Raw genomic sequence first — 144,179 nt, 5'->3', positions numbered from 1 at the left:
GAGCCCCAGGGAAGAGTCAGTCGCAGCTCGAGTCTGAAGGCAGTTTGCCAGCAGAATGCTCTACTTCCGGAAAGCTCAGCCTTTTTGTATTTAGGCCTTCAGGTGTTTAGATTATATCCACCCACATTATGGATGACAATTAGCTTTACTGAAAGTCTTCTGATTTAAATGTTAATCTCATCTAAAAAAAAACCACGTTCACAAAAACATCAAGAATAAAGTTTGACCAAATATCTGGGTATAGTGGTCTAACCAAGCTGACACATACATTGAACCATCACACCATCCTAGAAAGGCATGGTTAGGGGGAAGATGGCTTTCTACACCTGAGGCTCTCTGAAGGGACCAACAGCTGAAACTTGGCTGACGGCATTGCCAACAGCTGGGGCAATGAACCCTTCCCCAAAGTGGACTCTGAGCAGCTAGCTACCTTTCTGTGTTCATCACACCTATGAGTTTAATTAAATGTATCCAACAATTCAAGTTACAGTTAAAAACTTTATTCATACTATGTTTCAAATCAAAAGCTAATAATATATTAAGATATAGACATAAAGGGTATATATGCCTTTTCTGTTCCAAAGAAATTATTAAGAGTGTTTTAAATACCTAAAAATACTGTTCACCTATGCAGTAGAGCAAATGCAGAGTTTATGCTATCTGGACCACATTGGATAATTACCATCATTCATACAGTGAGCCTCTCAGTTATATCTCTAATCCCTTTCAGAGCCAGAGGTAGTGACTTCTTAAGATGACTTTTTTTTTTAATTTTTAAAATGTTTTTTATTTATTTCTGATTGAGAGAGAGACAGCATGAGCAGGGTAGGGTCAGAGAGAGGGAGGTACAGAATCTGAAACAGGCTCCAGGCTCAGTCAGCACAGAGCCCAACGCGGGGCTTGAACCCACAAACAGTGAGATCATGACCTGAGCCGAAGTCAGATGCTTAGCCCACTGAGCCACCCAGGTGCCCCTTAAGATAACTTCTTAAGAATAAGTATTATACAAGGATACCTTGTCAGGACTCCGAACAGAAAGGCAAGTCCGTGGAGAGCTCCGGTTGCCGTCTCCCTCATTTTCTGTTTCTCTCCAGGTTCTAGTAGTCATTATACCTAAAAGAGCAACCACCCATCCAGGAGTTGGGTGGCTAAGGACTGATTAAGCTGAATCACCTGGGATGGGCCTCGCCATCATCTCCATGTAAAGGAACGCATTCCTTTGGAGGATTCACCTGTCCTGCAGTCTCAGCTAGTGAAATCTACATGGAAATGTGTCCCTTCACCCCTTGGCCACATTGATTGGCTGAGGAATGTTCATGTGATGCAGAAAGACCTAATGAAACATTTATTGAAGTTTTTGAGAAAGAGGGAGGGAGAATCAGTATGGTGATAGTGAGATAGTTGCAGCCATTCTGAGTATGAGGTGGGGTGACAGAGAAGAGCATTGCTGGCGGCAGTTGAACCTCTGAATGAAAGACCCTTAAAGTTAATCCTACCTTTGAGTTTTTCAGTTATGTGACTCCGTGAATTTTCTTTTTTGTGTTTCTATGAGCTATATCATGCACACACACAAAAAGAACCTAAAATATATGTGAGGTTCAAAAACAATTATAGAGGAAACACCAATGTGGGGCACTTGGGTGGCTCAGTCAATTGAGCGTCAGACTCTCGATTTTGGCTCAGGCCACGATCCCAGGATCGTGAGATCGAGCCCCACATCAGAATCCATGGAGTCTGCTTAAGATTTTCTCTCTCTCTCTCTCTCTCTCCCTCTGCCCTCTCCCCAACTCACGCTTTCTCTAACAAATACATTCATACAAAACACCAATGTAACCACCAATCAAGGCAAGAGACAGAATATTGTCAACACATTAGAAGGCACCTGTATCCTTCTCCCACTCCTCAGAGGTAACTCCTTGCCTAACTTTTGTGACAATTATTCCTCCTCTGCACTGTATAGTTTCTGTTTGCCCTTCAGATACACTCTCCATCTTTCACCTTGCTCTGTACCTCAAAAGAAGTAAATGTATGTATTACATTAGCAGATTCTCTTGTCCCCTGGTTTTCAGTTGAATGTGACCTAAAGGAGGGACTGGAGGAAAAATTGAATATTGGAGAGGAGAAACCATGGAATAGCTTTGTCACCCAGACTCTAGGGCAGTGGTGAGCAGCAGCGATGTCTCCTCCCTCTTCGAAGCTCCTGCCAGGCATAGCCCTTCTCTTTATGTTTCCTTGTGCCATTATGGTTCTATCCTCTATCCAAAGGCCTCTGCTTCTGGACTCTGCTAATATTCCCCGCTCTCTATGTCCCCCCAGCCCAAGGAGTTCCTGCTGGGAACTCTAGTTTCTGAGAATATTTACCATCCCTCTTTGGTTTGTCAACTCTTACAAGTTATACCTACTCCCGAGTGACTTATTGATGCCCTCTACAAACAACACTACTTCCAGGGTCTCAGCACTGGTCTTTGTCGCTGGCAGTTTGGGCGTTTGATGGCAGCAAAAAGCTAGATAATTCTGTTTGCTTATATTTTGTTCATGATATTTTATTTCTCTTCATGAATACAATTTTTTATACCTTAGTACATTGTAGTAATGTTACTATGACATTAAACATTTAATTGGGATAGGGTCATCTTTTCTGATTCTCTGAAAGAGTTTTAGGTTGGAAGTATTTCTTCTGGAATGGCAGACAGATTCACTGGAAAGTCTATATAATTTGGGATTTTCTTTGGCTTTGTGGCTTTAGATCCTTTAATCATTAGAGGACTAGTCATACTTTCTACTACTTTTGTATGTTTTGATAAGTTAATTTTTCTACTTGAAATGTTTCCATTTTTCTGAATTATCGAAGCTATCAACACAACATTGTTCACACTTTTTTTCTCATTAACCTTTTAAGAACTGGAGGATCAATAATATGTCTCTGTTATTTCTGATAATAGTTATTTATGCTTTCTCTCTTTGGAAAAAAAACTCTAACAAGATCAGTCATGAAAGAAAAGAAATAGATTATGAATTTTTTAATCTTATTTATTCTTTTGGTTTCTAGTTCTATAATTTCTACACTTAATTAGTAGTATTAGTTCCTTCTTTCCAAGTTTTAGATTGGTTTTATTTTATTTTTTTAACTTCTTAAATTTCAAGTGCACAGATTTATATTATAAACCTTAGGTCATGATACACTCTTACCATTTCTATATACTCTGTCCCACCTTCCCTGTATATTTTTTTTTATCTTCTTACAACTTCTTTTGAGTTGCTTATATTTTATTTCTCCTTTTTCTATTCTCTCAGTGGTAATATAAAAATTCCAACACGCATCCTACTATAATGTTTAATCTGTACTTTGTCCCTACTTCCTTGAAGACTTTAGCTCCATTTAACTCCATTTCCACTTCTCTCTTATTGTTGTCATGTACTTTGATTATATATATTTAACCCCATTGTTATTGTTTTATACAGCTAATATCACAAATGCACCAATATATGTACCACTATTTTGTTTTTAATTACTTCTTGCATATCGAACTCTCAATATGGGATCATTTTTCTTCCATTTGAACTTTCTTTAGTTAAGGCCTGCTAGTAATGAAGTATGGATCTTTAACTTAAAAGTATTTATTTCAGGGGCACCGGAGTGACTGAATTAGTTGAGGGTCTGACTCTTGATTTCAGCTCAGGTCATAATCCCAGGATTATGGAATTGAACCCCACATTGGGTTCCACACTGAGCATGGAACCTGCTTAAGATTTTCTCTCTCTCTCTCTCTCTCCCCTCCAAACTCTCTGTTTCTAAAAAATAAATAAATAAATATATATATATATATTTATCTTCATTCTTGAAAGATTTTTTAAGGTGTAGGATTTTATTTTGGCAGATATATTTTCAACTTATTAAGGATCATATTCCACTGAACACTGGCTTCCAGTATTATTAAAGAGCTAGCTATCAGTCTACTAACTGCCACTCATTGTATGTAATTTTTTCTAATGACCACTTTCAAGACTATCTGTCTGCTTTCAGTTCTTTGTAGGTTCACTGTGTGTCTAGATATGAGTTTCTTTCTATTTTTCCTGCTCTGGCTTCTTTGGGTTATTTGAGTCTTTGGATTGGAGTCTGTCATTAGCTCCAGAAAGCTATCAATGCTGTTTCTAAATATCTCTTCTTCTTCACTCTCTCCTCTCCTAACCAGATATTAGATCTTTTTACTCTTATCTGCATTTTCCTCTGTTTTGTCTCTCTGTGTTGCACTCTGGATCATTTCTTTTGACCTCCAATTCATTAATGCTCTATTTACCTGCATTTCATCTGCCATCAAGCTCCTCTACTGAGGTTTTTTTTGTTAATCAACTCTATTGAAGTGTAATTTACCACCCATTGAGTTTTTTAATTTAGGTTATTATATTTTTGATTTCCTGAAATTCTATCTGGTTTATTTACAACACTTCATCATCACTTTTTATAGGTTTCTACACCATCCCTCGATTTTTCAAATTTGTTTTTATTTTAGTGCTTTACAATGAGTGCCTGATCATTTTATCTTTAGTCTTTCTGGGTCTGTTTCTGTTATTTCTCTTGTAGCCATTGCCATCAATGCCCTGCCCTTGTCCATGGGGCCTTTTGGTATGCTCTGCTGATTCCCAACAGCCACTGTCCACTGTCTGTTCTTTGCATCACGGCTCTGTTCCCCAGAAACATGGCAACTGTGCTTGCCGTGTATGTGGCTGGCTAGTAGTGCAAGGGAATTCACAATATCACCCCCAACCCCACTGCAGCAACAATCAACCAATGTTCGATTGACCAGAACTGGCAAAAATGGTGAGTTTCTTCACCTCTGAAATTGGGATTGTTCAGAGATGTGTGTTTTGTACTATTTCCCAGTTTCTTTATGAGTTTAAATTCTCATCTCCACATTGGGCTTTATTGGCTGCCATCCCCTGTGTCACATCTCCACTTACCAGCTAGTGTGATTTACACTTCCCAAATAATATATCTGCCTTTGAATCTTTGTGTTGGAGTCTGCAACAATGAGAAATTGTAGGATTAGAATATGGTTCCCCCTTTCTCCTTTCCTTCTGTGCTTAGTTGCCCATTCATCCCCTTCCTTGTTGTTGTTTTTTTTTTTTGTTTGTTTGTTTGTTTTTTTGCTTGTCATCTAACTTAGACATTGTTTTGTAGAAATTGAGGACCTAGGATAAAGGTACATTTATCCAAAGATTTGGATTTGCCCTGCCAATTCTGGGATTCTTATTGGACCCATCAAAGCGATGCAAATTTAAGCTAAAAATTCACTTGAGAGCCAATCTATTATTCAGACTTTCCAACACAAAAGTACACTTTCCTACAAGGCTCTGAGAGTAGAGATCTAGAGCAGATTTAATTCTGGATCAACCTTACTCTCAAGAATGGCCTTTGGGGGTACCTGGGTGGCTCAGTTATTAAGCATCTGACGTCAGCTCAGGTCATGATCTCACAGTTTTTGATCTAGAGCCCCACATCAGTTGATCATGAGCCCTGCTTTGAGTGAGCCGCATTTTTCTCTCTCCCTCTTTCTCTGACCCCATAACTTGTGCTCTCTTTCGCTCAAAAAAGAAAAAAAAAAAAAAGGAATGTCTTTTTGAGTTCCAATTTTATTGAAAGAGGTCTCCCCAGGTGCCCCATCTTGAAAAAATGCTGTGTCTTGTCTTCTGGCTCCTGTATCTAACAAAACTGCACCTCCCCCAGGTTCAGTAAATGTTCTTTGTTTTGTCTTTTTAATGTTTTATTTATTTTTGAGAGAAGGAGAGAGAGATAGCCTGAGCAGGGGAGGGTCAGAGAAAGAGGGAGACACAGAATCCAAAGCAGGCTCCAGGCTCTGAGCTGTCAGCACAGAGCCCCTCGCGGGGCTCCAACCCACCAACTGTGAGATCATGACCTGAGCCGAAGTCAGACACTCAACAGACTGAGCCACCCAGGCACCCCAGTAAATGTTCTTTGAACAAAATAAGATTTAAGTCTCAATTTACCCCTCTGGGCTTCCACCTTCTTTGATAATGACCTTTAATTTCTAACAATCTAGCATGTCTCCAATACTTTTTTATTTAATGTAGGATTTGTATTTGTCCTAATAACAAGGATCAGGCGAAAAACCTAACTATTCATATTATTAAAAATGGGATTCTATTTCCTTCATTAAAAGCCAACCTGACACCAGGTTTTCTGTCACTTGCACATGAAAAAGTCCTAAATAATTAAGGATATATGTCAAAAAAAAAGGAAGTGTATCTTTCCTTGCATCAAAATCATGTATTAAACAACTGGTTAAGTGTAAAGGAGATCAAATCAGTGCATTTTTGCTCCTTGAAATAAACCTTCTGAAAACTTGAGGTACATTATTTCACTAGTATAGTCTATGCACATACTTATGCCCTCCTGTGGGCATTACTGGGTCACATTAATTCATGGGTCCTATCTATCCATTTAGGCTATGAGAGCCCTCGGGATGATGGACCAGACTGATTCATTTATTATTTGGTCAACAAATATCCATTAACTGTGCCTTATACAGACACTAAAAATACAAAAGCAGCCAAGACCCCTGACTTCACGTGTTTCACCTACAGGTATGTAAGACAGACATCAATAAAATAATCACAGAAGGAAATATATGCACAGACATGCTGCTATAAGAGCATATAATAAAGGAACGTGTCCTAGCAAGCAAGTCAGGAAAGGCTTTTGATGAAACAATAATTGAAGTTGTTAGCTTCTGTGGAAACTGTGTTATTATTTGACATTTTTAAGGGATTAAAAATTATACGGGAGAAGCTTTTTTTTTTTAAATTTGCTCATTTACAAATACCTGTGAACATGAGGGTCTCCAGGTTGGTTAATTGGAAAACCAGTTGGGTAAATTGCTGTTCCCCCTGTCCATGCTGGGGAACGCTATATGGGATAGTTTGTAACCACAGGGTCACGCCCTACATCTGAGCATTCATCTCACACAAAATGGCTGGTGCATTTCTCAAGTATTAATCCTTTCGAGTTCTAACACCTTCCCCCCAGAACTATCGCAATTATTAAGCAAAATAAGGCCATCATAATCAAATACTAAAACTATAAGCTAAAGATGCCATCTCATTTACCCATGTTATGCCAGTGCCTGTTATTTGAGACAAAGTACAATTGGCTATGGAGCATTTGCCAGCTGAGCTTAAGAAATTGGTTCAGTTGAATAACCCAAGGATTCTCTGCTTCCTCAACAGGAAACACTATATGGTAAGCATTCGTTTCTGGACATGTTTTTTCAGGGAGGTATTTAAGATTTATGGGGCCATTTTTTGGTGATTATTTCTGATGTTTCCCCACTACATACACTGTTTTCAAGACTCAGTGCAGCAGCTCCAACTCACTAAGTCCTGCCTGGACCTCTCATACTGTACTCTAGCCAGGGCACGAGCTGAACCCGAACTGTGCGGTGTTGCCATCTGCAAAGCAAGGTCTGGGAAGTGGGAAACTTTTAGTATTTGAACCAGAATAGGGCAACTCAATTTTTTATAAAAGTCACCTTGAATTTTCAATCCCCCTGTACATCTCTTTCTCCTCACTTCACCCAACTCTTTCTAATTCTGTAGAAATTCACTTGTAAGGGATGTATTTTAAAATATGGGGTGCCTGGGTGGCTCGGTCGGTTAAATATCTGACTTCAGCTCAGATCATGACCTCATGGTTCACAAGTCTGAGCTCTGTGTCAGGCTCTGCACTGACTGCTCAGAGCCTGGAAACTGCTTCAGACTCCGTGTCTCCCTCTCTTTCTACCCCTGCCCTGTTTGCACTCTGTATCTCTGTCTGTCTCTGTCTCTCTCAAAAATAAAATAAACATTAAAGAATTTTTAAAATAAAATAACAAAACCTTAGAAATATCACAAGTTTGTCTTTTCCTCATATTAAGTCAACAGGCTTCAAAATGTAACTTGCCTAAATCACAATTTAATTCCCAACTGTGAATATGCTATTTAGAAAATGCTCATATTATGTTAGACACATCGCAATGCAGTGCAATCCCAAAATAAACAACTCTGCAATATTGTCTGCTAAAACTAACATCAGCAAGTCAAGGAAACAATCCGTGTTCGCACATCATATTATATTTAATCACATTCATTGCAAATGAGTATTGATGATTTTGATAATTAAGCTGATGGTGATGTCTTTTTTTTTCTTCAGTTTCTTCATTAATACCATACTTGCGTAGGATTAGACAATACGTTGTCAAGGTGCTGGAACATTTTATTGAAAAGAAGGTAAATATCTTTGCCAAGTACAAAAACCATTTGTTTTATAAAAGTACTCCTCACATAATTCTGAGAAACTTTTCAAAGCTTTGTTCAGTAGCCTCTTAAGGATAAACTTCATTGAAGTTGTAGTTAATGGTAAAGACAATCCGTCTGTATTGACACAGAGTTCATGTTAGCTCTACTTCACATCGCTTAAAAGAAAAGGCCTATAAATCAATCATGGAAGAACAAAGATATTTTACAAAGAGAAATATAATGAACAGGCTGTTCATTCTTTACCTGTCTTTATATTAGAAGAACAGGATGAATGACCAAAATAAAGCTCCAGTAATGACGTGTAATTGCTAATGTTAACCCAGAATGACATTTTTATGGGACAAAATATGTGATGTTCTATAGGTTCTTTCATGTCTGCAGTTTATCTATACCAAGATACAGAGATCAATAAATCAGACTTGAAAGGAAAAACATTCAATCCTCTCCCCTTCACCTTTGATCTTCCCTCTTCAGGCCTCATTTCTCCGTTTCCCCTCCAGTTTTTCTCAAAAAGACCAGAAGGGGGAGAAAGGAGATGGACGGTCTCAGCAGAGTGTACGACTAGGCCACAACAACGTGTAAAGTTCTTAAATGTGCTATTAGAATATAAATTATGTTCAACTCAACAAAGATGAGTTCCATATTATTTTAAGCCTTTTTGTTACTGCATCCAGCTGTATTTATTTCTGTAATCCATGTGTGCTGTACTTGCATCTTCTATGTAACATGTCTTAAATATCAAATATCATGCATTTTCCCAGGCAATGTGGATACAAAACAGACAAAAACTCCTGCCTTCATGAAGCTTATATCATAAGGGCAGGAGTTACTGGGAGCTAAGCAATAAATTAAAATCCCACATTACTTAGTGATAAAGGCCAAAGAGGAAAAATAAGAACCAAGTCAGAAACGAAATCCTCAGTAGAGTGCTAACATTTCAGAGAGGATAGTCAGAGGAAACCTCAGTAAGGTGGCTTTTGATTCAAGATCTGAATGAATTGAGGGACTTAACCATCTTGGGGAAGAGAGTTCCAGGCAGAGGCAACAGTAAGTGTAAAAACCCTAAAATAAGAGGGTTCATGGTATGCACAAAGGACAATAGCAAAGGGTCAGAGTAGCTGGTTGGAAGGAACAATTACAGCAAGAATTGGAGTCTTTGCTATGACTTCCAAACTCCTAGTATGTGATCAGCCTCCTTGAATGAAGTGGAAAATCACTGGAGGATTTTGAACAAGGAGTGCCATGATCTGACTTACATTTTAGTAGGATCAGTCCAGGAAGCCAGGGTATCAGAAAGATCATCAATGTACATTAAATCACAAGGCATTACAACAGCAGTAGCACTGAAGAGTTAACTAGGAGTTAAGATCATCAAAGAGGGAGAAGGAGTAGGCTGGGTAGGAGGCAGCAAAAGACAGGAAAAAAGAAGGATAGAGAGAGAGATTATCTGTTTACATGAGGTTCAAGGCTGAGTGTTTTCATGGAGGAAAAAAAAAGCAGTAGATGTGGAAGGGGATATGGAAAGAAAGCAGGACACCCTCCTGACCTCCAAACTCCTTATGAGGATAGATGTAAAAAGACAGTAAACACCCCACATGGGAGGGCTGGAGAGGAATTGTCAAGAGAAAAGCAGGTTTCAGAGGAAGAAATGGGAAGAATATTCACAGAAGAGGCTCCAGATAAAGGGCTTCTTGATCACCATTGACCTCATGTTCCTGGGAACATCTTGTTGAAGAGGTGGCAAGGCAAGGGAGAGGGGTGAGGGAAGGCAATGGGGAAGTCGTGATGGGGGTGATAGGAGATAATTTCAGTCCTGAACCTGTGGAACAGGGAGAAGGGAGAAGGGACAAGCTGAGAGTTTTGCTGCTGGTCCCAAGGCACATAGTGATGGAGAAGCTGTGAATGTTGAGAGGAAAGAGGGGTGAGGGACTCTTTTCAGGAGCAGAAACATTTCTGAGCTCCTAATTCACTCCTGCGGAAAGAAGCACACCCTAAAGAAGGGTGATCTTTCTGAATGTGAGCTCACTTTGGATTCCCATAAAACAGTGGTCTATGGGGTGCTGACTCCCTTCTGCCCCTGCTGGTGGTAGACTGCTGAGAGTGTGTGTTCTGACTTGGAACACAGGCAAGCATATGTCCCCTGGTAAGTGGGGGACTTCAGGATGATGAACATTCTCCCAGAGCAGATGATACCTCAATACTTGACTTTTGTTGATGAGTATCAGGGAAAGGGGTTCTTCTGAAAGTTCAGGGACACTTTTGACACCTAAGGAATGACAAATTGAGGTTACCTTTAGGAAAACTTTCTCATTAATGTCTATTTTTTGACCACTTACGTGCCACGCTTTGTGATAGCCCTTAAAATACATTCATTTTTAAATGTTTATTTGTTTATTTTGAGAAAGAAAGAGAGAGAGGATCCCAAGCAGGCTCCATGCTGGCAGCACAGAGCCCAATATGGGGCTTGATCCCACAAGCCACGAGATCATGACCTAAACCAAATCAAGAGTTGGAAACTTATTCAGCTGAGCTAGTAAGGTGCCCCGAAATACATTCTTATTTAATCTTCTAATGTGCTCACACCTCAGTGATATAGTCTCATTTTACAGACAAGAAAATTGAGGCTCAGAACTCTGTGCTCCAGAACACTCAGCTAGTAACTGGTTACGTTGGGATGTGAACACTGGCCTGGATGATGCCAATTATTGAACTCATTATTACTATGCTCTACCACCTGCTAGCTGAGAGATCACAAGACTGTTGCCTGATTGAGAGCTGTCAGTAGCCGGGCCAACCTCTAACAAAAGGAAACTATCCTTACCTGTGGTGTAAGCCTATAAGCTAAGGCAAACCTGTGAGCACCTCTGTGGGTGTACTTAAGGAAGCATTGCCTCCAGTCCAGGGTCGTTCTTTTCAAGAGACTGCAAGAATTAAAATTCCTCATTTGAGGGCATAAGGATACGAATCTCTAACTCCTCAAGGTCTGGGACAGAATCTACCAGTTCTATATCCACCCTAGAAAGAAAGAATTCCCAGCACTGGAGAGTCTATCCTTACCAACGGAATAAAGGGAGCTGACAACCCACTTAGCCACCCTCACTTTCAATGGTTAAGGGCAGCACACTGCAAAATGGGATACCCAATTCTTCCTTCATCTTAGGTCTGACTTTGGTAGCTCCTGCAATGTGCTCATCAGAGAGGAAGGGAAGGAATAGACTGTCACCAAAAAGGACAAGGTGCCCTTCAGTTCTGCGTCCCCTCTAACCTCTCCTGGCAATAGTGGAAGGGAAGGATCTATCTGATCGATTCTGGTCTATCAGCTATAGGTGTTGAAGACATCTTACTACCCTAGGATTAAGTGGAATTGGATCCTGAGTCAATGAGAACTGAGGTTGACAATATTTTAATAGGTATGGCCACCAAACCTATAGTGGACTCTGCAAGAATACAAAGCCAAAACCTCATCGACCCCAATCTCATTAAACAGCTACAAGTGCTTTTCCTATCCTGATAACTATTAACTTGTTTAAATATCATTCAGTTTCTTGTTACCATTCCTACCTTACACAAAGTTGCCAGTCTGCACAACCTACTGGAGAAATTGAAAGTTTTCTAAATACAGAATGAGTCATCACATGCCTTCTTTTCAACCCGGTCTCAGTGACCCTGAAGTACTCTAAACAGAACCCAGTCACAAGTTTTGATTATGGGAAGAGATGAGTTACTGAAAAGTATGTAGGAAACGAACTTTTCCACTAATACCTCATAACTCGAGCTCCATTTCTAAAGGAATAATTCTGGCCCCAAGGTGTCACTGAAAATCACCCAAAGAATAGAAAATTCCTATTTAAAGAACTAACTCAGATCAAATATTTATTTATTTTTTTAATGTTTTATTTATTTCTGAGAGAGAGACACACACAGGGGAGGTCACAGAGAGAGGGAGATACAGAATCTGAAACAGGTTCCAGGCTCTGAGCTGGCTGTCAGCACAGAGCCTGATGCGGGGCTCAAACCCACGAACTGTGAGATCATGACCTGAGCCTGTCGGACGCTTAACCAACTGAGCCACCCAGGGGCCCTTCAGATCAAACATTTATAACCAGAGTTGAAAACTGTACTAAAATGGTGGTACTCTACATTACCACAAGCTGAAGGAACTGCTATTGGGTTGTGGGCAGAAAGCCTCGCTTCTCCAGAGGAACATTCAAGAATTTGTGTTACCAAAAAATAGCTCAGGTAACTAACTGAACTGAACAAATGTTCTTCCCATTCAGTTCCCCAAGGTGCCTGAAAAGTCATTATTAACTCTCCTTGAAATGTTCACGTTACATACATGATTACATCCACTTGATAGGATTGCAAATCTATCTTAAATTACCCAAAAAGCTTATGCTTTTACACTTGAAGCTAATTAGACTACCCCCCCCAATTTACTGATTTCTAAATTCCTTTTATCCAGGTGATGAAAACTTAATGGGATGCAAAATACTTCACAGGTGCCCCCAAATCGTCCCTTCTCTCTAATCTCAGAGGCATGGAACCAAGCCAAAGTTTCTGCAGTTCCTGCAAGCATGAGGATCTGAGGAAGCTTCGGCAGAATACAGGCGTGGATTGGAAACCAGAACTAACCCGCCAGCCCAGCCCAGTCTCAGAGTTCCCCATGAAGAGGGAATGTGTATTTCATAGATTGGTGGAAGAAAAAGAAAAACATCGACCATGGAGTGCTTGACACTATGTAGGTGCCCAGATGTTGATAAAATACATTAAATCCATCCATTTCTCCTAAAGATCATAAACATAAATGCCTGAGGGGCCAGGCAGAAGTGGGTCTGAGAGGGTCTGATGGCAAGGCGGGAGTGGGGGGGGGGGCATTCAGTGGGGCTGCTGCTGGGTGCCCCCGGGGGAGACGGCTCCAATGCTGATGAAACCTGTGGTTTTACCCTTATGATGACAAGTCTGAACTTTTCTGTGAAAATATCTCAACATTTAACTATTGCCTTAAATCTTTTTAGGAACACTGTTTAAACATAAATTTTAACAAAAACTTTAAGTGAAATTTTAAATAAATCAAACACACCTGCTAGACCAATGTCAGCGGTGGGCCACCAGCTGGCAAAGCCAGTCCTTTTCCTGCTATTAATCAGAAGAAAAGCCAAAAATAAAAACAAAGAACAGAATAAAAAGGCAAGATGATTCCACAGCAAAACACAGAAGGGAATACATGTATTGATATGACCCACAGACAGGAAGGTTTGGGGCGACAAGGGTACAGAGAAATAATTTTATTAAAGCAGTTTTCACCTCCCAGACTTTTGAAAGTACAGACACTGAATCCTCTAGACTGAAGGAATGGTTTTCAAACCTGGCTACAGTCTACATTCACTTTGGAGGCTTTTAAAAAAACAACTATGCTATTTCTGAAACAACTATTTCAGAAATTCTCAATTAATTGCTGTTTGGTGGGATCCGTGTGCTCTATTTTTTTTTAAAGAATCTTCCCACCCCTCTACCCTCACCTCCACCCTCACCTCCTACCTCACCGTGGATTTATAGCTGAGATTAGAACCAGATGTAAAGCAGCAGCTCTCAAACTAGAAGAGGTTTTGTTGTGGCTGTTTTAATTGCATCTTAAATCTACAGAATTTGAAAACTGGAGGTAGGGCTCTGAAATTCTCTTTGTGAATTTGCTCCTATGATTCTGATGTACAGACTACACTCTTAAAACCATTACTAACGTTTGGGCTGAGACACAATGCTTTCATCCTATTTAGTGCGTTCAATATGTGCACACATATTTTTTTTGACCTAAGTATCATTTCATAGAGTGGAGTAACAGGGAAGGACCAGAAACATGCTCCCCGGGGAGCATGGTGGGGCGGACAGGAAGACCAAATCTGATATAAGTGAACTTGGGTGAGGACAGCCAAGGGGTAACAAGGGCAAGTAGAGCAGAGCCCGGCAACTGTCGGTCCTCGAGGTCTTTGCCAACACAAGGAACACCAGGAAACACAAGCATCACTGGGCCACACTTGCCATCAGGAAGGCCTTGTCTGTTTCTGAGAAAGCTGCCCAAGCACAATAGTCACATGGCGGGGGGGGGGGGGGGGGGGGGGGGGGGGGGGGAGGCGCGCAGAGAGCAAAGTGCAGGGAACAGAGAGGGCTGAGGAAGGCAGCGGGAGAAGGCAGGCAGGTGAGGTCCAGGAGCTCTGCCACCCCCTGGCATTCACAAGGCCGCCGGGGTTCTGGCAGGATTCTCAGGCAGAAATCGTGAGAAACACGCAGTGCCCAGCAGAGCAGCTGTGTGCCTAATTGTTCGCTCTAACTTCAGCATTCTCTGCTTCTTTTTCTCCTAGTTTCCTAGCACTGGGAGTGGAAGACAAGGTTTCTGGGCGGCTGGGTAAGTCTAAGTAAATGGACAGCTTGTTTATAATTCACAGGCATGCCACATTTTTGTTAAGCACCAAATCATTCTTAAAAGCTTTGCTTTCCCGGGCCTTTCAATCAGCATAATTAGTTGAACACCTGTTATGTATATTGAGCTGTGGCCTAGGTGTTACAGCGTGAGACAGAGGAAATAGAGATACAAATTTGTCCTGTACCCCGCCAAATCCCTCCCTGTCATCCATAAATATAACTGAAACTGATGAGATGATACAGCCAAGGAAATGCAGAAGGAAATGTCAACTCTCCACTATATTGTACTCTTCTTTATCATGCTGTTGTTCTTGGGCCACTGCCAAGGTCATCCAGGTAGTACCAGAGATTAGCACCACGGGTCTGAGGAGACTGGGCTGGCTCACATTCTGCCGAGACTCAGAAAACACGTGTGTTTTCCGGAGCTGTGAATGCCCTAAAACAAAAGCCACTTTTCCTACACAAGAACAAGGATAGACTCTGTCTCCTAACTGACTTGTACTTTTCCTCTCTGCCACCAAAGCAGCATCTTTGCCTTAAGATCTCCGAGTTGTTGATGTGAAGCAGCTTTGTAGTTTTCCTTACAACCCACCTTTTCCCCACAGAACGAGTGGTCAAAAGACAAATCTAAGTGATTTCCAGGGAAAGATCCCAGTGGGACTCAATACTGGTTACTGGGTCAACTGTCTAATTCTCTGTTCCTTTAAAATGAAGACCCTTCCCAGGAGGCTTCCCTGTCCCTCGTGTAATAAATGCAGGTACGCACGCTTCCCCCGTTATGCTTGAATATCCAGACACAATTTATGCACAAGCTATACCTACCATCTTCCCCTGACAACAAAAAGAAAGGTTTAAAGAGGTGGCTGTGTCTTCCACTTTTGCTGTCAAGCTCACTAACAAGCTCACTAACATTTTCAGTTACAAAATTTGCTAACCGAAAACAACCTAGAGAAAGTTGGAGGCAGAGAATATATAAGAATGACTAGATGACTTAATTTCATATTTATATGAGAGCCAAGTGTCTATGTGCTTTCTGGTTCTTTAAGATACACAGCTTCCTGGATTCCCTTGAATTTTCTCCTTTCAAATACAGCAGGAGAGTCACTGGTTTTGTCTCTGGTTCTTGAAAGGCTTCTTTCTTGCCTTTAACGTATTTACTCCGGTTTCCTAACCGGTGTTTGAACTGATTTTCCACATTAGCAGTGAGATGCCTTGTCCCTTTGAAGAGATACATTCTCTGATGGCTGATGCTAGGACTTCCAGCACTATGCTAAGTAACAGTGGGGACAGTGCACATCCCTGTCCTCTTCCTGATCTCAGGGGGAAAGCTCTCAGTTTTTCCCCATTGAAGATGATATTAGCTGTGGGCTTTTCAGAAATGGCTTTTATGAGATTTAAGTATGTTCCTTCCTCTCAGTCCCTCTCCAGGACTTCTCAAACCCTTGCTTGCATCAAAGTCACCTGCGGACTTCAGAAAATACAGATTGCCAGGCTCCATCCCCACAGTTTCTGGTTAACTAGGTCTGGAGTGCGGCCCAAGAATTTGCATTTCTAAGACATTCCCTGGGGATGCTGAGGCTGCAGGGCCAGACATCACACTTGGAGAACCCGGAGTCTAGACCAATACCCAGTTCCTGTGGATTTAGGAGCTGAGTGGAAGAGCACAGTGAGCTTGCAAGATAGCAAAGATCCTCCATAACACCGATGCCAGCGTTGTATTTACCTGCCCCCCTCAGAGAGTGTCTCATCTGGAGCCTGCTCCTCCTGAGGGACTGTTTGCACTTCTTCTGCTAGATTGTGTATATCCTCACTTTGGTAACGAGAATTGGAATAGGGTGTTTCCGTAGACTTTTCAGGTACTCACGGAGTTAGCGTGCCTCTTCATCTGTTAAACCGGTGGCTTGAAAAATCTTTACAACAAAGCTCTGTTGCCGTTTCCAACTAGCTTTACAAAACAGAAAATGGGAGACTGAGGAGCAGCCAGACCAGTAGCCTGAGCTTCCCCGTGCACCTACAAGGTCAAAATGCCTAATTGCACCACCATAATTACAGTCACCCTCAAGTTCTCCTCACACATAAGGGGTTGCACAGAGAGAGTTATTAAATGATTACTTGTAAAAACACACTATGAATCAAACTTGGCCTCCATCAGCCCATCCCAGCAATTATGACTTTTAAAATAAATATAATAACCCTATTTAGTCTCCGGGCAATTGTAAGTATCCGTTAAAATAAACATTAGGAAAATACTAAAGTGTTTGTTTTCCAAGCAGCAGGAATTTATGATTTTCTCTAGTCCAATTAAAGCAAAGTTTTCATGATGTTAAATGTAATCATTCAGTGGGCTGGGACCATGATGCAATGGAGAACAAATGAAAATTTCCCTAGTGTTGAACACCCATGTTCCAACTCACCTGGAGAACAGACTTCGTGCTTGAGCTGCAGGAATCCAGTCTTCCCTCCCTCGGCCATCAGAGTTGAGAAATGCTGGCACGGAGTGAGATCAAGTATTTACAAAGGCTCACATATGCTGGGAAAAAACCAGGCTGGAATATGAAAGAATAAACACCCTGCTCGCCCTTAACCTGCAGCAGGGAGCCTCACTGGGACAGATTTTACCGATGTTGCAGAAGCCAGTTTGAGATTTTTCAAAAGATCTTTTCTTTCAACATCTTCTCCAAAACTGTAGCTGCATCAGCTAATAATTTGTTCGCTAGTCGATAAAAATTCATCTAGCACATACTATGTGCCAGATACTTCATAATACACATACTAATACTTGTTAATCACCTGGAGGACTTGTTAAAATAGGATTGCTGAGCTCAACCTGCAAGTTCCTGACTCAGTAGGTCTGGGATGGGTCTCGGGAATTTGCATTTTTAGCAAGTTCCCAGATGACCCTGATGCTGCTGGCCTAGGGGCCACATTTTGACTCGAGTATGATTACTGTCTCTAAGCTTTCTGTTTTGTCAGGTTGCTCCTTTCCGGGTCCGAGAGCAGGCTTTTTGTGGAGCGTGTTTTTTGTTTTTGTCTGTGACTGTTGGTGTTTGTGGATTGCCAGTGTCTTCAGCTATAAGTCTGTATGTGAAACTAAAAGAAAACCCAGGGAAGTTTGCTTTATAGAAAATGTCCAGGGTGTTGTATTTACTGGGAGAAATGGAGAAAAGTTAAAAAAAAAAATAGAGAAAAGTGGGATAAGTGTTTTTCCACCCTCCAGGAATCAGAAGTCTCTGGACCCTATCTTGAGAACCACCGTATCTGAAAACCTGCTACATCCCTTCCGGCTCTCTACTATGCTTTTAAGAAGTGTCTCCATGAATTCATAAGATACATGGCAGGGTATATGCTGAGCAACATAGAGAAGGGAGAGGGGAGGCTTTCTGGGCTTCTCTGTATCTTTTCTTTTGTTAACTAATTACAAACCAATTAGCACTACCAGGTGTGAGGTGTGAGGTGTGAGGCTCCTCCACTACCTCCCAGCTGCCAAGGTTCACCTGCACAACTTGTGCCAACCACATCCCAAATAAGTATTCTGGGGCTACTGGCAGCTAACCCAGGGTCCATTCTCCGGGGCCTCTCTCTGTGCTAGGCTGTCAAACCTCTCTATGTATGGTTCTGGTGACAGTTAAATGGCCATCTGCCTTCCAGATCACATTTTTTATAAGAACTGAATTTTTCCATAGCTCAGGACAGATTGGTGGTGATTTCAGATATCTTGAATTATCCTAGCATCAACCTCTTCCCTGGCTTCCCACAGTCAGTTCCCTGCAGCTCTGCTTCTGTGTACTCTTTTTTTTTTTTTTTAAATGTTTATTATTTTCAGAGAAAGAGTGTGTGTGAGCATGTTCATAAATGGGGGAGAGGCACAGAGAGAGGGAGAGAGAGAGGGAATCCCAAAGAAGATCCACACTGTCAGTGCAGAGCCTGACTCAGGACTCGATTCCATGAACCATGAGATCATGACCTGAGCTGAAATCAAGAGTTGGACACTTAACCAACTGAACCGCCCAGGCACTCCTTCTTCCATTTACTCTTACCCCCTTCTCACCTCCTTTTGATATTAAAGGCTGAGGGGTCCTGCTAGAATGAGATTCTCCTGGTTTGCTTAGGTTTTAATCACTTCTTACAATTTCCAAAACAAAAAGTAAAATACGTACTGTGTCTGATGTGGCTCTGCATGGCTTGGGACACACCTCTCTCCATTGCTCCCTGCACTCAGTGACAATGACCTGTCTGTATTTCCTCAACCATCTTCTTTGGTTCCACTTTCCTGCCATGGGGCCTTAGATCTTGCTGCTCACTCACCCTGAAATGCTCTCCCTTTTCAGCCAGTTAACTCATCTTCCTTCAGATACCAACTCAGTGCTTTCCCTGACCACTTAGGCCTTCTCATATCCAGCTGTTACTCATTCACAGCACTGTTCCCTCTCCTTCATAGTATCTATTATCAAATAATCACAAAATTTCTTTTACCTTTATTTTTCTTGCACCATTATATCACCAGCGCCTACCACAGTGCCTGTAACATAAGACATGTTGAATCAATCTCTCTTGAATGAAGTTTGTATTTGAAGAGGAAAGATTTACCCTCAAATATTATAGTGTAGTCATATGTGCTGCAAAAAAAGCCACAATTTGTTCCACTCTAATCCGTAGTACCTAGCACAGTGACTTTTCAAATATACTAAAAGAGAGATGGTTTTTATATTTCACTTCATATGTTAAAGAACTAGCATAGTGCTCAATACTCAACATAATAGATTTTGCCATCCATAGGGAATCTGTTGAGAGACTTTGGCTAATCCCTCAACACACAAACAACCCCCTAACATATTATTTACTCCACAAAAGTGTGGTTCAACAATGACAGACAAGCCTTTAACTCCTAATGCTTCAATAAGATGACTGTGCAGTCTCTTGACCTTTAAGTCACATTGGTGAAGAGGCTCATTCATGAGTTTCCTAAGCAGGACCTCAACCACTCAGAAAATGGTTGGCTCAGCTTCCGTAAAGTTTTGTCTTCTACTTGATGAGCCATTTTAGACCTCAGCAAAACATGCCTTGAAATTTTAGAAGTCACTCTTCTTTTTGGAATAAGAGTGCATATGCTAAACTTGCTCTGGTCAGTCAGAATAATAAGTAGAGATCATTAGGATAAATTAAATGTAGAGTGTTGAATTCAACTAAGAAACATCACTTTCTTTGACCTTGTCTAGAGTCACAGATAGCATAAGATGAAGAGGTAGTCACCCAGGGCCTCACAGGTGAAGAATCTTAATAAAGTGTAAATCTTCTACTAAATTTCAATGCTGATTTATATGTGAATAAGATAACAATTCGTTTACTTAAGTTTAATTTAAACAAACTATATAACATCAGTTGGCATGTATTACAGCTACTTTTAAAAGGCAACATATTTTGAGTCATTACATTCATAAAAGCAAGCTAAAGACTACCAAATATTCATAGAACAACAAAAACTTTTATGTAATACAAAACACTTGAAACACGACTGTACTTTGAGAGCAGTTATTCAAAGCTACAGTTCAGTTAGCAAACCTAGCTTGGACTACAGAAAATTCAACCCAAAATCAGTCTGTAATGCCTAATCACAAGTGGTCACATACCCAGAGGAATCTGTATGTGCCCACAATCAGAATTTAATAACTAAACTGTAGTAGTAGCTGTAGTGTTTTATTAGTAAAAAAAAATCAATTAAAAAGTGTGAACTATCAAAACATAGGTACCAATAAGGGAAACAACGTGGTAAGGCCCGAAAATTTGAATTGAGTTATTCAAAAAATGATAAAAGGTTTTTAAGAAAAATTACTTGGAACCAAGGTAAGGTTAGAAGGTGAAGGAGAGACAGGGGTGCCTGGGTGGCTCAGTTGGTTAGGCGTCCGACTTCGGCTCAGGTCATGATCTCACTGCTCATGAGTTCGAGCCCTGTGTTGGACTCTGTGCTGACAGCTCAGAGCCTGGAGCTTGCTTCAGATGCTGTGTCTCCCTCTCTTTGCCCCTCCTCCCTCTCAAAAATAAGTAAACATTAAAAAGAAAGAAGAAGAAGGTGAGGAAGGGACAATAAAGTATCCTCCAGACTGAGAGGACACTTTGAGACCAAAAGACAAAGCAAACCACTCCATACCATTTACAGTTCTTTTCAGGGCAACTTACTGACAAGGGAGAATGGGGCAGACAACAATCCAGGTGCTATTCCCTCCCAAACCTTAATCCACAGCTTTCACAGGATAAGGGGCATTGTGGTGAAGTAAAAGAGTCATTATCCAAAGTGTGCCATCTGTGCACCAGAGGGAAGACCAGAAAAGCCTTTGTTTATTCCAGGTTGGGCATATGTTAACCTCCCAGGAATCTGCAACACGGAGCCCCAAGGAAGGTCATTGCACAAATATGAACAAGATGGAGGGCCAAAGATGGAGTCAGTGCTGTCAGCACTCCTACCACAAGTAGTGTAAACACTGGGGCGCATGGGTGACTCAGTCAGTCGAGCATCCACCACTTGATTTTGGCTCAGGACATGATCCCAGGGTTGTGAATTTGAGAACCCTCTTGGACTCTGCACTGTGCATAGAGTCTGCTTAAGATTCTCTCTCTCCTTCTCCTTCTGCCTGTCACCCATGAGCAATCTCTCCCTCTCTCTCTCTCTCTCTCTCTAAATTAACTAATTACTAAAATAAAATAAAACAAGTACTTTAAGTGCCTATTCTGCTGTACTGGTGGGGACTATCTAACAAGCTAGACTTAAAAGAAATGTGAGTCAGGGGCTACACTTCACAGAAAAGAATAAGTGATTAACTTGCAACATCTGCTATGGGCTTGAGAGCAAAGGATGGTGGGAGAAATGCCATTTTTGCTGACCCTAACCTAAGGTCTCTCTAGTTTTAGAGCTACTCCTAACTTCTCCTTGTCTCCACCAGTATAAGCAGTTGGCCTTACTGGGGATGATATTTTTCACAAAGAACTAAGGTGTTTGTTTGTTTGTTTGTTTGTTTCACTTTAGCAGAGTTTCTACCTAAGGGCTAAGACGGCCAAATCCCCCTGGGATGCAGTGAGGTTAAACAGCTGGCTAAGGAGCTTGCTGATCCCCAGGAGCCTCACAGCATCACAGCATGGTCAGTTCAGTTCTTGCCTCAGCATTTTCCAAATTACTACATGGCACCTAAGAGTCACTCACTGATAGTTAAAAGCATGGTAGTTAAATGTGTAAATGAGGTTCCATACTTGATTTGTGCATGTGATTACTTGCTAGCTTTTAGACACAGTCCTTGATACAAGTTGCCAATTTTAGCTGGAAAAGTAGATACAGTTGATGAGTATATATGCAAATAATACTAACCTTGCAAATGTGAAGAAAGGGCCCCTTTAGAACTGAGCCTTGAAGGATTAATAGAATTTTGAAAGCAGGCTGTAAGTAAACAAGAAAGCATTTCAGGCTGATCTGCCCTGGAGAAAATGTTTTTCACTCTAGTTCCTGCTGCCTCCTCCAAAGATCCCATGGTTACTTTACAATACTACTAAAATCTTGGTTTATATTAACTCTGCCTCTTGGCTGTGTGTACTGGTGGGTGTTATCCACAGGATCTACCTATAAAAAGAAATTCCACAGAGCTGGAAAAGCACTGCTGTGGTCCTCAAGTCTCTTTCTAATTTTTCTGGAATGCCACAAGCAGAAGCCATGAACAGGATGCGTAATACATTTTATCTCCCAGGGTCCTCCGGATGATGAAAAGGAATAGCAAAAATTCAAGAGTTTGATGACAGGACAGACACCCCTTTGCTGCCTCAGAACCCAAGGCATTTTTTGGTTGGGTCAGAACATAAATGGTTTCCTGGGTTCTGTGCCACAGAGAAAGTTTCGAATGATCTGAACTCAACAGCTAGTTAGAAGGGCTCCCTGCCTACTCAGAGACACCTGCCCAGAGTGGCTCCTCCATGGACAGCAAAAGGCCTCAAACCCACATGTGTGCATCGACTATACGCTTAAGCAAACCCCGTGCTTGTGACCAAGAATACAATGTGGTAAATCGCTTTACTATGCTCCTCTCACCATAATCTGTAATTTATTTTCATAATTGAAAAACATTTCTATAAAAATTTTCTATAGAGAATATAAAATTCAGTGCAGCTTTATGTGCTTTGCATTTACTTCTATTAAAAACATGGCTAAGTGTACACTTCGGCATGAAATATTAATGTCTGAGTCAGATCCCGTAGAAGCAGGGTCTGAGAGAGGGATTCTTGTTCAAACGATGTATGGGAGGAGTAATATCAGGGAATAGGGGCTTGATGGAAGCAGGGTAGGGCAGGGCGACAAAGGGAAGCAAGAACGTACCCTTAGCTGGAGACTAGAGCTTCCGTCGCATCCCGGGGGAAGCTCTGGGGTGCGAATTGCACCACAGAATTAGTCACACCTTGAGGGAAGAGGGCCAGCCTTCGTTCACACTTGCTGCCGTCATTAGCCAAAGTCACTTCTCAGAAGGGAACATCTGTGACGGTTAACAACCCTCTCAGTAACTGGGAGATCTGGGCGGGGTAGTACCAACACCCACTAAAGCCATTTTTATTGGCAACTGGTCATCTGTGATGTTTCATTAGCCAACTGACTTTTCCTTCCTACTTCACCTTCTTCTCCTCTAGTCCAGGAGGTCAGCAATCTTATATGTAAAAATAAATATTTTAGGCTTTGCAGGTTACATATCATCTCCATCACAACTACTCAACTTTACTGTTTTAGCACAATGGCAACCATAGACAATACGTAAATGAAAGAACTTGTGCTCCAATAAGGTTTATTTATAGAAACAGGCAGGTCAGATGTGACACATAGGCCACCCTCTGCTGCTCTAGCCCCTTTCTCTCTCTCTCTCTCTCTCTACTTCCTGACTTAATTTTCTTTACTACTCATCTTTGATCTCCCTCACATGCAATCACGTCATTGCACCTATTAATTCCCCGTTTCTTTCATTTCTCCTCTCCTTCTCTTCCAACATGCCTCCCAGTCACCTTCATTTCTTTTATATTCCTCTATTTATCTTCTTAGTTGACCTTTGAAATACAGCATTGTTTAAGTAGCTCACACAGTTGCATAATATAATTCCCATTGTTCTTTGTCTCACTGGTCTTTTGTTTTACTATTACATCTCTCTTCTAGTTCTTCACTTATTTCTGATGCATGCATATATCCACTTACCCTAAAATTCAGTTCTCTCAGGCTGGTCTTCTAGAACATAGCAACAACAGTGTATGCACCGACCAGGAACAAAGGCTGAATTAATTCCAGATGCCTACAAGAATCCGGGTGTTCTCGCAGCAACTTCTTACTTGACACATCCCCAAAAGCAAGGGAATCAAGAGCAAAAATAAACTGTTGGGACCTCATCAAGATTAAAAGCTTCTGCACAGCCAAGGAAACAACCCAGAAAATTAATAGGCAACCAACGGAATGGGAAAAGATAGTTGCAAATGACATATCAGATAAAGGGTTAATATCCAGAATCTATAAGGAACTCACCAAACTACACGCCCGAAAAACAAACAACCCAGTGAAGAAATGGGCAGAAGACATGAACAGACACTTCTCCAAAGAGGACATCCAGATGGCCAACAGACACATGAAACGATGCTCAGCATCCCTCCTCATCAGGGAAATACAAATCAAAACCACACTGAGATACCACCTCACGCCAGTCAGAGTGGCTAAAATGAGCAAATCAGAGAACTCTAGATGCTGGCGAGGATGTGGAGAAACGGGCACCCTCCTACACTGTTGGTGGGAATGTAAACTGGTACAGCCCCTCTGGAAAACAGTGTGGAGGTTCCTCAGGAAACTAACAATAGAACTCCCCTATGACCCAGCAATAGCACTGCTAGGAATTTACCCAAGGGATACAGAAATGCTGAGGCATAGGAGCACATGTACCCCAATGTTCATAGCAGCACTCTCCACAATAGCTAAAACATGGAAAGAGCCTAAGTGTCCATCAACAGATGAATGGATCAAGAAGATGTGGTTTATCTATACCATGGAATACTACATGGCAATGAGAAACAATGAAATCTGGCCATGTGTAGCAACGTGGATGGACCTTGAGGGTGTTATGCTGAGCGAAATAAGTCAGGCAGAGAAGGACAAATATCATATGTTTGCACGTATAGGAGGACTAGGAGGAACTTGACGGAGGAACAAGGGGGAGAAGAAGGGGGGAAATGGTGGGGGAAAGGGAGAGAGGCAAACCATGAGAGACTCTTGAATGCTGACAAAAACTGAGGACTGATGGATGTGGGGGGGAGGGGGGGTGGGCATGGAGGAGGGCACTTGTGGGGATGAGCACTGAGTGTTATGTGGAAACTAATTTGACAATAAACTATTTGTAAAAAAAAAAAAAAAAAAAAAGAATCCGGGTGTTCTGTTTGTCTTTCTTCCTTTTAGGTATTTCTTTGATACTATAAACACTGGTTCAACTTTTATATGCTGTATTTGGAACAAGAAAAAATATTGATTTTCAACCCGTCTGGTAGCCCAATCTGACCTCAAAGCCTTCTCAAGGAGCATCTAAGGACATCGAGTAATCAATACTCAGAGAAGCAATCAGATACAGGAGGTGGAGATTTCTGTGGAGCAGAGATAAACTTGCTTTCCATGAAAAGAGCTCTTTTTAAGATTGTCTCATTCTCTTAGAACTCACTTCTTCATGTGGTGTTTCTGAAAATAACGGTCTAAAATGTCTTCCCACTTGACAGGAAGGATTCTTCCAGGGTAGGAAATCTCAGAGGTAAGAAGGTGTGGAGATGCAGCAGAAACCTGTACCTCAATAGCCTTCATAGTTCACTCTAAGTTATGACAAATTCACCAAAGTAAGATATTGCTTAGGAGTGTGAGCCAAAGCTCTAGCTACTAATAAGGTAGTCGTTTTCACTGGAAAGAACCCAAGGCACATATCCCTGGTGACTAACTGGAGTGGCAGCACTTATATTAGGCAGGTGAGCAAAGATCTGAGGCTTCAGGATCCTAGATAAATCGTCTCCCAGAATGACACCTGTGAGCTTATGCAGACCAGTGCAGGACGTGGGAGACAGGCTTACTCAGAAACATCAAGCTACAAAAGGAACTTAACTTCTCATGGGAAAGGTCCCAGGTGGGGAGAGAAGAGGGAAAAAAAAAAACCAAAAACCTCTCTGGTATTGAGAGATGTTCCCCGTCTCTGGCTCTAGAAGTCTTCTCAGTGGGGATTCATTGCAAGGGCTAAGACAGGTTCACTCCTAAAGCACAAATTAAAACACCAATTATGTATCTAATCCCACTTGAAGCAATAGGATCTGGTTTTAGATAGTGATAGGAATTCATTTCTACACTGGAGCAGTCAGGAAAGTGCACTTGGGGCCTGACAGTATGAAAAAATTAGAAGGCAGGACGCTCATTATTATATTTTTGTTTTCCTTCTTTCTCCTATACTCAGTGAGGATTGGAGAGCAGCATTGCTGGGAATGCAAAGCTGTGAAGTTTACTTATAGAGTCTCCTATTATCTGTGAAGAGCTACCTGATTGTCAGAAAGTAGGAGTATCTTAATTTGGATTCTCCCAGAAACAGAGTCTGAGACAAGGAACTGAGTACAAGTTGTTTATTTTGGAGGTGATCCAAGAAACAGTTGTCAGGAAGTGGGAAGCGAAACTGGAAAGGGAGGGTAGCAATCCAGTTACCACTGTGGATAACCTCAGTGGAAGCCTCATCCTGCTGGGAAGCCCCAGGACTTATGTAGAACAGGCAACTCAGAGATATCCCACTCAAGTCACTGATGAAAGGCTGATTATGGAGCATTAATTCTGTGGCACGTCTAGCCGACCATAGGCACAAGGAGTAGGTTCCAGCTACCTTAGCAGCTCCAGCAAATAGGTGTATATCCTTGCACTTGGACATAAGACGGGCAATATGCCACAAACACGAGGCCCAAAGGGATATGCTGGGGCACCAGTAGCATCTTTTACAATGTATAATCCTGAACTCATTTGACTGTGGGCTCTGGAGAGAAGTAGCCAGAATCCAAAAGGATAGAAGACCTCTTGGTTCCTCTCTCTCTCTCTCTTTGAAATTCAAAGTATATGATTTGAACAGCACATGGAAGAAAAGAGTCTTACAAATTACCTGGAGGAAAAGATCTTACCATCTCAAAGTTAGAAATTTTACTAAATAGAAAAAGAATGTTTCAGAGTTCTGCATATTTTTCTATCCCCTTTCTTCACCCCAATAAACATGACAATTACAGTGTAAGAGTCCTTTGTCAGAAGAACTATTCCATTTGAGTTTTAAATGCAAAGTAGGCTACTAAGGTCAGGAACAAGACAGGGCTATCCACTGTCACCATTGTTATTTAAAATAGTACTGGAAGTCTTAACCTCAGAAACCAGACAACAAAAAGAAATAAAATGCATCAAAATCAGCAAGGGAGAAGTCAAACTTTCACTGTTTGCAGAGGGCATGATACTCTGTAGAAAACCCAAAAGATTCCACCAAAAAAATTGCTGGATCTGATACACAAATTCAGTAAAGTCAAAAGAAACAAAGTCAATGTACAGAAATCTGTTGCCTTTCCATATGCCAAAAATGAAGCAGCAGAAAAAAATCAATCAAGGAATCAATCCTATTTCCAACTACACCAAAACCCATGAGATACTTAGGAAAAAACTAAGCAAAGAGATAAAAGATTTATTCTCTGAAAACTATAAAATACTGATGAAAGAAACTGAAGATGTCACAAACAGATGGAAAAACATTCCAAGCTCATGGATTGGAAGAACAAATATTGTTAAAATGTCTATATTACACTCGGTAATCTATACACTTAATGCAATCTCTAGAAAAAATCACCAGTATTTTTCAAAGAGCCAGAACAAACAATCCTAAAATTTGTATGGATATGCAAAAGACCCCAAGTAACAAAGAAACTTTGAAAAAGAAAAGCAAAGCTTGAAGCATCACAATTCCAGACTTCAATCTATATTACAAAGCTGTAATCATCCAGAGAGTATGGTACCGGCACAAAAACAGACACATAGATCAATGGAACAGAATTGAAACCCAGAAATAAACCTACAACTCTATTGTCAACTAATCTTTGACAAAGTAGGAAAGAATATCCAATGGAAAAAAGACAGTCTATTCAATAAATGGTGTTTGGAAAACTAGACTGTAACATGCAAAGAATTAAATTAGAACACTTTCTCACACCATATACAAAAATAAACTCAAAATGGATGAAAGATCTAAATGGAAGACAGAAAACAATCAAAATCCTAAAAGGGAACACAGGCTGTTTGACTTCAGCCATAGCAACTTACTAGACTCATTGCCAAAGGCAAGGGAAACAAAAACAAACATGAACTACTGGGACTTCAATAAGATAAAAAGCTTCTGCACAGCAAAGGAAACATCAATGAAATTAAAAGGCAGCCTACAGAATGGGAGAAGATATTTGCAAATGACATATGTGATAAAGAGTCAGTTCTGACATCTATAAAGAACTTATCAAACTCAATACCCAAAAACCAAATAATCCAATTAAAAAACGGACAGGAGACATGAAAAGACATTTTTTCCAAAGAAGACATCCAGATGGCTAACAGACATCACTCATCATCAGGGAAATGCAACTCAAAGCCACATTTGAGATATCACCTCACACCCGTCAGAATGGCTAAAATTAACAACCCAGGAAACAATAGATGTGGAGAAAGGGGAACCCTGTCACCCAGTTGGTAGGAATGCAAATTGGTGCAGCACTCTAGAAACATTATGGAAGTTCCTCAGAAAGTTAAAAATAGAACTACCCTATGATCTAGGAATTGTACTACTAGGTATTTACCCAAAGGATATAAAAATATTGATTTGAAGGGACATATGCACCCCAAAGTTTAGAGCAGCATTATCAACAATAGCCAAATTATGGAAAGAACCCAAATGTCCATTGACTGATGAATGGATAAAGAAGTTGTGGTGTATATATATATATGGTAAAGCATGTGCTATGACCAAAAAAAAAAAAAAAAATTAAACTAGAAATAATATCAGAAATATATCTTTAAATATCTCTAATATTTTCAAATTAACTGACACATTTAATATCACTTCCTATTTTTTTACCCCCTGTGTACTTTCTTCTCCTGCTATTATTTTTATTTTTTATTTCTTTAAGGTTATTTATTTTGAGAGGGGGAGGGGCAGGGAGAGGGAGAGAGAGTCCCAGGCAGGCTCTGTGCTCTTAGCTCCCACTAACTGACACACTTTTAATAACTGCATGAATTGAAGAGAAGTCACAAGGAATATTTTGAACTGAATGAAAATGGAAACAGAGCATCTCAAAATTTGTGGGATGGCGCTTGGAAGAAAATTTATAGCAATAAGTATGTACGTTAGAAAAGAAGTCCCAAAATTAGTTACATATGTCTCCACCTGAATAAACTAGAAAGAGAAGAGTAAATTTAACCCAAATAAAAAGAAGAAAGTAAATAATAAGGATAAAAGCAGAAATCAATAAAACAGAAAACAGATAAACAATGGAGATATTCAATGAATTTAAAAAATTTAAATTGATGAACTGCTAGCCAGTCATACTATTTAAGAAAACAGGAGAGATGACATAAATTACCAGCATCAGCAATTAAAGAGGGGTCCTCACTAGAGATTCTATAGGTATTTAAAAGATAATAAGGGGTTATTATAAACATTTATGCCAATACATTTACAAATGAAATGGACATTAGTGACCTAAGAGTCAGAATATACCAAGCAAGTCTCACACAACAAAAAAGAAATAACCTGAGTAGTCTTATATCTGTTAAAGACACTGAATTCTTAGATAAAACTCGACATCTAAAAAATGAATAATCCAACTTAAAAATGGGCAGGAGACATGAACAGACCTTTCTGCAAACAAGACATCCAGAGGGCCAACTGATACATGAAAAGACATTCACTGGCACTTGCCATCAGGGAAATGCAAATCAAAACTACAATGAGATATCTCCTCACACTTGTCAGAATGGCCAAAATCAACAACACAAGAAACAACAGATGTAGGCAGTGATGGGGAGAAAAAGGATCACTCCTGTACTATTGTTAGGAACGCAAACTGGTGCAGCCACTGTGGAAAACAATATGGGGTTTCCCCAAAAAGTTAAAAATAGATCTACCCTACAATCCAGCAATTACATTACTACATACTTACCCAAAGAATATGAAAAAACACTAATTCAAATGGATACATGCACCTTTATGTTTATAATAGCATTATTTACAGTAGCCAAATATGGAGGCAGCCCACATGTCCATCAACTGACAAACGGATAAAGATGCATCACACACACACACACACACACACACACACACACAGGAATATTAGTCATGAAAAAGAGTGAAATCTTACCATTTGCATTGACATGGATAGAGCTAGAGAGTATAATGTTAACCAAAATAAATCGGTCAGATGGCAACAAAACTACATTTTCACTCATATGTGGAGTTTAGGAAACAACAGAATCAAAGGGGAAAAAAGAGAGAGAAAGACAAACTAAGAAACAGACTCTTTTTTTTTTTTTAATATTTTTATTTATTTCTAAGAGAGAGAGAGAGAGAGACAGCGTGAGCAGGGGAGGGTCAGAGAGAGAGGGAGACACAGACTCTGAAACAGGCTCCAGGCTCTGAGCTGGCAGTCAGCACAGAGCCCGACGGGGGGCTCGGACCCACGAACCACGAGATCATGACCTAAGTGAAAGTCGGACGCTTAACCGACTAAGCCACCCAGGCGCCCCAGAAACAGACTCTTAATTATTGGGAACAAACTAATGGTTACTAGAGGAAGAGGGTCGAGGGTATGGGTGAAACAGCTGAAGGCGATAAGGAGTGCACTTGTGATGAGCACTGGGTGTCATATGGAATTGCTGAATCACTATATTGTACACCTGAAACTAATATAATGTGGTATGTTAACTAACTATAACTAAAATAAAACCTTGAAGAAATATACCCATGCATTTTTTGCCAATTGATTCTTGATAAAGTTGCCAAAGCAATTCAATGTGGGAAGGATAGTATTTTTAATAAATAGTGTTGAAACAATTGGATATTCATATGCCAAAAGAAAACCTTGGCTGTTGCCTTATGACATACACAAAAATTAATCATCTTAAAATAATATCACCTTAAAATAATATTATCTTACAATACACACAGAACTATCAACAACTTAATATGAACAAATGGATCATAGATCTAAATGTCATACCTAAAACTATAAAACTTCTAGAAGAAACCATAGGAAAAAAACAAAATTAAGATTCTTTTAGATAAGACATAAGAAGCACAATCTATATAAAAGGAAACATTGAAAAATTTAACTTCATAAAAGTTTAAAACTTTTACTCTTCAAAAGATACTATTAACAAAATGAAAAAGAAGGCTACAGATGGGAGAAAATATATACCAAACATGTATCTAATAAAGGTCTTGTATCTAGAACAGAAGTGGGCAAATTATAGCCACCCGTTCTTGTAAGTCAAGTTTTATTGCCTGTTTGTCTTCCTCCAAGGTAAAATGTCAGAAATGAGTAATTGAATCCAGACCTTATAGCCCACAAGCATAAAATATTTGCTAGCTGGCCCTTTAAGAAAAAGTCTGCTAACACCTGATGGAGAATATTTAAAGAATTCTTAGAGCAAAATAGTAAAAAGGCAATCCAAGTTTTATTTTTTAATGTTTATTTATTTTTGAGAGAGAGAGAGAGAGAGCCAGAGAGTATGCACATGAATGGGGGAGGGGCAGAGGAAGAGGGGGACAATCCCAAGCAAGCTCCTCATTGTGAGCACAGAGCCCAATGCAGGAATGACAATCCAATTTTTAAATGGGCAAAAGATTTGAATGGACACTCCACCAAAGAATATATATGAGTAGAAAACTGAATTTCAGTTACACTAGATGAATAGATTCCCGAGATCTGCAATACAACATAGTGCCTATAGTTAACAAAACAGTGTTGTACACTTCAAAGTTTTAAGAGGGTAGATTTCATGTTGCCACACAAAACAAAAACAAACACAAAAGACACATAAGGACACTCAGGGAGATGTTGGATATGTTATTACCTTCACTGTGGTAATGGTATCATAGGTGTTTGCATGTTTCCAAACTCATCAAAGCATACACATTAAATATGTGCAGTTTTTCATATATCAATTATACCACGATAAAGCTGTTAAGAATGCCAAATAAAAGTATGCCAGATTTCATTAGCCATTAGGAAAATGCAAATTAGAATCATAAATCATAATGAAATACCCCTACACATAACCAGAATGGCTATAACAAAGAGGACTGACAAAACCAAGTGTCAGTGAGGATACGGTAGAAATGGAACTTTCATTCTATGCCAGGGGGAATAGAAAATCATATAGCCCGTTTGGAAAAGTGGCAGTTTCTTAGGAAGTGGAAGACATCATTTCACCCAGCAATCCCACTCCTAGATATTTATATGAGAGAAATAAAGAATATGTTCACACAAACGTGTCCATAATAGCCAGACTGGAAACAACCCAATGTCTATTGACAGGAGAACAGATAAATGAATTATGGGATTATCTATACTAAGGAATACAGCAATAAAAAGGGAAGAATTACTGACACAGAGAACAACCTGGATGAATCTCAAAAGTGCTATGCTAAATGATAGAAGCCGAAGTTTATTGTTGCTACTTCCTATTTTCATTTCAGATGGAGTTTTCTTCTTTAGTTTTCGTTCTATGTTTTAAAGTTTATTATTGAAGTATAGCTGACATACAATGCTATATTAGTTTCAGGTGCACAGCATAGTGATTCGACCATTTTATACATTACACAATACTCACCGTGATAAGTGTAGTTATCATCTGTCAGCATACAGTATTAAAATACTATTTTTTAATATTTATTTAAATCCAAATTAGTTAATGTGTAGTGTAGTATTGGTCTCAGGAGTAGGATTTAGTGATTTATCACTTATATACAACACCCAGTGCTCATCCCAACAAGTGTCCTCCTTCTGCTTAACACCACTTAGCCCATCCCCCACCCAGCTCCCCTCCAGCAATCCTGTATTTTCTCTGTATTTAAGAGTCTCTTATAGTTGGCCTCCCTCTCTTTCTATCTGGGTTTTCCTTCTCTTCCCCTATGTTCATCTGTTATGTTTCTTAAATTCCACAAAGGAGTGAAATCATATAATATTTGTCTTTCTCTGATTGACTTCTTTCACTTAGCATAATACACTCTAGTTCCATCCATGTTGTTGCAAATGGCAAGATTCCATTCTTTTTAATCACAGGAATATTCCATTGTATTTATGTATCACATCTTTTTTGCCCATCTGTCAGTTGATGAACATTTGGGCTCTTGCCATAATTTGGGTGTTGTCCATAGTGCTGCTGTACACACTGGGGTGCATGTGTCCCTTTGAATCAGTATTTTTGTATCCCTTGGATAAACACCTTGTAGTGCAATTGCTGGGTTATAGAGTAGTTCTATTTTTACCTTTATAGGAGACTCTATACCGTTTTCTAGAGTTGCATTAAATATATACCCTATGCTCTACTTTTCATCTGTGACTCACTTGTTTTATAACTAGAAGTTTGTACCTCTTATTCCCCTTCATCTTTTTTGCCCATCTCCCCTTTTCCCTCCCCTCTGTTTTCTGTATTTATAAGTCTGTTCTGTTTCTTCTTGTTGTTCATTGTTTGTTCATTTGTTTTGTTTTTTAGATGCCACATATAAGTGAAATCATGTAGTATTTTTCTTTTTTAATTTTTTCTTTTCTTTTTTTTTTTACTTCCTTTTATTTTCTTTCTCTTTTTTCAAGTATGCTTCAAACTCAGAGTGGAGTCAAACACAGGGCTTGATCTCATGACCCTGAGATGAACACCTGAGCTGAGGTCAAGAGTTAGATGCTTAACTGACTGACCCACCAAGGTGCCCCAGTATTTATCCTTCCCTGTCTGACCTATTTTACTTCCCATGATACACTCTAGGTCCATCCATGTCGTTGCAAATGGCATATTTCATTCTATTTTATGGTGGTGTAGTATTTTATGTTGGGGTGTGTGTGTGTGTGTGTGTGTATGTGTGTGTGTATACTATATCTTCTTTATCAATCTGTTAATGAATACTTAGGCTGCTTCCACATCTTGGCTATTGTAAGTAATGTTTCAATAAACATAGGGGCACATGTATCTTTTCAAATTACTATTTTCATTTTCTTTGGTGACACTTTATTTTGGATTTTTCTTATTTCTTGAAGTAGTCCTATGTCATTACAAAATTCCTTCTTACAACTGTGTTTGCTGTGATTTGGAGTATTGTAATTTCATTTTCATTTGTTTCTATGTATTTTTAAAAATTTCCTCTTTGATTTTTTTGTTGACTCATTGATTGTTTAGTATGATATTGCTTACTTAGCCTTCAGGTGTTTCTGTTTTTCCCAGTTATTGTTTTTGTTTTTGTTTTTTAATCCATTTCTAGCTTCATTCCTAGCTTTTATTATTTTTATATCTATGGCTTTTTGGGAAGGAGAAGAGTAAATGTACCTTTATCTTGCATCTTTGGAAATTATAAACTCATGGTTAGGGGCACCTGGATGGCTCAGTCAGTTGAGCATCTGACTCATGATTTTGGCTCAGGTCAAGATCTCAGGGTCATGAGATCGACCCCTTACATTGGGATCCATGCTGGATGTGGAGCCTGCTTAAGATTCTCTCTTTCTCTCCATCTACCACTTGTGTTCTTGCTCTCTCTCTTAAAAAAAAAAAAGCCCATGGTTATGCACCTTCCCAAATTGGTACAGTTTATATTCCATACCCAGCATTGTGACTAGGATTAGGGAAGAGGCCGTTAGTAATTAAATATGTCATGATTGCTCACTAATGGATTTTAGATATTTAAAATTTAAAAAGTTAATCTAAAAATAAAAATAGAGTTTAAAATAGAAGTTTAAAACAGAAATAAGGGTAAAAGGGACAGAGAAAAAAGAGAAGGAAAATTCTGCCAGGTTTCTGTGAAAATACTGAAGTTAACTCTAAGCTTCCTGGAACCCAGGGTTGGGGAGTGAAATCATAATGGCTAATTCAGTTCTAATAGCTTGATAAAGGAAAACATATTATCCAGCGGTGAGCAACTATTTCTTCTGGCTCTAGAAGAATTCATAAGGGAAGGGGGCAAGATGGTAGAGGAATAGGGAGCTCCATACATTTCGCTTGCCCCCATTTCTCAAACGGAAAAGGCCTGAAGCCATAGGAACCCTTACAGAATCGCAGGAGTTTGGAAGGAAAAGGAAAAGGAGACAGAGTCCACTGAGAAAACAACTTTATAGGTGTATGGGCATGAACTGGGGAAGATAAAAACCGGCCAGGACCTGGAGACAGGGAGGGAAGGGGAGCCCCCTTTGCGGGGAGCTGTGGTGAGTCGAGGGGAAAAGAAAGAGTGTAGAAACTGCCCTAAGAACTGTCTGTCCCTGGAGAAGAGAAAAACCTAGGCTCCGGACAAAGAGTGAGCTGGTTCCCAGCTGCGGAGCCAACTTTGAGCTGGAAGCCTCGGTCCCAGATGGTGCCAGGAGAAACTGCTCCTCTGCTTTCCAATTCGATCTGGAGGGGAAGCTGCACAGCCAGAAACCGCTCCACTGTTACTCCGTTAGAAACTGTACAGAAGGACTCAGCCTGCGGGCGTATATTTCAGGACAGTATCATAATGCTCAAGGACTAAGATCTGGAAACGAGGCATGGCTTGGGACATAGAACACGGCCCACCTTGGCTACACTTACAGCACAGGGAGATTGGACCCAAAAGGATGATTTGCAATGCTTGGTTCCAGAAGGGACAGGGGCGCAGCCATTTTTCTCCCCACAACCACCAAGGTGGGACCTCAGGGAGCAGCTTGCAGGAAGCAATGGAGGTTAAGACCTGCCTACACCAAGCCACGCCTATCCCCTCTAGAGAGTGGCTTTTTCTTTACTGGAGCCCAGGGCAAAACCAGCATGGATGCACTGTCATGATTATTTCTAGATCAATTCTTTCTATTCAGATATATTTTCCCTTGTACCATTCGTATCCCTCCCCTCTGCTGGACTGGGCACTCTGGTCATTGGTGTGCTTAAACAGTCACATTTAATCCATTCTCTAGATGTATTTTCTACACCTCCATCGCTACCTTTCTGTCTCTCTCGGGAGTAATCAGACTATATAGTTTCTCTGAGTAACATTATCTTTGTTTCTTTCTCCTCGCCTCTTATCATATTCTCCTCTTTCTCTCTCTGAATTAAGTCTCTTAGTCTCTCTGCCTGGTTATTGACCAATTTTGCGTCCTCCCCACCCTGTCATTTCTCTCTTTGTATATGCTTTTCCATCAGTGCTGCATACACCTGGCTCTTTATTTGCAGCTAGGAATTCTGGTTTTATGCTTTTAGACTGTCCTTTGTCTTTTGGGTTTTTTTCTTTTTTCTTTTCTTTTCTTCCTTTTATTTTTTATTTTTATTTTTATTATTTGTTTTTTCTCCTTCCTCTTTTTTTTAATCCTTCTTTTTACTTTTTCTTTCTCCCTATCAGTTTGCGTGTTTGTTGGATTTGTCTGTGTGTTTGTGTGCTTTTGTTCCTTGTGTGTTTGTCTGTCTGTTTTCTTTTCCAGGGATACCTCAAGAAACAAGCCAAAGTACACATGGTGGAGAGTCCCACTATGAGTAGGGAAATAAAATAACCAAAGTCTCAACAAGAGAGACCAAGAGACACCATTCAAAGAACACTTCCTGAAGGACAGGCCCTGGACCGTCACAGAGCCATCTTTAATACAGCAGTACGCGCAGGTGCAGAGTGCCTAACAAGCTTTTAAAACTAACAAGAGACGGGGCGCCTGGGTGGCTTAGTCGGTTAAGCGTCCGACTTTCGCTTAGGTCATGGTCTCACGGTTCGTGGGTTCGAGCCCCGCATCGGGCTCTGTGCGGACTGCCAGCTCACAGCCTGGAGCCTGTTTCAGAGTCTGTGACTCCCTCTCTCTCTGACCCTCCCCTGCTCACGCTGTCTCTCTCTCTCTCTCTCTCCTAGAAATAAATAAAACATGAAAAAAATTAAAAAAAAAAAAAAACCTAACAAGAGACAGAAAGCTAGCCAAGATGACAAAACAGAAGAACTCACCTCTAAAGAAATTCCGGGAAGAAATGACAGCCAAAGAACTGCTCAAAACAGACATAAGCAACATAACTAAACAATTTAGAACAATAGTCATAAAATTAATCACTGGGCTTGAAAAAGGCATGGAAGACATCAGAGAAACTAATGCTATGAAGACTATGGCGCTTAAAAATAGTTGTGATGAATTTTAAAATACTATAAATGAGGTCCATAATAAAATGGAGGCGTCCAATGCACAGACTGAAGAGACAGAGAGGAGAATAGGTGAATTAGAAGACACAATTATAGAAAAAGAGGAAGCCGAGAAGAAGAGAAATATACTGATCCAGGAACAGGAAAGGAGAGCTCGAGAATTGAGTGATACAATCAAATGGAACAATATACGTATCATAGTAACTCCAGAAGAAAGAAGGAAAGGGGCTGAAGGAGTCCTTGAAAAAATTATAACAGGGGCACCTGGGTGGCTCAGTCGGTTGGGAGATCAACTTTGGCTCAGGTCATAATCTCACGGTTCTTGAGTTTGAGACCCGCGTCGGCCTCTGTCCTGACAACTAGCTCAGAGCTCAGAGCCTGGAGTCTGTTTCGGATTTTGGGTCTCCCTCTCTCTGACCCTCCCCTGCTCACGCTGTCTCTCTCTCTCTCTCAAAGAAATTTTTAAAAAATTATAGCAGAGAACTTCCCCAATCTGGGGAAGGAAACAGACATTGAAATCCAAGAGGTACAGAGAATTCCCCTCAGACATAACTTGAATCGATCTCCTGCATGACATATCATAGTGAAACTGGCAAAATATAAGGACAAAGAGAGAACTCTGAAAGCAGCTAGGGAGAAAAGGGCCCTAACATACAAAGGGAAACCTATCAGAGTGGTGACAGACCTATCTACTGAAACTTGGCAGGCCAGACAGGAATAGCAGGAAATCTTCACTGTGATGAACAGAAAAAATATGCAGCCAAGAATCCTCTATCCAGCAAGCCTGTCATTCAGAATAGAAGGATAGATAAAAGTCTTCCCAAATAAACAAAAATTGAAAGAATTCATCACCACTAAACCAGCCCTATAAGAAATCCTGAGGGAGACTCTATGAGGGAAATAGTGCAAGGGATGCAAGATACCAGAGACACCACCACAAGCATGAATCCCACAAAGAACACAATGACTTAAACCCATATTTTTCAATAATAACATTGAATGTAAATGGAGTAAATGCTCCAGTCAAAAGACATAGGGTAGCAGAATGGATTAAAAAAAAAAAAAAAAAAAAAAACCATCTATTTGCTGTCTACAAGAAACTCATTTTAGACCTGAGTACGCCTTCAGATTGAAAGTAAAGGGATGAAGAAATATCTATCATGCTACTGGAAGTCAAAAGAAAGCTGGAATAGCTATACCTATATCAGGCAAACTGGACTTTAAAGACAGTAACAAGGGATGGAAAAGGGCATTATGTAGTAATTACAGGGTTTATCCATCAGGAAGAGCTAACAATTATAAATGTCTAAGCACCGAGTATGGGAGCACCCAAATACATAAAACAATTAATACAAACACGAAACAATCTTATGGACAAGAATGTACTAATAGAGGGAACTTTAATACTCCACTTACAGCAATGGATAGATCAACTAGACAGAAAATCACTAAAGAAACAATGGACCTGAATGACACATTGGACCAGATGGATTTGACAGATATATTTAGAACTCTACATCCTGTGGCCACAGAATTCACTTTCTTCTCAAATGCACATGGCACATTCTCCGAGATAGATCACATACTGGGACATAAAGCAGCCTTCAATAAATATAAAAGAATTGAGATCATACCATGCACACTTTCAGATCACAATGCTATGAAACTTGAAATCAACCACAGGAAAAAGTCTGGAAAACCTCCAAAAACATGGAGGTGAAAGAACACCCTACTAAAGAACAAATGGGCCAATCAGCCAATTAGAGAAAAAATTAAAATATATATGGAAACAAATGAAAATGAAAATACAACAATCCAAACTCTATGGGATGCGGCAAAGGCAGTCCTAAGAGGGAAGTACATTGCACTCCAGTACAATGTACATTTGCCTATTTCAACAAATTAGGAAAAGTGCAAATACAAAATCTAACAGCACACCTAGAGGAACTAGAAGGAGACCAACAAGAGCACCCCAAACCCAATAGAAAGAGAAATAATAAAAAGAAATAATAAAAAAATCAGGGCAGAAATAAACAATATAGAATCGCAAAAAAACAGTTGAACAGATCAATGAAACCAAGAGTTGGGTTTTTTTAAATGTTTTATTTATTTCTGAGAGAGAGAGGCAGTGTGAGCAGGGGAGGGTCAGAGAGAGAGGGAGACACAGAATCCAAAGCCCGCTCTAGGCTCTGAGCTAGCTGTCAGCACAGAGCCCAACGCGGGGCTCAAACCCACAACCGTGAGATCATGGCCTAAGCCGAAGTTGGACGCTTAACCACTGAGCTACCCAAGTGCTGCAGGAGTTGATTTTTTGAAAAAATAAACAAAACTGACAAACCTCTAGCCAGGCTTCTCAAAAAGAAAAGAGAAAGCACCCAAATAGATGAAATCATGAATGAAAATGGACTTATTACAACCAATCCCTCAGAAATACAATCAATCCGGGAATACTATGACAAATTATATGCCTACAAACTGGACAACTTAGAAGAAATGGACCAATTCCTAAACACACACTCACTACCAAAATTCACGGGAAGAGATAGAAAATCTGAACAGACCCATAACTAGTGAAGAAATTGAATCCGTTATCAAAAATCTCCCAACAAATAAGAGCCCTGGGCCAGATAGCTTCCCTGGGGAATTCTACAACACATTTAAGTCAGAGTTAATACCCATTCTTCTCAAACTATTCCAAAAAATAGAAATCAAAGGAAAACTTCCAGACTCATTTTACGAAGCCAGCATCAGTTTGATTCCCAAGCCAGACAGAGACCCAGCAAAAAAAGAGAACTACAGGCCGATATCCTCGATGAATACGGATGCAAAAGTCCTCAACAAGGTACTTGCAAATCTAATTCAAGAGCACATAAAAATAATTATCCACCATGACCAAGTGGGATCCATTCCTGGGTTACAGGCCTGGTTCAATATTCGCAAGCCAATCAATGTGATACATCACATTAACAAAAGAAAAGGTAAAAGCCATATGATCCTGTTGATAAATGCAGAAAAAGCATTTGACAAAATACAGCATCCCTTCTTAATAAAGACCCTCAAGAAAGTTGGGATAGAAGGAACTTACTTAAATATCATAAAAGCCATCTGTGAGAAGTCCTTAGCTATCATTATCCTCAATGGGGAAAAACTGAGAGCTTTCTCCCTGAGATCAGGAACACGACAGGGATGTCCACTCTTACCACTATTGTTTAACATAGTGCTGGAAGTCCTAGCATCAGTAATCAGACAACAAAAGAAAATAAAAGGCATCAGAATTGGCAGAGAAGAAATCAAACTTTCACTTTTCACAGACGACATGATACTCTACATAGAAAACCTGACAGACTCCACCAGAAGCCTATTAGAACTGATCCATGAATTCAGCAAAGTTGCTGGTTACAAAATCAATGCACATAAATTGGTTGCATTTTTAGACACCAATAATGAAGCAACAGAAAGTGAAATCAAGAAACGGATCCCATTCACAATTGCACAAGAATTCATAAGAAAGATTTGTTCAATAGATATCTATTGCTCATTACATCACTACATGTCCCTTATATGTTTTCAACAATATAAGGGCAGATTATATTCCCCTTTGGAATAGAGAAGCTGGGGGTGCCTAACATTCAGGTGATTACCAACAGTGAGAGCAGAAATTGCCTCCACCCTATTTGTGAACTTTCTAGTGCTGGCTCTGGGTCTTCCCTTTGTACTTACACCTAGACCTGCATTCTTGCCGATCTTGATTTCTAAAACCTACTTAGTCCTCTTAACTTAATGTTTCTCCTCATTTTCAAAGTTTCTACTTGCTCCAGAGAACCTCTTAGACTTACTTCTGCCTTATGGCTTCTGGGGCCTTAGCTTGAACTTCTTGCTTCAAATTCTGAATCGGATGCCACAGTATGGTAACGAGTTTCCTTACACAGAAGCACAAAGTGTCAAATCAGCCCCCTCAGTAAATGGTCGCTATAATTATGGTGGCTTAATGGCCTCTGAAGAAGAGCGCTGAGATGTGTCACTCAGATCCCCTATCAGAAATAAAGGATTTAAGGACACCTGGTTGGCTCAGTCAGTTGAGCGTCAAGCTCTTCAGCTCAGGTCACTATCCCATGGTCATAGGATCAAGCCCCATGTTGGGCTTCATGCTAAGCATGAAGCCTGCTTAAAATTCTCTCCCTCCTTCTGTCCCTTTCCCCTACTCTCTCTCTCTAAAAAAATAAATAAATAAATAAATAAAATAAAATAGAAAGAAGGAAAAGAAAAGAAAGAAAAGATTTATCCCATCAGCTAAGAAGACTGCTAATGAAAGAGATCTCAGCTGTCAGCTTCCTATTGCCTTGACTGAAAGTGATGACCCTTCCCAAGGCTGCCTGAATTCAATGAGCGATCTTCACAAGGATATGAAAGCTTCCTGGATTTTTTTGTTCTTACAGGTCCAGAACTCCCTATAAGGTTGGCAGAGGCCTTTATTGAAACTATATTACAGCTAAACTTCTCCACCAAATCTGGCATTCTTCCCTTTCCTTCTTTGCTCACTAACAACTTTCCTGCCTACTTATCCTCATTAAGGAGTCTTCTTCCTCTAGAACCCAACAGGCAAAACCTGTTAAAGCTAACTGGGGCTGATTCACTGCAGCATCATAATCAGAACATCATGTAATCAGCCCAAAGGCCATAGTATTAACTAATAAGGACATATAGGACCAGCAATGAAACACCGGGCACTAGAAAATGTTTAGAATTCCAGAATGAAAGGGGATGGATTAAAAGAGTGGGAAAGAAATAAGAGGAAAAGCAAACCTATTTGGTGTAGTTATATTTATCCTCTAGATACAAGTTTTGGGGATTAGACACTGAAGGAATATCTGAAAACCACCCTCCACATCTCACCAACACTGTACCACCTAAAAAAGGAAAAGCTGAAGCCTCTATAAGATTCTTAATCCTGCAATCTCTAAAATGCTTCTATGTAACTTCCAGTTTGATCCTCACAACAATATCTGCCTGAAGTGGTGCCACCTTCGTTTCATGGAAGGAGAGGAATGCTCAGAAAGCTCAGAAAGCTTCGATGATTTTTCCAAGGCCATCTCGCTGCAGGCCCAAGGCCACCCCATGACAGTGTCCTCTGAAATGGAAGGACTCAAGACAGCCAGTTGGCACTTACCCATTTTAACTTAGCTTTTTAAAATTAGAGTTGCCCATTTCCTGGGGTTATGTACACAGCTTGAGCAAAACACACTGGGGTCCCTGGCCTACATGAGGTCACTGCAAAAATAATGGAAAGCCGGTTAGATTCAGAGAGAAAAGCTCTGATCCTCTCAGCTGCTGCCTTCCACTCTCCACAGGTGTAAATACTACTCCACAAACCCCTTTGGTGCATGGAGTTAGAGGCCTACTTATTTTCATAGTTTAAAAAAAGGGTTTTCTGAAATCTTGCTGGGGGGGGTCTCAGAGCTTCCTGCTATGCCACTGTGTACCTGCAGTTTGGGTATATAAATGTGTGGCGCCTGTTCCCTGAAGTTTCCACGGGGCCTACATTAGCTTTATTTTCCTTGTGTGGGTCTAAGCATCACTGAGCATATTAGAATCAATTCCTGTAAGGCCGTATTAATAGACAGTTGTGGCTTAGCTGGCAAGGGACACTTTGCTGTGAGTCTTGTTACTGAATATTTTAAAGCAAAAAGAGATCAAGGAACTGGAGAAAAATCTCCCTCTGTCTTTGCCCTGACTCCTGATTCTTGCACAGTTGGATCTGTGAACAACATGCCCTTGTTGCCTGCATGTGTTGCTCTGAGAGGCAGTAGACTCCCAGGATCAGAACACAATGTATGTTTCCTTCTGCCTCTTTCCTGGGCCCCATGGTTGGATTGTTTTCATATGTAAATAAAATAAGCAGATCTCTAAGAATAGAAATAAGAGAAAAACAGACTTTATTACCCCAACTCCCTCTTGGAAGACTCAGCACAGGACCTCTTCCCATGTACCACATGGACTGAGTGGCCATGCCTCTCTCTTTAAGCCTTATTCAGCCAAGAATTTGATAAAGCTACTTGGATGCCTGGGAAGTTCTCTTAGAACAAAGCAATAATTAATTATCTTCGTTTCTTTTCCCTCCTTTATTGTCCTTAATGAAAGACACAGGGGTCCTCCTGGCTGGACTTTATTTTGTGGAAGAATGCTGTAGGTTACAGGTTACAGGACTACTTTGTGGAAGGCAACGGTGAAGGGGTTTAAACATAATTCATCAATACTGACATTTATGTCACCATGGGGCATTCTTCCTGTTTAAGTAGTACTACCACAAAACGGAGTTGGGGGCAATGGTTGGGGGTAGTCAAGAGCCATATGAATAGAAAGTGACTTCATTTTATTGTCTTTTTAAAAGAACAGATTATTTTTTTAACTTGGGTGTCTTATAATTAAGAACAGAACAAAATACCCTTCTATCCAAATGAATAATTTTAGTGAATATTTTAAAGAGAAAAATAGACTAGAGATGGTAAGAGAGGGTTGTGTGTGGCGAATCATGTAGCAATTTAGCCAGTGAAGACCAGCAAGACTGCATCGCAGTGTACTGGATAAGGGTATGACCTAGGAGACAGACCTCTTGTTACTGGCTCCATAGACTAGAGAAAAATTCAGGAACATCAGATGAGGGTCATATTCTAACCATTCTCAACCCTGCTCTTTATATGTCATTTAAATCTCATTTATGGCCAAAGACCGAGTTCTCAATGTTAGCAGGGTTGCTCTAGCCAATACTGATAAAATTTACTGAGAGCTGTTTTCCCCCTGGGGAAGGTCAACTTTTTGCCCAAGTTTGCCCTGTTAAGAAAGAGATCTGAGGGGCGCCCGGGTAGATCAGTCGGTTGAGCATCCGACTTTGGGTCAGGTCACGATCTTAAGTTCATGGGTTCGAACCTCATGTAGGGCTCTGTGCTGACAGCTAGCTCAGAGCCTGGAACCTGTTCAGATTCTGTGTCTCCCTCTCTCTGACCCTCCCCTGCTCATGCTCTCTTTCTCATAAATAAATTAAAAACATTTTTAAAAAAGGAAGAAAGAGATCTAAGAAACTATGAAGCAGGAACCATTGTCACGTGAAATCAGAACAGCTGAACCAACCTTTATAATCAAAGGAGTGACTGATGTTTCTTCTAGATCCTTCCTTCCCTCCGAGTCCACAAAAGTTAGCTTCCATAGATCAAAAGATGCAATCTTTTTGTAACATGCAATGTCCATCAGTATACTGTGCAGTTCTGGAACACAAAGTGTAGGGGTGTTTGTGTGTGTGTGTGTGTGTGTGTGTGTTGATTTGCTGAGTCTAATGGGAATGGTTTGAAAAAAAAAATCCAGAGTTAAGAAACCTAGGACAAAAATCAGTAAAATAAATCTTCAAAAAATATCCTCAGAAGGTAGGAAGGAAAAGTGTGGTAGACACAGATACATGCCATCCTTTAGAGAAAGACATCTACTCAGCTATTGGGCTATGCGGACTATGGTCAGCAAGACAGATTCTCAAGTAAAATCATAGCTTAGGTCTCATCTCTTAGGGAGGAGGTCAGAGGGTCCTCATCATCGGGTGCTTTGGGATCTGCCTCAGCTACAGGTAGCTCTTCAGCCAGATTGCTGCCCTTCCTGGGACAACCTTTTTTTAAGTTATTGAGTGAGGCAGAGGGACCAAGTCCTCTCTGTTGGTCCACCAGACAACGCATGTTCCTGAACTTCCCCCCAGCTTCCTGGAGACAAGCTGGCTCTATGTTGCGGTACAACTGCTTCCTGCTGCCCCACCCTTCCTTTCACAGGTGTTGACTCTTAACAAACCTCTTGCATCCCAAACTCCACCTAGATACCTGCTTCTGGAGAACCCAACCTTGGACAGTTAGGTAGTGCCTATTTTTGGGAAAGCCGGCGGTAAGATTGGACCATGGAGATGGTTTGCTAGTCCTGGCTGGCCCTGAGCTCCCCACCACTGGCAGAAAGTGAAGCAAAATCAGCTCCTGGTACCAAGTGGCAGTTCAACTGTGAAAACATTTGTCAGTGGTAAGTTGGGATGATGTCCTGCTGAAAGTGTGGTGGACGAACTTGAACATCTTGTCAGGTGTTCAAGATCTGTAGAGGAGTAATAGTTCTAGGGACAGTAGGATCACAGGGCTATGGCTTATTGCCTACCATACTCCAGAAAGATAATAGCTGAGTGCAAGTAAAAGCATAGCTTGGCTCTCATCTCTTGCAGGCGGAGGGCAGAGGATGGAGAGGTCAGAGTGGTCCATTTTTAAAGAAAGTTAAACACTCCAACAAGGCAGTTCTTATGCTGGGGTCAGGGCCCAGATTAGGAAAACATGAGACCTAACACACCAGATGGAGACTTCTGTGTAGATGCCTTTGAAGATTTTGTCTCCCCAGACGCTTCAGAACATTCTTGAGTAAGAACCACTATTTCCTCGGCCCTGTCCATGCTGGAAGAGAGGGCAGAGGCTCTCCTCTGAAAGGCAGCATGAGTCCAGCTCGATTGACTCCACTTTCCCTCCTGGCTACTGAGCCTGTGTGTACATAATCCAGCCAGGGACAGCAGCCCAACCCTGCTACCTCACCCTTCCTCTCCAAGGTATTGATTCCAAACTCCTCATCAATACCTGCTTCCAGAGAATGCTTCCCATAAAAGGAAGGGTAGCTTAAGGTAGTGCCCAAATCATTTTTAAACATCAGCATGAAAAACTGGGAGTGCAGCACAAGAGAGTACATTTTGCCAGGACGAAACCCCAGGAGGACTGGTTCTAGGCAAAGCTGTGAAGTAGGCAGAATTTCTCTTTAAAGCACTTCTCATCACTCTGTCTGCCTCTGTCCACACCTGTCTGCCAAGTGTTTTTAGACACATAAAATCTTCTTGCTCATCTGGATGCCCCCACAATACTATGGTTCCCTACACACAAGTCTCTCTTGCTTTGGTCTCCTTTTATATCAAAATGTATCTATAACGCATAATACACATAAGTATTAACCATGAACGATATCTTACTGTGTTTCTCCCACAAAATGTTTAGTAGCTACGGTCAATCAGCATTCTTACATACCTGTTAGGTGCCATGAAGGTTTGGAAGGGATTTGTTTCCTACCCAACAGCTCTACCTACCTTCAGCCTATCCTTTATAAATGTACTCAACACACTGTCCTTTGAGCAGCCTTTCTAAAGTGTAAACTGGTTCTGTTGTTTGCCTTCTTGGAATGCCTATGTAACTCCCATGATGCTCAGACTGAAATAACAATGATAATAACAGCTATCATTTACCAAGTACTTTGTATGTGCCAGGTACTGTATTCAATATTCTCTATGGGTTAGTTAGCTCAGTAGCTCCTTACTGTACCCCAATGAGGTATGTAAGTTGTTTCCATTTTTGTAGTCCTGATTCAGGTGCAAGTTCAGGATGCCAGATCCTTCCCTGCTAGCCACTACACTACGCTGCTGAATCTTTTTTTGTGACTCGTAGAGGTCCTATATAATGTGGGCCCAGCTTGTCTCTCCAGACTCACCTAGTCTCTCACCTCTCCCTAGCCTGAACTCACCAGGCTCTGCCATGCTTGCAGACCTTTGCCGGGTGTTTCCTAGAACTGCCCTCAATGTACACCATGCCCCTGCTGCTCTTAGCCTTTTTTTTACCCTTCCAGTATCCATTTAGATATACTTCCAGTATCCACTTAGATATACCTCCCAGCCTGGGTGGCTCAGTTGGTTAAGCGGCTGACTTTGGCTCAACATGATCTCACGGTTCGTGGGTTCCAGCCCCGCATCAAGTTCTGTGCTGACAGTTCAGAGCCTGGAGCCTGTTTCAGATTCTGTTTCTCCCTCTCTGTCCCTCCCTTGCTCGCACCCTGTCTCTCTCTGTCTCAAAAAAAAAAAAAAAATTAAAAACCTTTTTTAAAAAAGATATACTTCCCATATCAGCTCTGCCCACCATTCTCCAAACAAGTTGAGAAGGATAGCCCCCCATGTATTTACCCTTACTGTGACACCTGTTAGCTTGTCTTCCCACTGACCTGCAATTTTCTTGCAGGAGGGAACGTCTTGCTCACTGCTATATCCTCGGCACTGATAGCACCTGAGCGAGACTAGATGCTCAAAAACAGTACTTGTGGTATAAATGAATGAATGGACCCCAAGGGAAAACATAAGATGGGAATTTCTTGGTGGCAGTGAAGGTGTGGAGTTGTGTGGTTAGTTTTATGTCTCAACTTGACTGGGCTAAGTGGTGCCCACCTAGCTGGTAAAACTATTTCTTGGTGTGTTTGTGGGATATTTCTGGAAGAGATTAGCATTTGAAACAGCAGACTGAGTAAAGAAGAGAACCTTCACCAAAGCCAGTGTGCGCCATCCAATCTGTTAAGGGCCTGAATAGAACAAAAATGTGGAGGAAGGGCAAACTTGCTATCCGCTTTGAGTTGGGACATCCATATTCTCCTGCACTTGGACGCCAGTGTTTCTACTTCTTGGGCTTCTGCACTTGGATGGAGACCTACATGCTCACCCCCTTCCCCTCCCACCAGTCTTCCGGCTTGCAGAATGAAAATCATGGGACTTCTTGGCCTCCAAAATCATGTCAGTCTTTTCCTAGAGTATCTCTCTCTCTCTCTCTCCCCTACCTCTCTCTCTCTCCATATATAGATAGGTATATACACATCTATCTATCTATCTATCTATCTATCTATCTATCCATCCACACACACATACATACATATCATATATATATCATATATACTTTCATTAGTAATTCTTTCATATATAAATTCATACATATATATACATTAGTGAAAAAACTATGAGTTTGTGTACTAAGCTCCAAGCACCCTGCCCCACAAATTCATCTATAGACTCTTCGGTGACTGGGGCTAAATTTTGGATCCAAGTCAGATCCAGAATCTGCTATACCATTTTGTGTCTGACCATGTGTGCCACCCAGGAGGATTTGGGCTGGCTTGTTCCAAGCCAGAAGCCTGACAATTGCTTGTTGAAAGAAAATTGTTACCAACTCTCTAGATATTTGCAGTCTGACAAATAAACTGTCTTTCTCAAAGAGTTTAGACATACATAACTAAACACTGAATACCCAGGTGGCCCATCACAAAAGAAAAGGTGGTAAATAAGAAAAGCCCAGTGTAATCAATGTTGCTGTCTTCTAAGCTACACGGAGAAAAATCCCAATCAATATATGGGACAGTCAGTTCTTTTAAAACTAGGGAATGCTGAGAATGAAAGACTATTCCATACATAGAAAATGATTCGAGGAAACCTTTATTCTAATGTAAAATGTTCAGATATTTTGCAATTCATGAGATTTGCTCAATAGCGAGAAAGGGGAAACTATTGTATATAAAATTTAGCATCCCTGGATAAAATTGACTAAATGCTGGAAAATTTTCTGCAATGTTTTTTGCTGACAAAATAGTAAAAGAAAATAATAGCTAAAAGGCAAAAAGACATAAGCAGGCCTTGGCTTGGGGGACTTATTTTTGCAAATGCATTTTTTTAATTGCAAAGAAATTGCCTCAATTAATTGTTTTTTAGAAATAGGGCATAATGATAATCTAAGAACAATGCTTTCTGGAAAGTGCAGATATTTATTTAAAACAACCTGGTTAAAAGACCTCTAAGTACAGCTATAAATACAGCTTGCTAACTAAATATGTACCACTAAGAAATCAGAGATTATTTTTTTCACGATCTCTTATATTTTCTTTTAGAAAAGGAGAATGTCTCTTTCCTTTCCAAGCTCCAGTGATTCAGAATATTGGTCAGATATTTACTGAGTGCCTGTGATTTGACCCATGACTGGTTAGACCTTACTTATGACCATGACTCTGCTGCTTTCTCATGGTACAGAGTGGTTTCTGCTGATTTGGAAGAAGCTAAAAGCACACTTTCACCATAGATCTCAGGGTGTCCTGGCTATGTCTGTCTATTTTGGCCCTGATTTTCTCATGATGCCTGAAGGGTTCTACTCACTTAGGCCTTACACCTTCCTGCCCACATTATCCTCCTTCCCTGATCTCAACACTCCCCATCTCTGTACCCCTCACTGTTCTTTCCTTCTTTCAAACACTGTGCATTTACTCTGCACCAGGCACTGTTTAGGTATCAGAGAGAGACAAAAATGTATAAGCAAATAGTAACCACAATGATTTCAGAGGTGATAAGTGCTGGAAAGGGAATAGGGGGCTTTACTTTTGATCAAGAAGGTGGTCTAACTTTGCCAAGATCTAGGGACAGAGAACTTGAGGCACAGCTCTCTGTGGGCAGAGATGGGTAACTATGAAGGTGGTAAGGCGGAAACAAAAAGAAGGCCAGTCTAACTGGATCATTGGGCTTTCCGGAAGGAGCTGGAGATGAAGTCACAGAGGCAAAGAGGAGGCAAACCATTTACCATTACTTAGTGGATAGCTCCCATCTGCCTCTCTGGGTCCACTTTTCACCCTGGAAGAAGAGTGTCCTCTCTTTGTGTCCTGGAGGTGACTTTCCCTCACCTTCTGCCTTCTGTTTGTGTCCAGCCAATGAGAAGTCCCAGCAGATGGGAGAAGACGGGCCTGAGTGTTTAACTGTCAGTCCCAGCTCCACACAGTCTTTCTGTCTTCAGGTAATTAACAGGTAACAGGTGGCCTTCCTTTCAGGCCGGGGTGCTAGCTGTGCTCACTCTTCCTTGCTCTGGGGACTCTACACTACCTGTCACTTCATGAGAGTCTGTCCACACTTCTAAGGAGAGTTCAACAAAGTATTTACAACTTTTTCCTAATTTGAACGTGTCACCTGTTTTCTGTGGAACCCTAACTCAAATAGTCGTGCCAGCCATGGCAAAGAGTATGGCTTTGTCTTAAGTACAATGAAAAGTTACTGATGATTTAAATTGTTTAAATTTGAAGTCAGGTTTATTGAAATATGATTTATATACAGTAAAAATCACCCCTCTTAGGTATACAATTTTACAAATTATGAAAAAATCTATGGTCATATGATCCCTCCCAACAATCAAGATACAGAACATTTCCAGAACGCGTAGGTGGCTTAGTTGGTTGAGCATCCAACTCTTGATTTTGGCTCAGGTCATTATCTCACTTTTCCTAAGATTGAGCACCACATCTCACAGAGCCTACTTAGGATTCTCTTTCTCTCTTCTCTCTGCCCCTCCCCAACTCGCACTCTCTCCAAAAATAAATAAACTTTAAAAAAAAGATACAGAACATTTCCAATCATTTGAGGACTTTAAACAGGGTGGGGGGAGGGAGTTACGGTTATATGATTTATGTTTTCATTTTTTAAATATTACTCAAACTTGAAGAGTCATAGGAAGTCAAGAGTAGATGTCGAGAGGCTAGTTAGGAGGCTACTGTAGTGGTTTAGGCACTGTGATGGTCAGGGTACGAGAGTCAATGATCTGAGTCAATTAAAAGAGTATAGTTGAGCAGGACAAATCAACAAGGAAGGAGAACATTATGATTCAGTGTGATACCTAGTGTGATATGCTGAAGTATGGGGTGCCATGGGAATACCTGGGAAGAACATAGGGGATTAAAAATGCACAAATTCTGTCCTCCTGTGACCCCCTCTGGTCTGACCAATCCCTTTGGCCTGGAATTACCCAGAAGAGGTCTGATTCCATCAGTGCCAGCACTTGTTGGCAGAGGGGGGAAGGGTTTTTTAATTCTCCTAATCCCAAGAGTTCAAGATATGAATGCCACTCATTTGAAATTTAAAGCAAAAACAAAAAGATTAATATATCAGCATCAGATAACATATATCAGTGCCTCCTGACATTTTCCACATCACAGTCCACATAGCACACCAGGGTAAAAACCGAGGCATCTCTACCCCCAAGCATGAACCAACCAGGCCATATTGGCACAGTTTTGACCAGGCCACCTTGAGGGCGGAGGAGGGTCAAGAGTTTGGCTTCCCCTTTAAGCTACTAGTTGAGAAGTGCTAACATAGCCTTCCTCTCAACTGGAAGGGTGTCATGGAGAGTGAAAAGAGCCATTGAATTTAGAGTCATGAAATCTGCTTTAAGTCACAACACTGCCAGGGACAAAATCTCTGCCAAGGATGACCTCTCTGGGCTTCAGTAATCTCACATAGAAAATATCTACCTATTTTATAGATGATTGAACACTTTGCCAAACATCAATGATTACACTGTAAACACTTCCGTTATAAGGGAGCATACAAAATCTTCAGGATTGGTAACAATGCCCTGCTTGATGTGTGTACCTGGGAAAATACTAGTGTTGACTAACCACCTAGGAAGAATGGCTCGGGGGAGGGCAGTGGAGAAGAGGGAAGACCTTGATAATTCCTTGTCGTTAACCACCTGCTGTCACCATCCACTCGAATCACCTCCATTCACCTATATCAACAACACCAGCTCTAATAACCTTCTCCACCAAGTCCCTGGAAAGCAGAGGTTAGAAAAGTGAGAAAATGTGGTTGGAAGTAACCATGTGGGTTGTTTTAAGTCATTAAATAATAGAGTTGGAGAGGATAGAATGTCATTTTTTTTATTACAGTTTGATCCTTGGTTATATTTTTCTAAGTTTCAACATTATCTGTACCTTGTATCTGTAGAATTATCTAAAATGGCTTGTTAAAAGTAAACAGTGGCAGTGCACCTGGGTGGCTCAGTCGGTTAAGTGTCCAACTTTGGCTCAGGTCATGATCTTGCAGCTTGTGAGTTTGAGCCCTGTGCCAAGCTCTGTGTTGACAGCTCAGAGCCTGGAGCCCACTTCAGATTCTGTCTCCCTCCCTCTCCGCCCCTCCCCTGCTCCCATTCTGTCTGTCTGTCTGTCTGTCTCTCTCTCTCTCGTTCTCACTCTCTCTCAAAAGTAAACATTTAAAAAAATTTTTTAAAAGCATGAAATCTGAGGTCTCATATAAAGTTAATGAAATGACCTATGTAAGTTTGCTGTGGAGGTTGAGAATCAATTACTAGTTAAAGTTGTCTGAATTTTTCAGGTTTCATTGTACATACTATATACCAGGCATTGTGCTAAGCAGTTTATATGAATTATCCTGCTCAATGATGACAAACCACTCTAGGAGGTAGGTAGGTACTGTTGATCCTACCAAATAACCAATGAGAAGATTCAGGATGCTTTTAGCCAGTCCGAGGTCAAGAAGGGGATCAATGGCATATCAGAAGACTCACACTTTGGGGAGGCAACTTTGCCAAGCCTTGAGCCTCCTTTTTAGAGCTATGTAGCCAATGCAATTGGCAATTTATTGCTTCAAAGTCTTTATGATGTTTCTGATATTATCCTCAGAACTGTCTGAAATGGACCAGAACATATATCAATTTACTTTACTCCAAGGTCAGCCTATCCACTAGGCTGATGGTTTCCAAACTCTACCGTGCATTGTCATCACCTGGAGAGACGATTAGATCACAGAGGTCTATGCCCATCCTTGGCCTTAAATCAGAACCTCTGGGGGTGCGACCTGGAGAGCTGCATTTGGACAATATCTCCACAGAATTCTGGCACATATCTGTTTGGAAATTACTGCAATAGGCAATAAGGAAAATACCTCTTACTATATTTTTTCATCTCAGGTTATACTCACATATGCTGTTAAACTTTCTTAGAGTCCAGAATCTAGTGTATATGGTGAAACAAATAGAACTATGTCAGCAGTATATAAATACTGCACACTTGTTGCTGTCTTTCTTTAATTTTTGAACATCAGCTTTATAAAAACTTCAATTACTGATACAATTTGGTGAGTTTAGGCAAATGTATATAATTGTGTAACCACCACCACAACGGTGATATGTAATATTTCCATTATCTCCCAAAGCTCTTTTGTGTCTCTTTGCAATTAATCCCTTCCTTGACTCCGGCAACCACTGATTGGCTTTCTGTCAGTATAGGTTTGCCTTTTCTAAAAATTTCATATAAATAGATTATGCTGTATATAGCCTTTTATACCTCTTTGGGTCTTGGTCAGAATACAGATTTTTTTCAGAAAATCAGTGAGAGACCAAGGGGCCTAGCTTTACCTGGGAGAATGAGTGTGAGGACATGCCTAGCTCATGCAAGGACCTTCGTGGAGGCTGTTAACACAATGGAGAACAGAACAGTGTTGAAGAAGTATTGTTTCCATCTTTACATTCTATAGATAATGACTCTTCGGCTGAAAACAGCCAGCAGGGAGAAGGTTGATGAAAGATAAGAAACAGCAGTTTGATTTGCACCTGCTTCCTACACCTAACTAAACAAGCTAAATAAATACAAAATCACCAAACAAAAGACCTATAAGCCATGGAGCTGTGCTGCTAATTCACATGATCTCTTGGCTGGGGATCTGCACGCCCAGGGAAGGGGAGAAGGGACAGATTATCACAAAATCCGAGAGAAGACAGTAGCATAAATGTTAGGAAATATCAAAAGAATAAATCAAAAGGGCAAAAGAAAAATAGAGAACACACATATTAGGGAAAGTACAGTGATGAAGTCAGAAAGAGGATATCATAAAAGCACTACAGAAATGTAAAATATTAAAAGCAGCAAAAAAGGGGGCGCCTGGGTGGCTTAGTCGGTTAAGCGTCCGACTTTCGCTTAGGTCATGATCTCACAGTTCGTGGGTTCGAGCCCCGCGTCGGGCTCTGTGCTGACTGCCAGCTCGGAGCCTGGAGCCTGTTTCGGAGTCTGTGTCTCCCTCTCTCTCTGACCCTCCCCTGCTCACGCTGTCTCTCTCTCTCCTAGAAATGAATAAAACATTAAAAAATTAAAAAAAGAAAAAAAAAGAAAATAAAGACATCTGGAAAACAATGACATGGACTTTTTGAAACAAATAGGCAATAAAATGGGAAAAAAGGAACAAAAGAAGAAGCTAAAGAGAAGATCAGAAGCATGGAAGATGAAAACAGATAACTAATACACACATAATTTATAGTTCTCAATAAGGGAATGGAACACACAGACTCCCATTTTTTCAAAGATATAATAAAAGCTAGCAGAGAACAGAGCAAGCCCTAAATCTACAGTAGCAAAGATCACACTGTGTCCCAAGAGAATGTGCAGAAAAACACTATCCTCACTGGAAAAGTCACTTACAAGAGGATACAGGGAATCAGGCTGACACATGTATTCTCAACAGGGATGACATTACCCCCAAGGGGAGAAAAATTGGCTCAGGGGGTAAGAGAGGAAAATATTGGGTATTATAATAGTTTGTGGCCCTCCAGAGGCCATAAGCATAAACAAATATAGAGCATATCTGTGGTGTCAAAGGCTCTCTGGGAGAGAAAGCAAAAATGAAAACAGAACATATATATTATATATATGTATATGTATACATATATAATATACATGTTATGTATGTATTTATAAATATAATAATAATGAAAATAGAAACACTGCATTAGTATAACATATCTGTAAACTATTCAGCGCCAGAACAATGTTCAGAGAGTCCAGGAGAGAAATAAGCATGTCCCCAATAATCAAGCTAAGCATTATCAATTATGAATACAGTCATTAGCCATGCCTTTGCATCTATGCAGAGTCAGAATAAAACAATCATAGGCCCTAATGGGAAAGACTGATATAGAATGGACTCCAGTGAGCCAAAAGGGAAACCGAAATAAAGAACCAGAAGTGGGAGAGCTGTGGTATTTAAGGACTGGTGGTGAACACTGAAGGCATTAGAAGTTTATTATATTCACTATAAGTGTTGTAAACTTTAACATTGTGAAAATAAAGGAACTAAAAAGCCAGGTAGTGATGTAGGGGTGGTGTAAGGATTTTCCCATATTTCATAGCCAGGAGTCAATAGACCTGCCTTTAAAAAATATTAACAATCATAAAGGTAACCACCAGAGAAACTAAAAACCTGATTGTAAATCTCTCAAAATATCAATAGGAGGATAGCAACAAAACCAAAATAAAGAAGACATAACCATAAAGCAAAAGATGAAAAGCAACAGTCATTAGAAAGAGAAAATACAAGATGACAGAATTGAAACATGTGTTACATATGTAATAAATATGTTGTATTTATATATGAAATATAAATTCTTCAAAGATTCTCAAATTGTTTTTACTAAACAAAAACTAACTATATGTCTTAGTCATTCAGGAATGTTGAACGCAAAATGATTGATATTACAAGTAATTCTGGCTTTCCTTTGTTTTTTGCATTAATTTGTTATGTCTGCCAGACAGACTTCAAGGCAAAAAGCATTAAACGAAACAAAAGAGTAGTTTATCATTACAAAAACATTCAATCTTAAATGAAGATATAACTACCGTTATATTTTACATTCCAATTATTGTAACATAAGAACACATAAAGCGTAAAACACAGCAAATGTAGGGAGATTGCTTCAAATGGAGAAGGATTTTAATTTATTTCTTTCAGCTGCAAACAAGTCAAATTCTCAAAATGTGAGATGATATAAAGAATCTGGAATTTAATCCATCAGATCAACATTTTTATAACTCCAACCCTGGAAATTAGAATAGACTTGTTTTCAAGTATGTCTAAAAACATTTACAAAACTTGACCATATATTAGGAACAAAAAAGCATTAAAAAGCAAATACTTATAATAGTCATGGCCATGTTCTTAGGTTATAATGCAATTAATGTAGAAATTAGTAACTAATAAACCACCTGAGATGTTATAACTCATTCTTTCACAATTCTAGTCATGATTTATTTATTGACTCCAAAGTTGCAGAATATCTAGAAAATAATAATATTGAAAACACTACATTAATAAAAACCCCATGTCAATAGCTAAAACTATGCACACTTTATGGAAAATATGAAGTTCTAAACACTTACTTTACTAAATAAGAATTCAACTCAGGGGCACCTGGATGGCTTTGTCAGTTCAGTGGCCGACTTCTGCTCAGGTCATTATCTTGCAGCCTGTGAGTTCAAGCCCCCCTTTGGGCTCCGTGCTAACAGCTCAGAGCCTAGATCCTGCTTCAGATTCTGTGTCTCCCTCTCTCTCTCTCTGCCCTCCCCTGTTCACACTCTGTCCCTCTCCATCTCTAAAAAAAAAAAAAAAAAAAAAGAAAATGAATTGACATTAAAAAAATGTTTTAATAAAAAACAAAGAATTCAACTCAGTAATTTAAAAAGAATAAAACCCAAGGCAAGCAGAAAGAACAAATTATTTAAGATAAAAAGCAGAAATAGATATATATTTTAAGACAAAAGAGAGAATGTAAACCTAACAATAAAACCAAAAGGCAGTTCTTAGGTGAGAAAAAATAGAGATAAATCAGCAGTCAGTCTAAACACAAAATAAAGAGGAGAAAGTGCAAACACAGATAATTAATAATGAAAATGAGCAGGAAAGAAACCTCATAATGCATAAGATTTTAAAAAGAATTATGAGTACTGTATAAAAATTCTATAAAAATAATATTGAATTCCTAGATGAAATGTAGAGTTTCTAAGAAGCTACAAAGTATCAAAATTGAGAGCCTCCTTAAACTTCTTTCATGACTACAGATATGTTTAACTTCTTTCTCTTCTGGGGTCAAAGAACAACTACTCCCCACAGCCCCACTCCCCAACAAAAGTAGGTCGTCAACAAGATGCAAAAAAAGACATTTTTGTTAATCTTTAAGGAACTAATGTAATGTGATACTATTTACACTCTTTCAAAGCATAGAAAACAAAAAAGAAATAAAGATCAAGCTTGCTAATTAATGTCCATGCAAAAAATCTCTAATGTAATATTAGCAAATAGAATCCAACAGAACATTTTTTTTTAAAATGTACCATTGAGCAAATAAAGTTTACTGAGAAATGAAAAGGTGGCTCAAGAATAATTAGAGGTCACTGCCTTCCATTTGCTATTGATCGATTCTTCCCAGGACCAGTCTCCTAACTGGCCCCCTGGCCTCTGGGTTCATTCCTCCTCACTCCCTCCCTATCATTCCGCCACAGTAGATCTTCTATATTATTGACAGAGAGAGCCTCCTAATACAGGAATCGTTGTTGTTTCCCAACTTACACCCATCAGAGATTCCCAACCCTTGGGAATAAAGCTTAATCCCCTGACTGTGGCATTGAGGGAGGTTCTGCCTACCTGTCTCGCTTTGTTTCCAGCCTACACACACACACACACACACACACACACACACACACACACACACACAAACACAAGGTTGATTCTCTAGCCACTGCAAAGTACTTGGAGATCCTCAGCTCTTTTTACTGTCTCTTGCCTCTGTGCCCCACATTCTGTTTCCTCCATCTAGAACACTTGTCTTCCTCTGCTTAGCTTCCTTCTTGGCTTATTCTGCCATCATCTCCTCCAGGAAGCCTCCCCCATGAGGCCAAGTTGGTTTACTTCTCCACTCACTACAGCACCTTGTTCAGATCTCAGCGGGACTCACTACAGTGCATCAGAATTTTTGGTCTGGGTGGCTCTCCCACTTTACACCTTAACCTCCTTCAAGACAAAGTTTGTTTTTGTCTCTTGCACTGAGCATACGCCTGGCATATGGCAGACATTAAATAAATGCTGAAGGGATGAGTACTTCCCAGTCTGGTAGAAACTCATCTCCAGATTGACAAAGTCATTGCAAGTTATTAATGAAATCACCCAGAATAGGATTACTTTCAGGGTCCTGCTGAAGACTACTATATGCCAGCTTCTGACCATAAGGTATTTTTTCCAGGAGTGTTGCCACTTGAGGAATAGATGATTATCTTTTTCATGTGTCCTCCTATAGTTGGGAGGCTTAGAATCAGAAATCCACAGTTTGAAGGTGACAGAATGCCAAGGACTAAATGACCCATCTAAACATTCAGTTTGGAGCAAGCCCAGGTTTATTTTGCCATCACTACACAGGCAGCACACTTATACACAAATGCCCCGAGTCGGCCATTGTACAAGGGGAGCTTCGCACACCCACGCATCGCATTGTTTTATACTGCAGTTTGTATCATCAGTCCCGGAAAGAAACCATAACCCTGTCACATACTAGAAGCAGCCACAGTGCTTCTCAGCCAGGTTTCATCTGCATTTCTGGGTCCTAGGTTCTTACACATTTCTACTTCAACCACAGCTCTGGTTGTAGATCTTTCATATAATTTATTTCCCCGGTAATTTCACCCAAAGACTGCTTTCAAACTTTTTGACAGGAAAGCACTCTGATTTAGTGGAACTCTTATTTCACAGATGAAGAATGTGAGGCCAGGTAGATTAGTTGAGTTTGCCCACATGCCAGTTATTAAAATCCAGACCCATAAGAAATACCTAAATCCTAGGCACAATGTTCTTTGGGGAGAATACTTGTACTTATTTCTTCTTCTAATGGTCTATTACAGCACAAAAGTCTTTGTGCTCATTGTCTAAATCTCTGGATACAGAATCAGCTACTATTTTATTCAATTATCTGCCATGGGGGGGGTCATATTTTCTAAAGTATTACTTAAAGACAAGATTTTTCAAACCTAAAACTAGCCTGACAACACACATGCACTCCCATTAGGTTGCCAGACACCTAGCTCATGCCACCTGGAAACTAGCTAGCAGATTTCTACTCTAATCAAATCCATTGTCAAGAAGTCACAAAACAAATTAAAATGCAGCAGAGAACAAGAGGAGTTAACTTCAGGGTCCACCACTCTGTTCATTCCAGCACCATCTGTGCATCTGTTACCTGATTAGACTCTGCGTTGGGCAGTATTTAAATAACTGGGCAGCCCTACCATAAAGACCATATGCTTACAGCTGAATAAGAGTTGCCAATACAAGAACCGTCACCTTCTCTGCAGAAGAATCGACTCAGAGAGAAATCTTCTTTAAAAAGTTGTGCTTTTCTTTCAGACTGAAGTAAGACTGTAGACTTTGATTGATCGTTTTCTTGGTAGCTCAGGAGATGTTTGTAGAGAGGCAAACTGAAGTGTTGGAAAGGGAGTTCTTTCTAAAGACCTTATCAACTAGAACTACACTGGGGCTATAGCACAATTATACGTGACCACAAACCAAACCACCTTTGCACGTGCCTTGGTAGAGATATCAGTTATGCCTTCAGGCCTCGCAGAGCCACTCCACCCTGCCAAGTTTCACACAGCTATGAATAAGGTGGAAGACGGCACTAGTGGAAGCATACTGAATACACTATTTCAGTTTTTACTACACACCCACTAGAGCATGCACTTTGTGTGCCAAAAAAACAGAGTAACATTTTTTCTACACTAGTCTTTTCAAAGGTCATTACGATGTCATCTCTGGCTAGATCATATCTTACCAAAGAGGCAGTTATTTTCCCCTCCTTTTATATGGTCTTTTTAGTCATTTGTTTTGTTTGTCTGTTTCCTTCCCACCAGACAAGGGGCAATTTTGTATATCCGCTACGTAGTGCAGTGCCTGGCACATAACTAGATACTAAAAATTGTAAAGGAGAGGGTGAGGGGAGACAGGAAGGGGAGGAATAGCAGCAGTCGAGTCATCAGAATGAGAGCAATGTGGGAAACACAGAAAAAGGTACAGCCCAGAGGAGTTGTTAAGATTTTTGCTATTGGCAGATGGGCTATGGAACTTCAATCTTAAGAAGAGAAAATTGAAGACTGACATCAGGACACACAGTACACCTTCAAATTCTGTTCTTTTAGTATGTAGCTATTATACACCATTTTCATTTCAGGATATAAGCTCAAAAAGATTTGTTAAAAGTGACAAAAGGCTTTATGAAGCCCACATTAATAAATCTCTTGGGTACTGTTATATACCTGGATAGACATTGCATTTCTATTAGACTCCAGATTCTCCATCTGAAAGCGAGAAAAACTCCAAGCATTCTTCCTACACCTCCATTTTTTTTCTGATAATTTTTTCTGATCACTTTTTCTTATTTTTTTTTCTGATCATGTTACCCATTTCATGACCCTGAGCCCAGAGCCTGATGTGAGCAGGTATAATCGGGTCTACCCATCTAATGCCACTTCAAGAGGCAGCAGCCAGACAGTAGGCTCCTGTGGAGAAAGAATCAAGTCCCAGACAGAATGTAGAGATGGAATAGAAACCAAAGACTAGTCTGTCCTTGATCCCCCCAAACTGACAATTCCAAACTGAAATATCAATGAAGATATATTGGAAGTTCACTTGAGATTAACTATCTATGAAATTTTGAAAGTCTAGGTTACAAAGAAGAGATATATTAAGTATTTTGAAAATAATACTGTTTCATCAGAAAGCACTAAGTAACAAATACAACTTAATGAATAAAATTGTTAAGCACACACTCAGATCTTACCATGATGAAAGAACTATAGATCATGTTCAGATCCCTAACACTAACAAAGAAAAAAATTGAGGTTCAGAGATATTTCCGTTGGTCTAAGATCTTTGAGTTAGCATCAGAATGAGATATCTAATTCCTACTAGAAGGCACTCTTCTTTCTGTCCATCTGAAATAATCCCCAGTTATGCATCATTTACACACAGCTTACTTAAACAATGAAGAACTGTACGATTTAACAGGGCCAGAAACTGTAGGTATCAAGTACCCATGGACAGCAACTCAGTGATGTCATCAAAGGCCCTAGTTCTTTCTACCTGTTCCACTTTGCCCCCTACTCATAACTTCCTAAGTCCGATTCCCTTCATTGTTTCAAGACAGCATTAATTGCTACTGTAGGTTGTGTGTTTGCTTGTTAATAATAGTTACGGGAGGTAAGGAAGGAATATTAGGTCTCTTCCAATTTGGCAAACTTAGATCTTATGCTCAATACTCGTCCTTGAAAACTGGAGATGGGATGGATATTTAAACAGATCCAGAGTGGTGTTATCCACCAATAATTTAGAGTTAGGTAATGAATTTAGCTTGACTACTACATGTCTTTGCCAGTAGTAGTTCAAATCAGTGTGCACGTAGCCAGAAACCCAAGCTGTCCTAAGTATACGTCAAATGCTCCCCTCCCACTTCTAACCCACTCCATTCCTCAATATTTCCTCCATCAAACTTTTGAAGTGATATAGCAGCTGGGGTGAGAGGGAAATTGGCACAGGCTGTTGTATCCATTTGCATGCAATTTTTGCTCCTGATTGGCAGGACTCCCTCAATTTTTTGGGTGGGTAAAACATAGCTGAATCCAGCTTTTTGGGTCTATGTAAATCACTGTTGCACATTAGAATAGATACATCAGTATCTGGAAACTTATTAAATTAGACTTTCTTGGGGTAGAACCCAGGTATAGGTATTTTTTTAAACATTACTGGGTGATTCTAATATACAGCCAGAGTTGAGAATCACTAGTGTACTAACCATGATGATTGCCTGAATTTCTCAGTTAATATCCTTGAGTTGTCTAGTTATGGCCTAAGACTTTGAATTCAGTTTCTTTGCAATTTTCCCAGGTGACTGAAAGCATAATCCATTTAAATAAAACATCATCTGTGGTATGATAACAACTACAATTTGAGGAAAGGATGCTGTGTCAGCTTCCTTTTAGAGAATGCTGCTCAATCAATGGATGAATGTCTGAACCAAAATATTATATAGGCATGAGGGATTTTGTATTGCTTTCTATCTATTTCTGGGTGTAGTGTATAACATACATTGGCAACATTTCATTTTTATATTGTAATGGGATCTCCATAGGCTTATATTGAAATTGGTTTTCTGCTGTAATCTCACATTTTAACAGCCTCTATAGACCTGCTCAGAAACTGACTAAAAATTGTTGTGAAGAATATTTGGCATCATAATTTATTTTTTAAAATTATACAAATGCCTCAATTCCTCCCCCTGCCAAACCAACCGCAGGAGATACTGAAGTACCATTATAACCACAGTGGGAAATAAATACTTGACATATTTGACAGTCATTTTACAAAAGCAAGAAACTGTTTTTCCTCATGAGTGGAGAGTCTTCAGTCATCCTCAGATTTTTAATAGGGTTTTGATGTCCATTTCAAATGATAGGGGAAAGTGATTTCATCGCTTGTTTTCTTTGAGTAAATGTTAGATTGAAATTAATATTATAGGCGCCAGAGCTATTCAAAGTCCCTGGAGCTCCCAGTTGGTGACCCTCCTTTGTCGAACTTGTCACATTCAGGCTGCTGTCCAGATCAGCCAGTGTTGGAGAAGGTCACTGAGAGGACATGACCACTGGCTGACCCGTGAGGTGAACCCAAGCTTCAGAGGCTCCTCTCCCTTCCCGGTTCTCGGAATGTGTATTCTGCTGCCTTCCCCGTGCTAGAAGCTGCCCAAGCGACATAACCTTGAGATAGTTATGTGGTGTTGAGATCGTCTCGACAGTCTACGTGGCTGAACCCAGTTAGGACCTCTATATGAACTTTTGAGATTTGTACAGAGATATATGAATCTTGCAGCTGCCCAGGACAAGCCTTGTAACTAAGTTCTTATTAAATCTGCCACTGACTAATCTGGAGTGGCTTGCCTCTTTCTTCAGTCTCTTTACCCTCTGTGTATGAGGGCCAGTTAGCCAGCCAACAATTGGTAAGCCAGCCCAGAAACTGAAGTAATGGGTGGGAAAGAGGCATCCCACGTTGGCTTTTGACCTCTACACAGAGGTGGGAGTGGCCATATTTTAGATGCTCGTGGACTGCACGTGAGTATAAGGATGCCCTGAAAACACCAGCTGCTTAAATGTACTTGTTTAAGAAACTAGACATAGGGCGCTGTGGCAAAGTGAAATTAATGGCTGCCACTGTGGGTTGGCCTCAACTATGGGCAGTTTGGCTAGGTGCTGATACCCAACCAGAAGCTAAAGCTTGAGTTAGAAAGTTGGGAGAAAAGCTGAAGTTAGAGAAGGATGTGCAATTGTCCAGTAACTTGCTTCAGGGCTGGCAGACAAGGTAGAAGAGCTCCATAGCAACCTGGAGACCTTCGTGTGCCATTTTGTAAAGTTAGGAGGGCATGTGACAAAGCCTGATTCGGTTGCTAAGAAGCAGAATCCCCAGAAAAATAAGGAAAGCAAAGGCAAAAATGTTGTGGTTGACAGTGAAACATGAGTGCTCTGTGCTATCTGACCCCTAACACAAAGGAAAATTTTAAATAACAATTATCCTAGACGTCTGATAATAAAGAAATATACCATAAAACTCCTAGGAGAAAACTTGCATTCTTTCTCAGTCCCTGGAAGTTGTAAATCGTATCATGTCTTTGAAATATAAACACCCCAGGAGATAATTAAAACACTGTCCACAAAGACTGAAAAGGAAAAAAAAGGAGGGGGGGCTGAGAGGCTTTTTAAAATAAAGACTGCTATAGAAACTTCATTGCCCAAAATCTAGTCCACAGCCTCCCTTGAAGATTACTCATCAAGGGCAAAGGTTTTAGAATAAAAGCTATGGGCTCTCTGTGTCTGTCTATAATTTGTGTATGTCTATGGATGTATGTTATGTATATGTGACTTTTCTACCTCTAGGGATTATTTACAAACTTTATTTGCAAAAAGGCTCTATTTAATTGACCTAAAGAAAAATAAGCTTTAATATCAAGGTGTGCTTATGTAAAACTGAAACTTAACTTTCTTTCATCTGCTAAAAGCTCTTGGTCTATTCTTGATGGGACTGTAAAAGGCTTTTCTTGTTATGAAATCTGCCTAGAAAACAAAGATTCTATATTTTGTCAAAATAATTTCCTGTGCTTCATGTTGTATTTATCAGGTCCTTGATTACTAGAGAAAACTAAGTCTTCTCTATTCAAAGATGTAATATTTTTACAACAATGTAACTTTTTGCATTTGCCTTTAAAGTCTTTGTCACTTTCATTAAGTGGATAACTAAGTATTGTTTCACAGTGACCTATGACCCTATTTAATCAATTGTTTTAAACACTTTGATATTTTTAGAAACTTCCCTAAATCAAACCCTAAATGAAGTCTTATTGACCCTGAACTAACTTTGGGATTTTCCAGAGTGTCCCTGGAACATCTCAAAAGATGTGCTCTCTCTCTCCTTATGAAAGCAAGATGTTGAACTAGTTATCATTACTTGCATATTAAATTTCATGGGAAGCACTGCCAAATAAGAAATAATGCTAAACTTTCTTTGCGATACATCTGCATGAAACTCCTAAAAATCTAATATGTCCTGGTATATATTGTTATGAGTTACAATTTTAAATGTGTGTCACTGACATAACCAAACCCCCTTGTCAATTGCAGTATAATAGACCTTTATCAGATCCTTAACAATGGGTGTTTTTAAGACTTTCGTCATTTACAGACAGTTACTGTTTTACTATGATATTTGCAAAAGTGTTCCCGCAAAAGTCCTTCATCTTCAAGGAGATTCGTGGAAATGACTCTGACAAGTACAGGTTTCTGATAACTAAGATCAATTGGCTTTCACATGGGAAGGGCAACATGGACCTTTCAAATGCTTCCTGAGGCTACCTGTGTGGCCCCACTATATGTCATGGGGAAGTAACCTGAGACCTGTCCCTGTTCTTCTTCCCGCATCAGTAAAATGAGCCATTGCGCTGATAATATAACGTTAACATGTGAAGATTGCCTCCACTGTCAAACACTCCACAGGCTTTGCTGCAACATTGTGAGGGAGACGTTGGGTGGTAAACCCGCAGAAACTTCCCACAGACAACCCACAGAATAAAAGGCCAAGGCACCCCCATAAAGTTTTGGGGAATCATTTGGTCAGGCAAAATCAACACTGTCCCAGAAACTGTTATTGACAAGATGCAAGCCTATCTAATCACTAAGAATGTGAGAGAGATGCAGGCCTTTGTAGGGATTTGGGGATTGGAGGACTCACCTAGCAAAGTGCCTCCATCCCTTATACCACCTGGTAAAGAAAGCCCGTGTGTAGGAATGGGGATTAGAGCCACGAGATGCCTTTGGAAAGACAAAAATACTAGGGATGCAAATTAAAGCTCTGGGCATCTCCCAAGGGGGACTATAATTTGAGTTAGAGGTGTTTGTGACTTGGGAAGAGATAGGTCACATGCTATGGCATAAACAACAGAAGAAGAAAGTACCCCTAGGATTTTGATCTGAGCTCTAACAGGGCGCAGAAATCCAAAATATTCCCCAGAGCAACAGCTCTTAGCTATGTACGCAGTGCTCCTCCAGGTAGATCTTGACACACAGAAGCCAGTGAAGCAGTCATTGGGCTAAACTCAGAGCAGTTTGGCTGGTGATCACTCATGATCCCTGGCCATTTACCTTTTGCACTGACAGATGGGCTATTCTAAGGGGATTAACCCTATGGCTTTTATACTGGGAAGCCAAGTGGTGGATACTCAGGAGTGGGCCTTTGTGGGGCCAGAATGTGTGGAGGGACATTAGGGTTCACCTGCAGGAGGATGAAACAGTCTCCACTGTCTTCCATGTCCTTGACAACCCCTGGCAATCAGGAAGCTGATGTCCTGGCCCAGGAATAAGCCCTAACAACTGACCCTCCTGTAGATATAGCAGATGGGTGCACAGCAAAAATGGCCACCATTGCACCTGGGTTGTTCAGAACATGCTGGCACCGCATTAACCAAGTCACTATAATTCAAAAGCAATCCAGCATCCTTGGCAATATGCCATCACACCTGGGTACAAAGGTGGCCCAATTCGTAAGGGATTGGCAAATTTATTATATTCTCCCCCTCCCTCTGAGCTAGGGTTTTACATATGCCTTGGTTTACGTAAACACCACTTCTGGCTTTACCTAAACTTTTCTCTGTCACCGTAGAAACCAAGCTGCCACCATTAGGGGTTTAGAGAGCTGAGTACCGTGTATAGATATCCTTCTCAACTAGACAGTGATTAGGAATCACAGTTCAAAGGTCATGATGTGCAACACTGGACAAAAGAACATGTCATTGAACAGAAGGCCCATTTCTCCTATAACCTGCCCACAGCGGGACTGGTAGAAAGAAAAACTAAAATCTTAAAGCAGCAGAACGTACTACTGATAAGTACAAACACCTTGGCTGGATGGACTATAAAGTATAGTCCCAGGCTTTAATACCTTTGAATGATCAGCAAGTAAGGCCTGTTGCCCCAAATGCCAGACTGAGAACCCCTGCTGAGACACCCAGTGCATAAAGGTACAGAAGTCAAGGGGAAAAGCAATTGCCCTGACTCTCACCATGGATCAATGTGCTATAAGGTGAGAACACCAAGCCCCAGCGCACCTGGAGAAGGTGTCATCTGTTGGAATTTACAAGGAGATATCCCACCAGAATGGGCGAGTTACTTCACGTCCCTGGGTAAGGAGGAGCAACTCCCTCTCCACCGGGATTCATCGTACTGCGATAGGCTGGACCTGTTAAAATGCACTATAACTGGAACAGAACATGCACTATTGAAAGAGGGGAGATGGCGGGGGTCCTTGTCTGGCTTATCTCATCCTACGTCCATCTTCTCATGCCTGACAGGGCTGCCTCCCCCAGCCAACATGTATGGTAGATACAACCAGGTCAAACTCCTAAATCTGCCAACATCCCTCTCCTCAGCGCCAGGTGAGCACATTGTGTTTTCCACTGGTGTGATCATTTGGCCACCATCTTTGTTCCCTCCTTTGGCCTGTAGGATGTTAGAGCACACATAGAAGCCCTTACTAAATCACCCAGCAGGCCCTAAATAATAGCCTGTCTGTACTGAACACTGAAATGTCTCCAGTGAGAAAAGCTGTCCTCCAAACAGGATGGCCTCAGACATTATTACTGCCTCCCAAAAAGGCAACTTTGCCATTATCCCAGCAGAATGTTCTGTGTTCATACCTGATGAGTCTGCCTGTGTGTCATCTTTATTAAATTACACGAGGACATAAGTGGATGCTCTGAGTGCCTAGAAGATTTAATAAATCAGTGATTCAGATCATGGGGCTCTTGGTGGAAAAAGTTGTCACTGATTTGGGGAATTATTGTCTTAATTTATTCTCTCTTGCAAGCTCCTATATTGTCTCTGTGGCATCTGCCTTCGATGCAGCCAGAGAGCTGCCCATGAGCCGCATCCATGCTAGCAAAACCCCTTGCTGACCACTCAGGACACATTGTGGAAAAGGGGAGGGCACCTGAGATTATAAGAGCTGGTCATGAGGGGTGTAACGTCACAGAAGGTCATTCAGAGGACAGGCCCACCAGTCAACCTGCAAGCTGGACCCAGCTAGTCGGAGGCTGGTCTTTCCCTGTCCTTGGAATGTACATTCCTCTTGCCTTCTCCACACTACAAGCTGCCTCAAGTACTCAGCCCTGAAAGAGTAACACGGTGTTGAGACCATCTGGACAATATATATGACCAAACCCCATTAGGGCCTCTATATAAATTTTTAATATTTGGCAGGTAGGTACAGAGATCTACTTGTCTTGCGGCCATCTAAGACAAGACTCGAGGTAAGTTCTCTTGCTTATTAAACCTGCTACCTATCAATCTAGAGTGGTGTGCCTCTTTCTTCAGTCTCCCCTTGCCTTCTATGTATGAAGGGTAGTTTAAAAACCAATGTCTGGGCCACCCTTTTTATCTATTCTACCTCCCAGTTACCTCCAAAGTTACTGAGGAGCTAAACCCACCACCTGTGTGGTGAAATTAGCATCGTCAGTTGCCCCAGAGTCTATAAGATTCAGAAAGAGGTAGCCACCTGCTCCCTGGGGGCAATCCCTCTGGGCTGGAGTCTCACTCTTTATTCCCACAGTATCTCTGGGACTCTGCAAAGGTTCAAAGCAAGATGAACCACTTACTAACTCTAGGTGATGTAAACTTCACCTCTACCAATTTCCATGTCTTAATCACTAAAATGTAAACATTACCTCTTAGTATCTTTCAGAGGATTAAATGAGATAATGCATAGGTTGAGTTTACTTAGCACAGTGCATGACACATGGCAAGGGCTCAGGATTTAGCGACTATTAATACAACACTGCTGCTGTGGATTGTTGCCACCATCACAGTGATTATCTCCTGGGCATATCTTGGATGATTCTATGTGTTTCTTATGTCTAGTTTCTCTTTCCCATTGCTGCTGCAGCCCTTTACCATATCCCGCCTGTACTAACATTGTAAGCATGCACAGTCATCCTCTTTTCCTGCTGTGGCTGCCTGCCTCCCCTCTCCAGCAAGAGAAAGAAAACAAACACACAAAAACAACAACCAAATTCTCCTTGTGAGAACTTAACAAAGAACCTCCAGTTGAAATGGAAGAACACAGACGCTGTTTCCCAAACTTACTCCCCTTTTCTTAGCTCTTACCACCCCGTAGGGCTGGAAGTCTGCAGAACACACTTCGGGAAATGGTTAGGGGGAAATGACAGGACCAAATCACAGAGCCTAATATGCTCTTTTTCAGTGTCCCCATGCCCTAAGTAACAAAACACCAGCAGCTTTAGAGAGGGAGCACAGACAAGCCTAGTTCGAGGTCTCCTTCGTGAGCCAGTTTCCAGGAGTCTTACTTCTGTAAGTGATCACTAAGGAGAAGGCTTTGGGAAAGATGATGACATATTCAGTATGAGGTCGTCAAGACATGCACAGCAATGACATCCTGCTTCTGATGTTTCTGTTCAAGCCCTTTCCATAACACAGGGAGGGTGGGCAATTCCCTCAGAGTCACTCTGTAAAATGCCCTTTCTCACTGCTCGTTCAGCAGGAAACTTGCTTGTGGCTTGGGTTTGAAGTGGTTCACTGAGTTACCTCTCCTGGGTGGGCCAAACACTGTCCTGTTCCAAAGAAGCAAATGTAACGGCCCAGCACAGAAGGCTGGATCAGCGCAGAAGTACAGGGATCAGTCAGAAAACATATAAAAGCATGCTCCTCTGCCACTTCTTTCCCCATGGAAATACACAGCTCTGTAAATAGGAGTAAGGGATCTGTGCTCACAAACATAATCATGATACTCCTAATTAACAGTCTGATTCTTGCCCCTGTAGCAACAAAAGCTCCATTAGGTATTAAGCACCTGCTCTCCCTATCTCAGTTCACAATCGAAGGGTACAGTGGTAAGTGTCACTGCAGCCATCACTTCGTGGTGCAGTATGTGGAGGGGAACTGTGTAACTGATTATCCAGACCAGACCATGTCTAAAAGCGAAACAGGGAACCCTTAGCAATTATGCGAGGACAGTAAGCACAAAACAGAGTGATCATGGGCAAAGTAGGAATTTTATCGCCATACTTACCAGTACTGTGGGTCTTAGAAAATGCTATGGTGGAGGCACTTGGGTGGCTCAGTCAGTTGAGTGCCCAACTCTTGATTTCAGCTCATGATCATGATCTCGTGGTTGGTGGGATCGAGTCTTGTGTTGCCTGCGCACTGGGCCTGAGGCTGCTTAAGATTCTCTCTCTCCATCTTCCTCTGTCCCTCCCCCAATCGCACTAGCACATACTCTGTCTTTCTCCCTCCTCTCTCTCTCTCCCTCTCTCTCTCTCAAAAATAAACTTCTAGAAGTTGAGACATCATAAAAAAATTAAAAAGCAAGATCTAGCAGTGTGATAGATATTTCTCCACCACCTTACTTTCAATCTGAAGGTGTCCTCCAGTCTAAAATGAGTTTCTTGTAGAGAACAAATAGATGGATTTTGTTTTTTCATCCATTCTGCTACCCTATATCTTTTGATTGGGGCATTTAGTCCATTTACATTCAGTGTTATTATTGAAAAATATGGGTTTAGAGTCATCATGTCCTTTGTGGGATTCATGCTTGTGGTGGCGACTCTGGTATCTTGCACCCCTTGTACCATTTCCCTCATAGAGTCCCCCTCAGGATTTCTTGTAGGGCTGGTTTAGTGGTGACGAATTCATTCAATTTTTATTTGGAAAGACTTTTATCTCTCCTTCTATTCTGAATGACAGGCTTGCTGGATAGAGGATTCTTGGCTGCATAGTTTTTCTGTTCACCACATTGAAGATTTCCTGCCATTCTTTTCTGGTCTGCCAAGTTTCAGTAGATAGGCCTGTCACCACTCTGATAGGTTTCCCTTTGTATGTTAGGGCCGTTTTCTCCCGAGCTGCTTTCAAAATTCTCTCTTTGTCCTTATGTTTTGCCAGTTTCACTATGATATGTCATGCAGAAGATCAATTCAAGTTATGTCTGAGGGGAGTTCTCTGTGCCTCTTGCATTTCAACATCTGTTTCTTTCCCCAGATTGGGGAAGTTCTCTGGTATAATTTGTTCAAGGACTCCTTTAGCACCTTTCCCTCTCTCTTCCTCTTCTGGAATTCCTATCATGTGAATATTATTCCCTTTGATTGTATCACTGAGCACTCGAACTCTCCTTTCATGTTCCTGTATCAGTTTTACTCTTTTGTTCAGCTTCCTCTTTTTCTATAATTGTGTCTTCTAAGTCACTTATTCTCCTTTCAGCCTCTTCACTCCAGGCATTGGACGCCTCCATGCCACTGGAAGTCAAAAGAAAGCTGGAATAGCTATAGTTATATCAGACAAACTGGACTTTAAAGTAAAGACAGTAACAAGGAATGAAGAAGGGCATTATGTAATAATTACAGGGTCTGTCAGGAAGACATAACAATTATAAATGTCTATGAACCAAATATGGAAGCACCAGAATATATAAAACAATTAATCACAAACAGAAATGATCTTATGGATAAGAATGTGCTAATAGCAGGGAACTTTAATACTCTACTTACAGCAGTGGATAGATCAACTAGACAGAAAATCACCAAAGAAAAAATGGACTTGAATGACACATTGGACCAGATGGATTTGACAGATATATTTAGAACTCTGTAGCCTGAGGCCATGGAATTCACTTTCTCCTCAAGTGTGCATGGCACATTCTCCAAGACAGATCACATACTGGGACATAAAGCAGCCCTCAATAAATGTAAAAGAATTGAGATCATACCATGCACACTTTCAGATCACAATGCTATTAAACTTGAAATCAATCACAGGAAAAAGTCTGGAAAACCTCTAAACACATGGAGGTTATGGAACACCGTATTAAAGAACGAATGGGCCAATATGGCAATTAGAGAAGAAATTTAAAAATATATGGAATCAAATGAAAATGAAAATACAACAATCTAAACTCTATAGGATGCAGCAAAGGCAGTCCTAAGAGGAAAGTACATTTCCCTCGAGGCCTGTTTCAAGATATTAGAAAAAGCTCAAGTACAAAATCTAACAGCGCACCTAAAGGAACTAGAGGGAGAGCAACAGGAGCACCCCAAACCCAGGAGGAAAAGAGAAATCATAAAAATCAGGGCAGAAATAAACAATATAGAAACCAAGGAAACAATTGAACAGATCAATGAAACCAAGAGTTGGTTTTTTGAAAAAATAAAAAAAATTGACAAACCTCTAGCCAGACTTCTCAAAAAGAAAAGAAAGAGCACTCAAAACACAAAATCATGAATGAAAATGGATTTACTACAACCAACACCTCAGAAATACAAGCAATTATCACGGAATACTATAAAAAATTATATGCCAACTAATTGAACAACTTAGAAGAAATGGACAAATTCCTAAACACACACTCACTACCAAAATTCACATGGGAAGAGACAGAAAACCTGAACAGACCCATAACTTGTGAAAATTGAATCAGTTATCAAAAATCTCCCAACAAATAAGAGCCCTGGGCCAGATGGCTTCCCTGGGGAATTCTACCACACATTTAAAACAAAATGAATACCCATTCTTTTCAAGCTATGCCAAAAAATAGAAATCTGAGGAAAACTTCTGGACTCATTTTATGAAGCCAGCATCACTTTGATTCCCAAGCCAGACAGAGACCCAGCAAAAAAAGAGAACTACAGGCCAACATCCTTGATAAATACGGATGCAAAAATCCTCAACAAGATACTTGGAAATTGAATCCAACAGCACATAAAAAGAATTATCCACCGAGATCAAGTGGGATTCATTCCTGGGTTACAGGCCTGGTTCAATATTCGCAAGTCAATCAATGTGATTCATCACATCAACAAAAGAAAAGATAAAAACCATATGATCCTGTCAATAGATGCAGAAAAAGCATTTGACAAAATACAGCATCCCTTCTTAATAAAGACCCTTGAGAAAGTCGGGATAGAAGGAACTTACTTAAACATCATAAAAGCCATCTATGAGAAGCCTTCAGCTAACATCATCCTCAACGGGGAAAAACTGAGAGCTTTCCCCCTGAGATCAGGAACACGACAGGGACATCCACTCTCACCACTGTTGTTTAACATAGTGCTGGAAGTCCTAGCATCAGCCATCAGACAACGAAAGGAAATAAAGGTATCAGAATTAGCAAAGAAGAAGTCAAACTTTCACTTTTTGCAGATGACATGATACTCTATGTAAAACCCGACATACTCCACCAGAAGCCTACTACAACTTATCCATGAATTCAGCAAAGTTGCAGGATACAAAATCAACGTAGAGAAATCGGTTGCATTTTTATACACCAACAATGAAGCAACAGAAAGAGAAATCAAGAAACCGATCCCATTCACAATTGCACAAAAAACCATAAAATACCTAGGAATAAACCTAACCAAAGATATAAGAAATCTGTATGATGACAACTATAGAAAACTTAAGAAGGAAATTGAAGAAGACACAAAGAAATAGAAAAACATTCCATGCTCATGGATTGGAAGAATATAGTTAAAATGTCACTACTACCTAAAGCACTCTACACATTCAATGCAATTCCAATCAAAATTGCACCAGCATACTTCTCAAAACTAGAACAAATTATCCTAAAATTTGTATGCAACCACAAAATACCCCGAATAGCCAAAGTAATACTGAAAAATAAAACCAAAATGGGATGCATCACCATCCCAGACTTTAGCCTCTACTACAAAGCTTTAATCATCAAGACAGTATGGTATTGGCTCAAAAACAGACATGTAGACCAATGGAATAGAATAGAATTGGACCCACAAATGTATGGCCAACTAATCTATGATAAAGCAGGAAAGACTATCCAATGGAAAAAAGACAGCTTCCTTAACAGATGGTGCTGGGAGACCTGGACAGCAACATGCAGAAGAATGAAACTAGATCATTTTCTCACACCATACACAAAAATAAACTCAAAATGGATAAAGAACCTGAATATGAGACAGGAAACCATCAAAACCCAAGAGGAGAAAGCAGGAAACAATGTCCTTGACCTCAACCGCAGCAATTTCTTTCCTGACACATTCCCAAAGGCAAGGGAATCAAGAGCAACAATGAACTATTTGGACCTCATCAAGATTAAAAGCTTCTGCACGGCAAAGGAAACAACCCATAAAACTAATAGGCAACCAATGGAATGGGAAAAGATAGTTGCAAGTGACATATCAGATAAAGGGCTAGTATCCAAAATCTATAAGGAACTCTCTGAACTCCAAACCCAAAAAACAAACAATCCAGTGACGAAATGGGCAGAAGATATGAACAGACACTTCTCCAAAGAGGACATCCAGATGGCCAACAGACACATGAAACGATGCTCGGCATCCCTCCTCATCAGGGAAATACAAATCAAAACCACACTGAGATACCACCTCACGCCAGTCAGAGTGGCTAAAATGAGCAAATCAGAGGACTCCAGATGCTAGCAAGGATGTGGAGAAACGGGCACCCTCCTACACTGTTGGTGGGAAGGTAAACTGGTACAACCCCTCTGGAAAACAGTGTGGAGGTTCCTCAAAACATTAACAATAGAAGTCTCCTATGACCCAGCAATAGCACTGCTAGGAATTTATCCAAGGGATACGGAGTGCTGATGCACAGGGGCACATGTTCATAGCAGCACTATCAACAATAGTCAAAGCATGGAAAGAGCCGAAGTGTCCATCAACTGATGAATGGATCAAGAGGATGTAGTTTATCTATACAATAGAGTCCTACACGGCAATGAGAAAGAATAAAATCTGGCCATGTGTAGCAACATGGATGGACCTTGAGGGTGTTATGCTGAGCGAAATAAGTCAGGCAGAGAAGGACAGATACCATATGTTTGCATGTATAGGAGGATTAGGAGAAATTTAATGGAGGACCATAGGGGAGAAGAAGGGGAAAAATAGTTGGGGAGTGGGAGAAAGGCAAACCATGAGAGACTTTGAATCCTGAGAACAAACTGAGGGCTGATAAGGGGAGGGGAAGGGGGGAGATGGGCATGGAGGAGGGCACTTGTTCGGATGAGTACTGGGTGTTATATGGAAACCAACTTGACAATGAACTATTAAAAAATATCACATTAAAAAAATAAAAAGAAAATAAAAAGATGGATGAAAGAGGATAGCAGTTATATGTTATCTATTATAACAACAATATTGCCTCAAAATCAAAGCCTCAGAGAAATACAGTAATATTCATTTATTACTCATAGTCTGGGGTTATCTGGGAATCATCAAGGTGGCTCTACTAATCTTGACTGGGTTCACACTCATGTCTAGGACTAAGCTACGTTCAGCTGATCTGCAGTGGCTTCTCCTTTCCCCATGTCCATCTGCCAGCAAGCCAGCCCCAGCATATACCCAGCATAATGGCAGACATACAAGAGGAAAAGTGGAACTATACAAAGATGTTTGGGGCCTAGGCTCAAAAGTGGCACATTTCTCCCTCATTTTGTTGACTAAATCAAGTTCTATAGGGTCAGAAATAGACTCTGATTTTATGGGAGGAACTTCAAAGTCACAGGACAAAGGGCATAATGGATAATTCGGAAAGGTGAAATTTGGGGACCATTGATGCAATCATTCTCCCATAACAGCATTAATCAATCAAGAACCTAGTCTCATCCAAACTGATAAGTGGCAAAGGCTCATGTAATCACAAAAAGAAGATATACAGATAGGAAATAAAAAATATGAAAACTCAATCAACTAGAATAAACAAAATATAATTTTAAGAGAATATGTAAATATACAGTGTTTTAAATTTATTCTAATTTGATAAGTTTCAAAAATACAATTTTTAAAACAACATACTATTTTTTCTTAAACTATTTTCTAATTTGATGCTAGCCAAGGAATGGAAACTTGGATACGCACATGGAGCTGGTTCAAACACATATTAGTACAACTTTTTTAGAGGAATGCTGGGCAATATATATTAAAAGTCTTTTCTCCATTATCTCTAACTTAGAGAAAATAAATTCACATGAAGAGCTTTGTAAAATACAGAACACACAGAAGTAGATCATTACCAAGACGTAATAGCAATACCAGTGTATACAATAGGCATTTATTAAAGTCTGAGAGGAGGAAATGAGGAATGGAGAGAGGAAGACAGACGACTAAAGAATCTGAATGAATGGTGCTCCAGAGAGTCTTTCCTTAAGTAAAGAAGAATATTTTTCTTCTTTGGTACAACACACTTTGGTTTTGTACCCAGATCCATCTTTTTTTTTTAATGTTTTATTTATTTTTCAGAGAAAGCACAAGCTGGGGAGGGGCAGAGAGAGAGGGCCTGAGGATCCAGAGTGGGCTCCCCACAGACAGCAGTGAGCCGGACATGGGACTCAAAATCACAAACTGCAAGATCATGACCTGAGCAGAAGTTGGATGTTCAATTGACTGAGCCACCCAGGAGCCCCAGATCCATCTCTTTGTTTTAATCCTTTCTAAAAGAACCCCAGTGTTGTCCACGTATCCATACCATTTCCTGAAGTCTTGATAAATATAATCCAATCTGCACACAGCATTTTCTTGACAGTGATAACTGGTCCTGATATGGGCACATGGCCTATGATGGGCCAATCATACCAAAGGGAAGAATGTGCATTCTGTGCTTGGGGAAAAGACTTGCCTCACTCTCTTGCTGGTTGTAAATAAGGGAGCATGTATCTTGGTTGTTACTGGTCATCATTTTGCAACCACAAGAGAGCCAGAAGGTAGCAGAGCAGAGGAAAGGAAAGAACTACAGTCCTTGATCACCATGCCTGAAGTTTGCTTTGCCTCTTGGATCCCAGTTACTTGAGATATTTCTCCTTATTGTTTAGGTGTAAAGAAGTCTAGGCTTTCTGTTACTTGTAGCCAGAGACATCCTCATACACATCCCAATACAGAGTGCCCCCGCCCACACACACACACACCTTTTCCTAAAAATATTTCCTCCCAAAGCATGTGCAGACTTTGGAACTAAAACTTCTTTACAGGGACACCTGGGTGGCTCAGTTGGTTGAGCATTCAACTTTGGCTGAGGTCGTGATCTCACAATTTGTGAGTTCGAGCCCCACATCAGGCTCACTGCTATCAGCTTGTCAGCACAGAGTCTGCTTCAGATCCTTTGTCCCCCTTCCTCACTTGCGCTCTGCCCAAAATAAGTAAATATTAAAAAACAAAAACAAAAAACTTCCTTACAGAACTCTCAGGACATGATATAGAAAAATATCAATCATTATCACTAGCCACTTTTGCTTCCCAAGGAAAGCACAAAAATGTCAAACACACCTGCCCCCACTTTCTTTCAGCCAGATGCGGGAATAGCATTCCACACAACCCGAGAGTGTGGGATAAATGGAGTGATGGTGGCAGTGGCCTGCCCTCTGTGAATCTATCTGTGGCTACAGATACAAGTCAGAATCTCAGACCAAGTCAGTTACGTGCAACAAAAAGAGCATGATTTTATGTAACATCTCCAAACATATTCCTGATTTAAAACAAGTTTCTTTTGCTCTTGGTGTTTCTAATTTGTGAGAATACTACTTTGCATCTCTACTAAAAATGGTTACAGTCTAAATATTTTCTTATCTGAGCACCAAAATACTGAAGATGTGTTACGGTAAACGTCTTTTATAAAGATACGAGTTGCAATTTTGTTCTTCATATCACAATTTCTTAAGCTCTATTACAGTGATTATAACCTTTCATTTGAACCATTCTTGAGATTTTTTAAAGCCATATCTGTATGATTAGATATAAAAATAATATTTTCAACACACTTTTAATAGGACATAAGGGTCCAATAAAACAAATGTTCTGTGGATATGAGGAAGTTCAAATTACTGGTGCCTTTTTCAAAAATTTTTATTAAGATTATATTGAATTTTAGCATTGAGTTGGAAGATATTTCTATAGTACAAATGCAAAACCTCATCAATTCTGACTGCATGAGAATGCAAATTCTGTCCTTCCAAGTACCTTAATGAATAATTAATATCATGTTCAATGATCTGGCTGCAAGCGCCAATCAGCTGGCCAAAATAAATTGGATTTGTATTGAAGAAATAGTTCCCCATGCTCATCACAAAGATTACGGTTTCTTTTAGGGAAAGCCTATAATAGTATAAAATGAAGCCCTATTGGAATACCTTGCTGCTATCTGCTTGAATAATCATTCCTTTTTTTAAACTACACTGTCAAAGCACTAGCTGTTCTTAAAAATTAAAGGCCTGAGAGTGACATCAACAAGACGGTGACATAGATTATTCCTGACTCTCCTCCCACTCAGTACCCGCTCCCCCCACTGGCCCTTCATAGGAAGAACTAACAACTATCTGAGAACAAAGTACCACTGAGAGAATTCTAAAACACGGATGTTGGACTAAAGCACTCCCCTGCACCACAGAGGCCAAGACTGCATCAGAAGGGTAACAGAAACACATACTGACCACATGCCCCTCCCCCAAGCCAATGTAGCACCTTGTGGAGAGTCTCTCCAGATCCACTGGTTCCTCCATCGGAAAAAAGAACCCAGAGGGACAACAAGCTCTCTCCGGCCCCAGCATTGTGGGTCACTCTGTGGGAGACTCTATTCTGACCTTGCACCTCAGGGACTGCAGGGTAATCTGACCACGGTGGAAAAGGAGGGAGGGGCTTGCAACAACTAGCACATGGATCTTTTTTTTTTTTTTTTTTTTTACAAATAGTTTATTGTCAAATTGGTTTCCACATAACACCCAGTGCTCATCCCCACAAGTGCCCTCCTCCATGCCCATCCCTCCCCCACTCCATATCCATCAGTCCTCAGTTTTTGTCAGCATTCAAGAATCTCTCATGGTTTGCCTCTCTCCCCTTCCCCCACCATTTCCCCCCTTCTTCTCCCCCTTGTTCCTCAGTTAAGTTCCTCCTAATCCTCCTATACATGCAAACATATGATATTTGTCCTTCTCTGCCTGACTTATTTCGCTCAGCATAACACCCTCAAGGTCCATCCATGTTGCTACTCTTGGCCAGATTTCTTTTTTTCTCATTGCCATGTAGTATTCCATTGTATAGATAAACCACATCTTCTTGATCCATTCTTCCTTTGATGGACACTTAGGCTCTTTCCATGTTTTTGCTATTGCTGAGAGTGCTGCTATGAACATTGGGGTACATGTGCTCCTATGCATCAGCATTTCTGTATCCCTTGGGTAAATTCCTAGCAGAACTAGCACATGGATCTTGAGAGACCTTATACCTGCAGTGTTCAAGTAGTAATTCCAACCAGCAGATTTTCTCATCTGCAGAACCACGTCAGAGGAGCACTCTAACCAGGGAACTCAGTAGGGTACAAATCTGTCTGATTTGAATCTGATTTGCTGGCCCTAGGGCCTAGCTTGACCATGCCCAGGCAAGGAGCTGAATCACAGCCCCACCTGCTGTGGAGAGGGTCTTCTGGCCACATCTGACTGGAATGGCTGTGACAACTTCTGGAAGCTGTGTGGCTCGGTGGTGCTTGAGCCAACAAGTGTGCAGGCAGAGCCAATACCTTTCATAACAAAGCCAGCAGCCCTGTTCAATCACAGAACTTGGAGTGTAAGTCAGCTTCAGTTAAGAGACCAAAGAGCTTTCGTGGCATTAGAGCTACTTCTCCCACTGCACCCAGGTAGGGAACCTACTTCCTAGCCCCACTCATCATTCAATATAACCTTCAGCCTTTCTGACCCAGGAACCCAACCAGAGCACACAGGAAGTTGTTAAAGTGTCCATTCAACATCCTCACATACAGTAGCACTTGAACAGAGAGCACAGCTCATGGCTTCCCTTCTCTGCAGAGCAAAACCAGTGGCCTCACTTGACCCCAGAATTCAGTGCACACTCTGGCCTGATTGAGATCCCCAAACAATGAGCCATACAGGTCCTGGGTCTGTCCTGCTGCCCTGCCAGAGCAAGGATGCTAATTCATATTCCCATCGACTACTATAGTATAGTCCCGACTATCTAAGAAGCTTGATTAGATAATCCAGACAAATGCAAGCCCATCTTACAGGCTTGCTTGGGTAGGAAAACAAGTCAGTAGCCCTATCCAATTATTCTCAGTTCCCATTCCTGTTCTCAGAGCTCAAACAGTTACCTCACCCCAAAATAGACCATAATAGTAGGTTTTACCTGCCCAAAACATTACCAGCAAGCACACTGAGAAACCCAAACTCAGCTGACTGATGAAGAATGTCCCTGACAAAGCAAGCCTGTAAAGTCAGAAAAAGGAGCCCAATTACTCAAATGCACAGAAACCATCATAAAGAATTAAGGATGACAAAATTCAGGTAAATATGGTACCACCAAAGGAAACCAATAAAGCTCCTATGAACTATCAGACAAAGAATTTAGAAAAATTGTCTTAGGGAAGTTTGTGAACTACCAAAAAAAAATAATAATAATAAACAAACAAACAAAAAAAAGACAACTAAATGAAATTAGGGAAACAATGTGTGAACAAAATGAGAAGCTTGGGTGGCTCAGTCAGTTAAGCGTCCAACTTCAGCCTAGGTCATGATCTCACAGCTCATGAGTTCAAGCTCTGCATCAGGCTCTGTGCTGATAGCTCAGAGGCTACAGCCTGCTTCAGATTCTGTGTCTTACTCTCTCTCTGCCTCTTCCCTATGCACACTCTGTCTCTCTCTGTGTCTTGAAAATGAATAATGTTTTTAAAAGAAGTTTGGCAAGGAAATAGCAACCTTTAAAATAAATTCACCCAAAATCCTAGCGTTGAAAATACAATAAACTGAAATTTAAAAAATTTAATAGACAGTTTCAAAAGTAGGCTTGACCAGAAGAATCAGCAACCTACAGGATAGGACACTGAAAATTACCCAGTCAGAGGAGCAGAAAGAAAAAGAATGAAAATTAGTAAACAAAGCCTATAGGAATTATAGGACAAAATGAAAAGACACATTCTTGGCATTATGGGAATACCAGAAGGAGAAAAGATAAAGGGACAGAAAGAATATTTAAAGGAATATTTGCTGAAAGCTTCCAAAACCTTGGGAGAGAAATGGAGATCCATCCATGAGGCCCAAAGCCCCTCAAAGAGGTTGAACCTGTAAAAGGCTACAACAAGACACATTCTAATTAAATTGTCAAAAATCAAAGACAAAGAAAGAATTTTAAGAGCAGCAGAGGAAAAGGGAGAGAGAAGTCACAGACAATGGAACCCTCATATGCCTATCAGTGAATTTATCAACAGAAACTTTCCAGGCAAGGAGAGAATGGAATGATATATTCAAAATATTGAAAGTAAATAACTATTAACCAAGAATTAGACACCCAGTAATGCTGCCCTTTAGGTACAAAGGAGGGATAAAGACTTTCCTAAACAATCAAAAGCTGAGGGAGTTCATTAACACCGGACTTGTCTTACAAGAAATGGTAAAGGAATTTTTTAAACAGAAGTAAAAGAATACTAACACCATAAAAACATAAAAAGGTTGTGTAAATCTCACTAGAATGGTAAATATACACTCATAGTTAGATTCTGCAATATGGTAATAATGGTGTATGATTCACTTACAATTATAGTTTAAGAGTTAAAAAATAAATGTTGTAAAAATAACCATAATCACAAAAAATCTTGTTGTTAGTTACACAATATTAAAAAAAAACATAAATAACATCAATAACCTAAATGGGGGGCAGGAGTGGGAGTCTATTACTAGACCAATTACTAGTAAAGAGATTGAATCAGACATCAAAAATCTCCCAATATAAAGTCCAGGACCAGATGGTTTCACTGGTGAATATTACCAAAAAGTTGAAGAATTAACAACAAACTTTCTCAAACTCTTTCAAAAACTAAAGAGGAGGGAACACTCCCAAACTCATTTTACAAGGCCAGCATTATTTTGATACTAAAACTAGAAAGGGACATTACTAAAAAAGAAAGCTACTGGCCAATATAAATATGAAAATTCTGAATAAAAGCTAGCAAACAAAAGTCAGCAGCATATTAAAAGGATTATTCACCATGATCAAGTGGGATTTATCCCTGGGATGCAAGGATGGTTTAGCATACACAAATCAATCAATGTGATTCATCACATTAATAGAGTGAAAGAAAAAACATGTTATATTCTCAACAGATGCAGAAAAAGCATTTGACAAAATTCAATCTCCATTCATGACAAAAAAAAATCTCTTGACAAAGAGAAGGAACATATCTCAATATAATAAAGGCCATATATGACAGGCCCACAGGTAACACCATATTCAGTAAAAATTGAAAGCTTCTCCTCTAAGATCAGGAACAAGACAAGGATGCCACTCACCACCACTATTCAACATGGTACTAAAACTCCTAACTTTAAGGAAAAGAAATAAAACATTCAGAATTGGAAAGAAAGAAGTAAAGTTGTCCCTATTTGCACCTCATATGATTTTATATATAAAAAATGTTAAAGACCATCAAAAACCTGTTCTCACCATTCCTATTCAACATGGTACTAAAACTCCCAACTTTAAGAAAAAGAAATAAAAAGTTATCAGAATTGGAAAGGAAAAGTAAACTTGTCTTTATTTGTAGATCATATGATTTTATATATGAAAAAACTTTCAAGACTCCGTCAAAAAACTGTTAGGTCAATCAATGAATTTAGTATAATTGCAGGACACAAAGTTAACATACAAAAATCAGTAGTGCTTCCATACACTGACGATGAATTTTCTGAATAAGAAATAAAGAAATGGATCCTATTTACAATAGCATCAAAAACAATAATATAGTTAGGAAAAAATTCAACTAAGTAAAAGGTCTTTACTCCAAAAATCTTAAGACATTGATGAAGAAAGAAATCAAAGACACAAGTAAATGGAAAGGTATCCTGTGATCAAGGATCGAAAGAATTAATATTGTTCAAATGTCAATACTACCCAAAGCCATCTGTAGATTCAATGCAATTCCTATCAAGTTTCCAATGGCATTTTTTACAGAAATATAAAAGCATTCCTAAAATATATATGGGACCACAATAGACCCTGACCAATGGAACAGAATCAAGAGCCCAGAAATAAACCCAACCATATAAGGTCAACAAATATTTGACAAAGGAACTAAGATTACTCAGTGGAGAAAAAACAGTCTTTTCAATAAATGGTGCTAGGATCATTGAATATTCACCTGTAAAAGAATAAAACTGGACCCATATCTCATACCACTCACAAAAATTAATTAAAAATGGATTAAAGACTTAAATGTGAGACCTGAAACCATGAAATACCTAGAAGAAAACATAGGAACAAAGCTCGTTGATGTAATAATAATTAACATGGTAAGAATCTTTTGCATATAACACCTAAAGCACAGGAAACAAAATACAGAGTAAACGGTGGGACTACATGAAACTAAAAAGCTTCTGCATAGCACAAGAAACCAACAACCAAGTAAAAAGAAAACTTATTGACTGGAAAAAAATATTTGCAAGCCATACATCTGATAAGGGGCTAATATCCCAAATATAAAGAACTCTTACAATTCAATTGCAAAAACCAAACCAAACAAAAACAAACAGCCCAATTTAAAAATGGGCAAAGGGGCTGAACAGACGTGTTCACATAAAATATATAAAAGATCAACAGATACATGAAAAGATGTTCAACATCACTAGTCATTAAGTAAATGCAAATTAAAGCAACAATGAGATATATCACCTATGCCTATTAAAATGACCATCATCAAAAAGGAGAAATAACAAATGCTGGCATAGATATGAAGAAAAGGGAGCCCTTGTGTGTTGTTGGTAGGATTGTAAACTGGCAGAGTCACTATGGAAAACTATGGAGGATCCTCAAAAAATTAAAAATAGGACTGCCATGTACCAGGAAGTTCTACTTGTTGGATGATATCCAAAGTAAATGGAAACGCTAACTCAAAAACATATCTGTCCCCATCTCCATAACAGCATTATCTAAAATGCCAAGACTTGGAAATAACTTAAGTATCTATCAATGGATAAATAGATAAAGAAGTTGTGAGATATAAAAAGATACAGATATATCTGTATGCATATGCACATACGCCTACATACAGTAGAATATTATTCAGTCATAAAGAAACAAAGATGGGGCACCTGGGTGGCTCAGTTGGTTGAGTGTTCAACTCTCGTTTTGGCTCATGTCATGATCTTACAATTTGTGTGATCGAGCCCCACATTGAGCTCTGTGCTGACAGCATGGAGCCTGTGTGGGATTCTCTCTCTCTCTCTCTCTCTCTCTCTCTCTCTCTCTCAAAATGAATAAACAAACTGAAAGAAGGAAAAAGAGAGAGGGAGAGAGAGAGAGAGGGAGGAAGGAAGGAAGGAAGGAAGGAAGGAAAGACAAGAAAGGCAACAATTATTCTTGAACTAATATGTCTGGGACTTTCCTGAGAGTTCCTAAGCTCTAAGTACGCAAGATAGTTTTGCCAGGCTGTCAGTTGCTGAACACCATTTGTTAAATTACTACTCCTCAGTAAGCAGGTAAGTGCACATATTTTAGTTTATGAACACCAAAATTGTATAAGCCTTAATTCAGACACCTTCTGTCCCTCACAAAACTAAAATCCAATGGAACTGTGCCCTCTGAGTAGATGCCATGTAAAGAAAGGGCTTGAATTTTGGATAAGCTTTTGACACCTCAAGAAGACCTTTGTGGTCCAGCAGTGGGCCACAGAATGTAATTTGATCACTGTTGTAAAGACAATCTATTCCTTAGTGATCTTAAATTTAAAACTCAGAACTCTCCCAAGATGAAAGGACATGCTGTCTACCATTTACTTCTTTCTATTCACAAGTCTTAGCTGTCACTGCCTTGGGCTGAGCAAAATTACTCTAAACCTCTTCCACATGGCAGCCTTTTAATTAAAGACAGTGGTTTTGTCCCTGAGTCTTCCCTTCCTTGGGCATGGCTTAGGATCTCATCACATCTTGGTCACTCTCTGCTGAATGTAAATCTCGTACTGACTCTGAATAGCTGGAAAACAGAAGAGAGGGGAGAAAATACTTGGCAGAGAAAACGGCATAACCAAAGATCCAAAAAGAAGAGAAGCACCTAGTAAATTCAGGGCTGAGAGAAGCAGTGAGCAGACAGGCCTGCCAGGGGTGCAAGGTCACTGAGAGCAGCAGAGGAGATGGTACCGGCAAGTGAGCCTGGAGCCAGACAGTGTACTGCCCGGCTGAAGAGTTTGGACTTTACTCTGTGTTTGGGAAGAAGCCAAGAAAGCTTTCGAGCACAGGAATAAAATGTTCAAAGTAGTATTTTAAGAACATTAAATCTGACAGCAACATAAGGCTAGCCAAGAGGCAAGACATTTAGTTGGAAGACAACACAGTATTAGTGATTACAGACTTGGGCTCTGGAGCCCAACTGCCTGATATGGAGTTGCTGCTCTGGCGCTTTCTGTGTGAATAGCAGCAACTTACTAACCAGCCCAAGCCCGTTTCCACATCTGTAAAGTAGGCATAGAAATATTACCTACTGCAGAGATTGGTTGTGAGGGCTAAATTAGTTAATATGTAAAAAGCACTTAATATGTGATACGTAGAAAGTACTTGAAAATGAAAGCCTGTATTATTAAGTTTATTGTCATTATTAGGCAACACTAAGTATAACATAAGATCTTGAACTGGAATTATGGTAAAGGAATTAGAAAGGAGGTGGGATATTTGAGATTTGTTACAAATGATATTTCTCTCCCTCCTGTTTAACCCTCCTTTGTCTTGCCTCCCACTGCTGGTCAATGACATGGGTTTGGGCCAAGTGTATGTGAAGGCAGTAAGTCATGGAGGAAAAAAAACTTGTTTGGTAGATAGGGAATGAATTCAATTTCTGTTAATAAGTCTACACAGTCTCTAAAACATTAATTTTAGACACTTCAGAGAAAGAGCTATATCTATACAGACTGTATCCCTAAACTCTTGTCTCATATACTAACTCCAGGATTATCTCAAGTCCCCTACTCACTTCTTCCAGCTGTTCTCAGATTCTAAAGTCTTTCCTGAGCCAGGGAGGAAAATATTGAACTTATAAACACAAATCTGATTTTTTTTTCCGGCACTCTTATTTAAAACGTAAGAGTACCAGGTTCTAAACTTAATGGGTTCTGAGTTCGAACACCTCATCATCATTCATTAACTGAATAATTTAATTTCCAACTCAACCTGTGGGAATTAGGGTTGAAATGATTTAAACTAATTTATTAACATATTACCTATAGATCCTCATAAAATGAAATTACCTATAAAAACTTTCACAACTGACCTGTGTCTCCTTGTTACCCACACCCTCCTTTTTCTTATGGTTAATTGTTAGGTTCTGCAGCCTAAACATTAAAATTCCTGATAAATTAGCTACTTCCAACTTCTGCAATGCCAAACTTTTTCTACCCTCATACCTAAGAACCAAAATGGTATTAGGGGAAAGGAAGTAGAGTTGGTTCTTATTAATTGGTGATATTATAGCTGGAGAAATTCCAGGAGAAAAGTAACCACTGGATTTACCACTTAGTAACATCAGTTAGGAAAAAATGGCCTCGCAGCAGTTCCAGGGGGGAAAGGAAGAGGTTGTGTGTTGACTCAGGAAAAGTGTCTAATAAGAAAACCATTTCGCTTAAAATGTGGGAGGATTAAAAAAAACTTATATTACACACATATGTTCTGGGGCGCCTGGGTGGCTCAGTCAGTTAAGCATCGGACTTCGGCTCAGGTCATGATCTCAGTTCCTGGGTTCGAGCCCTGCATCGGGCTCTGTGCTGACAGCTCAGAGCCTGGAGCCTGCTTCAGATTCTGTATCTCCCTCTCTCTCTGACCCTCCCCTGCTCACGCTCACTCTCTCTCTCTCTCTCTCTNTCAGAGCCTGGAGCCTGCTTCAGATTCTGTATCTCCCTCTCTCTCTGACCCTCCCCTGCTCACGCTCACTCTCTCTCTCTCTCTCTCTCTCAGAAATAAATAAAAAACATTAAAAAAATTAGACACATATGTTCTGTTTTAGCTTTATGTGTTATCTGTATACTGCAGATGTTTTATACTAGTGACTGACATCTGTTTAAAAAAACACACAAGCATTCTGAACTACTATTCTGACTTGAAAGTACTGAGGAAGGATTGTTCCCACCAAATTAGCCCTTTTGTTCTTCCATTTCTCTGCATTTCTATTTAGATTTCAGATTTATAAGTTAATTCAGTCTCCACACATCATTCACTCTACTCTGCACCCTGTTCAGGCACTTGTTATGTTTACATACATGCCAACCCATATGTTTATTATACACCACAGATTTTATCGTGAGTCAGCACAAGATGGGCACAAAGTAATATCTAATGGATGCTTTCTGTCAGTTAAAAAAGCCCATGCGAGACCTGCAACTACCCCCACCTTTTCTCTCAAGGCATTGTAGGTCAAGCCTTTATCAGTAACAATATGGCTTCTACAAATAAAGATCTAGATGCTTAGAACAGATCAGTGATGTCAAAACTTGCCTGAAGACAGGGGCTAGAGAAGTTAGAAGTGACTTCAATTGCTAAGACTCAGATTCTCTACCTATGGTTTTTCAGACCATTTCTGAAGTTTCTAACACTCAATGGTATTACAGAAAGACCATATTGTCAAGGTGACTGCTCTGCACTTGGCCAAGTTTACCCTGCTGTGACATGGGGGCTGGAACTAAACTGAGGCTCATCACCATAAAATAAGAATAATAAGAGAATCTAATTCATAAGGATGCTCTCAGTGCCAGGGAGATAATTGATCTCAAGTGCTTAGGACAGTGCTTGGCTTATAGGGAGTGCCAATAAACGTTAGCCGTTATTTGATTAACAAGAGATGGTTGAGATTCTCCCCAGCTTGATCTCAGTGACCATTCAGTGCAACAAAGTGGCTGCCACACCAAATTATTCCAGTAGAGCAATAGCAGCTCCTCCTTTTTGGTGGCGGGGATACAGAACGCACCTTAAAACTGCAGGCCCCCACCCGGATGAAGTTAACTGAGTCTTGTCACTCAAAAAAAGTAAGTATTTATGATGTCTTGTATATGTGATTTAACATTCTGAAAGCAAAGGCAGAAAACAGACAGTGAGAATAAGAGTTAAATTAAAGATCTCTTGCCACAGCCCTCCAAATCCGCAAGAACGAGGGCTCCTCTAAGGCGCCAGCACACTCCGGGACAAGGGCTGGCGGTGATGGGAAATTTAAATCAATGGGCGACATCACTGTCAAGCTCTACGTGGTATTTTTAAATAAATTCCATTAGAGAAGTCTCCACGTTTTGGAAAAGAGCAAATGTCAGTGCTTTCTACCAAATTAGAAAGGAGGAAAGAAGAATGACCCTGAAAATGATAGATAAGTCAGCTTAATGTCACAAACCCTGGGTGACGCTGGAACAGATCATCAAATGATCGATTTATAATCACTCAGAAAATTAAGAGCTAACAAGTGCAATCAAATAGCTTTGGGAGCTACAAATTATACCACATTAATTTAACACAAGGGCAGTTTATCTAAACAAGGGCAACAGGGATGGGAGAACCAGAGATAAGTCTCTCCTGAGCTCAGTGAAACTTCAGAGTCTCAGCCTTTGGAGATATTCCGAGGGAAAACAGGCAAATGGGGGCTGGATCATAGAACTCTCGGGGAGTATGCTTGTCCTTAACCCAGTGTGACTGAGTTGAGCTATTGTTTGCAGGAAAAGAAAAAAAGGCCTAAAGCCTATTTCCATCCTTTACTGACACAGTTGAACACCACCATAAGTATAACGGAGCAGCTACTATGTGGTAGGAATTATGCATAAATCCTCTATAATCTTCTTCCTTCACCACTTCCTCAATGACACTGTAAAGTAGTTATTTTCTTTACTTGGAAATGGAAACTACAGATCTGAGAGGGACAAATATGAGTTGTCCATGGCCATATAGCTGGTAAGTGGTAGAGCAAAGGCTCACACTCAAGTCTGTGTCTCCAGAATCTGGAACAATATGGCCAAAACCACAATTTATAACAAGTAATCATAGCTCCTTCCCTGGAAAGGTGAATCGAAATAATCCACTTATTTTTCTCATACCTCAGGCTACAGAAACTTGGTTAAGATGATAGTCAAGAACAATCTTAACTAAGGGAAGCATTTAAAGAAGGAATGTGCAGACCATACAGAAGGGAGGAAATTATCAGGCACTCAGCCCTAAGTTCCCAATGATAGTGGAAGGAGGGAAGGGTGGGGTGCAGGAAAATTTACATCCTACTTTGTGGGTAAATGTTTGTCAATTACAGTATCACTTTCCGGTCCTCCACTGACTATCCACTTGGTTGCTGCATCTCTCACAACTGCAGGACACAAACACACACACTTTGAAATCTGAGACAATTATCCCCATTTTTCATACCCTATGCATGGTCCTATCAGTTAATTTAAAGGAAGATAAGCATAAAATGTAAAACAGCATAGGCTCTTGAAATACCAACATTAAAAAATGTTTTATAGATCTAATCCCACTTTTTCATTTTATAGGTGGAGAGTCTAAGATTTTCAAAGAGGTTAAGTTACTACTTACCCAATATCAGACAGTTAGTTGATTTTATTCAGGACAAGAATATAGTACTCCTAATACGATATCTCAGTGCTTTTCTACCACAGCTAAGAAACAAGAAAGTGACTGTAGAATGAATGAACACAATTCAAAATTTCTCTTTTTATTTCACACACACACACACACACACACACACACACACAAACACACACCACAAATAAAAATGAATAGTTACTAGTAATGAATAGCTACCAAAAAACGAACAGCCACTAGTAAGACTATAGATGTTAACCAACTACAGCAAAAGACTTTGAATATCTGTTAGCAATCCTGTACTTTGAAATTTTTTTTTATTTTTTAAATTTTGTAATGTTTTATTTATTTCTGAGAGAGACAGAGAGAGAGAGAGAGAGAGAGAGAGAGCAGGTGGAGGGTCAGAGAGGGAGAGAGGTACAGAATCCGAAACAAGCTCCAGGCTCTGAACTGACTCAGCATAGAGCAGCACAGAGCAGCACTGAGCCACGAACCGCGAGATTATGACCTGAGCCGAAGTCGGACGCTTAACTGACTGGGCCACCCAGGCGCCCCTGAAAAAAAATTTCTTATTTTTTTAAATTTATTTCTGAGAGAGAGAGAGAGGCAGCACGAGCAGGGGAAGGTCAGAGAGAGAAGGAGACACAGAATCTGAAACAGGCTCCAGGCTCTGAGCTCGCCGTCAGCACAGAGCCCGACGCGGGTCTCGAACCCATGAACCGTGAGATCATGACCTGAGCCGAAGTCGGACGCTTAACCGCCTGAGCCACCCGGGTGCCCCAGCAAACCTGTACTTCGAAAGAAAAATAAGGTAATAGGTTCCAGAGATTCCACGTGTAACAAAACTAGCACGATGGCCAAGGGCCCAGATACAAATTTCCCATGATACAATAAAATCCTTAGAAGATTGTGCAGTGTCTTCCCCAAGCTTTAATAAAGAGGTGAATGAGCTGGAGACAGTTCAGAATAAGGAACAGATGATTAACCTTTTTTGTGTAGGATTTACTTTCCTTCCTATTAAGTAAATCAAGGGGAAAAAAGGGATGGCTTGTGTACCTGATGGAATTTGGGGCCAAAAGTGATCTGACTGAGAGAGATAAGATTTGAGATGTCAGAAAGAAACTCAGGTTGTTCATAACATAAACAGTGTCCTGAGTATTCAGATACTGATGCTCTGGAAAGGCCTATGCAAGTTTCCTAGAAGCATCTTCAACCTGCAAGCACTAGTACCTGCTTTAAAGAGACACAAGCAGGCTGCGTGGGGTGAGGACAGGAGCAGAGGGGTCCTGGGCACCTGAGGAAGTGGGTGCCACAAGAGTCCCACTAACGAGTCCGAGGAGCCCTCTGAGAGGAGAACAGTGACCAATGGGAGGCCCTGGAATAGCTGACGCTGGTGACGGCTACTGAGAGCTGTGAGGAGCTGGGCCAGATGGTTTGGGTCTTGAGAGAGAAGATGGAAAAGGAAGAAAGAGCAGAGGAAAAGTGTGCAGCCTGCAGACTGAGAACTTTGGAGCAGGAATTAGGTGCAGGACGCTTTCTAGCCCCTCTGAGCCCCCATTCCTCCTCCTCAGCAGAAATGCCATGGGGCTTAGGGCCTCTCTAGGGAACATCCAAAGCACACGCACAGCACAAGGAGGAGAGGAACTAACATTTCAGTGATCATGTGACAGACCCGAAGCTTAGGGCCCCAATACTTGTTCTCTCACTCAGTTCTCCCTGAAACCTCAGCAACAATCTTTCTCTTTCCCTTTTTTATAGGTGAACCTCAAAGAATCTGTCTCTTGAGCAAAGTCAAAAGGCTAAGAAATGAAAGAGCTTAAATTTGAACCCGTATCTGTCTTGCTCCAGATTTTTTATTCACTGAGACAATAAACCAGCTATATTTTTAAAGCCTTGAATCACGAGGCTAATGATTATTATCAAAAAATATTTTTCCTGTGTGGGTTTCGTTCTTTTTTTCCCCAAGGTGAGGCCCAAGGAAAATCTGGCAACAAAGAGAAGACTAGCTTGGAAGATGAGATGCAAGGCTTTTTGCTGCTGATGGAACTTCTTGAAAGTACTCAAAATTTTAAAGTTAGCTCTCTTGGGTGTTCTTTTTAATATGCACGTCACAGTTGATAAGGTGTCAGCAGGAAGGAATCATACAATACTTACAGCAGGCATTTGAAGAACATAATTGCCCCAGCTGACATGTGTGACTGCTCTTTCATTATCATGTCAAGAGGACAGTTCAGCTTATAAATTGTTTGCGGTGAAAATAAAATAGGAAGCACTTGCTTAAAGTTTATTATAGCCTTTTAGAGTAACGTAATTATGATTATAAAGTGTTCTTCCTTGGTGTGAACATTTTATTTGTTCTTCAGAGGATTTCTTTAAGACCAGAAAAGAGAATGTTATTTCAGTAGATGTTAAGCATAAAAGTTCCATTCATGGAAACTTTACTTGAATGTTCAATCATACTCTCTGGAGAACATCAGCCAGCCAGGACCTGCTGTGCTGTCTCATGCAGATTAAGAACATTTTAGCACGTTGCCTTGCTGCGATTTTCCTGGGATATCAAGGCCCCAAACTAATCATCAGGACCAGCATCAATCTGCTGTAGAACTTCAAGTGAGAAAGGAAGGGGGTTTATCAAGGTCAGGACCAAGACTGCTCTCCCTCCCCAGCAAGGCAGTACAAGCCAGGGAGGGCCTTTCATACCTGCTAAAATGAAAGACTCCTTGGATGGACAACCCCCAAATCCATCACTGGCTCCTTTCTGTGAATTGATTTCAGATCAGATTCAGTATTTGTACAATTTTAAGGACTAGAAGATGCCCAGAGGCCACCTTATCCAGTGCTTCCAGATGAAGTCACTAAGATGGTCAAGGCTGCAGGCCTCGTCTGAGATGACAGAAGACAGAACCAGAAGGCAGACCCCGGACACCTACTCCAACTTCAGTCATCTCTCACCTAAAGATCATGAATCACTGGACACCTAGAAAAGACAAAGGGGAAAAGGGAAATCAGACAAAATGTGTCTCTGGTGCCCCCTCATCTCACCGTTCTGTTCCCTGTGATGAGCAAAATGAGAAGACAGAAGCTCAGATGGGAGATTTCTATGGAATAAGCTTTCCATACATGTGGTATTCATCACACTGCCTGTATTCTGTTGCTCAGAACTCATTCACATGGCCCTAAGCAACTGCTAGAGAAAAACCTGTGCCCAGAAGGTAAAGGAATTTGGTTTGGATAAATATACAACAGTCTCCTCGAAATGTTCTAGTTCTTTGGCTTTCATGACATTTTAATTCTCTTGTACTTAGATTCAGAAACCATTGACTGAAGAGGAAGCCAGATCCTCTTGAGAAACTGTATGTCCCCATGTACCCCACCATAAGTTTATACAATGAATACTTTCCCAATTCATCCCCCAAAATATCTAAAGCCATTTACCAGGGTAACTGTACACCAGGAAAATGAATGTCCAGAATATACAATTTCTTTGAAGATTGTGAGATACAGGATCTGAGCTGCCACTAATATTAAGAAACTCAAAATGTCACAATAATTCTTTGGGTAAAGTGAACACCTATGGAGGCCAGGTGATAAATTGAGTATTATACCAAAGAAGTTTTAAGGAGGGTTTAAAAGGACTTCATATCTGTCCTATGGTTAGTCCTCAGTACCCAAGCGTATAACTGGATAGATATACTTAGCTCCTAGAAGAATCCTTACGTTCGTTGTGCAACTTATGGAATAAGACACATTATGGTAGGAAAGGCTAAGTGGAAGCCTCTAAAACTGCCCCAGCCTTGGCTGAAATAGTAACTCACAAAAAACACTGTATCCCAAAGGGAATTTCAGACATCAGTACCACCTTCCAAGGCTTAAGAAAACAAGAGTGGTACACTCCATCAGATTCCCCATCGGTGTTTTGGCACCTGAGAAAACCAGGCAACACTGGACTACCATAAGCTTAAATTGGAAGACCCACAACTGCAGAGGCTATTTCCAGATATGGCATCTCTACTGGGGCAAAACAAAAATGATCTCAGACACCTGTTCTGCTGCTACTAATCTGGCAATATAATCTTCTCTATCTCCATCAGTAGAGAGGATAAAAAAGACCAAAAGAGAGGCAAGGACAGAATTATACTTTAACTGTCCTATCCAAACTAACTCTCCTATTCTCTGTCAGAATATATTCCACAAGCCCTTGATCATCTTGCCATTATACATAAAATATTAGCATTCCTCTAAATTGATGACATCATACTAATTGCACTAACATGGCAAATACTGTGGTTGCCCTAGAAAGATGCATTATGCTGGGAGGTGTAAGAAAAAGCCTGTGAAGATACAGGATACTGTCACATCCAGGCAGTTTTAAGGAATGCTGTGGTGTAGGGCATATTGCATCCCCTGTAAGGTAAAAGACACACTTCTTTAACACATATCTCCTATACTAAGTATCTGATTATCTCATTGAATTTTGGAGGTAATATATGACATACTTAAAAAATCATAGTAGTATACAACACACTTGATCCATAGTATCAGTTGAGTTAAGAGACAGACAATTTTGAGTGAGTCACAGGCTGTGCTGCAAGTTTCCTTAGCACTTAAGTTGTATGACCCACAAGATCCAAAGTTGCTAAAAAGTAACCATAGCAGGGTATCACGGATGTGTAAAATCTTTGGCAAGTCCAAACAGGAAAGGTACAATACATGTCCCAATAATCTGGACCATGACCAAGGCTTCTGCAGCAGAGAACAACTCACTAGTAGAAAAAGTTTCTGGTGCACAGCTGGGCGTAAGTATAGATAAAGCAGGTCCAGAAGGCATGATTAGACTATTTTAACAGAGCCTAGACTCCATGTCCTTGACCTCTATTGCATTGATGTCTATCCCTCAGCTCATGACAAACTTCTTCTCCATGACAAACTAAGGTAGATGAAAAAAATCAAACTTGGTTTGCAGATGGATTGGGGCATGAAAGAGTGTTAGTAATATGTTGGTGCTAACAAAAAGTGGCTTACTTCCATAATACACCCTCTCCTCAAGAGTGGCCCTAAAGGAGAGAGGGAAAAGCAAGTCATACCTAGTGGGCAGATCTATAATCAGTACTCTATGGTCCAATTTGTATGGAGAAATGACTAGAAGGAAGAATAGCCATGAAACCCTGGGTGGTACTTCTTTATGCCCCCATACCCAAAGATATCAGTAGAAAAGGGCAGCTGTAGCAACCACAGCCAAATGAGGGCAAAGGAAGTAAGAGCATAGTCCTCTAGGGGATGAAGGGCTGCATCATCCCACAGGCCAGCCAACCCAGACTGGCTGAAAGGCTGAATGAGGCTGAGGGCAACTGGCGGTTGAAAAGGTACATTTAAATATCAACTAAGGTGGGGCGCCTGGGTGGCTTAGTCGGTTAAGCGTCCGACTTTTGCTTGGGTCATGATCTCGCGGTTCGTGGGTTCGAGCCCCGCATCGGGCTCTGTGCTGACTGCCAGCTCAGAGCCTGGAGCCTGTTTCAGTCTGTGACTCCCTCTCTCTCTGACCCTCCCCTGCTCATGCTGTCTCTATCTCTCTCCTAGAAATAAATAAAACATTTTAAAAAAATTTAAAAAAAAAATCAACTAAGGCTTCAAGAAAGCTGCTATAATGGAAATTGTATCTCCCTCACTAACTTCTTGTCTTAGTTCACTCAGAGATTACAGCTAGCCACCACCATGAGAGGACTTTGTGACTGGCAAGACTTTCTTTTTAGTGTTTTTTAAAAATTTATTTCTGAGAGAGAGAAAGAGACAGCATGAGCAGGGGAGGGGCAGAGAGAGAGGGAGATACAGAATCTGGAACAGGCTGCAGGCTCTGAGCTGGCTGTTAGCATAGAGCCCAATGTGGGGCTTGAACCCATGGACCATGAGATCATGACCTGAGTCAAAGTCAGACGCTTAACCGACTGAACCACCCAGGCACCCCAACTGGCAAGACTTTTAATTCCTCTCTCAGGAAAGAATGGGTGGAATAGTGATCATACACACACACACACACACACACACATAGAGAGAGAGAGAGAGAGAGAGAGAGAGAAAAGAAACAAAAGAAAAACTATTCCCCTTATCCCTTTAGTAATAGAGCAGCTGGATATCATGGAGAGCATAATCTGTGTGATACAAGTGGGAAATTATGAAACATTGCCTAAGTACCACTCAGGTCCTTGAACCTTCACTGTCTCTTCGAGCTCAGCATGTTTTCTTATCCAGCTTAACCAGCTGCATCTCGATAGTGCACCTTGCCCTGCACCTTGCCCCTTTTCTTCTCTCCCAAGTGCTGCCCTGTTGAAGCAATTTCAGGACCCTAAATGGAGCCCACAGGCACGAATGCACAATCAGGAAATGCAGGGAAGTTAGCACCCTTGCCAATGGGAGGCAAGAGTCAGTAGATAAATTCTTCCCCTATGTCCCCTTTCCCACACGAGGACTGCTCTGAGACACAATTTCTATAACTTCTCAGAGATGTGGTCTCCTGGTTTAAGCAGCTAATCACACTGGCGTCCTACAGATAGTGTCTTCATGTGGGCTTTTCCCCCTTGCCTTGGTTCTTCACTCCTCCTACCTAATATTACATTTCCTCATAAAATAATAGCAGAGAAGGCTTCTGCCTAAGCTTCTGTTTTCTTCAGAACTAAGAAAGGCTAAGACAGTTACTATTGTTGATTTTATTATTATTGTTGTTATAATTACCACCTAAGAAGCATGTTGACAATATTATAATTATCAACACATTTAAACTGCTTAGAAGCAATGCCTAAACATTGGCTATCATCATCATTAACCATTATCATTACTGTTACCGCCCGACCACATTTCCTGCACTGGCCTCTCCCCTCCTCAATCTCTATATATTGTGTAGAAATTGAACTTATCCATAAATGACAGGGTATGTTCCAAGGTACTCCTTCTTGTACTGACTTCAGGGGGTAGGGATAGAGAAAGAGTGCCAGAAGTGGCAAGAGAAGGTAGCTTAGGACCACGATGAGGTGGTCCCCAAAATGTTCAGACTATTCTAAACCCTGCTAATATCCCTCCCTTCAGAACTCATGCATCATTAATTATCTAAACCAAGAAGGGCTACTTTTGATTTTATGCTGTTCTACAAAAATTTATACACACACATGTATACTCACATGCACATGCACACATACACAAATATAGTTTGTCTCCTATGAACACTCAAGAACCTACTTAAATCCCCCTCCTAGGGTCCTGATTCAGGCGGAGTAGATTTTGGTGTTTGATTAAAGTTTGCTTCTAGATTGCTGGATGGTGTGCACAGGATTTCCTCTCATTGTTCCCCCATGGCACCTTTTCTTTCCACTCTCAGCTGTTCATCTCATCTGCCTAAATTCATAACAAATCATGAGCTACTTGTATCTAGCATTTCTTTTTCACAATTCCAAAGGTGCTTTTTCTCAATTAAATAAGACTTTTCTTAGGGAGAGAAATCTACCGTTCTGTGGAAAAAGAAAAAAAAAAAAGAGTCCCAAGGGCTCCTAAGTCTTCATGGAATACTCTGTTCCACTCTACAGCCATCGTGGCCACTTTGGCTAGGCTGGGCACCCTACCTTCATTGTAGATCCCTGTCTTGAACACATTGATAGGAATTTGTGTGTCTGTGTGGGACCAGGGGAGAAAAGTGTTCAAAGGGGGCAAAGCTGGCAAATATTCCCCCATGTGTCTCCAATCCAAGACTTCATATGGTCCGCACTTAGCACCACAGTCAGGGCTGAGTGTAAGGAGTTTAAAAGTAAATGATGTGGGGTAGCAAAAAAAGGTCCTTCCACATTACCCCCACATTTTCCTGTAATCATTTCTCCTTGTCTATTTTATCAGTGTTCATGTCACAAACTGTCGCTGGGACTGGATCTTGCTCTTGCTGTCTTAGTTTTCTTTCACCATTTTCAAAATTAAAGGGACTATATTTTGGTTTCAGACCTCCTTTCCTCTCCCTCTTACAAATTGCTTGGAATAAAATCTGTCAAGAGGGAAGGAAACCTGCTTTCTCCACCCTCAGTATCATTAAGTTTTTCATCTTTGTCAACCATAGGGGACAGCAATTGTTAACAGAGCTTTAACTCTAGACATCATGAGACCTCCAGGGCTCAGCATGTGCTACAGAATTCCTCGCCAAATTTGTTACCTTTATGGATCATTTACACTTAGATGATTCCTTACCTAAGGAGGGTCTGATCCTTGAGGATCTGTAAAAAGATAATCATTCTCATGGATTTCTTTGAACATCAGACATTTTAATCCTTGTAGAAAATTTTTAAAGTCTTTCAGCTCAGATGCTGTAGAAAATGGTAATTTTCAGAAATACTGTTTTGATGCTTTGATAATAGATATAATTGGAGCCATACTATTACAGGTTAAAGGCACAATGTACAAAAATGTTCCATATCTAAGTGAGGGAAGTGCTGACTTTTAGCGCAAACCTAAAAGGCCTAACTTTTTTGCACAAGAGGACAATCACTACATGGTTAGTTGTGAATGAATGGTAGCAATTCTGGATTCACTGGAGCTCTGAATGCACCAGAATTTTCAGAGCCCAAAAACATTTTCAGAAGAAAAAAAGAAAATCACAAAAGAGACATGTCTTCTCTGTAGACCCTTTTTACAGAAATCAAGCATCTCTTTCTCTATGTACAGCTTTCACTACCCACCCACCCACCCCAATCTCCTATCATACTGTTCTAGTTAGGTTTATCTGGTTCCAAGAAATAGAAACTCACTCCAATTACTTCAAATAATTCTGGGTTCATTGAAAAGATGTGCAGTCATGGGAGTCTGAGAACAAGCAAAATCCAGATCTTAGTGCAGGTGATTATGCATCCATAGTAACTCCAGGGAGAAGAATTTCATGTATCTTCATTAGGGTATATAAGGTGATCTGTCATCAACATCACTTAGCAACTTTCCATGTGTCCATGTCTCTCTACCAACTAGCGTCCTCACCCTCTGCTTTCTGTCTCTCTCTCTCTAGTGTCAAAGCCTTTGCTGACTTAGAATTTCTTCCCTCATTTGCTCCCATCTCCCAAGGGGAGAGAAAAGGAAAGAACACAAGACTCTGCTCTTGCAATAGTTCAGTCCCTAGCTATTTCCTGTGTAAACTCTCAGAAGAGTCTGATTCAGCTCCATTAATTTGTTGTTGCTTCGTTTGTAGTAGGCCATATTACAGGTAGCTGGCTAGCCTGTAGACTGGCTGCTTCAAGATCATGTGACCACCTCTGATCCAGGCTAGAATCACACCACACAAAGACCATCATATGGTCCTAAGCAGACCACTGAACCTAGGAGGGAATCCAGTGTGGGAGCCCCAGTGTCTAACTTGGATGCCTCAAGCCATCACATTCCCTTAGATAGAACTCAGCACATAATCATTCATAATGCCATGTTGTTCACTAATTTTTCATGTATTCACATCGTTTTCCCCTTTTAATTAAAACATTTATTCATACAGAAAAGGACACCAGACAGAAGAATGAAGCTTTATGAAATTTTACAAACATAAGTAGCAAATATACTATCTCTCATCCACTATGCTTCCAATGGTAATAGCTATTCTGACTTCTAAAAACATAGATGAGTTAGACTGCTTAAAAACATTAAATAAAAGCAGTCACCTAATATGGACAATTTTTTGACTTGCTTACTTTGCTCAACCCTATGTTTGAAGGACTCACCCTTGCTGTTGAGTAAGGGTGATTGTTTAAGTAATTGTTTTACTAAAATTTGATAGTATTTTTAAATTTCTACATATATGGTGATAATAATTGAATTTGGTACCCCAAGAGTGGTTCAACGATGTAAAAGTATAGTTAAACTGTTACCCATTGATGTATTTTATATAGTTCATTTTTTAAAAATTCATATTAGGGGCACCTGAGTGGCTCAGTCGGTTAAGTGTCCAACTTCAGCTCAGGTCATGGTCTCACATTTCATGGGTTCGAGCCCTGTGTCAGGCTCTGTACTGACAGCTAGCTCAGAGCCTGGAGCCTGCTTCAATTTCTGTGTCTACCTCTCTCTCTGACCCTCCCCCACTCATGCTGCCTCTCTCTCTCTCTCAGAAATAAAACATTAAAATTTTTTTAAATTCATATTAGTTAACAGTGTAGTATCAGTTTCAGGAATAGAATTTAGTGATTCATCACTTACATATAACACCCAGTACTTATCACAACAAGTGCCTTCCTTAATGCCCTTCACCCATTTAGCCCATCCCCCACCCACATCCCTCCATCAACCCTCAATTTGCTCTCACAAGTTATATCTCTTGTGGTTTACCTCCCTCTCTTTTCCCCCAACTTCTCCTATGTTCATCTGTTTTGTTTCTTGAATTCCACATATGAGTAAAATCATAGGATATTTGTCATTCTCTGACTGACTTATTTCACTTAGCATAATACACTCCAGTTCCATCCATTTGTTACAAATGGCAAGATTTCGTCCTTTTTGAACACTGGGTAATATTCCATTGTATGTATATACCATATAGTCTTTATCCATTCTTCAGCCAATGAATATTTGGGCTCTTACCATAACTTGGCTATTGTTGATAGTGCCACTGTAAACACTGGAGTGCATGTGCCCCTTCAAATCAGCATTTTTGTACCTTTTGGATAAATATCTAATAACTCAATTGCTAGATTATAGGGAAGTTCTAGTTTTAACTTTTAAGCTCCAGAGTGGCTGCACCAGTTTCCATTGCCACCAACAGTGAATAGGGTTCCCTTTTTTCAGCATCCTTAGCAACATCTGTTGTTTCCTGAATTGTTAATTTTAGCCATTCTGACTGGTGTTAGGTGGTATCTCTTACTCTGAGCTAGTATATAAGCTACTTGAAGGCAGAGGCCATTTCTTAGAGTTCTGTGTTCTCCATAGCACCTGGCACAGGGATGAACTTACCCAGGAATATTAGATTATTGGCTTTCCCAGGATCCTAGTTAAAACAACAAACTAACAAAAACAGCTTGTCCATTAGCCAAATCTCCATATTCCTTCTATATTCTCTAATTCTATATCATAATTTTACTACTTACTGTATCTACTTATACACTAACTTGTCCCACCAAGATTTGAGGGTGTGTGATTATTCATTTCTCAATAATAATGCTAAGGCCCTAGAAGTTTCTGGAAAGAAGAACTCATAGGTTAATCTTTTACTACATGAGAAAAGAAGATTCAGTATAGACTGAAATAAGAGTCCATGTTTGGGGCTCCTGGATGGCTCAATCGGTTGAGTTTCCAATTCTTAATTTCAGCTCAGGTCATGATCCCAGTGTCATGAGCTCGAGCCCCACTTTGGACTCCGCACTGAGATGGATGCTGCTTAAGATTCTATATCTCTTGGGGAACCTTGGTGGCTCAGTTGATTAAGTGTCCGACTTTGGCTCAGGTCGTGATCTCCCAGTTTATGAGGTCGAGCCCCAAATCAGGCTCTGTGCTGACAGCTCAGAGCTTGGAGCCTGCTTTGCATTCTGTCTCCCTCCCTCTCTCTGTCCCTCTCCTGCTTGCACTCTCTTTCTCTCTCAAAAATAAACAAACATTTAAAACATTTATTGAAAAAAGAAGATTCTATCTCTCTTGGGACACCTGGGTGGCTCATTCAGTCAAGCATCCAGCTCTTGGTTTCAGCTCAGGTCATGACCTCACAGACTGTGGGTTCAAGCACCATATCTCACCCTGCAGTAACAATGTGGAGATTGGAAGTCTCTCTCCCTCTTTCTCTCTCTCTCTCTCTGCCCCTCCCATGCTTATTCTCTCTCTCAAAAAAATAAACTTAAAAAATATTTGGGACACCTGAGTGGCTCAGTCAGTTGAATGTCCCTCCAACTTCAGCTCAGCTCATGATCTCACAGTTCATGAGTTTGAGCCCCACATCAGCCGGCTGCTATCAGCCTGCCAGCGCAGAGCCTGCTTCAGATCCTGTGTCCTCCTCTCTCTGTCCCTTCCTATTTGCACTCTCTCAAAAAAAAAAATATATATATTTTTTAAACAGGATTCTCTGCCTCTTTGAAATTAAAAAAAAAAAAAAGGTCCATGTGTGACCCTGAGTCAAACTAATAATACCTTTAGGCATTCTGCTTCTTTGCAGTTCTGCTAACATTTAGACTTTCTACATGTTCCAGTTGCCTAATGTTTCCTAAAGCCCTAAAAAAAAAAAATTACCCAAAGTGATGTATTCATCCAACAGTAGAGCTCTCTTCTCTCTGTGTTCAAGAAGCCACTAGATACAGAAAGGTGATGATGATCACTTGATCCACCTCAGATCTCCAAAATTCATGAAATTCTAGAGGTGAAAAAAGCTCTGGTAGTTTACTGGCTTTTAAAACTGGGGCAACACAGTGTAGCAGTTAGGGGCATGGGTTTAGAAGTTATTCCAGACTGGATTTGAGCCCAGCACTACCACTTATTAGCTGATGGTTGTGGCAATTAATTAAAAATTTTTAACTAGGGAATTCTCTTCTAGAAAATGAGAAGTGAATAAAATAGTATGTATCAATTACTTAATCAGGTGCCTAGGTCATGGGAAGTATTCAGTAAAGGTTAGTTGATTTTAATTATATAACCCACTTTCCTTAATTTACAAATGAGGAACAAAAGGCCAGAGAGGTAAAGTGAGCTAGCTATGTTGTACATCTGCATACTAACAAAGATAGGCTTTAAACAATTGAATAATGATTAAGTGAAATCTTTCCTTTAAAAAACAAAGCTCCTTTCTGGTCCATGTTATAGGCAAATGAATAGATGCTCCAAACAAGAAAAGTAAATTACATATAGTGAGTGTTTTCTCTCTCTCAGACACTGACTAGGTACAAAGTGGTAAACAAAAATAGAAATGAGGGGCCCCTGGGTGACTCAGTCAGTTAAGTGTCCGACTTTGGCTCAGGTCATAATCTCAGGGCTTGTGAATTTGAGCCCCATGTCGGGCTTGCTGCTGTCAGCTCAGAGCCTGGAGTCTGCTTCAGATTCTGCCTACCTAGCTCTCTACCACCAACCCCCATCCCCACTCGTGCTCTCTCTCCCACCCCCCCTTCTTAAAAATAAATGTTAAAAAATTAAATAAATAAATATATATGTATGTATATATAAAACACAGTCCTGGCTTGAAGCACTTAAAATTGACTTGAGGGGTGCCTGGGTGGCTCAATCAGTTAAGCATTCATCTTCGGCTCAGGTCATGATCTCAGTTTGTGAATTCAAGCCTCATGTTGGGCTCTGTGCTGACAGCTCTGAGCCTGGAGCCTGCTTCAAATTCTGTCTCCTTCTGTCTCTGCCCCTCCCCAACTCAAGCATGCTTCCTCTCTCTCTCTCAAAAATAAAATAAAAACATTCAAAAAATTTAAGATTGATTTGAAGAGAAGAGAGATAATCCAAATTAATAAACAAAAATGTTTTTAACTAAATGTCAGATATGTGGAGCAGGTTTGCCAAGAATGGAGAGGTGAGACAGGCCACTTCCCTGGAGCAATCAGAGAAAGCTTCTTGATAAGAACAGGTTTTTAGATGGGGTTTCTGACCAGGCAGTGGAGGGAAGAAGAAGAGAGAAAACATGAGCAGGATTGCAGTTAGCTACCAGAGAGGGAGTCCCAGAGTCTTCATTTTCCATCTAATTCAGAAATTCACAGGGAAGTAGACTTGTATCAGTGATATCTCACTTTTACAACACATTTTGAGAAATAAAATTGTATTTCTTTCAGAAACTATACTTTAAATCCCTTTCCATTACTTCTGGTACATTAGACACTCTCCTAAGTGAATGAAAAATGTAAATAATCCAGGAACTAAAGGCATATACATAAATATAACACTCTCGTGATACCAAGGAAATATTACTTCATGGTCATTGAATAAATATTTCCTTTTAATCAATAATTTGCTTAATAAGCCTCCTTCTTTTAAATAAGTCATTATAAAAACATATTTCAACCCATCTTCTTTAATTGGTTCCTGGATCTATGTATTCTTTCCTGGGGGACAAGCCCCACAAAGAGGGTTCTAATGATGTGTATGTAGCCCACCCTGGAGGATGTCACCATAGCCTCAGCATGTTGCCTCTGACCTGTGTATCAGCTGCACCTTCGGCAGAGTGTTCTCATACTCTACGAAGCCTCTGCTTCTGGGTGGTACGATGTATTCGACACCACAAATTTGTGGCAAAGAAAGGGCTACGGGGGCAACTCCGGTGAGTATCACTGGGCTCTGGGCTACTTAATGCGTGCAGGTTGCTTGTGTGCTCCGGTCTTCCTTGTGGTAGATCATAAATGGACCGCCTCCAAATTACAGCGGAATGCTGGTGGATACACCTGATTTTGTGACTTTAGTGGTTCAATAAGACCTTACGAATGATGGGAAGTTCTGAACTTATGGTTACTTAGTGGTCCCATGGCCAAGTTTTCTGTCTTGGCTGAGGTGTCAAGAGCTGTTATGCCAAGGTGATGTGGCTTTGTTCCAGAAACACAGGTGTCTGCATTTTCATTCTCACTCTAAAAGACTTTGTCGGATCAAATAGCCCAAGAAACAGGGCTCTTTGTGCTGCAACCTGGCTGTGTTGCAATGTCTCTCTTGTTTTGGGATCCATTCAGAGATGGCAGCCTTTCATGTCACCAAGTATATGGGCCTAAGCACCATTCCTGAATGTATAACATGGCACCTTCAAATTCTCATTGCTATCAGTGAGTTAAGTTCTATGTAAGCTTCTCCTACAATCACGCCTGATCTGCAAAGGAGAGCCAACACTGAAATTCTTGATGGTGCTGCTATACCTTGTACAAGTACCTTCCTGATAGCCTTGGAAAACAATGTGTGTCATCTGCCCCCTCCCATGGCCTCACATAACATCTCCACTCTGGCAAGTCCACTTCCCAGAGACTTTTCTTTCCTTCTTCTGGTATCTGCGATGGCAATTCTGGCATTTCTACTTTACTCAGTATGGGCCATCCTTTTCTCTTGCTTCCAGAAGCCATTCTAACAGTGAGTCTCTGCCCTGGAGTCTTTGCCAAGGCAGTAAATCACTTATCCCAAGAAAGTGGCTCCAAGAGGTGTCTGGGTGGCTGAGTTGGTTAAGTGTCTGACTCTTGATTTCAGCTCAGGTCATGATCTCATTGTTTGTAGGATTGAGCCCCATGTCTAGCTCTGTGCTGACAGCATGGAGACTACTTGAGATTCTCTCTCTCCCTCTCTCTCTGCCCCTCCCCTGCTCATGCACTCTCTCGCGTGTGTGCGTGCGCTCTCTCTCTCCTCTCTCTCTCAAAAATAAATATTTTAAAAAGTGCCCCAAGCCAATAAACTCTTATTACCCAATGTTATGTTTTGGCCCCTCAAGAACCCTCAAAATTCAGTACCATGGGTACTTGGCTAGTTCGTGTCGGCACATGCCAACTAGATCTTGTAACCCCTTTAGAGTATAATACCATTCCTTCCTTATCAGACCCAGGACATCCCCAATTGGGACATGCTGTGATTTAACCCTAGTTATAGGCCAAACATCCAAGGAAAGAAGTGGGCCCATATCTTGATGATGCTGGGGAGAAGCCTGCTACCTGGCAGAAGACTGGCCAACAATGGCTTTTCATGTGAAATGGTTTCTTCATAGGGAAAGGAACCACCTCTGAAAGCTCTGAGAATTCAGAGGAGTTGAGAGAGCCAACATCTGGGATACAGGTAACAGATTACTTCATCCCATATGTCAGGATAAGGACAGTTTTCTCAACCAGAATCCTGACTTTGGCATAAAATACCTGCTTCAGCTGCATAACCAGTTGTGTTTGAAGCTCTGGTTCTATTTAACTCTGAGTTTGGTATGTTTCTTCTCCCCCCACACTGAAGAGAAAGGCATCTTTTTAAGCTACCAAAAAGGGATTCTGATCCCCTTAGTTATCCATATTTTAAAACTTTTTAAAAAAATTTATTTCTGAGAGAGAGAGAGAGAGAGACAGTGTGAGCAGGGGAGGGCCAGAGAGAGAGGGAGATACAGAATCTGAAGCAGCCTCCAGGCCCTGAGCTAGCATTCATCACAAAGCCTGATGTAGGGCTCAAACCCATGAACTGCGAGATCGTGACCTGAGCTGAAGTCGGACGCTTAACCAACTGAGCCACCCAGGGACCCCTTAGTTACCCATTTTTTAACTGCCTTCAGTTTTTCATTATCCTTCTAACAAGCATCAATGCTACTTAATAAAAAGCCAATTCCATTTTCCTTGTCTGGATTGTTTTCCCTTGTACTTTTCAAATGCCTAAACCATTGCACTAGTACATTCTTTCAATTCATCAGAGAAAGTTTTTGCAGTTGGGCCAACATCTTATGCCAGACACTAATCTGCCCCCCATCCCCCCACACAAACACCACCTGGGATAGGATTCTCATTGCAAATCAGGCACTGAGTGATCCAAGCCCAAAACCTCATCTTCCCACCTGTTTCCTTCTCGCACTCCTGGAGCCACTGTGTCAGTAGGGTCCCCTGGGAAGCAGGGGCTGAGACAAGAGTTAAGAATGCAGAGAGAAGAGTAATACCCATGGAAAGAAAAGGGAAGAAGTAGGAGTGGGCAGGGGGAGTTAGGAGACCATAATGCATTTTTGACAAACTCTTTGTTTGACCAGTATGACCTTTGAAGCAAGATTGCCCATTAAGGGGAGTCCCTGCTCACAGCCTGAGGTGGACCTCAAGAACTAAATAGCAGGACATTACCAGTGAACCACACTTCTTACTATGGAGCAACAGGTCCCATTTTGAAGAGGATTTGAGAAATGCATCTCTTTGACTGCCACTATGCTAACTAAAATAAGGTTCTATCCTACATGTGAGCCTAAATATATATTGACTTAATTAAGGCCAGGCTGCCCCTCGTGGAAATTTGGATGAATTCTACATGGTTTAATGAGCCCCTCAATCCTCTCTCATCTCCAAAAGCTCCTAAGTTCCTCTGAGTCTTTTTCTAGTGTGTACCCAAATATCTTCCTGATGTCTTCATGTCAAAGGAGATTAGGAATAACCGTAAGAGAGAGAGGCAAGTTTAAACAATACTCTCACCTCTGCAGCCATGCACTGTTTTCTAACTAGCTTGCTCTGAAGAGGAAATCAAATGGCTTACAGTTGGATCGACCAAAAAAATAGGTCACAGCTGAAAGTTCTCCAAACAGACTCTGAGTGTCAAACAGCTCCCAGGTTAGCATTTTGTAGGTTAAACTACATTGGTCATAGTAAAAAGTGCTAAAGATAAAATAACAGCCTAAGCTCTGGCTTTATGATATCTGCAGTATTTCTGAGCATGTGTAGGAAATTCTACAACATTGAGAGCAGAGCGAGGAAAACATTCACACTACAAACCCCTACCTGAGAGCTATTAGTCAACAGAGCAGCTCTTCAGGAGCCCAAAACAGTATCAATGCAGGAGCTGCCCTATTTATTGACATTGTGGGGAAGTTCTGAGCACTCTCAAAAAGAGTGACCTGCTAGCCCACAAGAATTCAAGTCTCTTCTTCTCCCCTCATACCCCCCCCCAATATTATGGACCTAAGAATGTGTCCAACCTGAATACAAATAATACTGAACTGTAATTAAGCGGAATTTTAATGTTACAAAGAATGATCTGGTTCAGAAACTTGGAAAGGTTCTTCCAAGAAACTGAAGAAAGGTATGATCCCTAGAGAAGAGGGAGGTAAAAGAACTGGAGAGAAAAAAAGAAACAACAGGTGTTCAGATGCTCTGTGGGACCATAAAGGAACAGAAGCTGAGAAGAGATGGGAAGAATCAGGATGGGCTCCACCTGAGCTCAGGAAGGACCACTTGGGACCATAGGACACTGACCCTAGACATTCCCTAACTTTCTTCACCTGAAAACTTGGAATCACTTGGGCTGATGGCTCAAGGGCCCAGGAGAAAATCAGATTTTTCCTAAAGGTGAAGTGAAATGAATAGCAATTTCCCATATTCCTAAGACTGTGAAAAGTGAGCTCACAAGGATAGAAGTTAAGACCAACTATTCAAGAAAGGCCAGTGATCTCAAGGTCAGAGCAGAAGCAGCAGCTCAGGAATAGCCACATAATCCATGGGTCCCAATTAGAATTTAATTAGAATGTGGTCCCCTTGCTCAAAAATTGAGGAATTCAAATGCAACAGCAGAGTATTAAGCCAAGTGCAGGGCCCCTCTGAGCAAGGAGCCCTAGCAACTGCACAGGTTGCAACTCTATAAATCCATCTCTAAAGAACTTAACTGTATTAGTTATTTATTGCTGGGGAAGGAGAATTAGGCCCTACTTTTGAAGAAAGTAGCCTCAAAAAAAAAAAAAACCCAAACCAAAACAAAAACTATTTAAAACATCCACAGCTGTCTTCAGGTCAGAAATTATTTACATTCCTTCCATATGCAACATGGACTCACCACTGAAGATCCCTCAAAAGCCTCATCCTTTTGTGTCATCAACTCAAAATCCAGGACCCTGACATCTAAATCAAGTCCAAATAAGCCTGATCAAAAATCTGTTTATCTATTGCTACATAACAAATTGCCTCCAAATGAAATAAAGCAATAAATATTTCCTATTTCAGTGATTGCCATTTGTATGTAGGCATTCAGGAGTGGCTTAACTGGGTGGTCTGGCTCAGGAACTCTCACAAGGTTGAAGCCAAGATGCTGGTGAGGGCTGCAATCATCTGAAAGCCTGACTGTCCACTTCAAGATTATGCACATGACTATTGACAGGAGGCCTCAGTTTTTAGCCACAATTCTTTCCATAGCGCTGCTTCAGTGAACAAACAGGCTTTCCCCAAAGTAGATGATCCAAAAAGAGAACAAAGGGGAGTTTCAATGCCCTTTGTGTCCCAATTTTAGACATATATCATCACTTCTGTCATCTTCCATTTGTAAGAAGCAAGCCACTAACTCCTATTCTCATTCAACGGAAGGATAATTAAGTTCACTTATGGAGAGGGTGCCTGGCTGGCTCAGTTAGAGGAGCGTGCAACTCCTCATCTTGAGGTTGTGAGTTCGAACCCCACATTGAGTGTAGAGATTACCTAAATAAATAAACTTTAAAAAAATTCATATATGGAAATATGGAAGTGAGGGAGAGATAGCTAGGAATTTTAGGACCTATTCTAAATTCCCCAAAATGACTAATTTAGTACTTATACAGAGCGTTCTTTCATTCAGAAATACTATTGTGTAAGAACATAGTTCACAGTTGCATTAAAAAAAAAAAAAAAACAATAGTAGAGGGGCTCTTGGGTGGCTCAGTCAGTTAAGCGTCCGATTTCAGCCAGGTCGTAATCTCACAGTTCATGCTGACATGTCCTGCTGACAGCTCAGAGCCTGGAACCTGCTTCAGAGTCTGTGCCTCCCTCTGTCTCTCTGTTCTTCCCCTGTTTGTGCTCGCTCTCTCTCTTTCTTTCAAAAATAAACACTTAAAAAAAAAGCAATAGTAGACAAAGCAGTGAACCCAAGAAGGTTCCTAAAACCCTCAAATGGTGACAAGAAAGAGCTCCCTGACATTCTGTAAGTTTAAAATCCATTTCCCCCTTTACTATTGACACTATTCTGTCTACTTAAACTAGCCTGAATCTGTCTTGGGTGGGGGTAAGTGCCTGTGACCCTGAAACAAAGGGAAGGTGGTTATGTGGGTATAATAAGCTGCAATCTGACTTCACAAACACTTTCAGACCTAGCACAATAGGCTAGTGAGAAGAGTAAGAACAGGGAGTGACTGCTGCTGAGGAGCACACAAAGCCAGCCTTCTGCCAGGAAAGCATGCCTATGGTAAGGGGAATTTTCTTTGTCATCCTGCCTACTCCTCTTTCTATACCTTCTCTCTTCCACCTGTGGAAGGCCTGGATTTTTCCCCCAAATATTATCCTCTGCTGTGAGGAAGCACAAGCTTGAAGCAATCCACAAATAGGAGACAGAACCTCCAAGAAATCACCAGGTATCGGTGAGAGACAGATGAGGAGTAGCATAATGAATCAAGAAATATGTTGGGAAATCTACAAGCCAAGGGACGAAAACCTTAAGGAAGTACTTAGGTAATGTTTTAAAAAATGATGAGATAAAATGAGACAGTTAAGACGGCAGTGCAGCAATGGAGACCCTGAGTTGTCTCATCCCTGAAAGCAGCTAGATCAGCACCAAACTATTTTGAACACCTAGGAAACTGATCTGAGGACTAACACAACAATCTGCATAACTTGAGCCAAAGAACTCAGCTACACAGTGCAGAGAGGTGAACTGGGGGAGAGAAATGCCACAGAGGGTAGGGAGATTTATTTGTAGAGAAAGTACAGCAAAAAAGAAAGGGGGAGAGTGTGGAAAATCAGGATTGTGCAAGAAAACTCTCCCCCAAAGTAGCTGGAAAGAGAGAGTGAAAACACTCAAAAAGGATTGAACAAGAAATCTGTTCCCCAAAACCATTCATGGAGAGAAAAGAGAAAGTTTCAATACCACCAGGATTCTATAAAAAATAAAAGTGGAGTGTAGAGTCTGAAGTTCCAGAGCTTAGCACCTGGTGGTGCCCTGGTAAGGAAGCAGGAAGAATCCCCAAGAGCAAGCTGCAGGGTCTGAGAGGTCCATGTGCCACATGGGGAGAAGCAGTTCCCCTGCTTGGAGTGCATTTTGTAGAGACAATATGGCTTTCACACAGGCAAAGGTCCCAGAAGACTCTGGAGAGCAGCCATGTTTGCTGGTGTTGGGACAAAGATTCCAGAGATGAAAATCTGGCACCAGCTCTGTGTTGTGATTTGGCATAATCTCTGAACGTGTGCCACTGAGAAATCACATGAACATTTTCTGGGGCAAGCCTGCACCCAGCCATTGCTCAGAGAGATGCTCCCCCAGAGACTTGGTGCAGGGTCCAAGCCATAGGTGTCTCTGAAGTGTGGGGTTTTGAAACACAACCCCATCTGAGATAAAACTTTGGAAGGAGGTGCCACCTGTCAGGTAGACAGCTTGGCCATGGACAGTGTAGAGGCAGGGAGTGGATGGAGGCCTGAGACAAAGGAGGGGTGCTTGATCCCAGGTGGATGAGAGCTGGAAGTTCCTGTGCCAGAGACTGGGGAGCTGAGTGAAGCCATTTTCACCTCTCCTGTGTACATGCCACAATGATCTACTGCAGTAAGCTAAGCAGCGCCACCTAGTGGAGAACAGAGCCATCACACTAAGCCCCAGTCAGCTGTACTCTCCAAACACATCACCTAGAAGACCAGCACAAGTCACACCACCTGCTTAGTATATGGACTACAGAAGACTTCATAGTTTTAGTTCGAAGGGAAACTGGAGGTAACTTCATCGGGCTTCATTATTCAAATATTTGTTTGTTTTCTTTGCTTCTGTTTTTGTTTAAATTGTTTTCTTATCTTTTTTCTTTCTTTCATTTCTTCCTCATTCTTGGATACAGAAAGAAAAACTTATTTTTCTCTTTCTTTTTTTTTTACTTTATTTTTTGTTTTTTAAAAATGTTTTATTCTATTTCATTGTCTTTATTTCATTTTATTCTATTTATTATGTAATTTTTAAATTTTCTTTTACCATTTTTTCTTTTCTTTCCCTTTTTTGCCTCTATTCTATCAATCTTCTTTCAACAAGCAGACCAAAACATGCCTACGATCTAGCTTCCTTTATTTATTTCCTTTTTTTGTTTTGTTTTTAGTTCTTGTATTTTTATTTTGTATTTTCTTTTCTTTTCTTCCTCCAAAATTACATAATGAAGGAATTGACCTCTAAAAAAAAACAGGAAGAAATGACAGCCAGAGGCTTACTCAATACAGAAATAAGCAAGATGTCAAAACTAGAATTTAGAATCACAATTATAATACTAACTGGGATAGGAAAAAATCAAGGGACCTCTTTCTGTGGAGATAAAGTAAATAAAATCTTAGTCAAGATGAAATTTAAAATCCTATGACCAAGATACAATCTTGAACAGATGCAACAATGGCAAGAATGGATGAAGCAAAGCAGGGAATCAGTGATTTAGAAGACAAAATTAGGTAGAATAATGAGTCAGGAAAAAAAAGAGGAAAACTAAGGCAAAATAGCAAGACATAAGAATTAGAGAACTCTGTGTCTTATTAAAAAGGAATAGCATCCAAATCAGAGGATGAAGAGAGAGAGAAAGGAGCAGACAGTTTATGTGAGACAATCATAGCAAAAAAACTTTCCAAACCTGGAGAAGGACAGAGTCATTAAAATCCAAGAAGCAAGCAAACTCCCACTGTCTTCAACAAAAACTGACCATCAACAAGGCATATAACCAAATTAACAAAATACACAGACAAGGAAAGAATTATGAAAGCAACAAAGGAAAAAGTCCTTAATCAATAAAGGAAGACAGATCAAGTTCACAGCAGACCCACCCACAGAAACCTGGCAGGCTAGAAAGAAGTGGCAGGATATATTCAATGCACTGAATCAGAAAAATATGCAACCAAGAATTCTTTATCCAACAAGGCTATCATTCAAAACAGAAGGAGAGAGAAAGAGTTTCCCATACAAACAAAAACAAAAAAGGAGTTCATGACCATTAAATTAGCCCTGTAAGAAATTTTGAGGGACGCTTTGAGTTGAGAAAAGAAAAAAACAAAACAAACAAAAAAGACCAAAAGCAACAAAGACTAGAAAGGACCAGAGAACACCACCAGAAACAATAACTCAACAAGCAACACAATGGTGTTATATTCAGATCTTTCAGTACTCACTCTAAATATCAATGGACTAATCGCTCCAACCAAAAGACATAGGTTATAAGAATGGATAAGAAAACAAGACTCATCTATATGCTGCTTACAAGAGACTTATTTTAGACTTAAACACACCTGCAGGTTGAAAGTAGGGGGATGGAGAGCCATCTATCATGCTAATGGTCATCAAAAGAAAGCTGGAATAGCCATACTTATAAAAGACAAACTAGGTTCACAAATAGAGACTCTAACAAGAGATGATGAATAAGGGTATTTATTACAGGATAATTAGTTTATCCACCAAGAAGATCTAACAATTGTAAACATTTATTCCCCCAATACGAGACACCCAAATATATAAATCAATTAATCACAAACATAAATAAACTCATTGATGATAATACCATAATAGGGTACTTCAACACCCCACTGATAGCAATGGACAGAACATGTAAGTAGAAAATCAACAAGGAAACAATGGCTTTGAATAACACACTGGACTGGAAGGACTTAACAGATAATTACAGAACATTTCATCCTAAAGCAGCAGAATACACATTCCAATCTACATGGAACATTTTCCAGAATAGATCACATATTGGGTCACAAATCAGCACTCAAGAAGTACAAAACTGGAGATAATACCTTGCGTATTTTCAGACCACAATGCTATGAAACTCGAAATCAACCACAAGAAAAAATTTAGAAAGACCATGAATACTTGGAGATTAAAGAACATCCTACTAAAGAATGAATGGGCTAACCAAGAAGCTAAAGAGGAAATTAAAAAGTACATAGGGGCCCATGAAAATAATAACACCACAGCCCAAAACCACTGGGATGAAGGAAAGGTGGTCATAAGAGGGAGGTACATAGCAGTCCAGGCCTTCCTAAAGAGGTATGAAAGGCCTCAAATACACAACCTCACCTTACACCTAAAAGAGCTGGAAAAAGAACAGCAAATAAAGCCCCAAACCAGCAGAAGGTGAGAAGTAATAAAGATTAGAGCAGAAATCAATGATACCAAACTCAAAAAAATAGTAGAATAGATCAATGATACCAGGAGCTGGTTCTTTGAAAGAATTAACAAAATTGATAAACCCCTAGCCAGTTTGGTCAAAAAGAAAAAGGAAAGGACCCAAGTAAATAAAATCATGAATGAAAGAGGAGAGATAACAACCAACCTCATGGAAACATAAACAATAATAATGAAATATAATGAGCAATTATATGGCAACAAATTGGGCAATCTGGAAGAAATGGACAAATTCCTAGAAACATGTAAACTACCAAAACTGAAACAAGAAGATATAGAAAATTTGAACAGATCCATAACCAGTAAAGATATTGAAACAGTAATCCAACATCTCCCAACAAACAAGAGTCCAGGGCTGGATGGCTTTTCAGGGGAATTCTACAAAGCATTTAAAGAAGAGTTAACACCTATTCTTTTGAAAATGTTCCAAAAAATAGAAATGGAAGGAAAACTTCCAAACTCATTCTATGAGGCCAGATTACCTTGATTCTAAAACCAAAGACTCTGCAAAAAAAGGAGAACTACAAACCAATTTCCCTGATGAACATGGATGTAAAAATTCTCAACAAGATAGTAGCCAACCAGATGCAATAATACATTAAAAGAATTATTCACAACGACCAAGTGGGATTTGTACCTGGCATACAGAGCTGGTTCAATATTCACAAAACACTCAATGTGATACATCACATCAATAAAAAGAAAAAAAGGGACAAGAATTGCATGAGCCTCTCAATAGATGCAGAGAAAGCATTTGACAAAATATAGCATCCCCTTGATAAAAACCTTCAAGAAAGTAGAGATGGATCATACCTCAAGATCTTAAAAGCCATATATGAGGGGCACCTGGGTGGCTCAGTCGGTTAAGCATCCAACTTTGGCTCAGGTCATGAACTCATGGTTTGTGGGTTTGAGGCCTGTGTCAGGCTCTGTGCTGACAGCTCTGAGCCTGGAGCCTGCTTCGAATTCTGTGTCTCCCTCGCTTTCTTCCTCTGCCTCACTCATGCTCTGTTTCCTTCTATCTCAATAATAAATAAACATTAAAAAAAATTTTTTTAAGCCACATATGAAGGATCCACTGCTGATATCATCCTTAATGGGGGAAAACTGACAGCTTTCCCCCTAAGGTAAAGAACACGCTAAGAATGTCCGCTCTTACCACTGTTATTCAACATAGTGTTGGAAGGCCTACCCTCAGCAATCAGACAACATAAAGAAATAAAAGGCATCCAAATCAGCAATGGGGAAGTCAAACTTTCACTGATATTCTATGTGGAAAACCCAAAAGACTCCACCACAAAACTGCTAGAACTAAACATGAATTCAGCAAAGTCACAGGATATAAAATCAATGTACAAAAATCAGTTCCATTTCTATACACCACAATGAAGCAGCAGAAAGAGAAATCAAGGACTCGATCCCATTTACAATTGCAAAAAACAACATGAAATACCTAGGAATAAACCTAACCAAAGAGGTAAAAAATCTATACACTGGAAAGTATAGAAAGCTTATGAAAGAAAATGAAGACGACACCAAAAAATGGAAAAACATTTCATCCTCATGGATTGGAAGAAGAAATATGGTTAAAATGTCAATATTACCTAAAACAATCTACATATGCAATGCAATCCCTATCAAAATAACACCAGCAATATTCACAGACTTAGAACAAACAATCCCAAAATTTGTATGGAGCCAGAAAAGATGCCGAATAGCCAAAGTAATCCTCAAAAAGCAAACTAAAATTGGAGGCATCACAATTCCAGACTTTGAGCTATATTACAAAGCTGTAATCATCAAGACAGTATGGTTTTGGCACAAAAACAGACACATAGATCAAGAGAACAGAATAAAGAATCCAGAAATGGACCCACAAACTTATGCCCAACTAATCTTTGACAAAGCAGCAAAGAATATCTAGTGGAAAAAAGACCATCTTTTCAGTAAATGGTGCTCGGAAAACTGGAAGTGACGTGCAGAAAAATGAACCTGGACCACTTTCTTGCACCATGCACAAAAATAAACCCAAAATGGATGAAAGACCTAAATGTAAGACAGAAAGCCATCAAAATCCTAGATGAGAAAACAGGCAACAACTTCTTTGACCTTGGCTGCAGCAAATTCTTACTTGACACATCTCTGGAGGAAAGGGCAACAAAAGCAAAAATAAACTATTGGGATCTCATCAAGATAAAAACCTTCTGCACAGTGAAGGAAACAGTCTGCAAAATTAAAAGGCAACCAATAGAATGGGAGAAGATATTTCCAAATGACATATCAGATAAAGGGTTAGTATCCAAAAATCTATAATCTTATAGAACTTACAGAACTCAACACCAAAAAAAACAAAACAAAACAAAAAAACAAAAAAACCCACACAAGTAATCCAGTGAAAAAATGGGCAAGAGTCATGAATAGACAGTTTTCCAAAGAAGACATCTAGATGGCTAAGAGACACATGGAGAAGTGGTCACTCATCATGAGGGAAATACAAATTAAAACCACAATGAGATACCACCAAACACCAATCAGAATGGCTAAAATTAACAGCCCAAGCAATAACAGAATTTGGTGAGGATGCGAAGAAAGAGGATCTCTTTTGCACTGCTCATGGGAATGCAACCTGGGGCAGCCACTCTGGAAAACAATATGAAGCTTCCTCAAGAAATAAAAATGGGGGGCGCCTGGGTGGCTCAGTTGGTTAAGCGTCCGACTTTGGCTCAGGTCATGATCTCACAGTTCATGGGTTTGAGCCCCATGTCGGGCTCTGTGCTGACAGCTAGCTCAGAGCCGAGAGCCTGTTTCAGATTCTTTGTCTTCCTCTCTTTCTGACCCTTCCCTGCTCAACGCTCTCTCTCTCTGTCTCTCTCTCTCTCTCTCTCTGTCTCTCTCTCGTCTCTCTGTCTCTCTTTCTCTCAGAAATAAATAAAACATTAAAAATAACTTTTTTAATAAATAAAAAAATAAAAATAAAAATATTTTAGTGCCTATGACCCAGCAATGGCACTACTTGGTATTTATCCAAAAGATACAGCAGTGCTGATTCAAAGGGGCACATGCACCCCAATATTTATAGCAATGCTATCAACAATAGCCAAAGTATGGAAAGAACCTAAATGTCCATCAACTGATAATGAATAAAGAAGATGTGGTACACACACACACACACACACACACACTTACTCACTCACAATGGAATATTACTTGCCAGTCAAAAAGAATGAAATCTTGCCATTTGTAACAACATGGATGGAACTAGAGTATATTATGCTAAGTGAAAGAAGTCAATCAGAGAAAGACAAATATTATAAGATTTCACTGATATGTGGAATTTAAGATATGAAACAGATAAACATATGAGAAAGGAAGCAAAAATAATATAAAAACAGAGAGGGAGACAAACCATAAGAGACTCTTAAATACAGAGAATAAACTGAGGGTTACTGGCAGAATTTTGGGCAGGTTTAAGGGCTAATGGGGTAAGGAACATTAAGGAGGACAATTTGTTGGGATGAGCACTGGGTGTGATAAATAAATGATAAATCACTAAATTCTATTCCTGAATTATTATTACACTATATGTTAACTAAGTTGGTTTCAAATTAAATAAGTGGTAAGTAAATTAATAAATTATAAAATATTAAAGAATGATAAGATACAAAAGTCATACAATTTTGTGTCAATATCTAGCAACATCTTTGGATAATATTTTGCTAACAAAGATTATAAAAGTCGTAGAGTCTTTATATTAAAGAAGGCTCTGTGACGGTCCAGGGCCTGTCCTTCAGGAAGTGTTCTTTGAATGGTGTCTCTTGGTCTCTCTTGTTGAGACTTTGGTTATTTTATTTCCCTACTCGTAGTGGTGTTTGGGCTCCACCATGTGTACTTTGGCTTGTTTCTTGAGGTAGCCCTGGAAAGGAAGACAGAAAAACACACAGGGAACAAAGGCACACAAATGCACAGACAAATCCAAGAAACAAGCAAACCAAAAGGGAAAAAGAAAAAGTAAAAAAGAAAAAACCAAAAGACAAAGGACAGTCTAAAAGCATAAAACCAGAATTCCCAGCTGCAAATAAAGAGCTAGGTGTATGCAGCGCTGATGGAAGAGCAGATACACAAAGAGAGAAATGACAGGGTGGGGAGGAAGTAAAATTGAATAATGACCAGGCAGAGAGACTAAGGCTTAATTCAGAGAGAGAAAGAGGAGAATATGGCAAGAGGCGAGAAGAAAGAAACAAAGATAATGTTACTCAGAGAAACTATATAGTCTGATTACTCCAGACAGAGAGAGAAAAGTAGCGGTGGACATGTAGAATATACACCTAGAGAATGGATTAAACGTGACTGTTTAAGCAAACCAATGACCAGAGTGCCCAGTCCAGCAGAGGAAAGGAGTACAAATGAGACAAGGGAAAATATATCTGAATAGAAAGAGTTGATCTAGAATTAATCACGGCAGTGCATCCATGTTGGTCTTGCCCTGGGCTCCAGTTTAAAAAAAAAAAAAAAAGGCAGCTTTCTAGTGGGGACGGGTGTGGTTTGGTGTAGGCGGGCCTTAGCCTCCACTGAGTCTTGCAGGCCACTCCCTGAGGTCCCGCCATGGTGGTTGTGGGGAGAAAAACAGTGGCGCCCCAGTCCCTTCTAGAACCAAGCATTGCAAATTACTCTTTTGGGTCTGATCTCCCTGTGCCACGGGCATAGCCAAAGTGGGCCGTGTTCTAGGTCCCAAGCCCCACCTGTTTCCAGGTCTTAGTCTGCACACTTTATTGATACCACCAGAAATGTAATCCCACAGGCCAGGCTGCTTCGCAGCTGGGGACCAAGCAGGGAGAACAGTGGAGCAGTTTCTCGTGACGCCACCTGGGACTGGGACACCCAGCCCAAAAAAGTCAGCACCACAGCTAGAAATAGGATCACTCTCCGTCCCAAGCCAAGGTTTTTCTCCAGGGACAGTTCTATGAGCAGTTTCAGCCACTCTTTCTCTTCTCTTTGACTCTCCGCAGCTCCCCACGAAAGGATTCCCTCTCCTCCCTCCATGTCTCTGGGTCTCAGACCATTTTTATCTTCCCCAGTTTGCACTCATGCACCTATGAGGTTGTCTTCTTAGTGGACTTTATCTCTTTTCCTCCCCGACTCCTGCAGTTCAGTGTCCTATGGCTTCAGGCCCTCTCTTTATCATGAAGAAGTTAGACTGGAAGGGACCTGAGGGCCCTTCCAGCTGCAGCATTCTATCAGTAGCTGGCAAGTACTCCCATGAACGACCTCCTGAGCCTTGAACAGCTGCTCTGCACCTGAAATCAGCCCCTTTACCTTACTGCCCACTGCCCGTTCAGCCTGCACTTCCCATCTGGTCAGGGCCAGCGGAATCCACTCTGTGCAGTGCAGCGCATAGGGCTCCATGCTTGGTGTAATGCTCTGCTGTCCCTGCTTGGAAATTCTTCAAGTCTTTATACTATAGAGGAAAAGACACTGAACATCAGGAATCTTGGCTTTGCAACAAATGTTGATATTGGACAAACCATGTTGCCACTATTAATCTCATTGTCTGAGAGAGAGTGAGAGAGAGAAAGAGAGAGAGACTGAGATTATATGAAATTGTATCTCCCCTAATTTTCTCACAGGATGTTCTAAGTAAATACTATGCAGTAAGAAGCTGAGCTGGATATCTATAATGAATCAGAGATCCAGAAATGTTTTCCTAGGCATATTGGGAAAAAACCTGTACCTCAGGGGTTACAATGGTATTGAATGTTTGTGTGCCCCCAAATTCATAAGTCAAAACCTGAATGTGATGATATTCACATGTGGGGTCGTGGGGAGACAAGTGGGTCATGAGGGTAGAGCCTTATGAATGGAATTAGTGCCCCTGTAAGAAGAGGCCAGAGAGGGGCACCTGGGTGGCTGTCAGGGAAGCATCTGACTCTTCATTTCGGCTCAGGTCATAATCCCTCAGTCCATGAGTTCAAGCCCTGCATTGGGCTCTGTGCTGATAGCGTGGAACCTGCTTGGGATTCTCTCTCTCCCTCTCTCTCTCTCTGCCCTTCCACAACACGCATGCACACGTCTCTCTCTCAAAATAAATAAATAAACATTAAAAAAAATAAAAAAGAGGAAGAGGCCAGAGAGCTAGCTAGCCCTCTCTGCCATGTGAGGGGATGATGAGGAATCTGTAGCCTGCAGCCCCAAAGAGAGCTCTCACCAGACAGAACCTGACCATGTTGGCACCCTGACCTCAGACTTCCAGCCTCCAGAACCGTGGAAAATAAATGTCTGTTGTTTATAAACCAGTCTCTGGTAATTTGTTAGCAGCCCAGACTGACTAAGACAGAGGTTAAGAAGCCATCAGGAGAAAAGCACCTATGGATGAACTCCTCAAGCAGTGCATTGAATGAGAGAAGGCAATGCTTCCAGACAATCCCACAGCTTCACTGTTGTCAGGGGACTTAATTTTGTCAGTGTCACCTCAAAAAATCCTGGGGTAAAACCTGGGATCTTAAATCTTGGACTTTTGATGATGTCTTTGGTGCAAAAAAGGTGATTCTATTAAAGTACGGGGACAGAACCTGGGGGCAGAAAGCTGCTCAGGGACCAGGAGAGACTGGTTATATACCTCATATATATGTGTATATATGTGTATATACACTTTACCCTGGAGGTAAAGCCAGGGAAAGTTTTCAATGAGATTTTCATATGCTAAAGAAGACCCATAGGATCCTGGAGGCGTAGCTATTGTCAAGCTAAGGTTGTTTTTCCCTCTACCAAAACATTAGCATTAAGACAGCAGGGAGTCCCTGGAGAAACTTTTACTCTGCCTGCCTCAAATATTTGCTAATGGGCTGTAGGTTATAAGGAAATGTAATTGTATCTGCCATTTTCTTCTGCCTTTGTTTCCTACATCAACAGCCACCCTAGATCATTTGGGGCTCAGGAAACTGTCACATGTAAAAATATGGTAGCCCCCTCATATATAGATTATAATCATGGGAATAGAGAAATGGGCACTTACAAAGGAAGAGAGCCTTTGTATCTGAGGGATATATCTGAGAAGAGGAAGGCATTCTGGACAAAAAAACAAAATCACACACACACACACAAAACAGAAAACAAAAAAACCCAATAAATCATTGTACCTTTCAGAAAAAAGAAAATAAATTTCAATCAAAGTAAAAAGCTGAGGTCATTGAAGGGAAGTGAAAATATGAGGCCAGTCCATCCCCATGCACTAGTTCCAAAAAACTAAGAAAGGTGCAGGGAGAATATACCACACCTTTGGAGTTTGACCACAAATAGAGCAATGCTTCTGCCATCCCACTATGTGTAACATCAAGTAATAAGCATTTAGGGTAGGGAAGAATGACACCTAGCCATGGAAAGGGAGCGACACGTAGCAGGAATGCCATGAAGGGGAAACAGGCAGTTAGGGGCACTCACTGGGATTCTCCATATAATTTGGGATGTATCTGGGAATAAAGACAGCAGAGACTTTGCTAGTATTGCTGCATGTCAGACAAAAATGTAACATTGATTTATGCCTTAATTATACTGCCCTGGCTGTTGTTGCTTTGGAAACCATGGACTACTGAAAGAATAACGCCAAAGAGCTAAACAAATTAAAAGTATCAATTTTAGAAGTGATAGGAAGCATCTATTAAAAGGAGGCAGAAGGAAGCCAACATTTATAGACATCTACCATGTGATGCTCTGAACCAGGAAATTGACATTAGGTCTCACTTAATCTTCATAAACCATCCATGTGAGTGTAGACTATAAACTCCTTGAGGGCTGAGTTTTTGTTTGCTCATTGCTATTTCCCCAGAACCTAAACAATTCCTACAACTTAAGAAGCACTCAATAAATATTTGCAAATAAATATAATTGTCTCCGTTTCTCAGGAGGTAAAACTGAGATTCAGATAAAGTAATTAAATTGTTGAAAGTAACATAAGATTTTAAACCTAATCAGTTTGACATCATTAAAGCCCAACTCCCTTGGAAGTCCTTTCCTACTAAGAGCAGAACTTCCAGAAAAATTTTCTGACTTCATTTACTACTGAAAATGCACTTTTTTAAGGTTTATTTATTTTGAGAGAGAGGGAATGACTAAAGGGCAGAGAGAGAGAGACAGAGAGAGAGAGAAACAGAGAGAAGCACGAGCAGGCTCCCTGCTGTCAGCATGGAGCCTGATGCTTTAGAGGGATGGGGAGAGGTTGAACTGAACTATGAGATCATGGCCTGAGCTGAAATTAAGAATCAGATGCTTAACCAAATGAGCCACCCAGGCACCCTGAAAATGCACATTTTCAAAAAGAAAGGATCTAGTATATGAGTTGTCTCACTATTTATTTCATCTTTCAAAAAGCAAAGGAAACAGATACTCCATATTTTACCCAATAAGAAATAGTAGTCCATGAAACAGTGGTAATAGAAGAAACCATTTTATGTGCCATAACGAATGGGGAGAATATTGTTTATCACATGGCATGTAACCCAGATGCTTCCTGAATATCAGTGAAATTCCAGAGTAGGACCATTATAAAAGAAAAGATACTTTTCCAGGATTAGAGATTCCCAAAAAGAAAATTTTACCATTCCGAATTTCCATGGAGAGTTCTAAAACAATAAAATATTATTTAAAAACGAAACAAAGGAAGCAAACAAACAAAAAACTCTGAGCTCTGCCCCATCCCAAGGAAACACGAACAGCAGTCTGCCTCTAAGAAGGGACCGGAGAATGGAGAGAAACCCCTCAGAGGCAAGACTTGCCTGCAAGACCCAGTGGAGGCTGAGAACAGACTAGAACTCTGAGAAAAATCCTGCAGCAGCCTCAGGGCCCACACACAGCACAATGTACCAGCAGCCAGATGCTGAAGGAATCCGGAATCCGAGGTCTGTGCTGGACTGAAGGCAGAGTCTTGCCAAAAGGCATTGATCATAAATCTAATACGTTGCATTGGCTACTAACTTGCAGGAAATTGGCAGGACAAAGGAACACAGAGGACTGGACCGTAAACATGCAATCAACAACACCCACACTCTGGGTAATGCTACAGGTCCAACGCCCTCAGGTTCTTCAACAGGTCAATTATAAGGAAAATACAAGGATAGAGAGACACTGCAAATGCCTTTCTCATGACAGAAATGAGAGGCCAGAACTTCTCTCTCCAAATGAAAGGATGGGATCTTCAGTCCTTCTTAACCAGAAATGTACTTGTCCTTTTGTTTCCAAGTTCAAGGAAAGGAAGGAAGGAAGGAAGGAAGGAAGGAAGGAAGGAAGGAAGGAAGGAAGGAAGGAGGGAAGGAGGGAAGGAAGGAAGGAAGGGGGGAGGGGGGGAGGGAGGGAGGAAGATACTCAGAGACCTTAACTACTCCCTAAGAATTCAGGTTTCCAGATTAAAATAAATTATATCCCAGGATTCAAGAATTATGTGATCAAAGGAATGCTCTCAGCCAGCTCTGAGGAATCATGGAGAGAAGTCTGGAGTGACTTGTTTAGACTCTACATAATTAGGTTAAATTGGAAAGTATGAAGGTCTTCTGACAACTACTGACAACTATCTATGCCACCAACCTTCCTATTAATATGCATTTATATATACTCAGTGACTACAGATAAATATTGCATGTCAGAGTGCTAAAACATCATAGGCATTTTCCTTAAAACATGATAACATTTTTATTTTTAAAATTATTGCAGCCACAGTATTTGATTCAATACATGCTACATGGTGACATGAATAAACTGTGAAATCTCAAATATTGAACATTTAGTGTTTTTAGCTTTCATTCTATTTTACTTAAGCACCTTGATGATTTTCATGAAGTTTGCTAACACCAGCATTTCTTGCTGTAATTATGATAAAATAAGTGCTATTTATATTCTCACAGTGTAGAGTGCTAGACTGAAGTCAGAAAATTTGGATTTAGCCTGAACTCTGTCATTAACTAGTTCTGTGACCCTGGTCGAAGGACCCTCTAGGAAAGAATTTAGTTTTCCCATCTGTAAAACATAGATATTGGATTATATCTGAGGGTCAAATAGAGTATTTTTACTTTAATAGAGGGCTCAGAGTTTCACAGGCTTCTCAGATTTCAAAGGGAAAAGTCTCTAATGGTGTCATTTTGGACACCTTTCCAGGGTTTGTGATTGAGATCTGGTACAAGAGACTGTATGTACTTTGCTTCTCTGCTTCTGAGTTTAGAGTTCCAAGCCCAGCCAAGTCAAACCCTAGGCTCCTACCAGGGGGTGGTCCTAACATAGATCCACCAGTGGAAATCATGGGTATGGGTGGAGGGGGCAGAGGGTCTTTTAAACTGACTTATTTAAAGGCTACCTGCTCATTTTCTACTCATCAAATTGGCAAAATTTAAGAGAATGACAATATGGAGGGCAGGTATAGCAGTGGGTGAAGGTGCACTGTATTATACTGTTCATGGAAGAGCAAAGTAGCAATGTCCTGAATGTCAATTTGGCAGTAGCTACAAAAGTTTACATTTCACATCCTTTGCTTCAGCAATTTTAATTATAAGAATTTATCCCAGGGGCACCTGGGTGGCTCAGTCAGTTAAACATCTGACTCTTGATTTCAACCCAGGTCATGATCTCACGGTTCATGGGTTTGAGTCCCATGTGGGGCTCTTCACGGACAGCATGGAGCCTACTTGGGATTCTTTCTATCCTTCTCTCTGCCCCTCCCACTCCCTGTCTAGAAAGAAAGAAAGAAAAGGAAGGAAGGAAGGAAGGAAGGAAGGAAGGAAGGAAGGAAGGAAGGGAGGAAGGAAGGAAGGAAGAGTTTATCCCATTAAAGAAGCTATCTATACATGTAATAGTAGGTTTTATGGCTTTATTTGTGATAGTGAAAAACCAGAAAGAACTCAAATGCTAATCAATTGAGGACTGGCTGAATAAAATTAAGGATACCCAAACAATGAAATTCCATTCAGTCATTAAAAAGAATGAAGAGGGGCACCTGGGTGGCTCAGTCAGTTAAGTGTCCAACTCTTGATTTTGGCTCAGGTCATGAGCTCATGGTTTGTGAGATCAAGCCCCATGTCAGGGTCTGTGCTGACAGTACAGAGCCTGCTTAGGATTCTCTCTCTCCATCTCTGCCTCTCCTCTCTCTCTCAAAATAAATAAACTTTGAAAGTAAGAATGAAGATTTATTTATACTAATATATTCATATGAAATTGTTATTCAATGAAAAATGCAAGTTGTAAAACACACTGTATGACCCCATTCACAAAACTGTAAACACCTATGTATACCTATTCTTGCATATATGTATGTGTGTCATAATACATGAGGTTACACAGGCATAGGAAAAAGGCTACAAGGCAATGCCTTGCAGAGGCCATAACGATGTACCTGTTAGATTGTCTACTTCAGGGAGCACAGGTGACCAATGGACCCGAGCCACTGTGCTCTGAAATCCATTGCTGTGTTAGCACCAAGGCCACCCACCCCCTCCCCCCGTCAATGACTAAATGTGGCAGAGATACCACGGCAGGCCCATTTCTGGGAGATACATGGTTCCTGACATAAGACTGTCTCAAAGACTCCCCACCATCCAGGCTCCTCATCGTCCAGGCCTAAACTTTTCTACAACTGTGTAACAACCTAAGACCTTGCTTCCTTCCTTTCTGCATTGCCAGCTGATGGGCTCTCTTCATCTCCTCTGACTCCCTCCTCAATGTCCCTCACAGGTGTCTTGCCCAGTAAGTCCTCTGTATGTCTAGTCCCAGGTCAGCATCTGTTTTTTGAAGTACACAGACTAACACCAAGTGGCCAGTGGTTGCCTCCGGGAAACAAAAATGTTTGTACACATTTTGCTGTAAGCAATGTTATTTTGCAAACTTCTTTTCTTCAAGATTCAAAAATAAAGTAGTAGCAACAATACCCATGTGCTTAAAGTGAATCCCTTTTCTGCATGAACACACGGGAGCACATGCATACACATGTACAGGTACCCTGGCCCCTCCATCAGCAGAGCATAAAATGACTCCTACTAATATTTGAACAGTATTTTGTAGTTTTCTTTTTTTTTTAAGTTTATTTTGAGAGAGACAGAGACAGAGAGAGTGTGAGCAGGGGAGGGGTAGAGAGAGGGAGAGACAGAATCCCAAGCAGGCTCTATGCCAACAGCCCAATACAGGGCTCAAACTCACAAACAATGAGATCATAACCTGAGCTGAGATCAAGAGTTGGATGCTTAACTGACTGAGCCACCCAGGCGCCCCTGAACAGTACTTTGTAGTTTTCATTCCCATTACATCACCATATAACCTTGGAAAAATTTTCAGTTCTCTGAGCCCCAGACCTCTTGATCCAATCCAATGCTCCTATTCCCCAGATTGTCCCCTAGACTGGACCTATAGGTGGACTTGGGTGAGGAGCTACTGTCCTGATGAACCAGCACACTATGCTCATGACCACCAAAAAGTAGGAATCATCATTATCCTCATTTTACAAGGAAAAACCAGAGGCCAGAGAAGTTAAGTGACTCATCCACAATCATACAGTAGTAAATAATATTCGAAATTTGAACCAAGGCAGTGTGATTTCAAATGAACTTGTTGCATGAAACTACTTACAAAGAAAAGCCAATTCAAACAATGTAGTAAAACAGGCAAAGTCGTCTAATGACTTACAGGAGCCAGAAAGGACTCCACAGTGGCATGTGAGCCTCAAACAAGTTGAACCAAGTTGTGACAGAGTGAGTCTTATAAGTTATCCTAATACTATTTTAAACTTAAAAATAATTTAAGAATTTTAGACTATTCTGACACCTATATGCTAGTACCTCCAGCAGTGATCAAGGAAAAAAAGACATAAGAAGTTTGGGAAGTAAGAGAGGGATGGAGATTTCAGAGCCAGGGAGGAGATGGGGAAAAAGAGATCTTAACCTGAGGATGAGGAAGGGGAAGGAGGTGAAGTCATCAGCCTCAGAGGAAAAGAGAGGACCCTTTCTCTCCCGCCCCCTTCCCCCACCCCCGGATGTGTGAGAAGGAGAGGAACAGCCAGCTCTACAGAGAGCCATGTCAGACTACACAAAGCAGTCAGGAAAACCTGCAGCTCCTACCCTGCAGAACTGAAAACAGGTTATCTCAGCATGCAGCCAGCATGAAGAAATCCTGGAATTACAGACATGCAGGCCTTTGTGTTCCTGACGTCACTCATCAATAAAACACTTCCATCCCCTTGATTTCCCATGGTGTTTTCATCAAGGAAGTGTAAAGCTGGGCCCTTCAGAAAAGACTCAGATGTGAAACTGATCCTGAGACTCTCCCTATTCCTTGCTCCAAAAGTCTAGAAACCATCACCAAGAGAGACATAGCCACCTTCCTGTTTCAGTGTTTCATGGACTTCCTAACATCTTTCCACAGACCCTCTAGTAGTCCAAGGAACCCCCCCACCTGCGCCGTAAAGAATATCTGCCCCTTAAAGAACATGGCTCTGGCAGCCCAAGTCCTCTGAGCTCCCAGAGGGTCACGTTCAAGCACATGAGACATACTTTCAGCTAGGTCTTTGCTGAATGACTAACTTGTCATTCCTCACTGCAAGCTGTGAAATGAACTTGACTGACCTTCCCTCCCTCCCGAAGAAAGAATGTTAAAATCTAGTGACATAGTGACATATTATCTGTTTTGAACGGAATCTTCTCGGACCAGACTGTGACTCCCCATTTCTGCTCCTGCATAAATACTCTAAACTGCCATAGAGTATCAGGAGTTTAGATGGTCTTTACTGCAGTAACAGAAAACACAGCTCAGACTGGCTTAAACAGTAAAAGTTATGTATTGGTCCATGACAATAAAAAAAAGTTTGGTTTGGTCTGAAAAACAAAAACAAAACAAAAAAGCTGGGGAGTGTAACATGAGGACATGGAAGACTAGAGCATCATAAATGAGAAGTAGGAGCTGATTTCAGTAACATGAGAGATGGAATTTTTAATAGAGGGCAGAAGATTTTTTAGAACCTAGAGGCATTATAAGAAGAATCAAAAGGCACCACCACTCAATTACATATCTATGCAGAAGGCTGTGTTAATTTTCCCCAGCCACCCTCCTTGAAGAGGATCAGATGTCTAATGTCTTTTACCCGGGAGAAGTGGAAAAGGAGATGGTCTCTGATCAACCTCTACCACCTCCAAGCTAAGTTCCTTAAGTTATAATCCCAAGGGTAAATATAAAAGTTTGAGGTTAGTTCACCATTCTACCCAGAGCTGGAAACCATATGAGAGAGGAAGGTGTGAATTCCCCGATCAGGATGACAAGAGGTCAAGCAGAGAGTTCTTCAGGAATTCTGAGGCCAATGGCTGCCCAATCAACATCTTGACGCCCTAAAAACTCACCCATATAGCATCAGCTATGTACATGGCCTCAAATAGCTGGGACAAAGCCAAGCAGTTTGAGCAAAGAGTGCCAGCTGCTGGCCCAAGCATCAGTGGGAAAAGAGCAAGAGGAATATCAAGTAACATTGCACCCAGGCTGTGATGGGCTGCTGTGGTCAGCAGCCCAGGAGGAAATAGTAAAGAAATGAGGTGAAAGAGGAGGCCTAAGGTGATGATAGCCGCTCTATTTCTTCTCCTCCCAAAGCCACAAACCTGGGAAGGAGTTTGTGAAAACTCCTGGGGGCTGTTTTCAATGTGTGGTGCATTGGGTCTTTCTTGGCTCCTCCTCTGCACTAAAAGGACACCCCTGGATGACTGGGGAAAGCAGAGGGTATAGGAGGGGAATTCAGGGACAGCCTAGCGGAGTCAAGAGAATGCTTGAATACTTCAAAATTTTGCCAGTTTTTAAATGACCCAATGGACATTCGGCTAATGACAAGATAATCAAATGACCTCTCATGTCTCTCCAGATTTGATTTGGTTTCCTCAGATGTGGGATAACCAAGTGTATCATTCACTTGGTTAACCATGGTAAAATCATGTGTGCCCTTTCAAAGGCCAAGGTCAGTCTGGAGGAGGCACCTATCTTCAAGGCCTAAGCAGAGGAAATTTTGCCCACACAGGGAGAGAAGTCAGCTTATAAACGCTCTCTTTAGGAACTATGCTGGGATGTGTCTTATCATAAGCATTTCCTGTCCAGGACTGGACTTCCCTGGCTCTATCACATCTTTTTTTTTTCTTTTAAGTTTATTTATTTTGAGAGACAGAGAGACAGAGTGGGGTGGGGAGAGAGAGATGGAGAGAGAGAATCTCAAGCAGGCTCCAAGTTTTCAGCACAGAGCCCGATACAGGGCTGAAACTCACATACTATGAGATCATGACCTGAGCTAAAATCAAGAGCTGGACACTCAACTGATGGAGCCCCCCAGGCAGTCCAGCACCATCATATCCTCTGAAAGGCTCCTTCCTTCCCTCCTCTCACCAGCCCTCTAGCAGCATGCACACATCTTCAATGCTACAGGTCCAGTTCATTCAGCATACTTTGTTAACCATGGACTTTCCAGAAATAGCCTTCATTTTAACTATTTGGTAGGTCCCATAGATCACAAAAGTATAATAAAAATTTCATTATGTCCACATCTAAATTATGCCCTCTCGTACCCCAAAAATAGCATAAAATTCTTTTTGCCATGCTTTTTACCTCAATTTTTATTAAAAAATAGACACTCTGGGTGCCTAGGTGGCTCAGTCGGTTGAGCATCCAACTTCCGCTCAGGTCACGATCTCATGATTTATGAGTTCCAGCCATGCATCGGCTCACTGCCGTCAGTGCAGAGCCCACTTCGGAACCTGTTTCCCTCTCTCTCCCTGCAGCTCCCTCATCGGTGCTCTCTCTCAAAAATAAACAAACATCTAAAAAGAAAATGGACTATTCATCTACTGCCAAAGGATCTGGGCCTTGCAGGGCCTAAAATCAGCCTGAATTCTACAGCTTCCTCTCTCCAAATCCATGGCAGAAGTTGTTAGAGGAGTGCAGAGCTCCTTGACACTGAGGTCTTTTTCCATCTCAGAATCCTCAAGGCAACAGAAACAAGGTTGAGTCATTGCCAATCAATTACTCATTTGTTATAAGCTTTGTAAATTTATTTATACTAAGATTTCAAGGCCCAAAAGGTTAATGTAGTACCCCATCCAGTTTTCTCTTATTTAGTTAACTGTATCCCAAGAGGTCTGTATTTTTTTTTTATTTTAATGTTTATTTATTATTCTGAGAGACAGGGAGAGTGTGTAAATAGGGGAGGGGCAGAGAGAGAAGGAGACAGAATCTGAAGCAGGCTCCAGGCTCTGACCTGTCAGCACAGACCCTGATGCAGGGCTCAAACTCATAAACCATGAGATCATGACTTCAGAAGCAATCAGATGCTTAACCAGCTGAGCCACCCAAATGCTCCAAGATCTGTATTTTAAGTCTCACCTTGAACAGTAAAAAAAAAAAAAAAAAAAAAGACACCTGTGTATACTTCCTTTATCCAAGGAACATACCCCTAACTGTAGAATTTCAGGAGTTCAAGGAGATGGGTAAAATAGAGCTGAGGGTGCTCCTGCAGCTCTGAATGGAGTTAGGTGGGAGACCCCAATTCCACCTGTACCTAAGACAAGCTCAGCATATAAATAAAAATGTTGGTTCAGACTATGACCTTGTATGTCTTAGAGAAATAGTTACTAAATCACAAATCCACCTCTTGTCTATAATAAAATACCAAAGATACAAGGTATTCTATGTTCACCAGGACTACCTGCATCCTCTCTGGTGACCAGGAAGGTTTAAGGAAGAATAGAAATGATTGTTTTTACTCCCTACATCCTATCACACAGTTGGAAATGCGTGCACACATGAAGCAGGCCCATAAAAGGATGGTTTGCAGATGTATTTATTATAACAGAGCTATTTCAGAAAATGTTTGCTGTCTAGGGGATTATTTTCAGGATGATAATTAGCATTCATGTACCACCTCCAAAAGTAGTTCTATATTAGCGATGCTGTTTCTCAATTTATAATGTCACCTTTTATGAGCTCAAATAAAGATGGAGACAAGACCCAATGTTGGCTGAACTGTCTGAGGACAGTTTACAGGAATAATAATAGTAACCTGAAACTTTTGGAGCAATTGCCGTAATTTTCCATTTCAGCCTTAATTTCAAATATTGAATTGCAGGCTACAGAGGGTAGCCTGTTTCCTGAGAAAATTTATAGAGTGCACGGTTTTTGAAATTTGAATAAAAAGCACAGTGAACTATTTTCTTTTGAACATAAAAGACAGGTTGATTGCCAACTCTGGATTATGTTCAATGACCACACACTATCAGGCCAATATATTCATAAACTTTTCCCTTTTCAAGTTAAAGCCATCATAATAAGATTACCAAGAGAAAAAATGTAAAGCAAAGCCTTTTTTGTGCTTTGATTCTCAACTTAAGGTACCTGCAGAATTGGGATTTGCAAAGACCTTAGATTTTGGCCCTCATTTATTTTACATACTATAACAAGCTTTAGAAACAACCTAAGTGTCCACCAATAAGATAATATTAAAAGAAAGTTGTCATCATCTGCATAGGAATAACCTGAGACCATTAACATTATCTTTGAAAAAATGTGTAATTAAGTAAGGAAATATATGGAAGGATATATAAACATTTTGACAGTGGTTGCCCCTGTGGAGGAAGTCTGAAAGCATAGGGTAGGATAAACCTTACTTCTCATTATCACACTATCTGAAATATTTTTGAGTTTATTTATTTATTTTGAGAGAGAGGGAGAGCATGAGCAGGGGAGGGGCAGGGAGAGAGAGAATTCCAAACAGGTTCTGCACTGTCAACGTGGAGCCTGACGTGGGCTTAGCTTCACGAACCCCGTGATCATGACCTGAACCAAAATCCAAAGTTTGATGCTCAACTGACTGAGTCACCCAGGTGCCCCATCTGGATTTTTTATTATAACATTTTCATTAAAAAAGTAACTGTACATGAAGTATAATTGTACCAAGAAATGGGCTTATCTCTGTATTTTCTTTTCCTTTTTTGTATTTTCAAAATATTTCTCAAAAAACATGTATCACTTTATAAAAAGGTAAAATATGCATAAATTATTAAAATATATCACAATAATCTCTTTAAAGCTCAGTTTGAGAAAATAAAAAGCACTGGGTTTGGCCTGTAGTATTACTGAAGCATCTACAAACTAATTTAAAACTTGGTTGATAAGCAACACTAGATTGTCCAGGTCTTCCTTCCTATAGACAACAAAAAGCAAACCAGCAATAGTGACGGAGACAGACACTGGGGAACACTGTTGAGAAAGCAGATCATACAACCCTATGCAAAATATAATTCCACTGCATGTGTGAGCAGGTGTGTGGGTGGGTGGATGGATAGGTGGACGGACAGACAGACAAATAAAAGGAAAGAAGGGGAAAAGGGAACAAAGGAAGAAGAAAGGAATGAAAACATACTCTCCAGTTTCTAACAGTGGTTTTTCTGAGTTGTGGAACTACGATCACTTTTCAGTTCCTTCTTTTGTTCCTTGACATTTCTGATTCTTCTACAATCAACATGATGACTCAAAAAAGCCTTTTTTAAAGTTAAATGGATGCTGAAGGAGTTGGACTTCAAGAGAAATTCATTGATTTACTGAAGGCTATGCAGTCTAGCTAGAGTAGAGCTTGGACTTCAACCCAGGCTTGGAAATCTAAAAAGAGATTTGGTGTGAAGTCTTGGGAAGGTTTCAAATGTTTCTATTTCAGCAAAACAAGAAGGCACCCTTACTAATCCCTAAGGAATCTTTACACATTAAGTCCCAAAACTAATGGTGTCAGTAAGCCAAGAATAAATTAATACACTAGGTACAAAGCCCAATTTCTGCTCTCCTTAAAGAGAGGGTGGTGGATCTGTTTGTGGCTCATTGCTTCTTTTTATGCTTTCTGAAGAAAGACTCTTATTTAAAACACTGCTAGGGAAGAAATGAAATTGGGGGTTTTACTGACTGCGCTAAGCTTTTGTTTCTCCAAAATAAATGCATGTTCTATTTCCACAGACCCAGCTCACTGGTTTGCAGCACAATCTGGTATTTTCATCAAGAAGAGTGATTACTACATCAGAGGTTGCTGGAAACAGTATCTATTGTCCTGATTATTCATTGTCAAGAATTCCTTGTAATCAGATCGGTGAAAGACTGTTATCCCAGAGCACTCCCTACAGGGACACTCACACCATCTGTGCGCTTGCGCAGAGGAAGATTTCGCCTGTGCTGTTTGAACACAGGGATGCAAGTTTTCCAAACAGCTTGAGCTATTCCTGCTGAGAATGCCATCCCGATACCCACTTCCTACTTCTATCAGACCCAACAGTCCAAATGAACAATAGTTAAATGCGATATCAGAGGCCATGTGGTCAGGCTGATATACACGTTTGTTTAGATGAGCAAACAATATGTCCAGGAAACACAGAAGCATCTTTCACTCTTCCCCCACCAAAAAATGGTAACAAAAGAGATGGATGGACAAGGAAAAAACCTTAAGATGTGAGCTGTTCAGAAAGGCGATTTCCTGACTAGCCCCAGATTCTCTATGTGAATCTCAGCCAAAACAAGGAAAAGCACCTTAGAACTTGGAACTTGAGTAAAAGTGCTTCCAAGGCTTCCCGGGGAGCCAGATAAGGACAAAGGCCAAGAATAGGCTAGGCCCAGCATTCATAATTAAGACCCACGTCCTAAATCCTGCACTTAGATTCTGTACCTGCTTGAAGGATCCTGGTCCCAGTGCATAGCTTGCCTCCCACCACATCCCTGAGGCTGCCCATCAGCTTCATTCATTACATCTCATATCCAAAGTTTAACGGATTGTGTTCTGTTCCAGAAACCTGATGTGAGACTATACTGTTCCTTTAGTTAAGACCTGCCTTTGGACAGTGGTCCAGGTAAAGGGAAGTATATTCAATTCCCAGGCCAAGGCCACAAAGAAGAGCCTCTCAGAAGAGCCTCCATGCAGTGAATTAATATTGGCTGAGGAAGCCAGGCCCAATGAGCCAGTCATCTTCTCCATATGGGTGGTTCCAAATAGGTCTGTCCACCATGCCATTTATTTGCTCTAGAGAAAGGTGGGGTGGTTGATTGTTGTGCAGTAGGACATCTCATGCCAAAAATAAATTATTAACTTATCTCAGTGATCCCGGTCTTTTGGATTGCAGTAGCACCAACTTTAGCCATTGAATATGTGTGAGCAGGTTGACCACAACTGGCTTAGGTTCCTCAGAAAATACGAACAATAACAATGATACTTATAATGGTAGCAAATACTAGGTACCAAGAACTGTTCTAAGCATTGTCATATATTTCTCTCTCTGACCCTCAGTTATCCCATATATAAAATAGGGCTGATAACAGTACCTGTACTCTTGACTTATAAGGATTAAACGAGTTATGAAATATTCTCAGTGTTGTATGGCCAATATATAGCGGGGAATCAAGATTCATACTTAAGCAGTCTGATTCTATAGTCCATGATTTTAACCATTTGTATTAACCATGCTTCTAGCTTCTGTAAACTTAATGCTTTAACATGCTTTAACCCTACATGCATATGTCACACAGCCTTGTTCTGGGCAATACAACATGTTGGAGTCACCTTTCCTTGGCTTCCTGCCTCCCTCCCCCCTTCTTCAGGAGGAGACCTCCTCCCAGATGCATGCTTTGCAAATATAGATGAACCAATACAGAGCTCAGACCCACAACTACCTCCTCTATCAGGCTCTCACACTCTAGGCCATTATCCACTTGTCCTAATTACCTTATGGCCAAATGCTCAACCACTAGGGATAGCCCCCATGCCCCAGAACCACTCAAAGTAGTGAAACTAGCCAATACCCTACCTCAACTGGTCCTACCATGGAAACCACAATGAAAGCTCTTGCCCACAGTTTCCTTTTTTCCTCTGCCTCCTGACCAACCCCTGTGTTTCCCCATGTAGCTTCCTGGGACATAGTGTGCCTTTTCCCCTTAGGAAACATATTAAATCGGGGCACCTGGGTGGCTGAGTTGGTTAAGCATCTGACTTCGACTCAGGTCATGATCTCACAATTCCTAGGTTTAAGCCCCGCATTGAGGCTCTGTGCTGATAGCCTAGAGCCTGCTTCAGATCCTGCATCTCCCCCTCTCTCTGCTCCTCTCCTGCTTATACTCCGTCTCTCTTTCTCTCTCAAAAATAAATGAACATTAAAAAACATTAAAAAAAAAGAAAATGTATTAAATCATACTTTCAATGGCAATCATCTCTTGATCTGGTGGCCTTACTATACCTCAAATTTTCTATTAATGCACTATAGTCTAATATACACCACTTTGCTATACCCAGCAGATACCTCCATGTAAATCAGACCAGGAATACTTGCTAGGGACTCAGTTCAATCCATCTCTGAAGGCTTTCTTGCTTCCTACCATTACTGGGTGGAACTTCAAAGTATTCATCTGTGTATGAGGGAGCCCTAAATGAGGTCTCTCTGATCTTTGGCCCCATCTTGTAATTATGTTTCATTCTCACAGGACTGGGTGGGGCACCTGCCCTTAAGCACAGCACTGCCAAGGTTGCTGTACATATTTAAAATCTAGAGAGATACAAAATATGCAAAAGTATACATGATACATATCTACTCTAAGCAAGGAAAATATTAAAACCTACAAATCCCCTGCTAGATGTATTTTAACTAGAAATTCTACTGGCTTCAAATTTACATAGATGGGTAGAAAGGTCTAAAAAAGTAGGTGTAAAACGTATTACTTGGTTTCTGCATAAAGCAAAGGATAGTTACAATTGGATGTATGACAGGCCTAAGGAAGGTTATAAGTGATGTCACAATGTTCCTCTACTTTTTGCCAGAATAGCTCTCTCACCCACCTCAGAAGGCTTAGGTCCTCACAACGGGCTACAGACAAACACCAAGTATGAGGACCATAATACAAGTCAGTTCAAAATTCCAGAAGTACTTACACCACATTGAGTTCAGAGGAACTAGTGTACAAGGCATTATCTGACAGAGCAGATAATATTCAAAGATAACGTGACATGTTATTTGATAGGAAACCAAAGGTGAATAAACCCGTTGGCTACTATCTGACTCTACATGTCCTAAAATATCCATCTCCTTGTAATCAGTAGAATCAGTACAGTCAAGCCCAAGGAGGGGAAGTCATCCTAGTGGTGACAGTCACTGAGATAGCCTACATGTGGAAACCTGGTGCAGAATGAGTTACAAGCAGATTTTAAAATCATAGCATCATTTTGAGGCAATTTGCTAAAATGAAACATGAAGACCCCACCGTATCTAACTTGCTTCCTCATTTAAGTAAATTGTATTTGTGAGAAAATGCTTTATTTGCATCAATGGCATATGCATCAGATGCCAAGTTTATCTCAATTCAGATATGCATTTTAAAGTTGTAAACATATGGTTACAATTTCTGTGGAGCTGTTTAGGAAAATTTTATGGATCAAATACTTAGTCCTGACATCCCAGCCAGGTTCAGAGATTTTTAAAACTGCGGCAAAACTCTTTACTTCCTAAAGGCTCATTTATAACAGGAATTGGCTTTGGAAGAGTCTGTATGCTCTTTGGTGTTGCCTATAATTACTTGCTCAGCTGAAGTGGCAGGAAGGAGGGAGATCGAGACTGAGAAAGGAGATGAAAAAACCCAAATAAATAAATAAAAGTCTCTTATGGGGAATCTGTTTCATCTCTCTGGTCTTGTAATTTTCATTCCCCTCCCCCAACTATAATTGAAAACAATGCCCAAGTCCAACTACGGATATTAAAAGAAACATTGTGGAGTTCTGTTACGTGGCTCTCAGAGGCTTGAAGTTCCAACAGCAGCTGTATAATGGGCAGTGTCCTGTGAGGAGATTGGGAACAGTGATAACTGAGTTTCATCTCTATGTTATCTAGACACACTTGAGAAAACTATTTTCATCTTATTTGGGGGAATATGAAAAACAGCTTTCTCAGCCCTCTATTACGTGCATAGTGTATGAACAAGTCTAAGGTAGGGTGCTTGAAAGTGAAATCGCAATTCTGAGGGTTACGTTGGGAATATACAAAACTTGTACTGTGTGATGTGCTACGAGCTTCTTGACGATGAAGGGTTGTATATAATCCAAAGACTCTCTGGGTTGTGTGGCCTGGGAGAGACCCAATATGAGACTTGGGTAAAAATCCACTGAACTTGAAACTAGTGAAGACTTCTGGGACAGCAGTAGGCTTCCCCTCTTTCTTCCTCATATTTCATTTCTCTGATCCTTCCACCAACCAGACCATATCTTGCTTCTCTTACTACACTTGCCTACCCAGACTGCATTCACCTACAATGAGCAGAAATGGTGAGGACCCCAGAACAGCAAGTGGGCAGGCAGGGATCACCTCGTAGAAATCTCTAGTAAGAAGCCACTTCCAAACATAGCCACTGCTTACAATAATGATACAGCTCTTTTTCATTCATTTCACTGTGATGCTTATAAAGGTATGATTACTCTTTTTAAATGAGGTAGATACATGTGCAAACACACTTATAAATTAATATAGTACACTTTTAGATATATTTCTAAATTAAAAAGATCCTGAACACTGAGTATTTTACCTTTGTTTAAAGATAAGGGGTTACTTAAATACATGTGCATCAATATGTTTTGATGTCTCTGAAAGTATAGCAATAAACTGATAATGTGGTTGCAACAAGGAAAGAGAACTGGCAAACTCATGATCAGAGAGAAGAAGGAGGCTTAGTTTTCATTTTGTGCTATATGACTTTGTATTATGTCCACATAGAGTAATCAAAAATTAATAAAATGTAAATAAAGACACAACAATGATTCATCTGATCTAGTTGTTAGAACGGTATCATCTCCAAACACAGCCAGCAGACAATAAGGTTCCTTCAGAAAAAGTCAAGTGTTTTATTTACACCTCTTGAATACCATGAAGGAAGCCTCTGTTTCTCTGTTCCACTTTCCTTCACACCATCGTTGTTTCCAAACATTCCTCCCCCTTTCTCTCCAAACTCCTTACAAAACTCCACCTCCAAGCCAAGCCTCCTGCATCTTCTATCTTCTATGCCTTTCTCTTTTCTCCAAATGTTTGCCTAATAAGGCCCCCAACAGCTTAACACAGGACCACACTCACCGGGCAGGGAGGGGAACAGACTCATTGGACCAACCTAGAAACCTTTTTAGCAAGGTAGGGAAGAGGAAGGCTGAGACACAAATGAGGTGCTAGTTTTCATCCCAGTTCATAACATTTATTGACCTATTGGGACTGGTGCACTGGAAAGCTGAAGACACTTAAGCACCACCTGCTTCATTTCCCACGGGGATTGGCTTGGCCAACAGTGAGTGAGTCTAAGTAAAGACCAGGAGAGCCTTCTGTCTAAAAACATGTTCTATGAAACGACGCTCAGCATCCCTCCTCATCAGGGAAATACAAATCGAAACCACAATGAGATACTACCTAACTCCAGTCAGAGTGGCTAAAATGAGCCAATCAGAGAACTCTAGATGCTGGCGAGGATGTGGAGAAACGGGCACCCTCCTACACTGTTGGTGGGAATGTAAACTGGTACAGCCCCTCTGGAAAACAGTGTGGAGGTTCCTCAGGAAACCAACAATAGAACTCCCCTATGACCCAGCAATAGCACTGCTAGGAATTTACCCAAGGGATACAGAAATGCTGAGGCATAGGAGCACATGTACCCCAATGTTCATAGCAGCACTCTCCACAATAGCTAAAACGTGGAAAGAGCCTAAGTGTCCATCAACAGACGAATGGATCAAGAAGATGTGGTTTATCTATACCATGGAATACTACATGGCAATGAGAAACAATGAAATCTAGCCATGTGTAGCAACGTGGATGGACCTTGAGGGTGTTATGCTGAGCGAAATAAGTCAGGCAGAGAAAGACAAATATTATATGTTTGCACACATAGGAGGATTATGAGGAACTTAACTGAGGAACAAGGGGGAGAAGAAGGGGGAAAATGGTGGGGGAAAGGGAGAGAGGCAAACCATGAGAGACTCTTGAATGCTGACAAAAACTGAGGACTGATGGATGTAGGGGGGAGGTGGGGATGGGCATGGAGGAGGGCACTCGTGGGGACGAGTACTGGGTGTTATGTGGAAACTAATTTGACAATAAACTATTTGTAAAAATAAATAAATAAATAAAAATAAAAAATAAAATTACAAAAAATAAAAAATAAAAACATGTTCTAAATGTTATATATCATAAATAGTGAAACCTAAACATAATATGTTTATATGCAAACACACACACACACACACACACACACACACACACACACAGGTGATACATAAGCCTCAAGTATAAAGGAGACACTGTTCCAACTCAGAACAAAACCTGTGGGGTGCCTGGGTGGCTCAATTAGTGCCCGACTTCAGTTCAGGTCATGATTTCATAGTTTGTGGATTTGAGCCCCACTTCGGGCTCTGTGCTGACGGCTCAGAGCCTGAAGCTTTCTTTGGATTCTGTGTCTTCCTCTCTCTCTGTCCCTCCCCCTGCTCACTATCTCTCTCTGCCTCTCAAAAGTGAATAAATGTTAAAAAAAAAAAAGTTTAAAAAATTAAAATAAAAAAAAGAAACCTCTAAGATTCGGCAACACCCACTTTATGTGGACAGCATCACTGATCACTTTTCACCCTTTCACTGGGGGCTCTAAGGTCTGGAGAAGTTGGGTCAACTCAGTGTATGCTCTAGGTTCTGTGTGACCACTCCTTTCAGCTCAGTTCTGTATCCTTTATTAAATAAATTGAGACCTGAAGTTTTAGAATGTATACAGATGCGTGTGTATGGCAATATGAAGCCCATCTGAGTCACTTCACATTAATTAAAGAAGGTGACCATGATTTTAAAAAGGCAAGACAGCAATGCCTGTTCAATCTCCATCTATGTAGAAGGATTCAACTTACCTGGTCCTAGTGGCATACTTACCCCCACTGGGTACCAGGGTGTCTCATACCATGAACGCTTGATGCAAATGTTATAACACCCCTAGACCTGATCTCCTGCACACAAGATAATATTATGTTTATAACTGGGTTCCCCACACAATGAGCTACAGAGAGAAAATTAGTTAGCCAAACAACACAGGTGTCTACTTTTCTCCACAGCTCATTCTTATTCCAACTTAATTCATTGACATACTGGTTTTAGATATCAGTTTCTGTAAACTTAGTTAATGTGAGTCTGACCCTGAGGAATTTTACTATATTTAGTGAGTTGAAAAGAATGGATTTCTCGACTTTGAAAGGCTGGACCCTAGACTACAGTGAATTCTCACTTTGTTTGGCCTCTTGGAAGATAGCTTATGAACCATCTTAAAGTTACCATTTGCAAGGGGTGCATTTTTTTAACCATAATATTTGTTGACAATATAAGTAATGAATTCCTGGGGCGCCTGGGTGGCTTAGTCAGTTAAGCGTCCGACTTTCGCTTAGGTCATGATCTCGCGGTTCTTGGGTTCGGGCCCTGCGTCGGGCTCTGTGCTGACTGCCAGCTCAGAGCCTGGAGCCTGTTTCAGTCTGTGACTCCCTCTCTCTCTGACCCTCCCCTACCCATGCTGTCTCTCTCTCTCTCTCCTAGAAAAAAAAAAAAAAAAAAAAAGTAATGAATTCCTGTTGTAGAAAGTTTAAAAGACACTGAGAAGTTGAAAGAAGATTTTTAAAAAATCACTCATCTCAACAACCATAGCTAGCCGCTGTTAAATACTTTTTAAGATCTTTCCTCCTACCTTCAGTTCTGTTTGTATCTCTAAACATGCATGCAAAATTTAAATGCTACTAAAATGGATTTGTAACCTATTAGTTTCACTAAACATGATATTTTAAGCATTTCTCATATTAAATACATTTTGAAAATACCTTTAATCATTCTCTTTTAGATACTTAAGTTAATTCCAGTATTTTGTTAAAATAAAACATGCTCTGATGAACATTTCATCTTCATATCTCTGAATATTTACTTAGTCTAAATGCATAAAAGGAAAATACTGACTCAAAAGGTATGAACAATTTTTGTGCTTTGATCTCTACTGCTAGATAATACCCAACAACTTGCTGAACTGATTTTCACTAACAGCAATTTTCCTTTTGGTGCCAGAACGACAATTTTGTTAGTCTTTTGCCAACACTGGAGGAAAGATTATCATTTTCAATTTCTGATTAATTTGAATGGCTAATTTTAGATTTGCTTTGTAATAACTTTCATGTTTATACTTTGTGTGCGTATTTTTTCAAATGTCCATGGCTATTATTGTTTTTGTTTTGTGATTTTTTTTTTCTGTTTTTGCCCTTTGTGCATCATCTTCTTTACACACTGATTTGTAAAATCATTTTTACAGCAATCCCATGTTAAATATTAAACTTTCTATCCAGTTTATCTCATATAGGTTAGTTATATTTATAGATTGTCTTTTTCCTTTTTCTAATAGAATTTTTTACAATTTCTCTTTAGAGATCTCCATCAGCACCTAACCTTTTTTAAAAAAAAATTTTTAGGAGGGGGAGGGACAGAGGGAGAAAGAGAGAGGATCCCAATCAAGTTCCATGCTCGGCACAGAACCTGATGTAGGGCTCAACCCAATGACCCTGGAATCATGACCTGAGCCAAAATCAAGAGTCGGAAGCTCAACCAATGCAGCCACCCAGGCACCCCCCAAACCTCTTTTGAGTAAGTCAGCAGCCCATGGCTCCTATGGCCTAGCACCCATGCTTTATTCCCAGTGACTTCTTCCTTCCCTGTCACAACTAGTGGATGAGAAGTAGGCACCTGACCTAAGAAGAGCTTCTCTGCAGGTCAACCTGCAACCTCTGCCTATAATGCAACCTGACATAATGGCAGAAATGTGGCTGTTAGTGAAGCTAAATTTTTATCTATCAAGGAAAGCAATGGGGCAGGATCTGAAAGGAAGAGACTCCAGAAGAAGAGTTGGAAAGGTAAAGGAACATGCAAGCAGAAGGAAGACCGGCTCAGAAACAGAATAAACAGAAGAAGCCAGTAAACAGAGAGGGGACAAAGGACAGGTGGGAGGGCAGAGGCAGTGCTGCCCTGAAAGAAACCCCCTGAATGCTACCAGAGAGACCAGAGCCAATCCCTTTACCTGCTTCGTTCCCTTGAAATCTTCCATTTCCAAGACAAGGCATCATGTAGCCATATGATAAGCCCCCTATAACTCGACTTTGTGAGGGCCTATTTTTTTCGTTTTGCATCCAAAGGAATAAGTGGTTCTCGACCAGTAGTGACTTCTACCCCATAGGGAACATTTGGCAACAGCTGGAGACATTTTTATTATCATGACTGGAAGGGTACTACTTTTTTATTATTGTAACTGGAGGGGTACTACTAACACCTAATGAGTACAGGCCAAGGATGCTGCGAAACACCCTACAATGCTCAGCCCCTCATAATAAAGAGTTATCTGACCCAAAATGTGAATAGTCCTGAAGCTGAGAAATGCTATTCTAGAACAAGTCAGATTTTTCATGATCGCCCCTTTGCATTTGTGTTTAGTAAGTAAGTCTTTTCTTACTCAGCAATAAAACAAACATTGCCTTATTGCTTATTCTATTTCTACGAACTCATTTTATAGTTTCTTTTTTCTTAGAGATTTCTAGTAACCAGAGAGCCATGTTAATGGCCAAGAAATTAAGAAACAGACTTAACATACAGTGGGTGACAATGTCTTCGTGCCTGTGATTACCACACACCACTAGAAGAGAATGTGGCAAAGACGCTCACAACCTTCTTGATTTAGGTCTCTTCTGTGACTATGAACATGAACCATTTAGTGTGAAGATCTGTATTCCTCTCAGTGCAGAGGCAAATGCTAATAAATTCCCTCAACAATTGTACTGAAAATATACAGTCTACTTACCACAAGGCTGATGACATACAGGATGCTATATTCACTTGACCGCCAGGTGTTCAAATTTACCAGATTGGGGAAGGCTTAAAAAGGTGGTATTCATGGAATGGTGTCTATATACTGGTCATTGGGCATATGGGATGAAAGTCTCTCACAACGTGGAGTATTTAGTAGTTTTTAGAGGTGACATGAGAGGGTAGAACTAGGTTACTACTGTGAGAAGTTATACCATAAAGCGTGGAATGTGACTTACGTAAACTTTAGTGAAAGCCAGCTTTCAGACGTCACATCCTGTCCTCCCTTCTTCTTGCCAACATTATGGGGGCCATAAAGTTTTCTAAGATTCTGCGAGGCAGATGGTTTCTGTCCGCACATCACCGTAACAAGCCATATTTCACAGTAAGTAACAAGCATGATTAGGAAAGACAGATGGAATGAGCCTGCAAATGCAAAATATGCCCCTCAATTTAGAATTCTTTGTCCCTGGGGAGGGGTTCTCATCTGGAAATTTAGTTGTCTTCTTGTGAACTCTCGGTAGCTCATAACAAACAGCATTCACACTTTAGGTTTGTTCCTCAAGAACTCAGATGTTTTTCTATCCACGTACCCTGAACCAAAGACTAATTCATTCTATCAGTCGGTGACTTGGGAAGTGGGGAAAAAAAACAGGCATTTTCTACCCAGTTACTCTAGATTCTATTCCAAGTATAATATAAACTGCAACCCAAGCAGTTCCCTGAAACTTCACAAAGCAACATTTTGCTGGCTTGCGCTTGCTGACGAGTTACCACCATGACCCTATTAAGAACTTCTATCTTCTCTCTCCTGTCCCTTAGAACTGGAATTCCTCTGTCAGATCTGTCTTCCATGCATTCCTTAGTTGGACACCAGTACCTTTAAACCTAAGCACACTCATTTCCCCAGTACTTATGAGTTAAGTTAATATACATATATCTGGCAGTGTGAAAGACATTCACAAACAGAAACATGGAAGAAACTAATAACCGGGATACAGAATATGACTTTTCCATAAAAACACTAAAGATCAATGCCATGATTGGAAAATGTGCCTCTGAACAAAAAAAGAAGTGGGGAGAAGGAGATTTAAAGCCTTCTCAAGGCCTATCTGTAAGACAAAATATGCTGATTCCAAAAAATGCCCCTTCAAAAAAATTAGAATAAAGAAGTGTTCACCAGCAGTCCTAATTCAATGAGGTTATTTATTAAGAGTAGTTCTTAACCTTTTCTTTGTGTAACACCATCATGTAGACCAAGAGTCAGCAAAGGGCCTTTTATAGACCCAGTCTATAAAGGGCCAGATAGAAAATATTTTAGCCTTTGCAGACCATAAGGTTTTTTTCCCAACTACTCAACTTTGTCATTGTAACACAAAACAGCCATAGATGAGTTGAAAACGAATGAGTGTGGCTATGTTCTAATAAAATTTTCTTCATAGACATTGGAATTTAAGTTTTATATAATGTTAATATCTCATGATATGCTGTTCTTCTTTTGATTTTTATCAATAAGGTCAATCATTTAAAAATCTAAAACCATTCTTAGCTCAGAGGACATATAAAACAGGCAACATGTTGGATTGGCCCAAGTGCCATAGTTTGCTGGCCCCTAAAACAGACTTATATCTCTTACCATTGAAATGATTCTCAAACTGCTGTGGTGAGAAACATAGCTTAATAATGTCCAACTCTCCTTGCTCTGTTTCCTGAGCAACCTTCTCCCGATTTGTAATCTTATCAGTTTGCATGTGGTACTTCCTTCTGGGGAGCTGGTTCAATCAGAGAACCAAAGAAGGGATTCTAGGAGCAGAGTTTTCATGGTGCATTAATAAGTTGGCTTCCAGATTCGAGTTAGCCTTGTAAGTTGTCCCTTGTTCCCCTACATTTACATAACCGTTCAAAGTTCCAGATCTCATTTAAAGGAGCAAAGAGTGTGAAATGAAAGTAAACAGCAGCTACTAAATCTCTAGACAAGGCAGAATTACTCAACATCCTTACTGTAAATTCTAATAAATCATTGTCAACTCAAAGGGAGTCCAAATTAAGACAAGTTAGGTGTTGAATCAATTGCTAGTCTAACTGGTGATAAATATTAAGACATGAATTATAACCATAAAACTTTAGGATCTCAAACATCACACAAAGGTGCTGAGACTGCTCCTGTACAATAAAGGGGAAACTCCAACAGCCACATTGCCACAGTAGAGATAAAATGGAAAATAAACATCTAATAAGCAAGTGGCTAATAATATAAATATATGAGGCTCATAAAATTAATGGGGGCATACTTATCTCAAAAGAATTGTATAATAAATAAGAACCTAGTTTAACATGTGCCAAATTTGTCCTATTACACAGTTGATCAACCATGGAATAATATGAAGCCCATGAGTCCCCAGCCCTCACCTACTAGATGGTAAAAATGAGTTCCATTACTAATTTAATCTCACTCTTGTCTTCTATACTGTTGAGCCAAACTTTTAAGGGTCTCATTTTTTTTAATGCAGTCTTTTTCATGAAGTTTTTGGGAGTCTCATGCAAGTAGATGTTCAGTGTGTCCATGCGACCAGATATTTAGCCATGGAATACTGGGGGAAAATACATCAAATAAGCAAAATCCTGAAACTGGTGGCAGAGCTGAGCCTTAAACCTAGGTTACTGAATCTAATTAGCTCTATAAATTTGGCACAAATTGTTTTAGTCTTCTTGTGCCATGAAGCAATGTAGAGAGATCGTAGAGCTTATTCAGTCCAGCAGTTTTCAAGCTCTTCTTTAGTGAAGGAATCTTTGTTTAAATGTGGTTTAACACATAATCCTCAAATA

This window comes from Hyaena hyaena, unplaced genomic scaffold (assembly GCF_003009895.1).
Source record: "Hyaena hyaena isolate Hyena2069 unplaced genomic scaffold, ASM300989v1 scaffold_361, whole genome shotgun sequence".
NCBI lineage: Eukaryota > Metazoa > Chordata > Mammalia > Carnivora > Hyaenidae > Hyaena > Hyaena hyaena.
The sequence above is the reverse complement of the archived record's forward strand: the minus strand, read 5'-3'. Positions refer to the sequence as shown.